Here is a 123708-nt window from a genome sequence, read left to right as displayed (position 1 = left end):
TTTTCTACCTTTAGGGAACTTGAAAAAGATGCGGCGACCCTGCACAAGCCAATCTGGAAGTTCTCTATGACTCAAGATGTTGGAGCACATGTTGCTGCTCATATATTTAATAGGATTAGTTTTGCTATAAATAGAGGAGTGGGGGCCCAGATTGTATCTCGGCTTTCCATTAATTTCATATAATCTTATTCATTTCTAATGGAAGTTTATAATAAAAAAAATAAAATAACAATAATAATAATAATAATAATAATAATAATAATAATAATAATAGAGGGTGCTAGTGTCAATGTGTGATAAATACAAACTGCTTCATTATTGGAGAGAAAGATCCAAACAAAATTTAAAGATAAAGATCCAAGAGTTTGTATATGTAACACGCGATGTTCACATATATATTTTTTAATTATTAATTTTTTTAATTAAAATATAAATATAAATATATAATAATACATTACATGGGAAAGGACTAACAAACTTATTGTATGTATCAAAAAATACAAAAATAAAAGACACCTACTATGTATAAAGGAGAGAGAGTTTTAACTTAATTCATTTAGTCCCATTAAAAAATTTTATTTTACAAATAAACTTTGTAATCATTTCTTTTGTGGTTTTCTAAATTAATGAAAAACCTGGTTGTAGTGGAAGGTGATTCTGTATAATTGTACTGGTAAATTTTTTGGCTCATCTCATAAATACTCTATTAGTTATTGGATTGTATATTTAAGTAGGGAAATGAAGTACTCCATTAAAATTAAGAGTTGATGTTTTGTAGAAATTAATTTTTTCTTTTTAAGATTATGGTTTCGTAGAAAGAAAATGCTTTGTTGGTTCTTTTTAAGATTATGGTTTTGTACAAAGGAAATGTTTTTTAAGTTATCTCTAAAGAATAATATTAACTATTAGAAGAAGAGTGAACTGTTATATGATTTATGAGTCTACCCTCAAGAGAAACAATTATATTTTATTTTCCAATATTAAAGAAAAGAATAGTAGACAACAATCAAAGAAACATATTAATTTATCAAAATTCAAGTATAATAGTATAATACTCAATTACTTATTGACATTTTCATAACAAATGTTTGCCAAACAAGTAATTAACAGGCATAAAGAACAACAACCAGTCAACAAGAAACTTTTTCTAAATCCAATTGACATTGAAATGGTGAAATTTACTGTAGTACATAGAAGAAAAAGTTGTTAATTGGAAGCTAGCATGGTCGAACTCACTATTATTAGTTATGCATAATAACTAGTAATAGAGAAGTGTGGATTCGCACACTAACCACTTGATTTTAGATGATCTGAGTCAGTTAGGGCCTTTTGGGTCTTTTTAAGGGAAGTGTGTACGTGACGGAGATAATGTTGGCTTGGATATCCGAAATCGAATCTTGTTTTTATGTGGTTTCGATCATTTACCTCTTGAGCGTATGAGCATACATATAATCACTTTTTTTCTGCAAGAATGTGCAGGTTCTAACTTCCAACATAGCGTCATGTGGTTCTTATCATTAACATCTAACACTTTTCGTTTTAAATTTTTTTTTTTTTAAAAGAGTTTTAAGTAAAACTGAAGTTTTATATATGTATAAAATAACTTCTATTATGTATTTATGTTTATTTAATTTCTAAGACCTAATATATAGTTTTCTTTGTTTCATTCATTAGTGTTGGATTTATATGTTAGTTTTACTATGAAATTCAAAGTACATGAATATACTTTGTTTTTAAAAGTTTTTTCGTATTATATGATCGTTGTTTTTTCTTAAATTTTTTCCATCCGCATCAATGTTTTATTTTTCTAGTAATAATCTATATATAAAATAAAACTAAAAGAATAAAAGTTATATACTTTTGATTTCGATCAATCTTTTTATGGTCAGTTTCATATGAAACATCAAACTGAACCAAAATTTGACTATTCCAAAGATAATCAAAATCATTGATTTGTTTTAGCTTTTTGGGTGTTTTTTCTCGGAGCATCTTCATGGTCAAGTTTTTTCTTTTTTAAAAACTTTGAAAAAAAAACTTTTGATAATATTATTGCTCAAATATTAAAAATTCAAAAAAATCTTCAAAATATTTTCTAATAACAAAACAAAGAAGAGAAAGGTATCAAATTCTTTCAAAGGCTTCAATATCTTCCACCTATCGATAAAAACTTTTCACTTTAATAAGAAAAAACTTTTTAAAATAATAAAAAGCTATAAAATAAACCTTTTTTTTCTTACGTTCGGATTATGGGCCCAATACAATAAAAATGAAGCATATGCAAAATGTAACAATCAAATAACCCAGCCCAATCTGGCCCATTTCTTATTGTCACCTTGAACCGAAACCAAAACCCTGGAACTCAAGCTAACAGCAGAACAAATATCTTGAAAAAAGTTTCCAAATGTTTCGATCAAAAATCTCAACTTTACTAAAAAATGCATCAATTTATACAAAACCCAATTCAAAATTTTCATTTTTAAGCAACCCATTTCATCATAAATATGAAACAAGCCCATTTTCATTTGGGGCTCAAAATCTTGGTAGTAGAAATTACAGTCTGTTGTGTTTGAATGATTTGAGGAATAATAAAGGTGCAACAAAACAGAAAACCAGAAAGGGTCGTGGAATCGGGTCGGGTAAAGGTAAAACAGCGGGTCGTGGACATAAGGGTCAGAAGGCAAGAGGTACTCATAAGTTTGGGTTTGAAGGTGGGCAAACCCCTTTGAGACGTCGAATGCCGAAACGAGGTTTTAATAACCCATTTAGTCTTGAATTTCAGGTATTTTTGTTTATTTTTTGGTTTGAAATATTTTATGATATATTATTGGTTTGATGTATGTATTGAGATTATTGTTTGAAATGTGGCAAGTTTTGGTGCATTTATAGGATGTTTCGTAGACTAATTTTTCATTAAGCATTTACCCGGTAGCTATTTATCACATAGATAACTAAATACGATCGCTTTGATGTCATCATTGAAGCTACCCACCTCACTCGTATTCATAACCACCTCACTTTTATTTGTAACCTTCTAGCATTTAAGCCGCATGAAAATGCATATTCAGACAAGTAGAAACCAAGTGTCAAGCTAATAGAGCTGAGTAGAGTAAGGGCCCGTTTCTTTTTCTAGTCATTAAGTGCTGAGTGTATTAAGTGGCTGAATGCATTAAGAATGTCTATATGTATTAAGTAAATTATACGTAATTGACGGTTATTTTTGTTTATTAAGTCAAAAAAGAAACATGAAATTTGACTGAATGATTAAGTTCTTAACTATTAAGTGTATTAAGTAAAAAATAAATGATTAAGTTCTTAACTATTAAGTGTATTAAGTAAAAAATAAACAGGGCCTTAAGATAATGAGTTCATTTGAAAATGTATCCTATCAAGACTGTTTTTAGAAAGGGTATCGTAGACCAGGAATTGCAGTTAGTTACACTGAAAGAATGATCCAACAGTTTCTAAAGTTTTGGTTTGTGAGCGAAGGGACTAATGATCATTACTATCATGAGTCAACTGTATAACTCTATATGGTTATATCTATTTTCTTCTATAGATCACTAGATAAGATGTATCTTTTGAAGGAAGTTTAAGTTACTTGTTGGTTTTAATGGTTCATTGTTATAAGATAACTCTCACATTTGTGGAACAGAGGTAGAAGATATCTGCGTGTTTATGAATTTTCTTCTTTTAGTAACTGTTTTGATGATACTGTGATGAGTGATGACATATCTCGTGCTCTCCATCTAGGATACTTTAGGTTACTAAGCTCTCTTGGTAGTCTTACAAACCAAATGTGCACTTGTAAGGATTTCACATCTACCATCGTAAAGAAAGAAGGTGGAAATAATAATGTCAGAGACACTCTGATTACAAGGGAGATAAAACAACACTGTTTTACCCAACACAAGAATTTTGTTTTTGAATTCTTTCAACTTCAGTAATTTGATTACTCGTTGTGCAAGCTTGTTAGTTTGGTTTTATGAAACAAAAAGTCGAGCAGTAATCTAACACGACACAAAGGATCTCAGGCTACAATTTTTCGTTAAAGCAACCTCAATACTTTATCTTATGTAATAACTAATATTACCAAGTTATCTGTTTTTGAAGAACCTATCCATGGATTTTAGGGTTGTTGAACTTGAAACAAGATTTCAGTTCACTAATCAGTTGTATTTTGCCATGAATCATATGAAAAGTGTTATCAATTGTACATTTTTGGTAATAGTGCTCAATGTATGCCTATAACATCTATGCAATGTGAGACCACCATTTTTATAACTCCTTACGGTTACTTAAGTGAGCGTTTTCCCATATAATTGTGCCAACCTGGCAACCATCAAATAGTTAAAATAGTGCAAAGTTCAAGCCTTTTCTTTTTTGTACGCTTTATTATGCTGAAAACTTCCATGAATTTTTTTCAAACTGTATCCACTGGTAATTATCCAGTCACATAATAAGGGTTTACTAATCTGAGCCCTACCCAATGGCTTTTACTTATTGAATCTGACTAACTCTTATCCCTAGCCTTTTGATAGTGCTTCACACTATAGACCAATTGACCAAATACTTCGAAATTATTGTACTAATATATATTTTAGCTGTTTAGTATTTGAGTTTGAAACTTCTCTGATACAGGTTTCCAAGTATTTATGAAAACTTTTAACTCTTTAAAGAGATATTTGATGTTCTTGATGCCCTTCTGTCAGGCAGATTTCCAGTAAGCTTATTTTGAAGAGTTTATAGCTTAATTAAATTGGCATAATATATTTTTAAATAGCCCAAAGGATAGGGTTTAAGCTTTATTAGGTATTTCTTCCCAAAAAAGCTCAAAAGCTCTTTGAAATAAGCTTTACCCAACAGAGTATTTCAAATCCAAATTTGGTTTCTTGTTATGTCAAAGTGATAATCTTAAGCAAGAGATTAATTTATCTGTTTTTTTTGGGATTGTTGTCAATGGAATAGGCTTGCTTTCATCTTGTGAATCAGTTTCTTATTTTTTTTATACCAACTGTATTCACGCCCCAGAAAAACTGCTTGTTTTTTTTTTTTTTGCAGCCAGTTGGTTTGGGAAAGATCGCAAGATTGATCAATGCTGGGAAGATTGATTCTTCAGAGCTCATCACAATGAAAACTCTCAAGGTATTTTTATATCATATTCATTTTAATGTCATAATGTGCCATCTTACCATTGTTAAATCATGTGCATATCACCGTGTTTTGGAATAGGATACAGGGGCAATAGGAAAGCAAATAAAAGATGGAGTGAGGTTGATGGGACGCGGAGCGGAACATATTCAGTGGCCAATTCATCTTGAGGTCACTCATTTTGTTTCAATAATAGCTAGTATCCCTTAAATCTAATAACCAGTGCTTATTCATTCATAGTTATCTGTTTCTTGTCAGCCTGTAAGATTTCCCTAACATTTCTAGTCGAAGGATTTAAAGATTATGTGGTCTGTGGTATACAGCTGTAATATTTGTGGAAATGGAAGTAGCTCAATATAACCTTTGGCGGTCAGTTAGTATGAAAGTTGGTGGGCTGGGTAAGTCGTCAAAACATGCCTACCTCAAAATTTGCCTTTTTGAAGAATAGATCTGGTCAAGGATGACACAGTAATTGTTTCTCTAATCCGAAGTTCATACTAATTGATATATCGAATTCAGTTTTGAATTTGCTATTTGTTTCTGAGAAAATACTTTCTAGCATCTACTGATTACAATGTTGATGGGATGGGTCAGAAGTGAAAAATTCTAATCAACCTCTTCTAGTCTCCTATATCTTTTCATTTCAAAATATATTATATAATATCATTCTGGAATCATATTTTTATAGAGTAGATAACCGAAAATCATTCTTGTGGGCTATGTGATTATGGGTTCTCGTTCCCAAGTATGAGAAAATTACTTGAATCAAATTCCTTCGGTTTTTGTCCCCGAGTCTGTTAAAGTCAACTGATCTATGTTTTATGTATACAATGACAATTTAATGCTCTAAAAGTTACACAACTTCTGAAATCTATCTGCATTTTCATCTATATTCTTTGACCGAAAATACATGCAATGTGAACTCTTCTTTCTTCTCTTTTTGGCCTAACCATCGTTGCCTTACGCCAATAGCCCAATACCACCACCATCTTACTTTGATACTAGTTTATGGTTTCGTTTTTTTTTTCCAGGAAATTTAGGGCGTATAAGTTTTGTGAATGAATTGATGGTTTTTTGTTTTATACCTTAACATTGGTTTTGTTCAATTTGGTTTTGAGATTTCCTATTTGAACATTTATTTTGCGTTTGTAGTGTTTGATTAGCTTGTATTTAGTTTTAATGCTTGGATATCGAGTGTGTTGAGGCAGGATAAAATGATGTTGGTGGTCTTTGTGAGTGTGAAAACACCCAAATACTCTTGACATTTAGATCTAGATTCAGATATACAAGAAATGAAAAAGGGAAATAAAGAGAGGAGAGTGGCGGTCTAGTCGAAGTTGCCGAAGCTGTCACGGGTGTTGCAGTTGTTTGCCGGGAAATTGGGGATTGAAGAACCTAATCTTTAATTATGAGGAGAATTAGGGAACATTTGTGTAAATTTTTTTAAAGCTTAATTGTCATTCGGATTGAGAGTCCAAAACTGTAGCAAGTTTGAAAAGCAGGGAAGATCTCAATTACCTCTTGATAAGAACTGTACATGGCACAATATACGTATAGTTTTTTGTACCTGTTTGAATACGTTGTTCCCACTTAAAGCTTAATAAAAAAGCTCTAGTTGACGAAGCTTTGTTGATTTGGGGGACCTAAAATACCAGAATCTACTTGCTATTCTTTGACATGAATGTGTCTTCCCCATACCTGAAGTGCAAAGACTCATGTTTGCTTCGATACTTCTGTATACATCCTTTGCCAGCTGGCGAGAACATACCATAGTATGTCCTTGTTCGATACTGGTTGCTAATGCAACATAAGTTGTTTGCAGGTATCAAGGGTAACTGTTCGTGCAAAAGAAGCAGTTGAGGCTGCTGGTGGGTCTGTGAGAAAAGTGTATTACAATCAGCTTGGTTTTCGTGCTCTGCTAAAACCCGAGTGGTTTGAGAAGAAAGGCAGACTTCTTCCAAAAGCAGCAAGACCGCCACCTAAGCAGATGGACAAAGTTGATAGCATTGGTCGTTTGCCAGCTCCAACAAAACCAATCCCCTTTACAAAGGAAGCTGAACAAGCAGTTTCTGCTTGAATGATTCATAGCTTTTGGTTTGTCGTATCTGGTTCTTGGCTATGTAAAACCGACCCATAAAGGCCTGTTTTTCACTGTATTGTTTGAATATCAAAGTATTTTTCTTTTTCAAATCTGTTTTAGCTTTTCTTTTTAGGATCTTTTTGATGATTCGATAAACTTGTAGTGCCAACTGCCGAGACATACATGATGGTTTGTAAACCCATTCATGTGATCATTGAACGGATGCAAGTGACATACATCAAGGCTTTCTGTATGTAAAATGATTAATGTGATTAATTTGGTACATGTACTAACATGCTTAAAAACCAAATTAGTCACCTATATCAATACTTTTTTGTTTTGTTGTTGCAAAAGTCGGTTTGAACAACAACTAGTACTTGTAATCTTTGGCCAGTATATATACTTATATGGTCAATAAATAAATAATTATAATAAAAAAGAGTCATATCATTAATTTGAATTATGAAATGGGTTACCACCCATACCCATTTGGTTGGATGGTGTAATATGTAATCTGAAAAGCTTAGCAAAATAGACACGACATATATGATATGATGACAGCAAAGTGGAAACTATGCATAAATTCCGACATCAAAGTTCAAGTTTGATAGAACACATGGTATGTGTAAACAGATGACAAGATCAATGGTGAGAATTAAAAGATAAAAAGCGACATATTATTAGGCATATTCTTTAGACATATCTATTTGATAATAATAAGAGATAAGTATCTTGGAATATAACAAACTTTGGACGAATGTCTATAGTAGGAAATAACTAAAGTTTTGTGTATTGTATGTAAACAACTTTAAAAAATGTTTATTATATGTAAGAAAACATACGTGACAACCATATAGAGGTGCCACTTGTCTGATTTTAATTGGTTGGATACATTTTCTTACATACAATAAACATTATGTTGGAGTTGTTTACATACAATACACACAACTTTAGTTATTTCCTACTATAGACATTCGTTCAAAGTTTGTTACATTAAAAATACTTATCCCTAATAATAATTATAAGCATCTGAAGTTCCTGCTAGCTAGGTGTTGATCATGTCAATGGTGGCGTCTTTCCTTCCAGCTAGCTTATCTTGTATCTTCTTTTTCTCCTTGTCAATCTTTTGAAACGTCCTGATGACCTTCTTCTGACACCCTGTATTTAGCATCCAAATCACCATACATACATATTGACAATACAAATACAAATACTGAAGCAAACCATATTGGACATATTAAACAACATAAAAGTAGCAAACTAATAGGTAACTCGAACAAGTATTGAGAAACAACCAAGACACACATACATATAAATAAGAAATGACAAAACCTAAAAGGAACACGATTGGGCCAATGCAGTAACGACTTCTAAACAACCTATGGAAAAAAAAGGAATTTAGGCCGCCTAGCTATACTAATCCTAGTCCTCCCACCGGCTCTCCAAATTATTAAACTAGTCCTAGACACCTAATCCTCTAGATAAACTCTTATTGGTCATGTCCTCTGACAGACATTTTGGGGAACAAACACAATAGTAACCTCCCCTCGGTTTAGGCCTCTCGAGACTCAAGGCCAAAAACCCCTACTAAAGGTCACAGAGAACCAAAGTCTAAATAACCGCGGAGATATTCAAGCTAGCCACTCAGCATCACTCAAAACCTTGCCCTACTCTTTCTCCTCCTTGACGTCGTCAATTCTGCCGCTGTCAATTTGAGCATAAAACTCCTTTTCTTCCTGCTTATTACTATCATCCGTGGCATAAAGGACTTTCATAAAGGGTATTTTTTTCCAAATAATTGGAGTGATATCCCAGATCGAAACATTTCAAACTGCATATCGGATATATATTCTTTCTAAAACATTAAAAAAATATAGGAAAAATAAATCTAAGGCCGTTAGTATCATATATTAATCATTTAATATTTTTTAAAATAAATAAATATTTTGGGTTTTCATGTTTTTTATAAATTAAAAATTTAATATCTTAGTGTTTCATTTCAAAGATTATTAGTCGTCAAACAACCTTATATTCACATTTCCATATAACTTATGTTTTGAAACCATTGTATATTAGATAAATAAATAAATAAATGTAAATATATAACACCCAAAGCCGTCTTCTATGAGTTTTTGTCCCAATACCTTGATGTTGTTTGAGGGAAATTAAGATGTAGACAACTTTAACCCTACCTAAATAGAGAGGTTGTTTCCGGTACCTATCTAAATGATAAAAAAAAGACCTCCGATCTTTTCATGAAGTGAAGATTGAACCCTTAACCTCTATCGACTTCCATTGTATATTGAAAACTTATACTTCATCTGGGTATATTGGAAACTTCCATTGTGTATTGAAAACTTATACTTAATTCGGGTATATATATATATATATATATGGTATTTGAGGGATTTAAAAAAAGGATATATGATATTTTCCTTGTAAAAAATCTATCTTCTATCTATCTTATTTATCATTGATTTCTCGTAATTTATATACAATATAAGCTAGTTTTATGACCCGTCCAATGAATAGGTGCTTGGTTCTAAATTTAATACCTTATAACCATTACCTAATATAAAAAACTTGTCTATAAAAAATGAAGGTTATGTTAACAAAACAAGATATGTTAGCTTATTAGAAACTAAAGAACATAAACATAGTTTATATGGCAAAAAGTATGGATATGCTGATTACTTGCTTACATTAACTAATTTCATGCAATCTCATCATTCATCATAGTTACATACACCTCTTTAGGCATTATATACTCCAAATACGTATGGTCATGGAGTAATAGGGAAATAAGGATAGGATGCAAAGATACTGGCTAAAGAGATGTGGACTCCTCATTCATGGGCAACAACCACGACTTGCTTCCCGACATTCTTGCCTGAAAACAGCCCAACCAAAGCCGCAGGTGCATGTTCTATCCCCTCTACAATATCTTCGACGTAACTTATTGTTCCATTTTTGATAAGGGGTATAATCATATCCAAATACTTTGGATACAAGTGATAGAAATGATTCACACCGAACCCTTGCATCCGAATACTCTTTGGTACTAAGAGAAACAGGTTTTGCACCCCATCCCCTTGGCCGTTGTACTGTGAGATCATCCCACAAACTGCAATCCGACCATGTAATCTCATATTCAAAATTACTGCTTCCAACATCTTTCCCCCAACATTTTCAAAGTAGATATCAATTCCGTCAGGAAAATACCTGGCACATTAACTTCAAGAAGTCATCTAAAAAAGTCACCTTGAGAGCCTTAGAGGTGGCAAATTGGGTGGGTTGGGTAATTTGTAAAACTAGGCTGTCAACTAGAACACTTTCTATCCATTATTCCAAACATTTTAGCATATTTAGCGCATCAAATTTGGTATGGTTTGTAAAATTATATATTTTGTATATAAATAAATTTCCATTAATAAAAGTTTTAGGAAGTTGTAACCATCAAATACAACTTGAGTGATTTTCAACCAGCTTGACCCGTTTTCCTTTTAACTATTCTTAAAAGGCTTAGGAAGTTGTTCAACCCACTAGAGATGAAACGTAACTTGGACCCGTTGATAAAATATACACCGAAATTTTTCTACTTGATGTTACATGCTAACCTCTTCAGAGCTGCATCAAGATCTTGCTCTTCCTTGTAGTTAAAAGCCTCATCGAATCCAAATTTATTCTTTAACATATCAACCTTACATGATACTCATACAAAACAATTTAGAGACCAAAGAAACAGAAAACTGTCATGCTTGTCACTTTTTGGATTAAAGTTAATATGATACTGTATTAGGTAAATAAAATGAAGAGTATAGTAGTAACATGAATGTAGAAACCAACCTTCTCTTTTGTACCAGCACTCCCTACAACATAGCATCCTGACAACTTTGCGAATTGTCCAACAAGCTGACCAACTGCACCTGAAGCTGCTGAAACAAAGACATACTCCCCTTCCTTTGGAGCACAAATCTCATAAAACCCGGCATAAGCTGTTATGCCAGGCATACCTAGAAACAATCCAAGGAAATCATAGAATGGTAAAGACTGGCGTCAGGTAGACATGTTCATTTACTTATTTTGACTTTCAATCGGTGTATACTCTTTAAGACCCCATGGTATCAATATCAACAGTTCGACGATGCAAATTCCAATCCAAATCACATTTTGTATTTTAACTAGGCAACTATCACCTTGCTGGTTTGGGAATAAATTGCTGTTGAAAAAAGAGATGGAGGTGCCTCCGTAAACTAAAATCGGTTAAACTGAATACGTACCAAGGATTCCTGTATAATAGGAAAGAGGCACATCGGTATGTTCAATCTTGAATAGATTCTCAGGATCATTTATGATGCTATATTGTTCCCATCCAGTCATTCCCCAGACTAAGTCACCGTTCTTGAAGTTTGAATGCCCAGAATCAAGGACTTTAGCTACTCCTAACCCAATTATAGGCTGCAAAATAAGAATTGTTATATGGAATATAAGCTGAGAGAGTACATTATCTCCTTTAAGTATAAGAAAAATGCATCAAGCCATGTACATGGAGGCAGCAAGGCGCCTCATATCTGTAAAAAGTAACTTTCTCATGTATCTGGCAAAGAGTGAAAGAGGCATCGAATTTTCATCTTTTTCCCCCAACTAAACATCGAATATGAAGTCCAACGATATCCTACAAACCAAAACCTTCACCACATGTATATAAACTTAAGGTCTACTATATATGGGCTATGGCATAGGAAAACTATTCCTGTTAGTTGGCCCAAATATCTACATTCTTTGGTAATTATTACTCAACTTTATTGTATCGAATTGCAATTCTTCAAAAGGACATCTATCCAGGCATTTTGAGATAGAGGTTCTTGCATAGGTAGACCAAGGTTTAAGCCTTGGCAATGGATAGTTTAGTACCATTCGGTATAATTTAGCAGAATAGTATATTTGCCATTAAAAAAGGAATCCCCTAAATTATTCAACTCTCTTTGTAGTTGGTATCATATATGAATGGCTAATAAAGTTTTTCCAATATCATAAATTCCTTTGTTATCCACATGTTTTTTCTCTACATAGTGTCCACAAATGGTCACATGGTTATTTTATCTGGGAAGTTTTGAGGGAGCACCTAGCTACTGAAGTCAATCAGGATAAGATAACATTAAATGTTTTTTAGTCAATATGCATATCACTTTATAAGTATGGTCTATACACAAAACTGATACAATAATAATTCAAAACAATATATTTGTACACCTTAAATACGTACCGAACCAGGAGTAAAAGAATCAGTGTCACCACCTGCAGTGTTGTTCATCCGGATACGCATGTAAGGATCACACGAAAGATAAAGGTTCTTTACGAGAAGAACGCCATTAGAACCATGTGGAAGCTTGAGGCTAATGGTGGAGGAAGTACTAAGTAGCATGTCAGATTCTTTTGGGAAACCATTAACGTAATCTTTAAAAAGTATCTGTTTGTTGTTTACTTCTTCTGTCATTTTTCGTGATATAACTGTTCTAGTGGAATTCAAAGATGTATGGCCAGTGGATTAATGTGAGGTTTAACCATCAACCATTGAAGATGTTGATAGTTTATTGAGAGGCAATTTGATGGATTGGATGCAAAGTGAAACATGTATGTCTGTATTTCTGACCATACAATATTGAAAGATAGCCAAATCATTGCCTTTGCATCTTTTTAATTAGGCGTGAACATTTTAATTACAAGTCAAATTTTTTGAAGTAATTCCAGTAGTGGTTAAATCAGAGCCTTAGTTATCCAAATTCAACGCTTCTTCTAATTGATGTATCTAATTTCATGAGTGAAGAATTATAGTTTATTACAATGTAATACTCCATCCATACCATTTTAAATGTCCTAAACTGACTTTGAGTCTTTTTGTTTAAATTTTGACCATATATATCTTTGTTTAAGCTTTGACCATATATATTTTTGTTTGTATTGTATAAGACTTGTTATAAAATATATGAATGAATTTAGTTTTAAATGTACTTTTTTTATATATAAGTTTCATCAACTACTATATAATACGAACAAAAATATCTATGATTGAAATTAAAAGAAAAAGACTTAAAAAGTCAGACTAGGAACTCATTCGGGAGTACTATATCATATAAAAGACCAAATGTGGTAGGATAACATGCCGATGGAGCCATGAGGGACAAGCATGAGGTTCATTGTGTGTGTTACTCATCTGCCAGTCATATTATTGGCGATACAACTGAATATGAAAGCGCCTTTTGTAATAGGCGACGGTCACATAGTTAATGAGGGGTCATGTAACGGAACTTACGTTGCTTACGTACAATAATTTAAATGTTAATGGGATTGGAATGCAGAACATAGATTGAATCTTTAGTCAACAAAAAACGTAGATGTTTTGAATATCCTGCAATGTAAGTAGGTATATGTAAATATCAACAATTATCATAAGGATATTCAAGGTTCCAATAAGAGGGCCATGGATTGGGCGAGGTTAATGTTGACACATAATATACCCATAATTTATTAGTAACTCTATGTAGTGAGTAGATACAGGTCTAAATATTATTAGAACATGGGGGTACGGGCAATTTGGCGTTGGCGTCCACTAAGTTGTCGGCCCGGTGCAGAACAACAACTGCTCCGCTTGTCTGGCGTTCCTCCATTACTTGACTAACTAATGGATATATGGATATGGATATGAATACTTATATCTACGTGTACAATGTACATAGCATCCAAAGATGAAAAATAAGACAAAAAAAATATTTAGATATTATATCATTCACGGGCAAGGACCACGACTTGCTTCCCGACATTTTTACCTGAAAACAGTCCAACCAAAGCCGTAGGTGCACTCTCTAGCCCCTCTGCAATGTCTTCGATGTAATTGATTGTTCCATTTTTTATAAGGGGTAAAACCATATCAAAATACTTTGGATACAGGTGATCGTAATGATAGGCAAGGAATCCTTGCATCCGCACACTTTTTGTTACTATGTGAAATAGGTTGCTCACCCCATCCCCTTGGTCGTTGTACTGTGAGATCATTCCGCATGCTGCAATTCGACCATTGAATCTCATATTCAAGAGTACTGCCTCCAACATTTCCCCACCAACATTTTCGAAGTAAATATCAATTCCATTGGGAAAGTACCTGAATATCAGATAAAACAAAACTATCTCAAATGGCTAAAGGCATAAACAGTCCCACTTTGTCTTGGATATAGGTGGCATATTGGGTGGGTCGCATAATATGATTACGTAAATTATGTTATTTCAACATATATATATTTCTTGATAAAAACTTTAGTAAAGCGGTATCCAGATACACGATTTAGGCGACTTTCCACCCGCTTGACCCATTTTAGTTTTGTTACTCATTTGACATGCTAGAGATGAAACCCAAATCAAAACTGCCTGGCAACTATGTTTAAGGCTAACCTCTTTAGAGCTGCATCAAGATCTTGCTCTTTCTTGTAGTTAAAAGCCGCATCGAATCCAAGTTTATTCTTTAACAGATCAACCTTGATTGAGGGAGTAGATATAAGAAACAATTCAAAGACCAAAGAATAGCCATTATCATTAGGCTTGTCACAAGGAATTAAAGTTGTATGTATGTACTCAATTATACGAATAAAAACTATGTTAAACACACTGACCTTTTCTTGTGTACCGGAACTCCCAACAACATAACATCCGCACAATTTTGCAAACTGTCCAACGAGCTGACCGACTGCACCTGAAGCTGCTGAAACAAAGACATACTCCCCTTTCTTTGGAGCACAAATCTCATAGAAACCGACATAAGCAGTCACACCAGGCATACCTAGAAACAATCCAGGGAAAGTTAATAACATAAATAGGTAAAGATAGCAGAATGGGCAGGTTTGATAATGGGTCAAATCAGGCATATCTACGAACAATGTATCATACATATACATAGACACACACAAATACGTACCAACATACACGTACATGTATATAGACATGAACACACATCCAAACAAAAATCAGTATACACATAAAACATACCAAGAATTCCTGTATAATAAGATAGAGGCACATCAGTATGTTGAATCTTGTTTAAAGCCTCTGGAGCATTAATAACGCTGTATTCTTCCCATCCAGTTACACCCCAAACTAGATCGCCCTTCTCAAAGTTCGAATTCCCAGAATCAAGGACTTTAGCAACTCCTAATCCAACTATAAGCTGCAAATTAAGAATAGCTAGGTATATAAAAACATTATCTAAGATAGTACATATTTATGGCCCTTAAGTATATACTCCCCGAGAATTATGTAAAGCAAAATTGTTGACAAAATATCAACAATATATACTACGAGCATTATATATAGATCAATCTCAATTGCTACCATTGCAATCCATTAAGTGCGATATTGTCAACTTCAAATATGATTTTTACAACTTAAAGTTTCAAAAACTTATTTTTTCCACTTGTCACAGTTATGGAAATGTCAACATTAATTTAGTACTCGTAATATACATACCCAATCCCGTTTTCTAACGAGGTATGGGAGAGGTTAGAGGTAACAACGTTACACCTACACTAAGGTAGATAGACAGCTTCGAGAAGGACCTAGAGAGTGAGGATCGAACCCTTGACGTCTGTCTCCAAAGGAGAGGGGTTTATTATTTGATCCACCATATTACTTGTTAAATTGTCAAGAGTACTCTATATGCAATAGATTCATTAGGAAAATAGTCGGCTGTTTTTAAGTTCTTAACTTTGATGTGGGTTTAATTTGTATTGTGGCCTATTTAATTTTGGGGTGAAAGAGTCAATGTAATACAAAAAATATATCTAGAAATACATCACGTACGTACCGAACCAGGAGTGAAAGAGTCAATGTAACCGTGTTCAGTTTTGCTCATCCGGGTACGCATGTAAGGATCACACGACAAATAAAGATTCTTAACAAGAACACCATTTGAACCATGTGGAAGCTTAAGGCTAATGGTGTTTGATGTTTTGAGAAGCATGTCGGATTCCTTTGGGAACCCGTTCACATAATCTTTAAATACTATCTGTTTGTTGTTAACTTGTTCTGCCATTTTTGGTGTTTTAGCTAAAAGATGAATAGCAGAGTGCAATAGGTACCACTGAAAATGTTGCTAGTAATATTTTGTGGCTTAAGTTGATGAAATGGAAGCCAGGCCGTACATGCATGTATTTGTGACCATACATCCCCTTTCTCTATCCTACGAAGGGGGTGTTTGATTGAGCTATAGGGGAATGGGTTTAATAAGCATTTGTATTGAAATACTCACTCCCTTGTGATTTACTCGTAATAGGGATGTAAACAAGCCAAACTACTTGTAATTGAATCAAAACACCTAAGGTGCCTTTGGTTGTTAGAAAACACTTCTTGTTTTCCATTTCTGTTTTCCAAGAAAACATGGAAAACAAAAAAACGCGTTCTTAGTGTTCAAGAAAGTTTTCCATGAAATAGAAAATAGTGTTTTTTTTTAATGGAAAACCTGAAAATGTCTACTTTTTATTGTTTTTCATTTTTCATCTTGCCCTTCTCCTATCTCACATTTTTAACATATTTTCTAGTTCATTACTCGTAAAATGAATAATGAAAATAGCATTTTCTAATGAAAACGCGTTTTCAAAATTTTCATTTGTTTCCTAAAAACGGAAAACCTCATTCATTTTCTAAAATATTAAAAATGAAAAACTAGAATTACATTTTCTACAACCAAACGCACCCCTAAGTTTTTTTTATAATTTTCCTCACCCATTCACCTAAAGTCACTTCTGTCAATAGTATATTTTTTCCTACTAAAAGAATGAAAATATAAGTATGGCTCAATAAACAAAACTGATACAAATATATTTGCACACATTAAGTACATACCGGACCAGGAGTAGAAGAATCAATGTAACTAGCTACCTGCAGTGTTGTTCATCCGGATACGCATGTAAGGATCACAAGAAAGATAAAGGTTCTTAACAGAACGCCATTAGAACCATGCGAAAGCTAATTGAGGCTAATGGTGGAGGAAGTACTAAGTGGTATGTCAGAATCATTTGGGAACCCATTAACATAATCTTTAACTAGTATTGTATCTGTTCGTTCACTTCTTCTGCCATTTTTTGTGATATAGCCAGTGGATTAATGTGAGGTTTAGCTAGGAACCACTGAAGATGTTAAAAGTTTATTGAGAGGTAATCTGATGGATTGGATACATAGTCAAACATGTATGTATGTATTTGTGACCATACAGTATTGATATTATTCATATGTATGTATTTGTGACCATATAGTACTGATATATATATATATATATATTTTTTTGAACAGCAATATAGTACTAATATTGATATGTATATATTTGTTACCATACAGGTAATACTCAGTATTGATATGGGAGGTAATCTTGGTACCATTAGTACTTTATTTTGTATGGATTTATCACAATTGTGCATTAATGACTTGTATAGTTAGTTGTAAAACTTATATAATGTGATACATTATTCATGCTGATATGTAGCCAAATCAACCATGTATAGTATTCCCATACAATCTTTTTTTTTTTTCTTCCCAAGGTTAATCTTTTTGAAGTAATTTCAATAGCGGTTCACAAATTCAGCACATCTTATTGATGTATCACTTTCGTGATTAAAGATTATAGTTTATTACAATTACAATGTTGTATAACATTATAGCCTTCATAGAACTTATCCGGGAGAACCGAGAACCTTATTACATAAAAGACCAAATGTGGTAGAAAAGCATGCCAATGGGGCTGAGGGACAAGGATGAGCTTCATTATGTGTTTTATTGCAATCATATTATTGGCAACACAATTGAATTTGAAGCAACAACGACAACAACGGTATCCAATCTATGAACGGGGTATAAGGGAGGTGAGTTGTAGACAATCTTACATCTACCCAAAGGTAGAAAGACTGCTTTCATTAGGACCTCCGGCCAAGAAGATGTAAAAGCCATAAAAGGGTAAAATATTTATACCTGTCTCTCGAAAACATGATAAGATGATATTCACATAGTTAAACTAAGGGGTCACTTAAAGGTAAGAAAAATATATTCACATACAATAATATAAACATGAATGGGATTATGATATATTCACTTAAAGGAACTTATATATTCACATAGATTCAATCTTTTAGTCAAAAACACGCAGATATTTATAATATCCTGAAAAACGACACCCGTACTCCATGACTGACTTGCTACATTGTCTAACTAGATAATAGATCTAGTACGTATACTTATATGAACATGTATATAGCCTCCAAAGATGAAAGATAAGCCTAAAGAGGTATTGGATCATTCACGAGCAACAACCACAACTTGCTTCCCGACATTTTTTCCCGAAAACAGCCCAACTAAAGCCGTAGGTGCACTCTCTAGCCCCTCTGCGATATCTTCTATGTAACTTATTGTTCCATCCTTTATAAGGGGTATAACCATATCCAAATATTTTGGATACAAGTGATAGTGATGAAACACAATGAACCCTTGCATCCTCAAACTCTTTGTTACTATGTGAAATAGGTTGTGCACCCCATCCCCTTGGTCGTTGTACTGTGAAATCATCCCACATGCTGCAATTCGACCATTAACTCTCATATTCGAAAGTACTGCCTCCAACATTGCCCCACCAACATTTTCAAAGTATATATCAATTCCATCTGGAAAGTACCTGACATATATAATAAAATAAAACAATCTCAAAGGCCTAACCTCATAACGTCCCACTTTGTCTTAGTTATAGGTGGCAAATTGGGTGGGTTGGGTAATGAATTAAAATGGTCACTATGGGTTGGCTCTGTTGGATTGACCCGAAAAACTTCTTGTCCATTATATTTATCATTTTGAAGATTTAGCGTTTCAAATATGATTAGAAAATGTAAATTATTTCAAAAATTATTTTTCCTTGATAAAACGTCTTAAGAAATGGTATCCATTAAGTACAATTTGGGTCAACTTTCTGCCCACTTGAACCGCATTACATTTAACTGCCTTTTTACTAATTTGACCTGCTAGCGATGAAACCCAAGTCAAAATGGCCTACTCTAAGCGTTTGGCAACTACATTTAGGCTAACCTCTTCAAAGCTGCATTGAGATCTTTCTCTTCCTTGTAGTTAAAAGCCTCATCGAATCCAAACTTATTCTTTAACAGATCAACCTTGAGTGATGCAATACACATAAAAAAATATTCATTGACAAAAGAAAGCGATAATCATTATTAGGCTTGTGACAATAGTATGATATTATTTATTGTAATAGTTGGAGCAAGGATTTAAAGGAAACAAAAATCAGCTAATTTCTTGGAGATAAGCTATATATATGTCAAAAATTATGAGCAGAAACTCTGCTTAGCTTTAATTAAACATACCTACCTTTTCTTGTGTACCAGCACTCCCAACAACATAACATCCGGACAATTTTGCGAACTGTCCAACGAGCTGACCGACTGCACCTGAAGCTGCTGAAACAAAGACATACTCCCCTTTCTTTGGAGCACAAATCTCATAGAAACCGACATAAGCAGTCATACCAGGCATACCTAAAAACAATCCAGGGAATGTTAAAATCTTAAAAAGGTAAAGAAGGCAGAATGGGCAGGTATGGTAACGGTCCTACCAGGCATACCTACGAACAATGTAAGGATCGTAAATAAGGAAAAGTTAGTGGTCGCAAAATGGGCAGGTTAGGTAACCCACATACACATAGACACAAACCAATATTTATCAACGTACACATACATGTATACATATTCTTGCTACAGGAACTAGATACGAACACACATCCAAACCAAAATCAGTTTAGACATGAAACATACCAAGAATTTTTGTATAATATGAAAACATACCAAGAATTCCAGTATAATAAGATAGAGGCACATCAGTATGTTCAATCTTGAATAGATTCTCAGGATCATTGATAATGCTGTATTCCTCCCATCCAGTGATTCCCCAAACGAAGTCACCATTCTTGAAGTTAGAATGGCCAGAATCAAGGACTTTAGCTACTCCATATCCAATTATAGGCTGCAAAATAAGGGTAACCAGCTATTAAAGAACATTAACTGATATGAAAAAAACCACAAGCGGAGTGTACAAAGGCCCCTAAGATAAGCGAACAAGTAACTTCCCATGCATTTCGCAATGAGGCAGCTTCCTAAAATATAAGGAAGTGTAGTGTGTCAACTATAGGCTCACACGTGATACTATTGTAATGAGACTTGAGGTTTGTGTCATGGTATATGAACCATTCTCACAAATGTTTGCATTTGTTATTATGCAAAGCAATGGTCAGCTGAAGGATCTATAGTCGCTTTTGAATCCCAGATATCACTAAACGGACCCTAAATGTCATAAATCAAAACATCTCTTCAGTTTAGAAACTGAAGTAGTACTCATGATTTTGCTCCTATATTTGTTACCGATATGGGTGTCACGCCGGCAAATATTTTTGGATGCCCTGTGTCCGAGATCTAAAAAAAGGGGCCCCATATGACGAAAATGTTCTATATAAATATACATTACGGTAAGTGCTAGCTATAACTATAAAAAAAAACAAAGAAGGGTTATAAGAGTTCCGTATAAGTCTACTAATTCGAATTATCGTAATCCAAAGTTGATTAAATGAAGTTAGAGTTATCTTACAAGTAAACAAAAGTTATCATATTCAATCTTCATCAAATAATGTTATTTCCTGTTCATGTCCGGAATCAAGGTTGTTGTTGTTTTTGTTATTCTTTGTTGACAAGACTTCTATAAATATATATATAGATATATATATATATATTGAATAGAACAATCTTACAGTTAAGTGGAGTATTGTAGAGTTTAAATATGAATTTTACAGTGTCACAATCATAGTTACACATTAGTTAAGAATAATCTATATGCAATAACATCATGAGAAAACAGCAGGCAGTTTTTAAATATTTAACTTCAAAGTGGGTTAACTTGTTTAATGGACTATTTTAATTTGGGGTTATCCTAAAGTAAGAGGAATTGCCCAATGCCGTTTTTCATAGGTTTCGGACTCTCTAATACCTGGGAGCCTGAGAGAAAAATGTAGACAGACCTTACTTTTTATCTAAGTATAGAGGTTATTTCAGGTTCTACCTAAATGGGAAAAAAGGATTTCCGGCCTTTGCATAGATGAGGATCAAACCCCTGACCTCTTTCTCTAAAGGTCAGGGTGTTTACCATTGATTTTCGTCATCTATTTTATATCTTTAAGCCCTGCTAGAATAAACATAGAGTAAAGTAACTCCTAATGCCGTCTGCTAAGGGTTTTGGGTCTCAATACCGTCTTTGAGAGTCTTTGAGAGTGTACTTGCATCATATTGTTTATATATTAGTTTTTACGAGAGCAAGTACCCGCATGTTGCAGCGATGAGATGGTGGGGTGATATCTAGGTGAATAAATGATTTATGGAGGACAGAGAAAAAAGATTAGATTGGTTGAGATTTGAAGAGAGAGAAAGGGTATTATAGTTATTTTAAATAAATATAGAATAGATAGGAGGAGCATTTTGGGGTGTACTTAAAATCAATATTAAAAATTTCAAGTTCAATGTTGAAAATCTAGGAAAAATCAGCTTTATAATATATAGTATAAATAAGTAAAGAGGAATGATTTTGCTACAACAAAATGTAATCATCTACACAATATATAATACTTGCATCATGTAGTTGTACACGAACGTACCGAACCAGGAGTGAAAGAAGTCACATAACCAGGATCAATTTTGTTCATCCGGGTACGCATGTAAGGATCACACGACAAATAAAGATTCTTAACAAGAACCCCATTTGAACCATGTGGAAGCTTGAGGCTAATCGTGTTTGATGCTTTGAGAAGCATGTCGGATTCCTTTGGGAACCCATTAACGTAATCTTTAAGAACTATCTGTTTGTTGTTAACTTGTTCTGCCATTTTTTTTGGGTGTTTAATTAAAACTGTTGTTTGAGTTGTAAGGTGAGTCCCATAGTTATGAAATACTAGAAGCCAAGCGGTGCATGCATATCTATTTGTGACCATATATTTGCTTTCCTTATCCTAATTAGGTGTGTTTGGTCGGTGGATATAAGGGGTCTTTGTAGGAGTAAATTAAAAAGAATGAAAATGTAATAGAGAATGAATATAATGGGAAAGAGAATGAGTATTTAGAAAGAGAATCGATTTCGTTGTTTGGTACAAGTAGAGAATGATTATATAAAAAAAATATTAAATTTTAAATAATAATCAAATTTAATACATATAACATCACTAAAACAAAAAAAAAAATATAAAATTTCCATTCTCATCAATTCTTTACATTTCATAGAGAATTGAGGGAATGGAATCGATTCCCTATTCTTGATTCTCTTTCCTATTCTCCATTACAACCAAACATGAGAAGTGTTTCTTATTCCATTTCCACTCTTTCCATTCCATTATACCAAACACCCCATATTGACGGGAACATGAAAAAACAGACAATAAACTTGTGAAAACATGCTGACCAACATAAAAATCCCCAGAGTCGATAGAGTATTTGAGATAAGCTCCTGACTCTTCACTCTGTGAAGTCGAGTTATTCGTTTTTCAACCTTCATACACCAAATAATGATGAAGCATCAATGACGAATCCAAGATTTTGACTTGGGGAAGGCCAAAATATTTTTGCTTTATCAAACGACTTCAAAACACAATGTAAGAAAATGATCCAAAAACTATAACGAAATGGGGTAACTGCAAAAAAGATACGGTAGTATAAAACAAGCAATGAAATTTGTTGATAAACAAAATTTTTTACTGTAGGTTAAAAAGAAATGGAAAAAAACGGTTGATATTGTAACAGCTAAAGTTAATACTATAGTAAAAGCTACAGTGGTTTGTGAGAGAAAACTGACACATATGCTTTGTTTATTATATAATTGCCAAAAAGGAATAAACATAAAAAGGAATAAACATATAAACGACTTTTTATTTTATTCTGTTAGTAAAAAGTAGTAAGAAAAAAATAGTAGAGGTTTCAAGCTTCATACTTCGGATGGGCCTTCAATGGGCTGAGTGGTTAAATGAATCAAATTTTACAAGTATACACTTATACATCTTTTAAATCCACTATATGGGCTCCGGAGGTGAGTTTTACTCAAGGTCTCAGGTTCGAGTCTTGGGTTTCTCATCTCAAGGTATTTTCCATGAGAAGGGGTTGGAGGTCTAGCGATTTGTTGGTTAAAATTGCTTCCAGCACGTCTGAATCGAAACTAACTTTACAAAAAAAAAAGAAAAAAAAAACGTTGTGGGCGTTGTAGGTAGAGTTGGGCAAAAGATCGGAACCGAATCCGGTTCCAGTCAACGTGACAAAGAACCGGTTCTTGGTCAAAGTTTGACCATTTTTTTTGGGTTTTTTTGTCCAAGAACCGGTTTGGAACCGGAATTTTGGATCCGAAAGTAAACCGGTTCCAATCGGTTCCAGGTCCTAGATAATCCGAACCGGTTTTTTTGGAACCGGTTTTTGGGCCCATGTCTAGTTGTAGGTGGGCCTTGGCCCTTCCCGCGTCTAATAGATAATAGATAATACTATTGACTTTGAATTTTTGTGTCAGGGGATGCCTGGTAAGAGTTATTTGGGGGTAAGGAATGGGAAAGGGAATGATTATAGATGCTTGGTAGGGGTAAGCAAAGATAATCAATATTTAGAAGTGGTAATGGAGCATTACCCAATAATTTGAGGGGTAAGGTAATCATTACTCACAATTGACAAATCTCTTCTATTTTCCTTCTCCGTTCTCTGCCTAAGACTGCTGCAATCCACCACTATCACCCGACATCACCTGCCGCCGTCCGACATAACCTCCAACTACCGACGTCCGACATCACCTCCAACTACTGTCGTCCAACATCACCTCCAACAACCTCCATCCGACGATAGGCTCCAACAACCGCCATCTGACAGCGGCGGTCGTAGAGGAGGGGGCAGCGATTGTTAAATTTTCGGGTGGGTTGAGTGGTCTTTCTTTCCCTCCTATTCCTACTATTGAAACTTTTCTTTGCTAGAAGATAAGTTATTATTATTTAATATTATTATCAAGAACTTGAGATTTGTAGAATTGTGTCAAGATTGGATCGGCTATGAGAGAAAAGAGTAAAGAAAATGATGTACTGTATGAATGAAAAGTCTGTATAGGTCCGTGAGAGAAAACATTTTAGCAGTATATATATATATATAATACCAACAAGGAATTAGCCTAGTGGTAAAAGCAAACACTTGATGACCTTAAGGTCTTAGGTTCAATCCCCGTTGAGAACAAAAAATAATTCCTTTAAGGTACCCGTTACCAATGAAGCCTAGACTCATATGTGAAGTTTAAATACATAGATTCGATCCTTTGGGGTTCCCAGATCATGTGAGGATTAAGATGGAGGTATTTTACCGGCATCATATGGCTCATACGAGGTGGGTCGATGGGTATCCAAAAGTGGTATCAGGACTAGGGTTCCCCCATTACCCTTTTTTTAATATAATGATAGTATTTATTACCCTTTACCTTTACTTTTCCCTTTCCCTTATCCATTCCTTCTTGTCAACCAAGCACCCGTGAATAGATTATTCAGATATAAATATATTCGATGGAAAGATAAGTAATTTTAATACACATAAAATTCTAAATATTAAGACAATGTTTATATGTTTTATTAAGTATAGAATGATAATAAAAATTACACTGAATTATTGCTTCCGATCCCATCCTCTATCAGAAAACATAAAAGATAACAATACAATACTTCGAACACTTTATAAGCTTCGATCTATTTAGCAAATGCATACACACCTCATATCTACCAGCATTTGTGCAAGTCCTTATTCACGAGCCACGGCAACTACTTGCTTCCCAACATTTTTGCCCGAAAACAGCCCAACCAAAGCTGCAGGAGCATTCTCAAGTCCTTCTGCCACGTCTTCTATGTAACGTATAGTCCCTTCTTTAATAAGGGGTATAACCATTTCCATATACTTTGGATACAAGTGATAATGATCACTCACGATGAACCCTTTCATGGTTAGACGTTTTGTGATAACGGACAACAGGTTACGCACCCCCTCCTCTTGCTCTAGGTTGTACTGTGAGATCATCCCACAAACAGAAATGCGCCCCTTTAACCGCATATTCAAGAGCACCGCCTCCAACATCTTCCCCCCAACGTTCTCAAAGTAAATATCAATTCCTTCAGGAAAGTACCTGACATATTATGTAAAAATCAAGACACCTCAGGAAGCTAAATTGGCTAATCGGTTACTTTTTTATTTCAGAGGCAGCAATATAAAACTAGTAACTTATGAATAGGGCAGACATGTAAATTAAGTAAAAAAAGAAAGTAGCCAGAAAGGAAACAGGTTACATAAAGCTGCACGCAACTAATGGTTTGAAGGTGTCCAAAAGTGTATTCTCGAATGTGTAAAAAAACGTTTTTAATCATTTAACTCAAAAAGCAAGATTATTATTCAAATGTTCTCTTTTATAATCATACACTAGTTGTTAATAGAAGATTTGGCCAATCTCAATTCAGCCCAACCCAAACCCATTTAGTTCAACCCACCCATTTTGCCACCTCTGGATTCTCAAAAGCTAACCTCTTTAGAGCTGCAACTAGATCTTGCTCTTCCTTGTAGTTGAAAGCATCATCAAATCCAAATTTGTTCTTCAATAAGTCGACCTTAGGTTATAAGATACAACAAAAAAACAATTCTTATCAGATTTGTGACATTACATGAAAATTTTATTATGGTTATAAGCAGAAAGGAATTGGTATCCGTATGTAACTGATATCTTTATGATGATAAATTAAATGTACGAATCAATTATATAAGCAAAGATTACGGTGTAAAACAAGCCAACCTTTTCTTTTGTACCAGCACTCCCGACAACATAGCATCCTGACAACTTAGCAAACTGCCCAACTAGCTGACCAACTGCACCTGAAGCTGCTGAGATGTAAACATATTCTCCTTTCTTTGGAGCACAAATCTCATAGAACCCAACATAAGCAGTCATACCAGGCATACCTATAAACAGTCAAAAGAAACAAAAATCAAAATATGTAACATAAACCATCTCCTCCTAAACAATACTATACTTGCCATGATATGAACATGTTGTACTATACATTAGATTTGATAGAGAGCTAATCAATACAAAGTAACCACCTTTTGAGTGAGTTCTTTTTTATATAAGCAACAGGCTAAAATAACATGATTTAAGGTAATTCCCTATGTGACAAGTTTTTGAAGAATCAACTTTGAGAGAAAAAACTCAGCATCATTTAAGTTCCAAATCCCAATTTACATGTGCTGTACATGGCTGTCGAAGCCAATGTCTTTTTTTGGTTAACCTCTAAGACAATATTTTTTGATTTTAAGAAGCCTGTACCCCATAATTCATTTCCTGAATGCATCTATAACATCGTATATGTTCCTAGGATCAACTTTTCAAGTCTATCATGTTTACACACACACGCACACACATCTATACACATAGATATATTACAAAGTTTTAAACAGAAAACATACCAAGAATTCCCGTATAATAAGAAAGCGGAACATCAGTATGTTCAATCTTAATTAAAGTCTCGGGAGCAGTGACAATGCTGTATTCCTCCCAACCAACTCCTCCCCAAACTAGGTCACCTTTCTTCAAGTTTGAATGCCCGGAATCAAGGACTTTAGCAACTCCATATCCATTTATAGGCTGCAAGATAATAGGGGGTACATGAGAACATCAGCTGAAATAGTACACTTTCATCTTGCAAAATTAACAAACACACAAGTAGGGTGCAGAAAGGCCCCTGGAACATGTTATTAAGTAATCAAGTTTCAAAAAAACAGTAAGACAGCTTTAGCACATATAACGAACCATTGTCGATTTAGGTTCTCAAAATATAGCTAATTAGACCACATATGTCAAAACAAAATTTTGAATTTGGAGCAAAGAATAGTATGGGCGCTTAACACTTCTACTTATCCCCTTTATCTCGCATAATGGTAGTGAACTTGCAGCTAGTCATCCTAAAACATATGTAAGATTTGCATCAACTACGCTTCTAAGAATACTAAGTGCAACTCCTAATTTTGGAACAGAAGTAGACAATCTATCCATAAGCTAACATACAAAATTAGGGAGATTCCAAGATTGACTCCAAAAATCAGATATTTATAGAAAAGGCTTTTTAAATAAAACAAACTTTTATCAACTAGCATATCAAAAAATTAGGTCCAAGTATGTAATCTCACTTTTTATATTTTGATATTGTGTCTGTTGCTTATGAATCATTTATCGAATGTCACATACTACCAACCTACTGCTATTGTATCTTTTTTGGTTCAATGTCGTTGGTTTTGATGACATGACACCTTATATGGATGCAACATTTATGAAATAATGGGTCACGTTACCTGATGAAAAGGTAACAGAGTACATACAACAACAACAACAACAACAAAAATCAAAGTTTGAAACACAACATACATTATTTGAAGCTTAGATACACATGATAGCAAAATGCCAAAACGTGACAAGTTAGATACACTTCGTAAATGTTATATTCAATTACAAACATAAATTGCCCGTAAGTCAAAATCGAGAACTATTATCAGATACAAATTCCGGTTCATACATATATATATGCATATATCAATCAATGGAAGACTCTAATTAAGTCAATCAAAATATCTACCAAGTCAAGAATAAATAAAAACATAGATTCCTAGTACATATTTAAAATAAAAATAAATGTCTTCACTAAACAATACGAGTATGACTCAATTCAATATAAAAATATACAAAAAAATAAAATAAAATAATTATATTGTACATAAAGATAATCGTCCCTTCAAATTAATTACATACAACATCCCTTGTCGGGGTTCCAGTTATAAAAATCCATAAAGAAATCTATATATATAAAGGGAAAAATAAGTATGAGCTGTTATGCAACTTGGTGAAAACCCCTCACATACTATTATTTTAATATTTTAAATAAGTACATGGCCCCATGATTTTTACCTTTTAAAAGAGAGGTATGTAAGGGGTTTTTCACCCAACTTAGGTGCTAACAGCATCATATTCCCTTGTATATATATACAATTAAACAATTATTATATATAAGAAGAAGATAAAAAAGAAGATACATACAGAACCAGGAGTAAATGAATCAACATAACTGCCTTGAGTTTTAGTCATCCGACCACGCATATAAGGATCACAAGACAAATAAAGATTTTTTACAAGAACCCCATTTGAGCCTTCTGGAATTTTGAGTTCGATTGTGTCGGATGTTTTAAGGATCATGTCGGATTCTTTTGGGAATCCCTTAACATAATCTTTTAGTACTATTTTCTTGTTGTTCACTATTTGTGCCATTTTTGTGTATGTGTGTATAATATGGGTGGGGTGATAAAGTTGTTACAATGTTGTTGAATTGAAATGGAATATCAACGATGGCCGAATTTATATATTTATATGATGATATGAAATGTGTGTGAAATGTGATGAGCCGTTATATTATTGATTGATAATAAGTGTATATGAGAAATCCAATTTTGGGACGGCTAGATGAACATAGAAAAGCTGTTCACAGCTTAAGGGAGACTCGAGTGTTCCAGAATGAAAATTTTAACATGACTTGTGACTTTATAATTTTATTTTATTTTTTAATTATTAATAAAACAAGATTGTTTTTTATACGTATTATTATTAGGTTTTTGATGTAACAAATATATATTTCATTTAAAAATTTTTTTATTTAATTATGATGTCATATATATAAATAAATACATGTTTAATAAAAATATCAATCATTTGTTTAAAGAATAAAAAATATCTCTTATATAATATTACAAATAAAATATATATTTTTTATTTAATTGATTTATTAACTATATAATTATTGTTTTAGTTGAATTATTAGATTTATATCAAGTTATAATGTTTTAAAAATAAACATTACATAAATTTTTTTAATTTTTTTTATAATTTTAATTAACATGCCCGGGTTAATTAACTAGTTGATTACCATAACAAGTTATGTGTAATCCAAATTCGAAAGCACTTCAAGACTTTAAATGTTTCAATCCAAATTTTTATATTTCGATCTTGCAATTAACCATAACAAGTTATGTGTAAGAGGAAACTTAAATAGATCTGGTTAATTAGAGTATGAGTCTCCTTTATTGAATGTTTGATGTAATGATGAACCAGAATTAAATTTGACTTGTTACACATTTTTTTTCACTAGCCTTGTATCAGCTTAAACTAATGATAACAACTAGATTATTATGATTTTGAGCATTTTTTACGGTATTTTCAGGAGGTTTGAAGAATTTTTTTTACACTTTTGTTAATTTCTATTTAACATATAGTTACATACTTATACTTTTTTCATAATAAAAACGTAACGAGTATCGCATATATGTTTGACGCCAATAAAATATGCATCGTTTCATTGGTAAAAGATGTCCTGAAAATATTTTGATATTCATCAAGATTGTCTAGTAGTCGAAAAAAAATTTACATTCTCTATAAAATCTTTTTCGTATCCTTTTAAATAAATATCTTGAATGAGAAACTAAAATTAAAAAATATCACAAAATATACATATTTCTTAATTGAATCGGACGACTTGTCTCTTATAATCGTATGTTAATTTTTTTTTCGAACATATAATCGTATGTTAATTAAATTTAAAATATCTTTAACCTAGTTTATCTTGAATGATTCACCTACCACCAATCATCAACCAATCTATACTATATTATAAAAGAAATAGCTCATTTTATTCATGAAAGTTTTGAAAATATGTAATATTTTTACTTAGCACCCCTTAAAATATTTCCACATACAGTACCCCATAACATTAATGATTAATTTACACTACCAATCTTTTTCTATACTATCTATAAACCCTTATAAAGGGTATCGGGATTAAAAAATTAAGCAATTTTTTTTTTACCAAAAGTACCCCTGCTCACAAATAAAATACACACTCCTTATTTGTCTGCCAAACCGAAAGACACACACGAATATTCAGCCACCGCCTTTCATCACCACTGCCTTCCATCGGCGCCGTCCATCACCACCGCTGCCATAAATTGGCATCACCCGATCACAGGGGGCACTCAACGCCGGCATCCTCATCGCATAAATAAAGATGATGATCCATATTTTGAAAAATCAGATATATGTCGCCGCCCGCTACCATATACGCCATCTCCACCTCACATATTCTTCACCATGTCGATCTGGCCAATGAAAGTGATTAAACTTTCACCATGCGATTCTTTCCTTTTGAATCCACACAATAGATACGGTATGTATGTATTATTATTGTATCTTATCATTATCCCCGTACTATAAATCTATTACTCGCATATTTTAGTTTTAAATATTATTTACAGATCAATAGCCACAAATTACAATCAAACTGATGCCATCATAAATCTATTATAATTTTTTTTATAAATTTAAATTTTTACTATACATTTATGATTTGTTTTGAATTTGTTCGGCGTTGAATTTAAAAGATTGAATTTTTTTTTTTTTTTTGTCTTCTACAAAGTACAAACTGCTTATAAAAATGATGTTTGGTCATGCACGCAATGTGTTTGATAAAATGACTCAAAGAGTCGGGGTTTTGATTGTTTTGGTGCTTTTTATATGGGTCTTCAGAGTTGCCACCACTGTTTATAGTTTCTTGATTGATAATTGTTGCCGGGTTGGGAAGGTTCCGCAGCGAGTTGACATCTTTTTTTGAATATCCAGGGTTTGGTTGGGAATCCAATGCGCGTTAATGAAAATGTAAAGCTGTTTGATTGATTTAAAGAAGATTGATATTCTAACACATATGTATTAGGTATTTGGTAGTCATGATAGTTTTAAGGATTTAATTTTAAATCTATTAGGCAATTCTAGGATTTGAGTTCCATAGAGATATTATTGCAAAAATGTTTGTGTCTAATGTAGTTACCTGTAATAAGATCATGGCAATAAAAAGTGTCTGTATATATTTATGTAAGGAGGTGTTATGCAATAAATATTGCATTGGTTTCGTACATAACAAGTTTAAAAATTCGGATTTCATTTTTATGGTTTGGAATTTTTTTCATTTGGCAGGAGAAATTTGAGAAAGGAGACGAGGTGAGTATTGTTCTGTCACATAAGCTAGCAACAGTAAGTTCTTCATTCTTGAACTAGAAGTATCTAGAAACCTATTGTACATGCTACATCATTCATTATTAAATGTTTCAATTTGTGCAGGCAAAAAATGATACAGCACGGCTGGTAATAATCATAGCTGTTATTGTGTAGTCATAGCTGTCATAGTAATTGCTTCACTTTGTATTTTAAGCAGAAGCCAACTTTCTGGCCTCTGCGCAAGAAAGTATTCATAGTATGTTCTAAGTTTCTAAATGGGTTTGAGTCAAAATATTTTAAGTTGCTTTTTTTTATGCATAACTTTTTGTGTAGTGATAATTTTACTTTTCTATGGATATATCTTTAACAATGTTGGTAACCAACGACAATATGTATTATTTTTTCCCAAAACCAAACATATACTAAAAGGCTTCCTATTTAACATGTGTTTAACAAGTGTGATTATGTATTTTATGAGAAAAAAAGTATGAGATTGCAGCTGACTCGGCAGCCACAAGATGTTGATTGAATCAGTATTCATTAGCTGATCCTGTGTTATTGTCTTATTTGTTATGGTGAAATCTATTAGAGTTGGTGGATTTTTTTTTCTTTTTCTTTTGATGCCTCCAACTAGAGTCCCCTAGAACATTATACTTTTAAAATAGATTTTCTGTCGTTTTTGCCTATATGAAAAGTTTTATTGTTTCTGTACAATTTCTCTTGGCTGACTTGATGCGATGTAATGCAAAATACATGATTTTGTTGAATTACATGCGCAGGAACCCTTTCCGGGGTCACTGTTACAACGTGCATCATGAAAATTATTGATCCTCTAATTCGTACTTTACCCTGGTTGTAGTTAGCATGATGCATCTCTTTAAAAGTGACCTTGGTATATAATTTGTAAGGAGTCTAACGTGATAGAAAGTGTTCTATGTATTTATTAGAGTATACAAGATGAGTTGTATTTATAGAAAGTGTGAACTTGGTATTCTTTAAAGATAATATATGGAATTCTATACTTAAAAGAAGACATGATGAACATATGACGTTTCTGCGATACGTTTCCCAACCTGTATTTCAACTAATAAGTTTAAATCTTTGCATATTAGTTAAATTTTGTTAGTGTTCTCTGTGTCTATTTCTATAAGTATTCACAATGGCAAAAGGGAAGTCAGAGGGAGGTGCATTTGTGACAAATGATGGAGATGAGGACCTCAATAGCATTCATCAGCACAAGATCAATAAGGTAATTATATGTCAAATGCTACAGCCTTTCATCGAGTATAAGTTATTCGCACCGAGTATTATTTGCAGAAGTATTTATTAGGCCGTTCCAAGGCCAAAACCATTTTCATGAATTTGTAAACTCATGTTACTTTGCTTAGTATTCAGCATTAAAGTAATATGACCGTGTCATTGAAAATTCTTAGACTTTGCAGGTGTGGGGCATTTGCAACAAGGTGGCTGTGATGGAACAGGGAAAGCTAATGCAGCAAATGTCACTTCCAAGACTCTATTAGCCTTATCCTCTTTAGCTTTGGCTTCGTTTTGCTGTCAATAATTTTTCTACTATAGCACATTGGTCTCTCACTTTTATGTAGAGGTGGAAAATAAATGGTCAAGTTAGTGTAATTGTGTGAGGATCTACTGGTCCACCTATGTCTTCATGTACAGTTTACTGTTTTGTTTTGCAGTTTATTCAGGTTCCAGCATTATTACCGGTCCATCTAACGCGGTATGCTCATTTTATTCGGGTTAGTTTACTGTATTATTATTTATTACTTTAATACTGTATGCTAGGTTCCTTTTAAAAACCAACTGGGTTGGATCAATGGTTGGAGCTTATGCCTCTGGAAACAGAGGTCATGGGTTCGATCCTCATGCCCAGCAAGGCTGGAGGTCCTTTTCTACCTATGGTAGAACCTAGAAGCAGCCTCTCTACCTTTGGTAGGGGTAAGGCTGTCTACATATCAACCTCCCTCATACACCGTCGAAGACGGTATTGGGACCCAAAACCCATGGAAGACGGCATTGGGAGTTACTTTACTTTTACTTTTTTTTTCAGCTTATGATTTTAGTGCTGACCTGCTTGATTTCAGGTCACTCAAACTGTCGGCCTTGGGTTTATATGAATATTTGAATGTCAGACCTTTGTCGTCGAAGATACCATGTGCTTGGGTGCTATGTTGTCTTTTCTTTGCACGTATGTAAAAGTCGTTGATGAGACTAGCCTTTTGTTTGTTGCATTAGTGAATTTAGCCTTTTTCTTAGACAATATACTTTGGTCAGTTGGGAAATATGTTATGAAAGCCTGTTTTTTTTCTATGTTGTTTTAGAATTTGTCTTTTGTTACAAGTATCTTTTAAACAACTAAATTGTTGGAATTTCATACTGTTATTCATAATGAAAGTTTGTTACTATTGTAATCTTTAGGTAATAAAAGCAATTCATTTACTGGAACAAAATGATTACAGATCCTCTTTGTATTTCACCGGCAGATAATTTTAATCGGTTTCTTTTGTTTTTGTCACTTTTAATTTGATTCTTTTTTAGATAACCACACCTCAATTTGACCCATTCATAATGGGTGTGGAAATTACTACCTATTAACACAAGTGTTTGGTTTACAATTATCGTCGTCGCCTCACCTCGCATCTTTCATATTGTCATTACCTTTTAGCCGCTGCAACGCGCGGGCACCGGGCTAGTATTATAAAAGAAATAACCCATTTTATTTATAGAAGTGTTGAAAATATGTAATATTTTCACTTAGCACCCCTTAAAATATTTCCACATACAGTACCCCATAACATTAATGATTAATTTACACTACCAATCCTTTATTCTTTAATATATTTTCATTAACCATTTACATCAATTATCCACACCACCCGACGCCGTCTCCACCACCAACACTCGGCCCCCCACTACAACGGCATTGTCACGACCACCGCCGCATTGCGCGGGTAACGTGCTAGTAGTATTAATTAATGCATAAATTTATGTCTTATATACACTTGTTTCCGAAAGACGGAGCAACCATGTATTTCTTACAACTTTTGGAAAAGTGAAAAGTCAAATTAAGAAAGTGTTTTTAATAAAATTGAAATTTAGCTTCGTAGTTGTTTCCAACCCACCCACCCACCCACCCCCCCCTTTCTTTTGCCCCGTCATGCCACTAGATCCATAATGACCGGCGAACCTTTCTGGACTTCTTTTATATGTCCGAATGTTGAGCCGATATACCTTATTTATAGCCTCTCGGGGATCAAGAATAGGCCTTTCAGAAGGCATAGAAACTACATATGAGGAAGATGCAGATACAGAAAATACGAGTAAGAAAGAAAGAAAAATTGAAAATCAAAATTATATGCATAAAAGAAAGGAAATCATGTTAAACAACTTTTAGGTTAAAGCATTAAGCCATATTTGTCACACAAGATTTTGATAGGTACCAAAAACTGACTTTGCAATGAGCTTTAAACCTTTATAATTCAAATTCAAACGTAGTCACGTGTTTTGTTTAATTTGCTCAAAAATTCTTCCATTAACAAACACATAAATATAAATACTCTTCAATATTTTAAGGTTCGCGCGAGTCCTTGTTCTCGAGCCACTACCACCACTTGCTTCCCAACATTTTTGCCTGAGAACAGCCCCCTGTAATGTTTTTATGTAACGTATAGTTTCTTTTCTAATTAGGGGTATAACTTTTTCCATGAGGTCGGCTCAAGTTTTTGGATAGTTTTGAGCTGAGAGTTTTTTTGAGAGGCTTTTACTTAAAGTGTGTATGAAAAATCCTCCTTTATTGGCTTACTAGATCTGTAGATCATGTCCTGTGTAATGCACGGTTAAACTTTAAAGTAATATATATTAAGTTGATTAAAATTATAATATTTTAAGTAATATTACTTTAAAACAATAATTAACATATATAAATCAAGAGTATAAGTTTATTTAGGTTAATAATCTTTATATCCTTAATCCTGATGCGATGCATGCTAATATATACATTACATTAGATTGATTACCAATATAAGATTTTAATTAAAATTACTTGAAAACAATAATTAACATATATACGTTAAAAGTATTAATAAATATTATATAATAATAATAGCTAAAAGAACTTTTAATGATAATTATATTTTTATTATGCATGTAAAATCTGAAAGGACTATATATAAAGTAGAATAAGAAATAAAAGAGAAAAAAAGCTATAAAAGTGAAGATAGGAAGTTAAATAATAATATAATCTAGTTTATATTATATTTTACGTACAATAATAATTAAATACAAAAAAAGTGATAAGTTACAAAGATTGATAATTATATTATCAATGTCTTTTAATTACTTTTAATATTTACTAAATATCTATCTTAGTTTGCAAAAGCTAAATAAATATTAAGTTAGATCAAGTGATTTATGCATAATATTTAAAGTTAGAGGTCATGAATTATAATCTTATATTTGGCTTTTTAATTTGCTATTTTATGATTGATAAAAAAAATGTCCACGTAGACAAGTGATGACGTGGCAAATGTCTTACATAAGCACTAAAAAATATAGATTTAAATGTCAATATATCTTAAAAAAATATTAAAATTACCAGAAAATGTTACATAAGCAAAAAACTTAGTTGGCACGAAAAGAGGAGTGCCATTTAGAAGGAAAAAAATTATCCTCTCTTAGATATATATAGAGAAAACTCAAAAGAAGTAAACATAAAAAAAAAAGATTTTACAAATAACGGAATAAATATTTTATAGATGACTAAATTTACTCGATTAAAACATTTTTTTTCTAAACCAATTTTTTAGTTGGAGACTCTTTAATTTGCGATAGTGCCATAGTAGGTCAATGTTGACATTTCCATACTCCTTCACTCAGTATATCAGGAACCGTGCTTTGTAGAGTATAGCTTGCACAAAATATATCTCTTACTTAGAGGACATTCAAGAGCCCATTTATCAAACCAAAGTGGTGTACTCTTCCCATCACCAAGTCATGTCCATATATGAGGTCTAATCAAGTCACGAAGTTGCAATATTTTTCTGCCATCCCCAACTAAAGTTCTGGTTCATAGGAACAGCTTAGAAATTGCGTTCTTTCAATCTATACGAGCGAATCCACTTAACCCATAGTGATTCTCTAGGAGTAAGCAAACTCCAAATGTGGTTTACCATAAGTGCCTTATTAAAATTAGCAACTCGCTTAATCCTTAATGCACCTTCTGCCTTCGGAAGGCATAGGTCTTTCCATGCTACTTTGGCTTTACCTCTCACCATGTCGTCATGATTCCATAAAAACTTTTTCATTATGCTTTCAAAATCAACGATAATACTCTTAGGTAGTATACAAACTGATGACCAATATACATGCAAAGATGAGAGAACATAACATACTAGTTGGACTCGTCCTGCAAAAATTAAGTACTTGTTGTGCCTATCAATAATCCGTTTCTCCATACGTTCAATAAGCACCATACAATCTTTATGCGTAGTCTAGTAGTAATAAGTGGAACACTAAGATATCTAATCGGTAAACTCCCTTCTTCAAACAGTAAGTGGAATTCTTAACTGAGTCAGTAACATTGCAGAAAAAAGTTGTGCTTTTTGGCAAGCTCGGAACAAGACCAGACACGTCTATGGATATTAATATATCTAGGTTTACACATATATATGGCATGTCATATATGTGAACTAATGTGACAATCAGTCACGTTACTTGTACTCTATTGTTTTGGGGTATTGTTATAAAATTCATCTTTTACCCCAAACAATAGATGCTTATATTTGAAAGGATCTCAAATTAATTATTCAGAACTTAGGGTTTGAAGTGTAAATAACTAAAACTTACATTATTTAAAATGTCTAATTAAAACTTTTTAATAAAACATAAACATCCTAATTAATTACGATTAATTAACTAAACAAATAAATTAATATAATTTAATTCAATTTATTAAATAATAAATTAACCTAACTAACTATATATATGCGGAATAAGTTAATAAAACAATTAACTAATTAATTTCCTAAAACGATCTATCATGCATGCAATGTAATCGAAAAGGGAATTGGATGGAAACCCTCTGATCCCATGTACCATTTGGTATCCACTAATTCCTTGCCAGACTAGTGTCCAGGTGCTTCTCAACCATTTAATAATCCTCTAATTATCTCAAGTTTTTCTTTGGCAAGACTTGCACCCAAAACCTCCCTTGGAAAGTGACGGCTGGTAGCCACTGGGCTATTACCCAATGGTTCAAGTAATCAACTAATATAAATAAATAAATAAACAAAGAAAAAGACCTAACCTCTTTGTAGAAAACCGGAAACGAAAACTACGTCACGTAGCAGAGCCCAAAGTAGAACTCCTTAGTTCTGTACACACGAACGGATCCTCGCCACTTAGCTAAGTGAGAGCTATAACTTCACGTTATAACAACACCCACCGTATATAAAAATAAATAGAAAAGTTTAGTCGATTCGGTGGAATTCGACTCATGCTTCACAAGAGAGAAGAGAATTATAATTGAAACAAAGGATTTTAGCCTCTATTTGTAAGAAATAGGATGACACAAGTGTCCCTACAAGTTTCAATGCAGGATGAAAAAAGAATTCCAAAAAATAGTTTTTTCCTTCCTTTTTTTTCTTCTCTTTAAGTTCAACCTCACCAAGTCACCATGGGCCAACCTTGCGGCCCATGTGATCGAATAGGTCACTCCATGGTGTGATGGTGCCCGACTCGATTTGACCCATCTTGACCCACTCATCATTTCCAAAACTATTTTTTGAAACTTTTAGTTATTCTCATTTCTAATAGATCTTTTGTCATTTATATGAAGTTCAAACTGAGCCCTTACCATTTTTTATGTGTGATCCTAAAGGTTTATAGATAAATGATCATATCAATATATTAGATTGTTCTCACAGTTTTTTTACAAAAAAGATGATGCCTAGACTTACATAAGTTGTGAGCTGACCTTAAAGTTTTGTAGTTTGGTTTGCAGTGGCATGCGAAAAGTATTTAGCGAATTTAAGTTGAGCTTTTGTAAGATGTAATCGTAATAATGATTGCAACATTTTTACAATTATGATAGCTCAAGTTGAGCTCGTTAAATATTAAAGTCTTGCTAATATTAAGCCTTACCTTATGAGACTTATTGTGTTGTAGAGATTAATTATGCTTGTATTTTGTTCTTTCGTTTAAAGGGTAGTACCGTCACCATGTGAACACATGAGTCTACAAACGTAGGGGTTGACAAAATATACTCGGGTTCGAAACATTGTCAAAAGACAAGAGGAAAACTATATTTGTAATCCATGTGTAAGGATGATAAGTCACTAAGCAGCATGCCATGATGTGCCTATTGGGATTAAAGCGTTCCTAATTATCTATACTCATATATAATAATTATCTATACTCATACATTACTTGTTAATACGGTATATAATAAACCTAATTATTTATACTCATATATAATAATTATCAACCCTATTTTTAGAAATTATTATAAATTGGTTAGATGTAAAAGTACTAAATTACCATTAATAAATAACCCCTATGGAAACAGTTATTACATATTACCAAATTTTCCCTTAATGAATTTAATTTACACTGTGAACTTTTATCTTGCTAATTTACACTCTAAGTCTTTATCTTCTAAAATTTTCCTCTATCACCTTTACATGAACTTATACGGTTACACCACTCGACACCAATTGTCAATATAATCACCACCCGTCACCGACACCACTAAACTATGGTCGTTGTCAACGTTGTCATATTGTGTGGGTAATAGTTTGGTTCAACAATTGTATGATTGTTTAAAATGTTTGTACTTTAGTATTCACTCAAAATGTTTTGAAGTAGGTTAGGCTTTTTCCAACGCCTTTGTTTCTCAATGTTTTCTAAACCTCTTTTTCAAAAAATGGATCATTTCAAAATTTTCTCAAACGTTTCCTTCAGAAAACGTGTTCCTATGTCGTTGTGAGAAAATTCCAGATAAAATGGGTGGGGTCTTAAATCCTTCTCAACCAATAACAATAAACAAAAAGAATTTTTATTTTTAAAATATAATTAAATATTTGAAAAAAAAGTAAGAAAGATGAGAAAAAAGTATGATTGGTAATTATAATTTCTAGATTATGATACGAGAAATAAATAATGTGACGTTGATGTGACAATGGAAAGATGCGGGAAAAAAAGTTTGCGCGTTTGGTTCACAGAATGTTTTGGGGAATAATGGAATCCGTCAAATAAATTGGAATCTGAATGAATGGAAATTGACGGAATGTTTTTGATTTTTTGAAGATTCAAGTGAGGGATGAAATACAATTCCTTCCCCATGTCCAATGAATGGAGATTCCATCAAATGATGGAATGTTTACATTCCAATGGAATGTGATTCTCCAATCTTTAACCAACCAAACACTCTAAGGTATGAAATTCAAATCCAATTCCATCAAATTTTGTGAACTAAACACGACCTTATAACTATTTAAAGAAATAGTAAAGTAATACACGCAAAACTTAACTTTTTCTACTTCCAGTATTTACTAATTTTCAAGTTTCAACTTTTTCAAAGTCTGAACTTTGAAGTTGAAAACCCTTTTTACATCCGGGAATTATTAGTTTTTCAAAATTTGAAGTTGAAAACTTGTTTCACTCATTTTTGAAAAAATTGAATTTTGAAAGCATTAAACTCTCTCCCTTTGCATCTCCATTTCCTGTTTCTAGTCAACTCCATCAGTCCATTTTCATGTAAGCTTTTTTGTCTTAATTTTTTTTTTATTATAGTATATATGTATCTATCATTTCTACTTCATTAATTCATTTGTATAGTTTGAACTTACTTAAAAAGATGTCGTATCAGTACTACATTGTTAATCGTTACATTGTTATATATATATATATATATATATATGTATATTAATCAATTAGAAGTGCCTTACCGGCCACTAGGTCACTTGGAAGATCTTGTGCATTTAGTTACTAGTTTTAGTAATATAAGAATGTTGTATCTATTTTCTCACATTTATAATATTAGGAATCAAATATGGCAATAGTGAAGATGGCTGCTAATCCTGTACGACCAAAAAAACGTCAGTTAGACGATGATATGAAGCTCGGTGAATCCGAAAAACATAAGAAACCAGTGTCTGGACTGAAAAAAAGGACTGGGGTACACGTTATACGAGATTTCCCTCCGGGCTGTGGGGTGATTAAAACCGTTAGTGGTAAAATGGATAGGGGTCCTTTAAAGAGATTAGAAAATGTTGACCCGAAAGTTGGAAAGGCTACGAAACCTGATAGAAAAAAGGATGTGTTTGGGTTAAGACCAGTTGGTAATGTTAAGGTTGGAGATGCTACTTTTGCTGCTAAAAAAGTTGAAGATGTTAGACATGTTGTTATTTCAGAAAAGGAGCGAGTTAGGCGTGAAAAGATTCAAGAGGCGATGAAGCTGTTTAATGAGGTTTATGACCGTATGTTTTTGGAAAATAAAGTGAAGGAGAAAGGCGAAAAGATTGCACATTGGAGAGTTCCTGGAGAGGCTGCTAAGGTAGTGAAAGATAGGGTGAAATGGGTTGATTTTGGGAAAGTGCTAGGACCGCTTTGTGGGGTTCAAGTTGGGGATAAGTTTAGGTTCAGGTCACAACTTCAGATGGTTGGTCTTCATTGTCAACCGCAAGCGGGTATAGATTATACACAGATAAAAGGGAAAATTTTGGCTATTAGTATAGTTGACTCTAATAGTTACTCAAATGAAAGAGAATCGGGTGATGTGTTGTTTTATTCTGGCCAAGGTGGGCTTAAGTTTCTAGGGAATAAGGAGGTACTTCCAGAAGATCAGAAACTTGAAAAGGGAAATTTGGCTTTGAAGAACAGTATGAATGAGAAGAATGTGGTTCGTGTGATTAGGAAAGTTCAAGAGGTTGGGAGGAACGGTAATGCGTTTGTGTATGATGGGTTATATCTTGTGAACAATTTTACTCAGGAGAAAGGCACAGAAGGCAACATGGTGTTTATGTTCCAGTTGAACAGGGTTCCCGGGCAACCTCCATTTCACAAATTTCTTAAAGGCTAGCAGGTCATAACTAATAACATCCTTGCATTTGGATTTCACCTCTTCAAATGCTTTAATATTGCTGATATACTAGTTTGTAGATGAGTATATCATCGTGGTAGCGTTATACTAAACATCTATGTGAACAAATCTCTAGATATTACGGGTAAAATTTGTCTAATATACATGTGTTAGGACATGGTCATGGTACAAATATGTTTATAAGTCCACTTTAGCTCTAACTCTTTGTATTCTTGATGATAATAGTCTGAATAGTGGTGGTGTAGATCATGATTCTAGTTCTGTATTTATTGTAAGTTTAGAAAATGGACCGATCACCGGGTTATAAAACAAGTTGGTGCAGGATCAGGCGAGTTGTGCCACCAAACCTTTCCACTTACAACTTTCCTACGATGATATCACCTGAGTATGAACTTAGGATTCAGATTTTTTCCCCAATACATTTCTGCATTTAAATCAAGAGGAATTTGAAAATTCACCATTTTGGACCTTGCCTGTTCTTGTAAAGTCAAATAAGTTTATTCATTTGTTTCATAGGCATCTTATTATCTTGCTTTCTTTTGGATGATAAATAATGCCTCCGCCAGTTATGCTTACTTGACTGCTTATCTGTTGTTCTTCGGTTAGTGTTCTTTTTAATATTCTAAGCACATACCAAAAAGCAGAAGCTACAAAATGGTAAGTTATTAAGACACATTCTGATGTAACTATATTGTGATTGACTTGAAGGTTTGTGATGCTAATTTCATGTGGATCTAGTGTCCATGATTGACTACCTGAAGCTTTATTTTGTGTCACGACTAAATTTTATTTCTGTTCATTAGTCATATTTATAAATATGGATCCTTTTGAACGTGATGATCTGACGATCAATGAGATCAGTGTCTGAGCGGTCTATTGATGGTTATCTGTTATCTACTTTTCACATTTTACAATAGTTGTATCATGGCATTTACACCAACAGCAATGCATCAATTAGCATGTCATCTTTACTTAAAATACAGGAATGACAAAAGCTCTTATACCTAATTTCTTGTACAACTAGCTAAATTTTACTCCATGCTATGTTATTTCTTTTTAAACATTGCTGCAGAAATAGCTTGAAACAGAAGCCTTAATGTGTTTTGACTGGAATTATAAGAAAAGGTTTTGATTGTGGTTTCAATTTGATCTTTGATGTTCCTGGGAAATTGTATTCAACTACAGTTAGTCAAAAATATCAAAAGAATATGTTTTTTGTTAGGGAAATGCTGCAGCTCAACTCTTCGTACGGAATAACTTTTGTCACTTATTACATCTGGAGATAATACATTTTTGAAGAATCTAACAATCTAGTCTAGACGTACAAAATGTTTTATGTGTTTGAATAAGAAATTGTGTGAAAGTCACTTCCATAGGAATTCTAAAAAACAAAGTTTTTGGCCACATTTGGAAGGCAGCAGCACACTAATTTATTATTATGTTATACATATGTTGAAGATCTCCAATATTACTACATCATAAGTATATCTAATGCCACACTTTTTTCTGTAACCTTTTACGAAGGTGTTGCATTATTTAAAGAAATGTTGCATTTTCTAAGAAAGGTGTTGCATTAACTAAAAAAGAATGTTGCATTAGCTCTAATGCAACTGCAACATGAGCTAATGCAATACTTGTTTTTTTTTTTGTTTAAAACTTAATTGGTAAATGTCTTGATACAATAAATCATCATGTTTGTTTAAGACTTTATATGTAAAGAACGAGTCAAGTCACAAAAATACTGTTTTATTAATTATAAGTTACTAATATATTTTTTATTCAAACACATAGCAAACAACAACACTGAACAACACTTAATAAATACAAAAACAAACAGGCCCTCAAGCTTCAATCCATTTAGCAAATGCATACACACACCTCCTATCTACCAACATTTGCACGAGTCCTTATTCACGAGCCACGGCTACTACTTTCTTCCCAACATTTTTGCCCGCAAACATTCCAACTAAAGCTGCAGGTGCACTCTCAAGTCCCTCGGAAACGTCTTCTACGTTTTGTATAGTCCCATTTTTAATAAGGGGTAAAATCGTTTCATAATACTTTGGAAACAAGTCATAATGATCGTGCACAACAAACCCTTTCATGGTTAGACGTTTTGTGATCACAGACAACAGGTAACGCACCGGCTCCTCTTCAACAACGTTGTGCTGTGAGATCATCCCGATACCAGCAATACGCCCATATAAGCGCATATTTAAGAGTACCGCCTCCAACATCTTTCCCCCAACGTTTTCAAAGTAAACATCAATTCCTTTGGGACAGTACCTGACATATATATTATGTTAAAAAACAAGACATCTCAGAAACTAAACTGGCTAACGGTTGTTTGTCATTATGGAGACGGCAATATGAAACCATTAACTTCTGAATAGGGCAGATATGTAAAGTGAGTAAAAACAGAATTGAAATGGGTTACATAAGTCGCGCGAAACTAATGGTTTCAAGGTGTCCAAAAGTGTATTTTTTGATTTGTAAAAGTTAAAACCTTTTAATCATCTTACTCCAAAAGCAGAATTATGATTCAAATGACATACTAACTTTTTGTAAATACTTTTTACACTAGCTGTTTATAAATGATCTGGTCAATCTCAATCCAGCCCAACCCAAACCCATTTTGTATGTACCCCAGCTAGCTCAACCCACCCATTCTGCCACTAGATTCTCAAAAGCTAACCTCTTTAGAGCCGCATCTAGATCTTTCTCTTCCTTGTAGTTAAAAGCTTCATCAAACCCAAATTTGTTCTTCAATAGGTCAACCTTAGGTGATAAGATACAAATACAAAAACAACTATTTGTCAGATTTGCGACATCTTATGAAAATTAATATGGCAAAAAGCAGAAAAGAATTGGTCCTCTTTCATTACTGATTTCTTAATGACTGTAAAACAAATTTACCTTTTCTTTTGAACCAGCACTCCCGATAACATAGCAGCCTCTCGCCTTAGAAAACTGCCCAAGTAGCAGACCGACTGAACCTGCAGCCGCTGAAATATAGACATACTCTCCTTTCTTTGGAGAACAAATCTCATTGAATGCAACATAAGCAGTAATACCGGTCATACCTATTAACAATCCAAAAGAAGAAAAAAAAATCAAGTTATGTAACATAAATCACCTTCTTCTAAAATATACTCCTAATCAATGGCGGAAGATCATTAGGACCAGAAGGGGTTCTAGTCTCCGTAGAATTTTGGGCTATAACTAGCAATAATTTAATATTTGAGGGTAAAATTTTTTTAATGTGTATTTACCCCATCAAAAATTAAAAAACAAAATATCATATTTAAAAAACAAAATTATTTTTTTTACCCCTCCTGTAATAATGGTCAAGTTCCGCCGGGCTATACTTGCCATGATAATTAACATGTTGTGGACTTGAACTACTATAAGATAGAAGATCTGATAGATAGCTAACCGATACAAAAGTAACCAACTTTAAGTGAGTTGATGAGTTTTCACATCGATCTATACATACAGATAGATATATATGCACAATATCAATCAGAAAACATACCAAGAATTCCTGTATAATAGGAAAGAGGGACATCATTATCTTCAATCTTAAATAAATCAGTCTCAGGATCATTAATAATGCTGTATTCCTCCCATCCAACTAGTCCCCAAACGAAGTCCCCTTTCTTGAATTTTGAATGCCCCGATTCGAGGACTTTCGCAACTCCATATCCCTTTAAAGGCTGTCAAATTAATAAGAGAGATAATAACATCAGCTGATCGAACTAGTACGTACACTTCAATTTTTCAAATACTATATAACTTCATAGAAGAAAATCTACTTTCAAAGAAACAGTCATAACACCTTCAGCTTCAGCAAAATCCATAAGAGGTCATTTTCTACCATTTAGGTAGAACCTGAAACCAGCCTCTCTACCTTAGTAAAAATAAGGTCTGCTTACATCGTCACCTCCCCACAGTCAAGGTACCGGGGGCTCAAAATCCGCGAAAAGCAGAACTAAGCAGTTTCTTTCTCAGTTTTAAAAATTGAAAAAGAAAAAGAAAAAAAATACTAAAAGGGAAAGATATATATAGATACACAAGGTAAGGTTCATCTGAGAAGCTTTTATATATATAAAACAATATTAAGTATAACTTGATCCGTTCATATGTGAACAACTGTTCATATCTAAACAAATTTGTTCACATGTATCATACAGAATTAAAAATCAAGTTATTATTTAAAGCTTATCATAATTTTTTCGATTCAAATAGTTCTCACATGAAACTTTTAATACTAAGTATAACTTGATCAGTTTACATGTGAACAACTGTTCAAGAAAACAAATTTGTTCACGTATATCATTCAGAATTAAAAATCAAGTTATAATTTAAAACTTCACATAAAACTTTTCCTATATATATATATAAATAAAGAGAAAGATACATACAGAACCAGGAGTAAAGGAAGGCACAAAATTGTCTTCAGAGTAGGACATCTGGCTACGCATGTAAGGATCAATAGACAAGTAAAGAAGCTTAACAAGAACACCATTTGATCCCTGTGGGAGTTTGAGTTCGATTGTGTCAGATTTGAGGATCATGTCTGATTCTTTTGTCTGCCCAACAACATAATCTTTTAATAATACCCTTTTGTTGCTCACTACTTGTGCCATTTTTTGTATGTGGGTGTGTATTTTGGTTGGTAATTATAAGTTGTTTTAATTTTGTTGAAATTGAAATGGATAGTAAACAACACCGATAGTCGAATTTATATATGTTTTTGACACGTGTGTGAAATGTGATGGCCGTGTGGTTGAATACAGAACCGAACCTTCTACGACTGCATACATCGATAGAGAAATCCAATTTTATATACTGAACTACGTACGTACGTGAGAGACATAATAAATAAAAAAAATGGGTGTCCACATTACCGATGGGAAAGTTCTAGATATGAATTATTTTTAACATTGGTGACGCAACCAACGGTGATTGCTTACTATTTTCTAGAACTACTACTGTAATATATATTGTTAACTAGATATAAATTAATTGCCTTTTTTTATATTAATTAACTTATACGAGTAGTTAATAAAAATTCAAAAGGTATATTGCATTGTTGTAGGAATTTAGGATAATATATGAATTAACCGTATCCTTTATACATTAATTTACTTATAATAATAAACTAGTTAATTGTCCTGGGTTAAATCCGGGTATTTTTAAACAAGTTTCGTAAATACATGTTTATTATCATAATAAAACATAAAAAAAAAACGTAAGTAAAAATGCATATATTTTAAAGGCAAGTAAACAATGTTATTATACATTAGGTTTATTTTACATTAGGCTTAAAAGATTGAAAAACTTTCAAATGAAGGGACTAAAAATTTAAATTCAAAAGATGATGTCATAAATTAATTATATAAAAAATAAATAATTAACAAGAAAAAGTCTAATGATGTCAAATAAGATTTTTTTTAAAAACATATTATGTCATCACAATCTTACTTTATTTATATAAGAGATATTTAGAAAATATAATGCAGAATTGTTAGAATATTTGTACATCCCAAATGTTGTTAAAAAAAATAAAAATAAGAAAAAAACACTCAATCCTTTTTGTGTTGACCATTGACTAGACCATTAGCCGAATGTCTATTTCCATTAAGTTATGTCTCTTTTTTAAACGACTTCTTTTTTAAACGACAAACTATTCTACTTATACTTGTTAAGTTACATGCCTTAAACGTGTTACGGAGTAAATGATTAACGTATCGTAAGTTGAATGTAACATGTGATTAAAAGTTATGTGTCTATGATGAAGATTTTGTTGAATTTTAAATGAAATTGAACGTTAGAAGCGGTTATTAATACCATTTTTTTAGCAAAGCAAAGTTGACCATATATTTTTGTCAATTTACAAACCTCCTTGACACCCCCCTCTCCCACTTTACTCATTTAAATCTTCTTCATTCCTCCATATTTTTTTTTTAACTCAATCTTTTTCCCTCTTACATGTTTCTACAATATCACTTTCTCTCTTTCATAAAGATTCAACAAATGAATCCACAAAAAAAAAAATATCAAGAAAAACTCGAACCAAGCTTTACACACCATATATTTGTTTTATTAAATACATAATGAAAAGGTTTAATTGAATATAGTCATAAGACTATAGTTAAGGTATATAAAATAGTTATACATTCATCATAAAGTTTAAAGAGATAATATTTTCATGCGCGTTAATTACCTCCATAAAAGTTGTATTTAGTATTTTATTTTAATAATTTATTTAAAACAGACATTTGGTATAATTGTTAGATTTGGAGAAACAAAAGTTTAAGTATCCTCCAGAAAAACTAAGCTGGCCCATCACCACAACCAAAAGTCCAAAACTCGGTGGAGGTTTAAAAAAGAGAGAAAAAAAATATAAAAGCTATCGAAAGGGGACAAACAAATCCTCGAAATCCAAATTATATTATATATATATCTATACTACTTATTAAAGAAAATACCCCCATGTTGAAAGTTACATGGGAAAATGTCTAAAATGTCCTCCCATGTAATATTTACATCAATCAACGTCTCATCTACCACAAATAGTCGCATCTACCACCACATCATCGCCGCCACGACTACCGCAGCATTGCGCGGGTAACGTGCTAGTATGTATATATATATATATATATATATGAGATACAATTATTACTTTATTTTACTATTATCTTTCAAAAAAAAAAATTTACTTTTACTTTTCTTATTACTAGATTATTAGGGGCATGTCATTGGTTGGGACACTTTTTATCCCACTACTCACTTTCAACCAATCATCTTATGCCATCTTATTTTCACCACTCACCCAACACTCACTCACCACTCATCGAAATTTGTTGGCATCCGACCACTCACTTCCTTTTTTAATTCTATTTAAAAATAAACATTAAATAATAATCAAATATAAAACATACAATAAACCTTAAATAGAAACCTAAACATATGACATAAAAGTTCATTTTCAAATAGAAACCTACAAAGTACACGGCCACCCGCATTTTGCACATATCTCACGTTTGTGGGCGATGATTAAATTTCTGAATGCCGGGTCGGTGAGATGCTTGTGTAGATCCATAACAAACTTCATGTCACGGTTAAACTCTTCCCCTTCTAGAAACCTGAAATACTCGTCATCCTTTTTCTTTTGTACCTTAACTCGCTCCTTCGGTAGACTAACTTTCTCGGTTCTATGGCTCGATAAGGTATCACGGCATGAACTGCGGCTTGAACTAGACCGCCATACACATACCCACGGCCACCACGAGTCGTTCTCATAGAACGCTTGTTTTGTCTTGGATCCATTTGCTAGGTGTATGTGAAAGAAATAGAGGGAAAAAACTTAATTTTGTAGGTTGAAAGAAAGAAGGAAATGAAGAGAAATATATGTAAAAGAAGAGATGAGGAAGAACAAATCAAAAACAAATACAACAACTAGCCAACGGCTAGTAAACTTGACCGTTTACATGCCTCGATTTTGCAGCTTTGGAAGTTGAGTTGTGTGGTCTGACCACGCAAGAGCTCCCCACCACGCGTGGAATTTTGAAGGCGGCAGTGTTGAGTGGTGGCACCGCTCTCACCACTCATTGATATTCCACCCGTTGCCATCGCCCTTACATGTATATATAATTAACTAGGAAATTCAACATCCTGCGACGCGAGACCTTCATTATTGTGTTGATAAGATTTCATTATGTTAGTATTATTGCGATGAATTTATAAACGCCTAATTAAATCTCTTATGTATGATAGGTATGCTCAAACATTTATCATATCAAATATATATATCTTTAAGGTCAAACATTATGATGTGTTATACCTTTAAGCTTGTATTTTACTATTTATATTTGAAAATTTTATTGGTTGTACATTAAGTTTTAATTAAGAATTTAACTGTACATTAAGCTTTTAATTTTAAATTAAAAAAAATTATATCATGATTTTACTTTAAGCTTTCAAGCTTGTAGTTTACTATACACAAACATTTCTTTTAATAAAGTATATAATATACTCTTAATGTCCGTACGGTATACGGATTATATAATATATATACCCCTCATAAAGCATGAAATATCATATTTACCCAAAACTTGCTTTAAGACCATTGTACATCATTTATTAAAAACTTGTAAATTGAGTATATATGATATTAGGGTTTATGAAGCGGATATATGATATTTGCTCTTATATAATATATATGGCTATTAGACAAGGTTGGGGAATTCGTGACTCGAGATCAGATCGGGTCAAAAAAACAAAAAACAAAAGAAAAAATTTGACCAAAGTTAACCCGAGTTTTGACCCAATCCGGCCGATTCTTGACCGATTCCGCCAACTTTTGACCAATTCCGGTAAGTTTGACCGAGTTTTACAAGCGACTAAGTTGGAGTTTTCACTCGATTCCATCCAACTCGACTCGTTTAACCCACGATTCCGATTCTGATTTTGAGTTCCCGGCTGAGTCGACTGAGTTTTACAACACTACTATTAGATACCTAACTTTGGAAACAAATCTTTTCACATGTTATATGAAACTCCACGAATTGTATAATATAAATTTGTCTAATTAGATGTTTAAAACTTAGCATATATATATTATCTTTTAAGATAGTTGTTTTCCGTATTAATATATTAGTTGTTAACATTATTAAATTTTTATAAATCATATATATGGAAACTTAGTATAATAATAATAAAATAAATAATGATATATATATATATATATATATATTAAATCTAAAGATTAGTATTTGATTACAATTAGGTAATTATGAATTCAAAATCTTTTTTACTTACACCAAAGTGACACATGTCGTGCAAGGAATACGCCAAGTGTCGATCAAAAATTTTATTTTTATATTAAATCTAAAGAAAAGTTAGTATTTGATTACAATTAGGTAATTAATGAGGAATCTTTTTTTAATTACACCAAAAGTGACACATGTCGTGCAAAGAATACACCAAGTGTCGATAAAAAAAATACATAGTCCTATTTTAGTATATTGGTAGATAATGTTAAATTTTTTTAATATCATAAGTTTATAAGTATTTGATCAGGTGAGAATTGAAACCACTAACAAACAAGAAGTTAGATTGGTGGTCATTGATATTCCGGTTAAAAGTGACCGGGTCATTGGAAAATGGATAAATCATTTATTAGAGATATCGCTAAGTAATGTCTCCGTTTGTTTGGATGTTTTTCATGCATCCGAATATGTTTGCATAATCATTGTGCATGTGCTTTAATGTTTTGCCCGAATCTTTGATATATATTAAAACGAAACCCTTAATTCAAAATTAGAAAACAAGGACCATTGATTGAATTTCATCTTTTAATTTATACCATTGGATCATTTTAATGACATCATCATTGACTAAAAAATTAGTCAATAACACTTTTGGTCATCATATATTTAGTAGTGTCGGTGACGGGTGGTGATAGCATCGACAATTGGTGTCGAGTGGTGTAACCGTGTGTAACACACAAGGCGGAATCATGAGGGTTACATACTAAGCACAACACGGCATGAAAATTAAGTACAAACAATCTAAATGCATTAAAAGGGATTGGACAATCCAAACAATTCAATCAATTACAAATACCGGGATCCTACAAAAATGCATGAGGAGCACGTCCATCAAACGTTTACAAATAGTTCAGAATATGGTAAATGATCCTAAGCATGACCCATAAACGGGAAACTATGAATCACGGATCCATGAAGTCCAAATCTAAGTCCAATCCTAGCATAATCAAGCAAGAAATCATCCAATACGTCTTTGATTTACCTGTTCACTTGAAAATTGTACTAAAACGTGTCAACATAAATATGGTGAGTTCGTAGGTTTAAGTAGAGAAAATCAAGTGTCGGGATATCAACCTTTAACGATATATGGGGATTAGAATACCTAATCACGTCCAAGGAAACCCTAAAAGGTTCCACGTTATAACAAGTCAACACAAGTCAATATCAACGTCCAATAATCGTCCATATATATATAATATCGTCCATAAGTAGGTTAAACAACCCGTATACACGGTTATGATCATGTCGGGTGTGGATTCGTCAATCCACCGTCCAAGTCTTACATATATATAATAAACGTCCATTAGATAATATCGTCATAATATTAATGATCATACCGGGTGTGGATTCGTCAATCCACCGTCCATGTCTTATATTATATAATAAACGTTCATAATATAATATACAATAACATCCTTCATCACATATAAACGTTAATAACGCGTATCACAAGTAAACAATTTGATAACTAACGTTTCGTCCGTATCATAATCAATTGTATCAACTGACAAACGTTTAAACGAACAAGTACATTTTCCACCCTAAAAATAAATAAACGTATGGGCTACGAGACTCACCTTTGCCTTGAACGTCGAGTTATAATTACTTTACAAGTATTCAACGGGCCTTAAATGTCCCGAAATCTTCAAGGTTCACGACCTATATTTACGTTCATACAATTCGTATATTAATATAAATATGCTTATTTATAATCACCTTTGTATATATGTGTATATATATATATATACATGTAGAGCTTAATTCTTGACCAATATTATATAGTTTAGGGTTTTCCCCACACCACCCCCATTGGATACGACCCCAACAGAGACGAAGAGGACCCCACAAGAGAAAACTCAAAGCAAGAAGGAAGGAAGGAAGGAATGTTAGGAAGAAATCTGGAAAAACATGAAATCCCCACCACGGTAGGTGGTGGCGACTAGTTACGGTGGGCTGAAGTTGGAGGAGCGTAAGGGATGGTTAGCATAGCGTAAGAGGCGGTGGCTGGTCATGGCCTAGCGTAAGTACGGTGGTACCCCTGTAAGTTACGGTGGCCTCTAACTAGGCTCTTTGGCGTCTAGTTTGAAGAAAAGCGGCGTAGAAAGTGTATTCGGAGCGTAAGGTCCAATTGACAGATGCAGCTAACCGTAAGCTACGGTTAAATGACCGTAGCAGACGCCAACAGAGCACAACCAGCGTAAAGGGCGCCAGAAATGACGTAAGGGGTGGTGGTCAGGAAGAGGGCAGAAATCTGGGCAACCATTTAAAGAACAAATTGGGTAAAAATAGTTGACCAAAAAGTCAACTCGATCCATTTATCCAGAAAACCCTAATTTTGGTTAGGAAATCGATCTGGGGATGATTCAAAAACGTTTTTGGGTAGTAATAGTCGAGATGGATGTAGTTTAACTCAAACCCCTTTACAAATCCGGCTTTAAATCATGATTTTATGTTAAATATTAGTTTTGACCTAATTTAATAGTTATAAACCCTAATTTCGATTAAATTGGGTTTAATCCGACTTTAGTATAAAGGTTGCTTATCTTAAACTAACAACATGATTACAAACACTTTCCACTATAAAAATTCGATCCATATCACCAATTGGGTATAAAACCCGGTTTTTGACCCATTTTACCCATATAAACCCTAATTCCGATCCATACCTGATTTTAACATGAAAAAAAACCCATGGGCACTTAAATATGACTAGAAGTATGTTTGTAAACATAAAATAATGAATTTGAGACAAGTCTAACTTACCAAATCCTTCCAACAAGCTCCAAATCCGAATTTTAGCTAAAAACCAAGTTTTCTTGCACTTTAAACCTCCAATTTTCGATATGATGATTAAATGATGATAAAGATGAAGAATTTATGACTAATCTAGCTTGAAACACATTAAATGTGATGAAGATTTAGAGAGAGATGCAAGAGAGTGTGGGTGGAAGCATTTAGTGAGGGAGAGAAGGATAGAATGAATGAATGGCATGGAAGTCTTAGATTGGGTGTTTGGATAGGGTTAGGTCATTAGGTGGTTCATGGGTTATGGGTCGACCCATGGATCACCCGAATACATTTCTAGTTGATTAATAATTCGTCTTAAATCGCACAATCGTCCATTAAGTCTCGTCTAATGTATGACACGTTTATTAAGTCGTCAAATAAAGCTTGAAGTAAATCGACTAACTAAATTGGTTAGCCATTAACACGAACAAGTCAACGAGTCAAGAAATTGGAATTCCATAAATCATGAAATTAATATTGCATTTAGCCACGTTTAAACACGTCAACGTACAAGTCAAATAAGTCAAAATTGGCAAATGTTACACCGTGTAAGTTGATGTAATAGTGGAAATATTTTAGAAGATAAGGACTTAGAGTGTAAACTATCAAGATAAGGGTTTAAAGTGTGAATTAAATCATTAATGACAAATTTGGTAATCTTTAATAACCCTTTTCATGAGGGTGTTTATTAATGGTAATTTAGTATTTTGCATCTAACTATTTTCTAACACTTTCTAAAAATAGAAGGTTGATAATTATTATAAAGGAACATAAATAATGGTGAAATACATTTATTAGAATATATGTGTTCCATGCATATATTTAAGTTTATGGCTGAAAACATTATTTGTTAACATTTTTCATTGACAATGAACATTGTATTATAATTGTAGTTCAAAAGTTTGTAAATATTAATTTAGATGTTAATCGTTTTCATATATTCAAAGTTTTTTAATGTAAAAAATAATGTATAAATCTCGCGTGTTACGCGGGTAATAAGCTAATTAATTTAGTCATTCACTTAGTTTCAAACAATTTATTATCTATTTATTTATTACATGTTGTGTTAATCTAACTTAAAATTATACATAGTATCTTTACGATTTTCATACAATTATTTTTTTGATACATAGTTGTGACAGTTTACTACAAATTTCCTATTTGTATTTTTAGTTCTTTATTAACTTAAAATTTGTTGAGCAATAATTGAAAAGTTACGAGAGTTTATAAATCGTATCGGCGTAATCTAGTGTGTGTATGTCATATTATATTATGATATATGATATTATTTGGTTATTTAATCCAGTTTGACCAATCGAATCGCAACCATTGAACTGGTAAGAAAATTGGTTTAACATACGATCCGGTTTTCAAAACATTGATTGAAATATAATAAGAGTATTAATGATGTATAATTAAATGTTTATAACCAATATTTGTTATGTTATACGATAAAATTTTTATACAAAGTCACAATTTAATAAAAATGTATTTCATTAAAAATGAAATTTTATTTAAGAAAAATCAAAAGTTGATTTAAAAATGGAAATAATGTAAAATTTATGAATAATTAGTTTTCATGATTATATAACTAAATGACATTAATTATTAATGTCTTACAAATTTAAATAAAGAAATAATTATCATTTAAAATTATTAAAATTAAAAAAGTATATGATATCATTGTTTGATCTAATGTTTCTAATTTAATTTAATGTTATATTACATATATTACATTACTTTATATTATTATTATTATTATTATTATTATTATTATTGATATTATTATTATTGTACATTATTATCTTTATCTTTATCAAGAGAAAAGTGTGTCGACAAGTAAGCATTTGTCGTTTTGTGCATATTTTTATTTTCATTTCGCTTTCTTTCGATTACTATTTCTTTCGGATTTTTCTTTGTTTCAGAGACCCCAGCATAAATAGACTTTATTTCTAACAGAAATATGAGTCTTTTTTCGTGAATTCAACTCAACAGGTAGATGCTTACTTTAGTTTATTCCATTAGTTCAGATTTGACTTTCAAACTAATAAGTTTGTGGGCTTTTTTCCCTAAATATCGGTAACAAAAGTTCTGAACTTAACGAGTGAAGTGTTCTGCTAAAGTGTTTAATTGTATTGTTTAATGTTTATTATTCCTTAATAGTCGATTCTCGACAACTGTTAAAAAAGAGAAGTATAATTCTTTACATTTATCTTTCTCATACGTAACCTTTTATAAGAAATTTAATTTCTTTTATACGTATTCTAAGTTTGTTTTGTTTCGAAAAGAAGTCATTTTAGTTTCAGATACAGATAATTTTCTACATCCAACTTTTCATAACTTTCCTTTCACGAAATTAGATATTGCTGTTTAGTTTTTTTTTTTTTATAACATTTTCTGACTTTATTAATCTTTTGCAATACGTTTTTTTATCTTTGTTTTCATAATAGTCTCAAGTTTCATAATATTATCGTTGTTGTTTAGTTGGTCACTTGTAGGGATGGTTTTGGGTACGGAACCGTACCGAAACCGACTAAAACCGATACCGAAAGTAGCCCAAAATGAGAACTGAATACAGTACCGATTACATAGGTACTGTACCGATTCGGTACACGGTACAGTACCGGTTTGCGTTTTTCGGTGTTGTCCTGTATGATACCGAATTTTCCCAATCTTCGAGTATGATAAGAAGTTTGATAGTGTTTCTTTGCTGGCATGTAATCCTCTTACTTAAATATGCTTTCTGATTATATAGTCTAGGACCTAAATGTTAATCAAGTGCAATGTTTTAGGATTCTACTGAAAGATGTTCAGAAATACTCCCTCCGTCCCATCAAAAGTGTCCTAATTTGAATTTCTAAAGTCTTTTTTTATAAACTTTGACCACAAATATATATTTTTGTGTTATATAAAATTTGATGAAAGTTATACCAATGAAAACACGTCTAAAACACAATCAATTCATATAACTTTCATCAAGTATTATAGAGCACAAACAAAATCATTTAAGGTCAAAGTTAGAAAAGTTAGACTTTGAAAATTCGAAATGTGACACTTTCAATGGGACGGAGGGAGTAAGATAAGAAGTCACGAAGCTTTTGTATGTATGTCGGCTTAATAGTTATGTGTGTTTAGGCATAGGCCTAAGGCCCACCAATAACAAATGTTCCCAAATTTTCAATAGTTTAACATATAACTACACGATTACAACTAGATTTTTCTAAAAGTTAATAATTTTTATAGTTAGGGCTTGAAAACATTTTATTTGTTCGAACACAAAAATTAATACTTATTTATAAGTATACATATTGTGTTGTCCCATGCCTACCAAATGTCTTTGGAAAACGTTTTCAGTACACAATTTGATTTCTCCTGTACCGAAACTGTAAACATCTCAAACTAAATACCGATATCAAATCCCCATCGGGCATCGATATCGATTTTCAAAACTGGTACCGGTACAGTATCGGTATTTTGGTACTGTTGCTCATCCCTAGTCACTGACATCGGGGAAATATCACTTCTTTAATCAGAGGGAGATTGATATTATGTTTTGACCTGATTAATTGTAATGTTTGTAAAACGTAAATAATTCAAAAAAGTGTTAAAATGAAAAAGTGATTATTTGCTATGAAAGTGTAGATTTTAAGAAGCATGTACATATATGTTTTTTTATAACGCAATTTTAAAAACATAAAATTTATTTTCAAAACGTAACAACAAACACCCATTTATCATTACTACCACACGTTTGATATTTTCAAAATAAAATGTGATTATGAAATAACGAGTATTTGATTTTCAAACGAGGTTTAACGGATATTGCTGATCTTGCACGCTATGAGCATCATCAGAGCATGCATGTGCTTTGCCTAGTTTAAGCCTATGCCAGATTTGGCTTGAACTTGTATAGTATGAATTGTACAATATAATATTTAATACAAACGTGACAGATTAGTTAAGATTTAGAAATACTACAGGATAGGATTCTTATCATCAATAGAAGTACTCGATTGATTTATTAATCAAACTTATTAAAATAAAACATTAAAGTACGCATTTGTTTGTGGGAAGTGATACCACTTTATTTAATAAATCTATCATACTGTACACATTTCATAACATGTTGTACAAATATTTAATGCATAATTATGAAAGATTTACTAAATTATATGGTACGAATATTATTTCGCTTTGTTTATTGGTCCTCTCAAGTCTCATCAATATAGTTGTTTCCAACCTTTTTGGGTCAATACTTTATTAACAGTGAAGAGTCAAGACTATCTACTAATACAACAATACTCTTCCAAATGGTCATGGAAACATTACATGAAAACATCAGGTTGTCCACTTTTTTAGCACCCATCTCCGCACAAGCAACATGAAACATCATCAAAGTAACAGGCTCAAGTTTGCAGTGCCATCATAGTAGCTATCCGATCAATAACAACCCGCTTAATGAAAATATTACATTTCTTCGTACCCATTTAGACAACTTAAAAACATATAAATCACTAACATTTACCTCCTTAAAAATTCTTTAACTGCCATAAGTCCATAACGGAAAGAAAATTCTTTAAACAACTTGGCAAAAATACATTTTACTATATATTTTAGTGACTAAACACTTCTCTACATCTTAAAGTGTACTCTTTTTTTGTGGACAATAATTAATAATGGTATGAAAGAAGCACTAGATAACGTGGTACAATAATGCTTAAAACGTGCAGAAAACAGTGTCAACGATCGTATATAGATATATGGTTGACATTGGCAGGGGTAAGATCCGCCATATCCTATTTCTTTAAACGAGTATAACTTTTTTGAAATGGAGTGTCTCGTAAAAATAAATATATCATAAACTTTTTTGAGTGACGCTAGAGTTATAAATAGATTACAAATAAAACTTTACAAATTTAGGTGTCCCGATAAAATTTAGGGGAAAACATAAAAGAGAAAATAGACTTTAATTTTTTGTTTGTAATTTGTTTGTATGTTTAGCATTTCTTATTTTTTTTAGCTTGTTTTTTATGGCTTTTGATTTTTATTTTTTTTTAATTTTTCCCTTGACTTTTTTCTTTCTTTTCATTTCTGACCTTATATATAACATATAAAACTTAATTCATAAAACAGGAGAAAAGTAAAATACAAAACTTGTAGACTTTCGTCAATTTTGGTTTTTTTAATTGCATGCGATGGAGTTGGTATGGATGAGATATCATGTCGTCTATATCATTTTGAGAATACATTATTACGTTTTATGTCAAATAGGCATCTTTTTTTAATACACTGATGCACCTTTTTATCAAACTTGGTTAAATGTCACTAAATCGCATTTTTTTAAGTTACTTTAACATATATACCCATACTACTATAGTAGAATGATATTCGTGTAATGCGACGATAATGACAGTAACGACAATCTGGTTTTGGCGGTCACTGGTAGCAATGTCGACGACTATTGATGGCGGTGATGAATGGTGTAGGTTGATGAAAATATTAATTGATGTAAAAGTGAGAATGGAAATATCTCAAAAGGTAAACTGGTTCATATAAGACCGGGATGGTTACTATGCCAATACCTATGACATGATGTGTTTGTAAGAAACTTAATCTGTAAAGAATGAGTTAAGCCACACAAATAGCTGTTATTATTAAATTATTTTTAAAAATTAAACGCATAAAACAAACAACAATACAGGATAACACTTAATAAACATAAAAACAAACAGGCCCTCATCATAAGTTTCAGTACATTACCAACATTCGCAACGAGTCCCTTATTCACGAGCCACAACCACTACTTGCTTCCCAACATTTTTCCCTTGAAATATCCCAACTAAAGCTGCAGGTCCATTCTCAAGTCCCTCTGCAACGTCTTCTACGTATTTGATAGTCCCTTTTTTAATAAGGGGTACAATCAGTTCATGATACTGTGGAATCAAGTCATAATGATCGTGAACGATGAACCCACGCATGGTTAGACGTTTTGTGATCACAGACAACAGGTAACGCACCCCCTCCTCTTCCTCTAGGTTGTGCTGTGAGATCATCCCGATGCCAGCAATACGCCCATTTAATCGCATATTCAAGAGTGCCGCCTCCAACATCTTTCCCCCCACGGTTTCAAAGTAAACATCAATTCCTTCGGGAAAGTACCTGACACATTATGTTAAAAACAACACCTCTTAGGAAATTAAACTGGCTAATGGTTGCTTTTCATTTCAGAGTCGGCAATATGAAACCGTTAACTTATGAATAGGGTAGACATGTAAAGTAAAAACAAAAAGGAAATCGGTTACACAAGTCATACGAAACTAATGGTTTTTGAAGATGTCCCAAAAATGTTCTTTAATGTGTAAAAGTTAAAACCTTCTAATCATCCTACTCAAAAAGCAATAATTGTGATTCAAATGATATTACATTTTTAATTGTAATTATATTTGTTAAACTAGTTGTTTATAAATTATAATGGATTTGGTTTATCTCAATCCAGCTCAACCCAAACCCTAACCCCAATCTAATTTTATATGTAACCCATCTAGCTCAACCCACCCATTCTGCCACCTCTAGATTCTCAAAAACTAACCTCTTAAGAGCCGCATCTAGATCTTTCTCTTCCTTGTAGTTAAAAGCGTCATCAAATCCAAATTTGCTCTTCAGTAGGTCAACCTTAGGTGATAAGATACACAAAAACCAACTATTTGTCAGATTTGTGACATTATATGAAAATTAATTGGTATTAAGCAGAAAAGAAATGGTAGTCTTTCATAACTGATTTCTTAATGACTGGTATATTATTAAACGTAGGGATCAATTATATAAGGAGGAACTATGGTGTAAAACGAACCAACCTTTTCTTTTGAACCAGCACTCCCGACAACATAGCATCCTAACGCCTTAGCAAACTGGCCAATTAGCTGACCGACTGCACCAAAAGCCGCAGTAATATAGACTCTGTCTCCTTTCTTGACATTACCGACCACATGGAACGCAACATAAGCGGTCATACCAGTCATACCTATAAACAATCCAAGAGAAAAAAAAAATCAGAATATGTAACACAAACCACCTCCTTTTTTTTTCCTTTTTCGTTAAATTGAGCAAATTAAAATTAATACTGAAAAGGTAAATAATTAATCCTCCTAACTAAATAGTTTAAAAATCTTCCTAATCATAAGATGATGAATAGCTTCAAAATCCTCTTAATCATAAGATAATGACAATTGTCAAAATGAAGAAATAAAATTAGTAAAAAGAATTAGTATAATCCGTATGTGACTAATTTATGATATTAAGATGGTTTTTAGGCAAATTTTTAGAAGGATATATGAAAAATCAAGGGATCAAGATCATCTCAAGATCAACTTGATCTATCACAATAAAAAAAAAACTCACATAAAGATCCCACTTAAACACTCAACTGGATAGATTAGATGAATAAAAACTCACATAAGTGTATAACCTCCCATCATTTAAGAATCAACTTAACAAGTCTATCTGTGTTTAGTGTTTACTACACACTAATATATACAAAAAAAATTATATCAAAGAAACAACATACCAAGAATTCCCGTATAATAGGAAAGAGGGACATCAGTATGTTCAATCTTAAACAATGTAGACTCAGGAGCATTGTTAATATGGTATTCCTCCCATCCAACTATTCCCCAAACTAGGTCACCTTTCTTCAAGTTTGGGTACCCAGATTCAAGCACTTTTGCAACTCCATATCCATGTATAGGCTGCAACATAATACAGGATTATTAGCCTATTTGGTTAAGAGTATTTATCATTTTTCTTCAAAGAAACATAGCTTTTTAATTTCAACTAACACACTGTTCTTAAAAAAAAGTAGTATACATATGTAATACTCGTACATATAGTAAACAAAAAAGCAAGGGAGAACTATTTAATATGAAAAAAGAAACAGAAATTTGTATTTTGTTGTAGATGCCGAAATTATGTTGTAAGAATATCACAACCCCAAGAAGAAATGATAAGTTTACAACAATTATTGACCATCAACAACGATACATGTTTTACCCTGCTGTAAATTTTATAAATCATCACTACTTTATAAAAAACTTTTAACTAATTTATAACTTTATATGTAAATGGTATATGTAAATAAATTCGTACGGATAAATATAATAAACAGAGATCTAAGAGAGAGATACATACTTCACCAACAATATAGGTCTCAACAAAGTTGTCTTCAGCTACAGACATCTGGCTACGCATGTGAGCATCAGCAGCCAAGTAAAGATTTTTTACAAGAACACCCTTTGATCCTTCTGGGAGTTTGAGTTCGATGGTGTCTGTTTTGACGATCAAATCTGATTCTTTTGGGAACCCAGTAACATAACCTTTTAGTACTACTTTCGTGTTACTCACTACTTGAGCCATTTTTATGTATGTGTATTTTGGTTTGTAATTATAAGTTGTAGTATTGATTTTGTTGAAATTGAAATTGAAATGGAGAGTTAACGACCCTATGGCTGAATTTATATATGTTTTTGATATGTGTGTGAAAATGTGATGGCCGTGATTGATTATTGAACCTACTACCTACTGTTATTATATATAGATGAAAAATGAAATTTTGGCAATATAAGAGACATAAATTATTATAAAAAAAATGATGTCCACATTAAAGTGAGCCCCATTACTGATAGGAAAGTTCTAGAAATGATATTTTTTTTAACACAGCGACGTGACGCATCCGACGGTGATGGGGCTTTATTTTTCCATGGCATATTTCGAATCCCCTTTTACAGTATCACATAAGTAGAAGTGTCATTTATGGTGAAGTAGATTAGTAAATTGTCATAATTGTTCCTACATTATCAAAAAGTCAATATCGACTTTAAAGTTAAACCCATGAAAACAGAGAATGATAAGACTGAAGGGAGTTCCCCGTTCCTTGTCTTGGAATTCGTTTGGAACGCCCCCGGAACGTCTCTTTTCGGCTCCGGGGGACGTTCCACTTCGTTTGAAACCGTGCCCATTTTTAAATCGAACGCGTCGGATGGCTTTGGCTCTATCTGTTTGACCACATGGGAAACCAGAAAAAGGCATTTATTTGCTTTTTTTTTTATTTTTTTAAATCCTATTTTATTATCTTATATATATATACATTATACCTATATCAATTTATCTTCACCTCCTTTCTATCATCTATATCTAATTTTTCTTTAAAAAAAAACACACCTTCTCCAAACACAACCGAAAATGTTTCCAAATCAATGGGGGTTGAACCTTTTTTCGAACCAAAACGCGGGTAACACTCAAAGAACACCCTTCCAACCCGACTTACTTGATGATCCTAATCTTCACCAAAACCCGGAGTTTATTCAATCACTCGGTACAATGAACATTGGATCACCGATGACTCCGCCGGGAAATAGGACACCGTGGATACGACAAGATAATTTCGGCTTTAATTCCTCTCCGTCGGGTTTCGCTCAAACACCCGCCGGCATGTTTGGTAAAATTTATATATGTTTTCGATTTATATATATATATATATCCGTTTCGGATATATATATATATATATATGCTTATGCTTCTATGTTTATTTGTTTGTTTTTAAGATTCACAACAGATGATCAATACACCACCGGCGGGTTCCTCTTTCGAAGATTTGGAGGCGGTTCAAGAGACACAACCCGAAGTTAGTGATTCGTCTCCTCAAAAAGAGAGATGAAAACATCGAAAGAGAGACACCGACGAGCCGAAGAAAATACCATCCCAACTGAATTGGACGGAAGCGGAAAGCTTGGCGTTATGTCCCGCTTGGGTTGATGTTTCCAAAGACCCCAAATGCAGTATATATTTATTTATTTATATATATTTATATAATTTACGGTTTATATATATATATATTTATATAATTTACGGTTTATATTTATATATATTTATATAATTTTCGGTTTATAGATATATATATTTATATAATCTTTCGGTTTATATATATATTTATATTATTTAAGGTTTATATATATATATTTATGTTTTTGTAGCAAATTATCAAAAGGCTCGGACTTTTTGGTTGAAGGTTCAAGAGGGTTATCATACAATCTTGAATAGGTCGACGTACCGAGGCATTGAATCGTTACAGGGGGAGTGGCGAAAAATCCGGACTAGCGTCACCAAGTTCAATGCTATTATAACTCGGCGTAGTGGTTCGGGTTATCAAAGTGGTACAAGCGAACAGGATTTGATTAGTAATGCGTGTAGCGAGTATAATTCTCTAAACCCGAATTTTAATTTTTTAAAGAAATGGCAGTGTTTGAGGGGGAGTTCAAAGTGGGAGGATATTCAAACTATGGAGTCGATGAGTAGTCAGGGTGAGCCGAGTTCAAAAAGGTCTAAGACAACATCGGACAGTTCGGGACAACAAATTGTGGGGTCATCTGCGAGGGTTGCATTTGACCTTAATGATATTGATGAGGAGGAACCGTAGCCACAACTGTCTAGGTTGAGCCGTCCGGTTGGGAGAGATCAGGCAAAAAAGCCGGACGTGCGGGGGGATCACGGAAGGGGAAGCCGGCGGTGGTGGATGAGGAGGCGTTTAACTTAGCGGTGGAGATGCGAACTTTGCAAGAACAGGGCAAGCAACGCCAAGAGATCGAACTTAAGAAGCTTCAACTCAATTCCAAAAAACAACGAAGCAGAGATATGGAGTTATTAGCTTGGACTTGTCTACTGTCAATCCGGCTAACCGAGCTGCTTTGCTATAGGAGCAGTCTAGAATTTGTGCCGAATATGGATATCAGTAGTTTTAGTATGTTTTTATTAAGTATTTTTAATTTAAATTTGTATTGTATTTTTAATTTGAATTTTTAGTAAGTCGTTTAATTATTCGAAGTTTTATTTACAATGTTTAAGCTTTATTCTATATATAAATAACATATATAATCAATAAATAACATATATAATCAATAAATAACATATATAATTAATAAATTACATTTAATAATTATAAAAAATTTTTTAAAAAAAAAACCATAAAAGTCTAACAAACCATAAAAGTCTACAGAAAAAAAAACTTTCTATGTAAATATACTAGAGTGGTGCTCGCATTGCAACGGCGATGGTTTATAACGCGTCAGATGCCGTAACAATTTATATCGTTCAAGTTACTTTAATGAGATGCGGCAATGCAACATCTAACCGTATCTATCAATCTAAAATTTAGTCGCGGATTAGGTGCAAGAAATAATGAAGTGCAAAAACTAAGCGTTTAACCACTTACAATTATATGAAGCATACAATCGTAGGGAAGGAAGCCAAGACAATTAAAATAACAATTAGTCAAAGATTAAGGGGGTGTTTGGTAGGAGGGAATCATAGAGAATGAAAATAGTGAGAAAGAGAATTAAGGGGGTGTTTGGTATGATAGAATGGAAAGAGGACAAAGGAATGGGAAAGACTTCTCTTGTTTGTTTGCAATGGAGAAATGGAATGAGAAAGGAGAATCGATTTCATTCTCTCCATTCTCTACAAATTGTAGAGAATGGATGAGAATGGAAAAAAATAATATTTTTTTTTTAAATATGTTATATGTAATAAATGTATTATTATTTAAAATTTTATTTTTTTATATATCCATTCTCTGTGGGTACCAAACAACGAAATCTATTCTATTTCCAAATACTCATTCCTACCAAACACCCCCTTAGTATTTGGAAAGAGAATGAATTTCGTCGTTTGGTACACACAGAGAATGAATATATAAAAAAATAAAATTTTAAATAATAATACATTTACTACATATAACAACTTTAAAAAAAATTATCCATTCTCACCGATTCTCTACAATTTGTAGAGAATGAAGAGAATGGAATTGATTCCCCTTTCTCATTCCCTTTCTTTGTTTCAAACAAACAAGGGAAGTCTTTCCTATTCCCTTTCTTCCATTTCCATTCCATCATACTAAACACCTTCTATTTTAGTATGAATATAAGAAAGGACATAACTTGTTAGTAATTTCGTAAGCTATAAAAATGTAACTATTGTTTAAACACTTCGTGATATAATCTATGACAATTAAGATGTTGTTTCTTATCAGTAGCAATACATTCGACAATAATTTTAGTCTTGAATGGGGTTTGTAGGTAATTGTTGGGGGTTTTTTTAAGGGTAATTTTTTAGATTTCAGGGTTAAAATATGAGAAAGTAGTGTAAAATAAAAAGATAAATTAGACAATTCAAAGGTAGAGAGTTAATTGAGGGAAAAGGATAGCTTGTTTTAATATGAAGTATAGATATAGATATTATCAATTTTACATGTCTTACAAAAATAAAACTATAAAAGTATCATAGTAAATAATGAAAAAACTAATGAATATATGTTTCATATTATTATATCTAAATTTTAATAAAATAATGGCTCTTGTTATGTCCACTTCATGAATTGTTGTTAACGTACATAAAATACTTACTTTTTTTATTTTAAAATTTAAAAATGAATATTTAATATGCAAAATATAATTCTTTTTATGTACATTAATAACAACTTATAGTATATTTTATCAAACATATCAAATTAAAAAAATTTTGTTAATAGAAAGACACGATTTTATGTATTGATAATAACAAAAGACCATGTGACATATTACAAATTCTTATGTAGCAACTTATGTCACGACCTATGTGAATTATTTTAAAGCAGCAAATTAAACGTTACATTTTCTAGGTTCTTATGTCACAACTTATGTCACAACCGACATAGTGTAAATTTTATTAAAACACTTGATTAAAAATTGCATTTTCTAAATACCTATGTCACTAGTTATGTCACAACCGACATAATGTAAATTTTATTAAAATACTAAATTAAAAATTACATTAGAGGCTTGTTTTCCCACTTACACATCTTACAACTTATTTATTGGGCAAATTATTAAATATTTGTGATCCACTAGATAAAATAAAAACCACGTTAACATATTATATTGGCCGCGTGCTACCCCATTTGAGATAAGCATCTTCTTAATTTAATTAATTTTTCATAATAAACTAACAAATGATGTAGGGTAAAGTAAACCACCAAACCCATAGAAAAAAGAAGAATACGGAGTATATAATTGCACATGCCCTACTAGAGTAATAGGGGATGTGCATGGGTCGAAACCCGGTTCAATCCACGACCCGCGAAAGCATTAAAAATAGAACCATGAGCCGGACTGTGAAGGTCTGGGCCGGGTCGGGTCGGGTTCGAGCGGATCACAAGTTTCCTTCACAAATTTTCGGTTTTTGGTTTCACTTGATCCGGTCAATCCATGACCCGCGAATGCACTAAAAATGTGACCCATCACCCGGCCTGTTAGTATTTCGAGCGGGTCAGCCCAGGTCCTTTCCGGGTAGGGTCATTAGTTTTGGTCCAAACGCTCATTCCTATGCCCTACGTGTAAACTGTAAACCACTAAACCCAAACAAAAACAATAATATAAATTAAATTTGAGATGACACATAAGTTCGTGGGTGTAATTTCCTTTTTTGTTACAATTGAAAGGACTGGACTCGATAAACCAAAACACAAAAAAAAAAATTTATTTTTACAGCAACTCCCCACTGCGGCGCAATGGGGCAAAAACATGCCCACTGCGGCGCAGTGGGTAAAGCCTGACCTGCGTGACAAAAGAGCCTACTGTGGCGCAGTGAGACTGGTCACACCCCCACTATAGCGCAGTGGACACCTGCTGATCCAGAAAACACCAAAACCCCATTTGACACATTTTTACAACTTAAGCATAATCAATTCATTTCCAACTCTTCCAAAGCCATTACATAAACATTCAAAACCGGAAAACACCATTTTACAATGATTCATCATTTACACCAATATTTACAACATCTTGTCCAACAAGTGGGTCAATTGTCCAACTTCGATAATTATCATGTTGTTCAAACATTCCTTCAAAAACTCATGTATCCCTCACAACCCCAACTTTCCAGAATTTTCCAACTAAAAGCTAACCAAGATGTTCAAAATATCAAGAGCCATAATGAGGAGGGATAACTAGGTCTCTATCAAAACAATACCATTCATCCGCGAATGGTCTTAGTACCTTCAATATCTACAAGCACTTTCCGTAAGACTTCTAACTTCAAGCTTCTAAATCAAACACTTCAGTTCCTTCTTCCGGAACCGCCTATAAGAAACTAGAAACAACTAAAATATAAGCAAAGGCTTAGTGAATATACTTGCATACATTTATGAACACGAAGAAGGGCAACATACAAAGAACTATTACATGTAACCTATGACACCGTCATGCCACCTTTACATGCTTACCTTTGCACACTAACGCTATACATTGATCCATATAAGCTAAAAAATCATAAACAATGTCAACTATCGGGATTCTTAGGTCCCGGAGGTTCTTAGGCCTCATCACAAGGGGTTCTTAGGCCCCATTAATCAACTATCGGGATTCTTAGGTCTCGAAAGTTCTTAGGCCTCATAAACACTATGCCCCATGTGGGTCTAACGCCAAATCAATTACCACATATGGATACACAACTTCAACATCATGTGGTAATCGACCTAACGTATACACAAAGGTATGCAAATATACTCACCTCCTCCGCAACTCGGACAATAACTTGATAAAAAGACAAAGCACAAAACAAGCTTCAACCTATGATCATAACATACAATGTATAAGCTTTCATTCACAAGCTTGACTAGCTCAACCTAGTCATACTTATCAATCACTAGCCTTTTTAAATCCAAAACCCAACCCATTTGTCATTGAGTTTCTTTTACTTTCAACAATATCACTAGGTAGCTCAATCTACCATATTCATCATCATTCCAAAAACTAGTAAGAACTCAACTTTTCTCATAAATCACTATTATCACATGAGCATATCAATTTCTTAGCCAAACTCAACATATAACACAATGACAAACTAGGTTATCTAAGAAATTGGGGGAAAATTGTTCATAAGTCAATTTCTAGCAAAACCCTCAATTTGGGTTACTCCAAGAACCCTAATTTCAAAGGAAAAGATAAAACTAGGTTGGGAAATCAATACTTCAAACAAACAATAAGCTAATTCAAGACTTGGGTTGAAAATTCTTCTTCCCCTCTTTTCCTCCTTTAAATTTCGGCCACCCCACCCTTCCAACTCAAACCCTAACTTTTTAATTTGCTTGATAAAGATTATAGATGGTTGTTATTATTGTTATGATGATTCTTGGATAAATTGATTGTATTGCATGAAGAATTATTTTAGAGTTAGGTTGGGATAGAGAAGTTTGGAGAAGATGTAGTAGAAGTGTGAGTAAGAGAGGGAAGGATGGTTGACACATCCTCCAAGTGCCACGCCCCAAAATATTTTTGTGGGTATTTTTACCTGTATTTTTATCCGATATTCGCTAAAGTTCCAACTAAAATAACCCTATATCCAAAAATAAAATGCTAGGAAATTAATTTAATGTCAAAACTATAAAAAGGGGTTAATTTTTTTACCTTAAAAACTTTGGGGTGTTACAACAATATACTCGTAATAGGGTCTATACCCGTATGATATACGGTCATTGTATTATTCTTTAAACTTTTAATATTGACATTAATAGATAAAATTTAATTTAATAGTTAGTGTTAAAACTGAAAATGTTTTGGGCAATCTTTTTAAAATGCAAGAATATATAATATTAGAGTTAATTGCAAAATTGGTCCCTGTGGTTTGTACGTTATAACAAGGAGGTCCCTATTCGAGAATCGTTGCAATAAAGGTCCCTATTTTGAAATATTTTGGCAAATTTGGTCCAAATTTAACGGATCCGTTAAATGTGACCGTCAAGTATGCCCCTGTAGGGGTATTTATGTACTTTCCATCCCACAGGAATCCCCATTGCTAAAACGGAAAAACCACATGAACCAATCTTGCAACTAATACCTTGATATATATATGTATATATATTCTTACTTCAAGAGATTGTAACATACAACTATCTGCTCGTTAGGTCTCTAATAGTAAATTTATGTGTACTTTAAAATTTTAATAATAAAAATATACCTTATATAAATACTTTTGTTTTAGAAAATTGATTTATATATAAACTTTTGTTATTATATAAGCTTAAATAAATAAAAGATTGTACGTTAGTAATTTGATATTTATTAAGAAGTAAACAGAAATTTTGTTCGAATAATCAAAATGTCATATATGGTATTTTAGTTATCAATTTTTGAGTCAAATACACAGAAAGTCAACAACATTTTCTGTGTACTTTACTCAATAATAGATAACTAAAATACCATATATGACAATTATATTATTCGAATAGATTTGCTTTTTTGATTTTAGTATATATCAAATTCCTAACATACAATCTTTTATTTATTTAAGCTTACATAATAACAAAAGTTTATATATAAATCAGTTTTCTAAAACAAAAGTATTTATATAAGGTATATTTTTATTATTAAAATTCTAAAGTGCACATAAATTTACTATTAGAGAAATAATGAGCAGATAATTGTATGTTATAATCTCTTAAATTAAATCAAAAAAATATCAAGGTGTTAGTTGCAAGATTAGTCCCTGTGGTTTTTCCATTTTAGCAATGGGGGTCCATGTGGGATGGAAAGTACAAAAATACCCCCACAGAGACACACTTGACGGCCACCTTTAATGGATCCGTCAAATTTGGACCAATTTTGCAAAAAAAATTTCAAAATAGGGACCCCATTGTATCGATTCTCGAATAGGGATCCCCTTTGCTAAAACGTACAAACTACAGGGGCCAATCTTGCAATTAACTCATCATATTATTATTGGATCTTGTTTTTTTCTATTGTGTAGCTTTGGTAAGTGATGAAAAAGATTAAATTTTTTACGCAACTTTAAGAAGCGAAACAAGAAATATAGATAATTAATTTGTATGTTTTAGCTGAAGAAATAGATGTAGACATATACAAAAGCATTATACATTTAAAGTACAAAAAATTAAAAATTGAATATCATAATGTTCATTACGTATGAACACAAGTATTCGAATTAAAATTAAAATAAATATATTATATTGTTAAACATCACAGGATTAAGGTTAGCATAATAATATATTGTCATGTTCAAAGTGAGTTTAAAAAATACTAACTAGTATATTATATTATATATATTTATGACTGCCATAGCATAAAAAAAAAAATAAAGTTAAATTTTAATCCTAACCATTAAAATTCATAAACTTTTAAATCTTGGCCTTTAAAATTCAAAGTCAAATTTCTAAATATATAAAAGTCAAAAGAATATAAACATGGTAACTTTTCAATTGTATTAAATATAATAACTAATTGCTTTAAAAAAAATGAAGTACGTAGTATACCAAAAAAAAAAAACACACGGCAATGATCAGAGTGTTTGTGTATAATAACATACTTTAATTAGTTTATTTTTGTATTTTTATATTACAGTAGATAATTTTAATTAGTTTTGAATTATATGTGATGAATAATGCATGTTTGATATTTTCACTTTTTTGATCGATTAGTTTCAATTTAATGGAAGTTTTCATTTTAGTTAATTTGGTAAATAGTAAACTTATAAACTCTCACACCAAATTTATAATTTCTAAGAAAAAAAAATACTATAAGAAAGAATATGATAGAATTAAGTAAGTACATGCGAAATTTTGTAATCATAGATTCAAAAATTAACGAGATGTTAGAGTTTTTACATAGATTAGGAGTGTGCTCATTTAATACATGGCATCCAAATATTTTTTAAATGTTATAGTAAGGACATATACAGTTAAAAAGTAGTTAAAAAGTAGAAGGTGATTATTTCTGGCTTCTGGCATCCGTGAGGGTTGTGTAATATAGAGAGTTTAAGGTATATCATACTACAAAGTTGAAAATCATTGGGTAATAGCCCAGTGGCCACCAGCTACCACTTTACAGGGGAGGTCTTGGGTTCGAGCTTGCCAAAGGCAAACTTGAGATAATCAAAGGGTTATTAAGTGGCTGAGAATTACCTGGACACTAGCCTGACTGAAGGATTCGTGGGTACCAAATAGTACATGAGAATGATTTCCATTCAATTACCTTTTTTTACTACAAAGTTGAATTTTTATTTGTATTGTTTTTACATTACCGCTTGTTGTTATAATAACTTTTTAATTGCAATAATATATTCAATTTTTGTTCTAATATATAAGCACGACCCAGTCATGTTGACTTGTTGGACTCTCTGATCCTAACTGTAAACATTAAAAGTTTCCTGTTAAAAAATTCAACTCGTGATCGACCCGGGTTTACAAAGTTGGCCAAATTATAAGTTAGCGGGTTGATAAATAAAATAAATGGATTAAATTACAGGTTAACGGGTTGATAAGTAAAATAAGTTGGTTAGTCAAGTATGCTTTTAAGTGGATTGGTTTGGATTAAGTATGTCAAATCAGTTGTTTTTAGGTCAATTTCATAACCCGGTCAACGACCAGGTATTGATATAGTTTTTACGAATTCATGGACACATATGGACTGTACATATATTCACTAGTTTGATATCTTTACATATAACCAATTCACATCATCACATGAATATATTGAACAGCATTCGAAAGTTATTATATCTAACTACAAAAGCCATGTTCGAGCTTTTTCCCTTGTATATAGCGATGAGACAAAACAAAGATTAAAAGTATTTTAACCTTTTCTCTTTCGTCGTGACAACCAAAAATTCATAACAATTACTTTTTCTTAGTACTGCTTTTTGTTGTCTAGGTTTTATCAGGCCAGCCATCAATCAAACTATCAAAGAGATATTTCGACCTGGTTAAACCAAAGAGAGATTTGTTTTATATTTATGTTAAAACCAAAGAGATAAGAAAAAACATATAGAGAATTAGAAAGAAAATGAAATCTTGAATATAATATAGATTTAAGTATCTTTATAAATATGTTTTATTTAATTAGTTTCAAATAAATGTGACTGTTTTGGATGTAAATAAGAGGCTTGGAAAGGTTTGGAATAAGTTAGCGTGATTTTAAATAAGTTTGGTAACTACTATTATAAGAAACATACAATAACTAGATATGTAATTTGGTCGTTGTCCCAAAAGATCTTATGTTAATTTAAAACATAATATAAAGAGTTAATTACAGAAATCGTCCCTTTCATGGTATCCATCTTGCAGGTTTCATACTTAACTTTCAAAAATGACAGTTTTGGTCCAAAATACTTTGCTCCGTTAACAGTTTTAGTCCTGGCCATAAACGTTCGTTTAAAACCATGTCACGTGATTCACACATCATGGGTAATCTCGTAAATTAACTTAATAAGACCCAGAGTTAATTACAGAAATCGTCCCCGTTGTAGACGGTCACTTGCAACTTTCATCCCTAACATTCAAAAAATTACAATTTTGGTCCAAAATTTTTATCCTCAATCTATATGAAAAGAAATATTTACACACCAAAAAAAAAAAAATCCTAATTATCCAACTTCTTCTATTTCTATCAGATATAAATTCACAAACAATCTTAACTCACATCATACTCTTTTTTTGAAAACTAGAGATTCAGACTCTCTTGGATTTAAGTGTTTATGGTTTTTAAGTAATTGATATATTTTTTTTTACTTAGTTTTATTTTTGTTTTGAGAACTTATAAAAATAGAAGAAGAGCTAAGAATAATAAAGATGGTGAGATTTTTTAAAGAATTTTTTGTTTGTGAGTTAATTGTATATAAAAAATAGATCTAATATATATAATTATACGAGCATGGTACCCGCGCAATGCGGCGGCCATGATTGCGGTAAAATGGTGGCGACAAATGATGATGGTGGTGACGGCAAGTGTAGGTAATTGATGTAAAGATGTTTGATTTAAAGGGGGTAGTAGAGATATTTTATAATATAAGAGACTAATGGTATAATTTAAAATTAAAGGTGGTATTGATTTAATTCATTAAGGGTAATTTAGTCATTTTGCATGTCCCATTGTTGTAAACTTTCAACATAAGAGGATAATTATTATATAGTAGTATAGATATTATGTTTGTATACAGATCATGTATTGATATGAAAGTAATGAGATTTGGAGTTTCATTATATTTTGGATTAAATTTGTGTTTGATTTTGGATCTGGGATTGTATCTGTGATATATGTTATGCATTAGAAATCCAAATGATTTTGTGTTTAATTTTATTTTGGATTTTGGACCAAAACTGTAATTTTTTGAAAGTTATGGATGAAAGTTGCGAGTGACTGCCCACAACAGGGACGATTTCTGTAATTAACTCTGGGTATTATTAAGCCAATTTACGAGATTACCCATCACGTGCGAATCACGTGACCCGATTTTAAACGGACGTTTATGGCCAGGACTAAAACTGTTGACGGAACAAAGTTTTTTGGACTAAAACTGTAATTTTTGAAAGTTAGGGATGAAACCTACAAGCTGGGTACCACGACAAGGACGATTTCTGTAATTAACTCAAATATAAAAGAAAAAGACACAAAACATAAGAAAGAAATTGAAACAACCAAGTTCACTCATAGAGTCATAGCCATATACCAATAGAACGTCTGTCAATACTTTACATCATATTCTTTAAAACAATTTTTTTTTTTATCAGATTTAGTTTTAAAAAAAGTTATACCATAACAAAAACATTATATCTTAAAAGATATATAATATAGCAATTAAAGATATTTAAAATAAGCAGGTGGCATATTGTAAGACATTGAATAGAGATTTTCATATGCTATATTTCATTTTTCATTCTTGATCAATTTCTTTATGTCATTTCAGTATTACCATTTTCATTTCTCACTCTCATCTCACTATAATTTTACAGTTACATCTCATCTTTCATTACATTTATATATTTACAAAATTACAAACAAACTTACACAAACCTCCTTTCTTTCACACGAGAACCTATCTTTTACTTGCTCAGTTGCTCATCACTCATTGATTTTTTGGAAGTAAAAAATAAAAAATCAAGGGTAATATATATATATATATATATATATGCTAAATTTCATCTCTCACTCGTTATTTCTTATCCATTACCAACACCCTAATTTGAAAGGAGGGAGATTTCATCAAGTTAAAAACAACTTTGAGGGATCAAGTTGGAGAAATTTTGTCATTTGAATTATAATTAAAGGTCAAGATTTAAAGGTGATCAATGAATTTTGGCTTTTGACTTTAATCCAAGGATTATAATTTTACCAAGGGGGTGTTTGGTATTGCGATTACAAAACAAAATCTGCGTTTTCAAAATTAAAATATGCGTTTTGAAAAAGCATGCAGGTACATGCTTCTCCAAAAACTACGTTTTCATAGGCGATAATCACTTTTCGTACAAACACATTTTTTAGATTATTTGTTTTTTAAAAACGTAATAATCAGATTATTACTTTATAACGCAATTTCAAACATCCTCTAACTTGACTCAAGTTAGTTTCCTAACTAACCTGAGAGAATTGGAAAAAACAAAAGTATCTTAAAAAACTAAGCTGGCCCATTATTACAACTAATCGTATGATTGGTTTAAGAAAAGAAGTATAAACTTTTTTTTAAAAAAAAAAGAAGAAGTAGAAAAAAAAAGTTCATTGAAAGCAGAAAAATCGATCTGTACGAATCCACAAAATCAAATTTATATATATAAAATACAATACAATATACAATTATTTTATTTATGGTTATTACTTTATTATCTTTATTGAAAGAAAAGCATGTGGACACCAAACATTTTGTCACTTTTTGCAGATATTTTTTTATAAATTTTGTTTTCTTGTTTTTCTTTTTTGTATTTGTTTTGGATTTTGTTTTGTTTTAAACCTCTATAGGAAATGGTATACTTAAAGTATGATATTTTATATTTATCTTTTCTATATCTCACTTTTTAACCAAACGGGTGAAACCTCCGGTGGTGTCATCACCCATCATCATGTGGTTATATAAAGTTATAAACCTAGAGATAAATGTTGCATGTCATATATTCAAAAATTGCTAAAAGAAAGTGGGAAAATTATATTTTGTAATCCGTGTATGGTAAATGTCATTTCATTGATCATGAGTTTTATGCAGTTTGTAATCTGGGTACCAAAACGGTATATAAAACCAGAGTGTTCGACCTGCTGACCCTATTTTCATCTCACTTTTTTATAGAAATTCTGATTTCTTCTGTACGTATTTTGGATTTGCTTTGTTTCAAAGTAATCTTTTACTTTAGGTAGACATATGACTGTTTATATCCATTTTTGTCATGTTGAAATTATGAGAATATTTCAATATATATATATGGGAAAAAGGAATATAAGGCTGTCTGACACCTAAGCTTAGGTGTGGAACCCCTCACATACTAATTTTTTATTATATATTGTTTAATGAACAAAAGTCTGAGCCCCCATGAATTTTATGGTTTTAAAAAATAATATGTAAATGTCCGACACCACCTAACATACTTATATTCATATCCCATATATATATATATATATATTGGAATCAAACAAAGAATAGTAATGGCTTAGTTGAACTTTAAATAAATAACAAAAGATCCATTATATCAAGTTATAATGTATCAATAAGACAATAACATATATAACATACATTTTTCTAGATATATTTTATGTTTTAATATTTTAAGTAATTGTCAAGGTTAAATTCGAATTGATTAGTTAGTTATATAAATTAGAAATTTATATATTAATAATATAGACTAAAAGAACATGTGTTGCTTAAATATTATATGTGTCCATTGATGGATGCTTCAATCCTCAAGATTTGCTTCACATATCAAAATATTATCTTCAAAAAATTTAAAAAGTGAAAAATATTAGAGGGTCGACCGTAGAGAGAAAAGGGAGGAAATGCATGACATGAATAAATGGTTGTTGTATAAATTACAAGGTAAGTCTACTTATAAAGTTAGAAGGGACAACCCTAAAAGGGCAAATTTCGCCCCTTCTTTCCGAAGTCAAACCATCAACTCTTATTAATATCGTAAACTGACATTTAATCGTACAAACAGAATGGGCAAATTTGTCAGGTCAGAATAAACGAATTCGCCCCATTTGAAGTATGACGTCAATAAATTAACCCTAAATTAATTCTCTAGTGTCAATAAAATGTCCATTTATTAAATAACGTAAGAATATCACTCCCATAGTACACTATCATATATCTTACTCATTATACTATCATGTCTTATATATTTTATGTTATTATTAGATAACGAGTGTTTAGTTTCTCAGTAAAAATATATGCATATTCCTGTCTTACCGCATATTGCTGATCTTGCACGCTATTATGAGCATGCATGTGCTTTTCTAATTGAAGTCCAGGCCAGATGTGTCTTGAACTTGTATTTGTATCCTTAAAATATATATAATCCTACATTAAAATATTAATAATACCAACGTGACTGATTATGTTAAAAGAACTAAAGAAGTACTCGTAACATTCATTGGTCAAAATTATTATAAAACATTAAAGTACGCAGAGAAATACTAAATATACAAACAAATTACAAAAAAAATTTTACAAACTGATCTAGGGTTGTTGCTGGGCGGCTAGGGCTGCTGAATCGGCTCCCTCTTAGAGTTTTGAGGGTTAATTCGGCTTAAATAGAGGTGAAAGTCGGTTGCTGAACTGGGCTGACCAGCGGCGCTGGTGGGCTTACAGCGACGCTGGTCTTGGGCTTGAATGGGCTAGCGGCGCTGGTGATAGAGGACTAGAGGAGCGGCGCTGATTCTTGATGGTCAGCGGCGCTGGTGGCTCCTGCTGCAGCTTTCGCTTATTCGTTTAGCTCCCGAATCACTTCCTTGTGTCTTGTAACTTCATAGGCTTCCTTCTTGAGTCTCTTGATGTCATTTACCCTTTTTCACATCTTCCGTGAACCTGCATAATCATACAATCCATTAAGTACCAATAGTTCTGCAATAACGACTCATTTAAGCATAGAAATGAAGCCTTTCGCTAGGGGTTTTTATAACAAAATGGACGCTCATCACCCAACAACAACCCTAGGTCGACTTTGCAGATTCCAAGGAGGTTTTGGAGCTTCTAACACCTTCCGATCTTCATCCTCGGTCTAGATCTTTCATCTTTATTTACTTTATATTATCAAACAATGTCTTTTATCTTTTCAGACTTTGTTATTCATTTAATAATGCCAGGCTGGTAGGATGAATACTTGTTTGGATCGATGTGATCCTGTAGACGTTTATTGTTTTACTGTGTTTGTTTAGATTCTGTTCGAGTGTGAACTTTTACTGTTTATTGTAGATCCATGTTTATTAGTAATTCATGTTGCTATTGGTTTTATATCTAAACATATTAGCTTAATTCTGATGGTTGTCTATGATCATACACTAGGACTAATATGCTATGATAGAAAACGACTAGTCGGTCTTTAACTAGAAGTAAAAAGTGATTCACTTGTAACCGAGGGATCCAGAACCATAGTAACTAGGATGAAATGAACATGAATCTTAACAATGTCAGACGCGATCCTTTGACATGTAACCGAGCACTGTGGTCACCGTATAACTAGCCATGGCTTAACGGTTGGGTAATTAAAAGATGAATTAGTAACACAAACTTTAGGTCATTAATGCTTAAACAATGAATTTAGCGAGAATTTGTTTATAGGGTAGTGTGAGTCTAGCGACAGCACTACTAATTAGGCAAAGTGAATCTAACGAGAATCTAAGCCGTGATGAAGTTTCCAACAGACTAACAAACCAGTAGGATAGTATTTGGTCGTACCATGAGATTGGAGATGCCAAACAAGTATTTTAATTTAATTACTGTTATTTGCTTTTTCAAAATATTTTTAGATTAGCCGCTCGCTGAATAAGCAGTTGTGGCTATTTTAATTTATTGTTAAAGTATTAGTTATTTAGGATTTAGTGACAAACCCCCAAAACAACTAGAATTACACATACTGCTAGATTAGGTAAGCAACGCGTCCCTGCGAACTATCCTGTAGCTTATCACCAGACTATACTGTAAGGACGACATGGAGAAGGATCAAAACCATTAAGGAGCATTGTCTAGTTTACGAGGTTAGCCGTACAACCCTAATGAAGAAGTTCGCTGACGGATTGGGAAGAGAAAGTGTGGACATGCTTAGGAGAATATTAGGAAAGGAGCTTCTAGAAGTTGGAAACTTCGTAGCCTATGGATTCCTCGAGAACAAAGTATATTGGATAATTGAAGAGAAAATGGAAAAAGACAAAAAGGAAAACAAGATTCGGAAAGCGAAGTACTTGGAATAGTTGAGGGGGTTTCATATTGATCAGAGGCGTAAAAACAAAGTTGCTCAAAAGATTTATTTTATTTTATCCAATAAAGCTGTCACATCAGTTTTTCTCTCTCCTTATCCACCTCTTCTACACTCACTTACTATAACACCTCTTTCACAACTTTTATTTATTTTATTTTATATTTGTCTAAAATTTAAATAATTCAACATTTATCTAAAAAAAACAAAACATTACACTTATTTAAATTAACAAAACATTATATTTATTTTTAAAAAAAAACACATTATATTTATTAAGAAAAAACACATTACATTTGTTAATAAAAAAAAAAGTCAGTTCAACTTGTTTTCTGGCAAGTTCCAAATGTATTCGACTAGGGTGTCTCTTAGACGGTTGTGTGTCACCTTATCCCGTAACTCCGCTGTCATATGTAAGTGAAGGTCAAGTCGTTCGTCCCAAGTACGGTTTGGCCTCGTATCTGGAATTAGCTCCAAATCGAAAGGAATAATTGCACGCCCGTTATATTTGACGATCATGTTGTGCAAAAGCACACAACTGTACATGATGTGTTTAATTTTGTTAATACTTAATGGACGAGCACCTTGTTGAAGGATTTTCCATCAACCTTGAAGTACCCCAAATGCACGCTCTAAGTCTTTTCTTGCAGATTCTTGGAAGCGTTTGAATTTACTGGTCTTGGGGTCCATAGGACACTTGAAAAACTTCACAAGTGTAGCCCATTCTGAATAGATACCGTCACTTAGATAGTAATTCTTTGTAAACTCTAAGCCATTAGCGGTGCAATTTACCGCGGGAGCATTATCTTGAAGAAGCTGGTCGAACAAGTCATATTCATTAAGGACGTTGATGTCGTTGTTCGAACGGCGAGTCCAAAATAAGCATGCCAAATCCAAAAATCATATGAAGCAACCGCTTCAAGCATAATCGTCGGATGTCCTCTGTCACCACGAGTGTATTGGTCTTGCCATATCGTTGGGCAGTTTCTCCAAGCCCAAAGCATACAATCAATGCTTCCAAGCATACCCGGAAAACCATGCACCGCCTTGTGTTTAGCAGTCACTCGGTTAACATCTTCTTGTGTCGGTCTTCTAAAAAACTCAGAGTGATATAACTGAGTAACACATTTACAGAAGTGGTTCAACGACTCGTATGATGTTTGGGCACCCATTTCTAGGTATTCATCTAACTGGTCGGCAGTAGAAGCATAAGCCAACTGGCGTATAGCAGAAGTACATTTTTGAAAAATATTTAACGTCAGGCGACCTGTAATGTCGGTTGGAGCATTGTGGAAGTAAGCAAAGTGTTTTGGTAATGGTTGTATGGCGTCAAAGGAATGTATATCTTTCACTATACGAATAAATATTCTTTGGGCATTCGAAAACGCCTTCGAAAATAATCAGCAGGGTAAACGAGTTCCGGGGCAAAGTAATGGTTAAATAAACGTGTCGCGGCTTCCACATGGTTTCTGGTTACGGTTCTTCTTGGTATTCTTGGTATGTTTGTCATTGTCGAGCTCCCTGATTCTTCATCTTCATCTCCAAGAAAAGCAACGAAAGTGTTTAACATTTCGGGATCTATTGTATATTTACGAATGTATGAAACTGAATCTTCGTCGAAACTCGACATATTTAGTGAAAATGTATAGAGTGTGTGTTGTTTTGGATAAATTTTTATGAGTGAGATGAAGTGAATGAGATGAGAACGATTGAATAGAAGTTGGTTTTTATTGTGAAGTATTTTTTTAAAACAAACTAGCCGTTAACTAAAAAAAATCAATAAAGTTAGATTACCGTTAAAAATGAACGAAACCTTCGGGCAACAATGACCGTCGACGTGCCACTTACAATAGGCTCGTGGTCGACGACCCTATCGATGGGCGGTCGACACGCCTATTGTGAAAGGCCTTAGCAGCAACCCTGAAGACTACTTAGTACGTTGTACGTACTAGTGTTAAGCTTATCTATATATTGTTGGTAACATAAATTGGTCATGTTTTTATTTTGTTTTAATGATCCTTAAGAACGAAATTTATGTATTGGTTAAACACGAAGGATAATTTTTTTGATTAGTGGAGCTTTTAAATAGCCACGCCTTAATTGTTGGGACAATGTCACAATGTATATGAAGGCTACACAACATTTTTCATATAATTTACCAATCCATCAAAACTAGTCCGGGCTGCAGGGTTAAGATATATTAAATGGTTGTATACTTACTATAAAATTTAGGGGTGAACTTTTAATAAGAAAGGTACAAGGTTTTTATGCACTTAAGCCCTAAGTGCATTTAACATTTTCCTTATAAAAATAATCACTAACGTTTTGAATACTGAAGTTATCGATTTGGTCAAATATTTTTGTTTAAAACTGACCAAAGCAAATCGCGTACAGCTCTAAGTTTATAATTTCATAAATGTTATGGAGAAAACTAATATTATCCAATACAGTGTCACATCAGCAAAATCCTTTTCCAATACATTTTCCTCAATTCACACCCAATACCCAATACATCCAATACATTCCAATACACTCAAACATATTTATTTTTCACTTTTAAATAATTAATTAATTAATTAATAATAACAATAATAATAATAATAACTTTTAAACACTTTTGAAATACATATGAAACTATAGGGTTCAGAAATGAAATACATATAAAAGTATAAGGTTCAAAATAAAAATTAATTAATAAATGTATAGATATTTAAATGGGTCTTCTTCAACCTCTCGACCGACTCCCACCGGAGTACTACCGGAAAATGCACAGACACACACACGCATACACAAAACACACACTCAAACACACATACACACAGACATGTATATATATATATAAATCGATTTATTTAAAAAAAAAAGAAATAAAGTCACTTGCCTCCTCCGTATTCCCCACCATGAACCGACCCAATACGCCCTTGAATACAGAGCAATACGGTGCTAGTACTCATACATTAGGGGTGCTCTAATAATAACGAGCAATAGTACCCGCGCAATGCGACGGTAAGATAGTGGGGGTGATAAGTAATATGAGGTGATAATTCATAAAGTGTGATAGCCAAATGCCTTAACCGTACGGACTCTGTACTCGGATTTAAAAATTCGTCGAAAGTATATTGAATGACATCGCTAATGAAAGAGCATGAAATTTTAAGAACACCCATACAATTGTTATAACTTATCGAGATATAGTTTTTGAGATAAAAGATTTTGAATAAATTAGAGAAATAAAATGATTTATGAAGGAGAGAGAAAAAAATGAGTGGTTGAGATTTGAAGAGAGAGAAATAAATGAGTGGTTGGGATTTAAGGGTATTATAGTTATATTAGGTAGAGTTGTTTAAATTAATGAATAAATAAGGAGAGTAATTTAGGTAGTTCAAATCATCTTTTGATATTTTAAAAAAGAGCAAAATGTTTTATAAGATAGTATAGATATAGATAGTAAATTAATAATAGTGAAAACATGAGTGATTGGATATTTTGTCTAAATGTGGCTGAATTTATATAAATGCATGAAATTTATGTAATTATTTAAACAAATGTATGACTTAACTTCTATCAAGGTTACATAGTAATCAAAGAGCTATTTTCTCATGATATTTTCGGCGTGAAATCACCCTGGAGAAACATTTTGGGTGGTCATACAAATACTTGGAAACGGTTACAATAAGTCAATATAACACCTTAGTTAAATCAAAAAATCGGTCATCTTATAATAACTCAAAAAATTATCGAAGTTACCCATATTATCGTTTTATTCTTGCTCATTGCCGTACCTATTTGTCATCATGTGTTGTGAAAATGTTTTTGACAAATGTGGGGCATTCCGGAAACATCTCTTCGTCAAGGTAAATACTCTTGTTTGTATTTGTTTCCATTAAACTGGAATGAATTATTGAGATTGTTAGAAGAACATTGAAACTCCCTTGCAACACCAAGTAAGAGAATGGCAAATAACCTAAAAATCGTTGGAATTTTCTTAAAAAAATTGTATTTATTCATGTGCATTTCTTAGAATTTAAAATTAATCTTTAGGCTACCATCCATTTTTAAGATCAAGATCTACTTTGTCTCTCTTCCCTCCCTCCTCTACTCCCATTTTCCAGAATCCGAAGACGGCGACGACATTTCCGACGAAATATCCGGCGATTCGTTTTCCGGTGGATACGGTACGGGCGTTTCCCTTATCCGTTCTAAACGGGTTGTTACCGGACACATACGGGAATTGTATGTATTTGATGAGAGGCGATCTAAGGGATGGTGGTGGTTGGATACGGTAAGGGCTCTGCCCTTGCCGTTGACGACACCGGAGCCTTGGATAGAAGAGAAGGGAGAGACGGATCTGGATCGGAGATGATGGTCGTGGTGGTGGTGGTCACTGTCGTCATCGACATCGCCGGAGAATGATTAAGATTTACTTTTTATTTTTCAATAAAATTTGGTTTAAAATAAACATTTCATTTAAAATATTAGGAGAGTAAGTACTCGTGTGTTGCGCCGGTGAGATGGTGAGTTGATAGGTCATAAAGTGTGATAGCGAAATGCCTTAACCGTACGGGTTCCGCCCTCGGATTTAAAAATTCGTCGAAAGTATATCGAATGACATCTCTAATGAAAGAGCATGAAATTTTAAAAACACCCATATAATTTTATAATTTATCGATGTACGGTTTGTGAGATAAAAGATTTTGAATGAATTGGATGAATAAATGATTTATGAAGGAAAAAGAAAAAAAATGATTGGTTGAGATTTGAGAAGGGAGAAAGAGTGTTTGGTAATATAAAATTGACAGAAGATGCATTTTCAAATAGTAACTGTTGAAACTTAAATGTTAGACAAGGAAATCTACTTTATAATATAGTATAAATATAAATATAGATAAAATAAACTATTCCGTATGTCTTTACTATTGTTGTCAACCCGACGACACCACATGTCACATGTGCCATTATTATTGCTTTAACACCGGTTTCGCATAATACAGGACAAGCAAAATTTCAAATACGAACCTACTGGGGGTCGTTGGACTTCAACCTGCCTAGTCAACACAAATTCAATATGAATTTTTCTTGATCTATATCACTATCCGCCTATTACCAAAAAATGTGTTCATTTAAAGATTTGTACGTACGGATCAATGTTGATAATTTGAAGTATAAAACAACTCACAACGCTTTCCATATCTTTAAAAAAATGCAAAATATCTTTAAAAGAATGCAAAGATCAATGTGTTTACAAATTGCGATAATAATTAGTACATTCAAAGGGTGACAGTGGCCGAGTTTGGATTTTCTAACACGCGGATATGAAGATTATGGTAAAAATATTTAAATATAGAATTTATTAGATAATTGTATTTACATTTATTAGTAAAATGCATTATTGTAAATATTTCAATCTCAATAGTAGAGATTATGGTTTTTCTCCGTTCGTCCTATTTCGATTGTCTTTTTTCTCTAAAGAGCAAATGTTATTCTAATTCTAGTCTGTTTTATAAATTCCAAGTAACACCGTTGCTAGGATCTATACCTTGAAATTTTTCTTAATTGGCCATGACCTTTACAAAATGGGCTAATCTCATCTTCTCATTTTTGCTTACATACTTTGTCATTTCTACTTGTTCTAATATTATCGTGAAGACCAAAACACATCAATTACTTGTATTTATCTATTTACCTATTATACATTAATTAGTTAATATTAATGTTACTTTTAATTCAAATTTGTTTTAAATAAAATGAAAAAAAATATCTTAGCGATTGAACACTTCAATAATGCCCACATCTTAAATTGGAGTAGCTTTTTGTGTGTGGACAACAATAATGCTATGAAAAAAGTATAAGATAACGTGGTAAAAATAATGCCAAAAAACGTGTAGAAAAGGAGAGCACATTGTGAACCACTGAATATTGATTAAATGATTGAAATTGGTGGGGTATGAATAAGATCACAGATATCCAATTATCCATATTTCTTTAACCGAGTATAACTTCTTTTTTGATACGGAGTTTCTCGTAAAAATGAATATATCATAAAAATTAGTGTTTACATGTTCTTTAATGAATATATATTTCTTTGGCATATCTTTTTAGTTTTTGATTTTTCCATTTTTCTTCTCTTCATATCTGACTTTATATTATTTGGAATAAGAGTATAAGACGTAATTGGTAAGAGAAGAATCCTTTCTGGGTTTTTTCTTTATCATTTTTTCTTTATCAAACTTGATTATCAATCATGCGCATTTTTGAAGTTACATAATTTCAAGAAAATCTAATATATATACTAAGATAAGGCTTAAAACTATACTTGATATCACTAGAACCCTCTTTTTAACTATATTATACATCTACTGACATTCACCTTAGTTTTTTAATTGAATAACGAAATTTATTAAATATAATCTTCGACAAGACGCCAAAGATGAGAAATATTACAACATATAAAGTTAGACTAATTTGCCATAAGGGCCACACGAAACTAAATATTTCACAACGAGCCGATAACCATGGAAATGAAAGTGTTACAACAAAAACTTCATATGAGTATGGGTTTTCCACAGCGTGATTAAAGAGAACGTTGTTCGTATTATTTTAACGGTCCAAAGCCCAATATGAAAGACAACCTTAAAAAAGACCATATTACGAAAGAGATCTTTAACAGTCCACTAAATAGGCCCATGACACGCCACTAAGCCCGTATTTTTGAAGCCGTATTACAGAAGAGAAAATAGTGATTAAATTTATCAATGCCAAGATCACAAACCACACAACTAGGGGTGTCAATGTTGATATTATGAGCCACTTGATTTTTGTGGGTTGTCAATCAATTCTTCAGGCATAAAGATTGGTTTTAAACTTTTAATGGGTACTAATTGATTCCACCCAAGCCGGTTAGAAGAGTCACATAACAATCTGAGTCAATGAGAATCCCAAGATGTTAAATTGTGAAGGTCTTGGTTTTGATTGAAACATAACTGATTTAGTGTTCAAAAATTTTAATACTGTTTGTTTAGAACTTAATCTCTAAAGAATAACATAAAATGTCATAAGATTATTGCACTCACATAGTTACAAATGATAGAATGAGGCTTGGTAGCCCCCATATTAAAGTTGTAATTTCAATTCTTTTAGGTATTTTATTCGTGATTTATATTAATTCAAATGATATTTATACACACATGTAAAGTTTAATATGCTCAAAAATCTTACGTATAAATAAAGCTTCAACAGTTTAAGGTTCACGCTAGTCCGTTTTCATTCATGAGCCACGACCACCACTTGCTTCCCAACATTTTTGCCCGAGAACAGGCCAACTAAAGCTGCAGGGGCACTCTCGAGCCCCTCTGCAATGTCTTCTATGTAACGTATAGACCCTTGTTTAATTAGGGGTATGACCATTTCCATATACTTTGGATAGAGGTGATAGTGATCAGTTACAACGAACCCTCGCATGTGTAGGCGTTTTGATATCATGGACAACAAGTTATGCACCCCTTCCCCTTTCTCTAAGTTGTATTGTGAAATCATCCCGCAAATAGAAATGCGTCCATTAACTCTCATATTAGAGAGTACTGCATCCAACATCTTTCCTCCAACGTTCTCAAAGTAAATATCAATTCCATCTGGAAAGTACCTACATATATCAATTCCAACTAGTCTAATCAATGGTTTCCCTTTATTAAAGAGCAGTGATGTCATAAAAAATGATCTATCCGGGCAGGGTCAAATGTAGCTATAAGAGAAGCGGGTCAAATGGATTAAAAGTGAACCAAAGGGTAGGTTTTTGATGCATAATAGTCAAAAACTCAAAATTTCTTAAAACTGATTTAATGCATAATAGTTGAAACCCATTCTGACTTGTTCCTCATCTAGACGCGGCCATTGTCCACCTTTACAGTCTAAGACTAACCTCTTGATTGCTGCATCCAGATTTTGTTCTTCTTTGTAGTTAAAAGCCTCGTCAAATCCAAATGTATTCTTCAATAGCTCAACCTTGGGTAAGATACATACACAAAAATGCGCTTGAGATAACTGTTTTATGATAATATGCAGAAAGCAACTAGTAGTGTTTCGTAGTTAATTTTTTGAAGGACTTGAATACGAACACACCAACCTTTTCTTTTGTCCCAGCACTCCCAACAACATAACATCCAGACAACTTAGCAAACTGCCCAACGAGCTGACCTACTGCACCTGAAGCCGCTGAAACATAGACATACTCTCCTTTCTTTGGAGCACAAACCTCATGGAAACCAACATAAGCGGTCATTCCAGGCATACCTGGAGACAAAATACAATTCAAATAAAGAAAAATAAGGAGAACTGAAGGTTATGCATAGAAACCTTCTTCTTCTCAACTCTGCGAATTGGATACTTAACATAAAATTTAATGAGTTGGAGTAATTGTTTACATTAAAAGATGAAACAATTAACCAAATTATTTGGTATGTTTGTGTTTAGGCACACACACATATACATATACATATGCATATATGCATACATAAAAAAGAAGGCGTACCAAGAATTCCTGTATAATAAGATAGAGGCACATCAGTATGCTGAATCTTGTTTAAAGTCTCTGGAGCATTAATAATGCTGTATTCTTCCCATCCAGTTATCCCCCAAACTAGGTCGCCCTTCTTAAAGTTCGAATTTCCAGATTCAAGGACTTTTGCTACTCCTAATCCATGTATGGGCTGGATAACATAGATACATAAGATCACTTGCAGAAATACCAACCTTTCCCTTTGCAGAATCGCAAAAAAATATCTTCCAAATAAATGTCAAACAAACTATTCCCTCTGTTCCAATTTAAATGTTCAAGTTTGACTGTCAAAGTCATTCTTTCGCAACTTTGACCATTAATATTATTGTTTGTGTTTTATAATACTTGACGAAAGTTATATCATTATAGAATACATTTAAAACTTAATCGGTTCATATATATTACATCAAGTATTACATAACACAAATGGAAATCTAGACGGTCAAAATTAAACAAGAAAGACCCAAATTGTCAAACTATGATATCTAAATTGGGACGAAGAGAATACTTTGTTTTGTAGCTAGGTGGGATAATGACTAGTGCCATGATAATTCAACTAAATGAAACTAGCTGTTAGATAAATTGACGAATATAAAGTTACTAACCAAACCAGGAGTATAGGATTCAAATTGTCCGCCTTCAGTTTTGGTCATATGACTGCGCAAATAAGGATCACACGACAGATATAGGTTCTTAACGAGTACGCCTTTAGAACCTTCTGGAAGCTTGAGATGGATTTTCGCGGAAGTACTGAGAATCATGTCAGATTCTTTTGGGAACCCATTGACATAATCCTTAAACAGTATCTGTTTGTTGCATACTTCTGTCGTTTCTCTATTAAAAAGTGTCATTTTCTTGTTAAAAACTGCACCAAAGTAAATATTTATATGATGGAATTGAAATAAATTAAGGTCTTGAACCAGCCTAGGTTGCCCTAAATATATATGTACTTATTATTATGTGTGTGTAATCGTAAGTGATTATGTCAGGAAAAGCAAGATAATCTAAATTAATGAGCACCTAATCTAGGACTGGTCTTCTTTGTGGAATATGGATTACTTTTATAATCATGATGCGTCGAATATGTAATGTGATAGCATCGAATTTGTAGTTATGGTGTGCTAATCTTATTTATAATTTAGTAACTCAAGTTGCTTCATTCTTATCATACAAGTACAAATTTAAAAAAAGAAAAGAAAAAAAAGACACGTTTGCATATATTTACAATCTAGTTTAATACGAGTAACTAAAAACTGATGGATTATAGCTCTAGAAATGTGCATTATAGTTATAAAAATAAAAGTGAACATAGAGGAGTACAAAATAGATGTATCGTGACCCAAGTGGAAAAAAGCCCAAGAGTTTTTGTGTACAATTAACATAGAGTGTACACAAATTAAAGAAAATATAAAACACTAGTTGATTTGGTGCAGTTTTTTAATGGTAAAATCCTAGTGGTTTAGAAGTTTTATTAGCGTTTAAAGATTGTGAACGATTTGTACGTTGTTCATCTATAACTATATCTATATTATAAAGCAAATTCTACATATCTAAATTTTAAGTTTCAACATTTACTTTTTTAAAATGCTCTCCTATCTATTCAATATTTACCTATGATAACTATATTACTCTTTCGCTCTCCTCAAAACTCAACCAATCATTTTTTTCTCTCTCCTTCATAAATCATTTATTTCTCTCTCCAATTCACAATAATGATAGATTTATCAATATCACTTCACTTTAACTTATAAGACAATACTTTTAGACAAATATTTTATCTGGACAACATTTTACAAATAAAACAAGAAACAAAAAGGCCCGTAGTAAGTTACAACTTATAGTTATTCTCCTCAACTCCTAAATCATTTGTACATGACTTTTTCATAATAAGTTTAACTTAAGTCAATAATATAACAAGAATGATAAAAGGATCTGTTGATTCTCGTGTTTATATTCATGTTTGCGTAGTAAAATGGAAACTTTACAAATGATAGTAAAATGAGGGTTGGTAGCCCGCAAATTGCGGTTAAATTTTTTCAAAAGGTCTAAAAGTATAAGGATAAGTGAGGATGGAACATGTTTGCGTAGTTAAAAACGACTTGAAGTGGCTAAAATGTGAGCTAAGGACAAACGTATGTGGTTTTTACAAGTCAAAGTGAAATATTTCATATAATACTAACATGGTACCGACACAATGCGACGATGATAACGACGACGGACGATGATGATGGTAGCAGCCAGTGACGGAACATGAACTTTTACATTGGGAGGACCACGACAGCAGAACCAACACAGTTGATATATATATATATAAATCTTTATTAAAGAAGCTAGTCAGGATTAAAAAATTGATTTTAGTTTTAGCTTAAATTAATAAACTAATGTTTTTATTTAAAGTTACAAGTTAGTTTTATGACATTACGAAGAGAAAATCCCGACAATAGCCAATTTTCATTGCGATCGTACCAAAATAGTCAAGGTTTTTCGGATTATCACAAAATAGCAAACAAAATCACAATAAAAATTCAAAATCGCAACAAAAAACGCGAAATCGCAACAAAAAACGCGAAATCGCAACAAAAAACGCGAAATCGCAACAAAAAATGCCAAAATCGCAAAAAAAATGCAAAAATCGCAAGAAAAAAACGCGAAATCGCAACTCGCAGTTTGCAACCGTTTGACTTTGACTTTTTTTTTTTTAAGGATACTAGTTTATTACATTATACATGAATACAAAACTTCAAATAAGCCCTAAACTTTCATTAATTTTAACAATACAACTAAATAAAACATAACATTTATTTAAAACATAAAACATTAAGAAATTAAAACACACAAAACATTAACCTACAACACAAATACATAAAAAACATACTAATTATGTTTTAGTATGAAAAGCAATGGTGTTTTGAACAAATCAAATACATCCAAACCGAGTATTGTACTGAGCTTTAGTGTCAATACTTTACTTATTTGCAGGTGAAGATCGACAAGACCGAAGTTGCTCTGGAACAACTTGACTGTGCGGTTACACCTTAGAGCATTTCATCATAACTGCCAAAACAGTTTATGAGATGAAGAAATAAGTTTGTCTTTTAATAATCTGTTCTACGAACTATTATTATGTATGTTTCTCTTTATTAAGTTTGTAATGTTTCTTATGTATTTGTGTTGTAGGTTAACATTTTGTGTGTTTTAATTTCTTAATGTTTTATGTTTTAAATAAATGTTATGTTTTATTTAGTTGTAATGTGTTTTTTAAATTAATGAAAGTTTAGGGCTTATTTGAAGTTTTGTATTCATGTCTAATATAATAAACTAGTATCCTTAGGAAAAAAAAAGTCAAAGTCAAACTGTTGCGAACTGCGAGTTGCGATTTTCATTTTTTGTTGCGATTTTGGCTTTTTTTTGTTGCGATTTCGCGTTTTTTGTTGCGATTTTCATTTTTGTTGCGATTTTGTTGGCTATTTTGTGATAATCCGAAAAACCTTAGCTATTTTGATACGATCGCAACAAAAAATGGCTATTGTCGCAATTTTCTCTTAAATTTAATAGGAAGGACCATGTGTATACAAAATCAAAACCTGAAACAAGTGGCCCTAATTTTACTTCATCTTGTGACTTTGAAAACTCCATTTATCATAAAAACAAGAAGCATAAACTAGTAAAGCACGAAAGAAAATATACTTAAAACATTAAATATATCTACCATATTAACCTTAAATCTAGGATGGCTATAACCCTCCCCGGTCTCCATTACATTTTGCCTTTGGTGGCAGCATCAAATGTTATAGGTAATTTATGTAAAAATGTTTAATTTGTAGAAGGTGGTATATATATATATATAGTAGAGATTTTTTAGAATATAAAGAGGTTGATAGTGTAAATTAATATTAAAAGTTGGTGGTGATTCAATTCATTAAGAGTAATTTGATCAATTCACATAGCCTTATTTTTCTTAATTTTCAACATGAGATTATAATTTTTATGTATTTGAGTATTTCATATATATTTTTTTTGAACGGAATTAAAATTTTATTAAGGAAAATGCTAGTAAGAAAATAGCTGAAACATCAACAACACATAGTCTAATCTAGAACGGTGATTTTATATTATATGGTCCAAATGTTATGGTATTACATTTGGTTACATTGATTTTAATTACATTCTTTAAATCTGAATTTTACGGTATTACATTTTGTTACATTGATTTTAATTACATTCCTTAAATCTGAATTTTACGGTATTATATTTTGTTATCTTGATTTCTACAACAAAACCGTTACAACAAGTATTGGCATAATTTTATTTTTGAACGGCATTCTATCCTACTTGGCTACTCTTACTCCTTCATTACACGTACACATGAAAACCAGGACTCTCAAAAAAACCCGTATTAATCCACCCCCACAAATATGGGAAGTAGGACTCGAACCCAGATGAATCATCCCAATGACAAATACCTTACCAACGAGCCAACAACCCCATTGGCATGATATTAATAGGCGAACAAATATAATGTTTTCGTTAATGTTACAAGTATTACATTTTGTTACCTTGATTTTAATTACATTTTTTATATCTGAATTTACCAGTTTAATCTTTCATAATATTAATTACATTTTCATATATAAATTTATCGGTTTGTTTTCTCCTAGCTTTTTTTTTTTAATTTACATATGTCGTACATATATTTAACCGATCTTATCTTGAATATATAATTGACACGATTTATATATCTAGTAGTATGGATTAAGTAGTTGACACGGTTTAAATCTAGTAGCATGGATTTTTATTTTTTTTTATTTTTAAAAAAGTTAGTTTCAATTCAGACGTGTTAGGAAGAATTTTAAACAGCGATTTGCTGGACCTCCAACCCTTTTTTTATAAAAAATACTTTGAGATGAGAAAACCAAAGACTTAAACCCGAGATCTTAGAAAAAACTCACTTCTGGGGCTTATATAGTAGATTTAAAAGACACCTCTGACCAACTCACCTAAATGGAGGTGGTTTCTAGTAGTATGGATGAGTTTATCATTTCACATGTATCTAATTATAGTTTATATTTTGATTAATGTATATGGTGCCGTGTACGTACCAAAATAATACAGCATTATGATAAGCAGACATGTGAATTGATAAGCTATACCACTTGCTCACATTAAAAACACAGTTTCTATTTAATTTGCATGTGACGGTATGTGCACCCAACAAATGGGTTTTGCGTAAGTTAACATGCCCGGTTGGGTTTATGTACACATGTAGCTTGGTACGTACATCGTACCATTCAAGTTGCATTATCCTGCAACTTCAGTAATATTCTTACTTCGATTTTACACCATTTATATCACTACAAACAATATTGTTTTTTTTTCACAATTTTGATAAATGTAAACAAATTAAAAATTTTGTTACATTTTTTTGTGTGTGTAAAAACATAGAGAAGTAAAAGTGTGTATAAATTTTTTTTTCACACTAAAAAGTGTGTAGAATTAAAAGTTTACAATTTTTAGTCTGAACTTTCATAATTATTATGTAACACCTCATTTGTTCACGCTAACTTTTTAGTTACCGTGAACAAATGAGGTGTTACAAAATAATTATGAAAGTCTACACTAAAAAGTGTGAACTTTTAGTTTTACATACTTTTTAGTGTAGAAAAATTTTCACACACTTTTATTTCTATATATTTTTACACAAAAAAAGTGACAATTTTTAGTTTATTCATACTCACTAAAAGTATGAACAAATGCGATATTATTTGTAGTATTGATGAGATAAGATTCATAATGAAAAATAGTAATCATATTTTATCAAACATATTTTACAAGATTGTATTTTATATATATAATAACGTGAAACATATTTGATGATATACGTTTTTTTTAAAGGAGACGATAACAATTTAAATAAGTAATAAACTTAAGATTTTTTAATATTATAAAATGACATCGATTAGATATATTCATCTAACTTTTTAAATTTATGTCACAGTTTATCTTAAGGTTAACAAAAACGTATACAAAATTTTTACATGTATCAAAAGGGGAATTGATCAAAAATATGTTACAAATCAAATTGAATATCTAACATACAAAAATATGTTCATAAATTAAAAAAAGAAATTAATGGAGGGATCCATAGCCCCGATACCACAATCGGATACCCATCAACTCACCCCGTATTCATAAATTGATACACAATTAATAAAACTTTACTAGATCTATGGATAGTTATAAACTAGATTTAGACCCGTGTCAAATACATAGATTGTTTATGACATATTAAAGATAAAGTTAAATATATGTAACTAAAATTATGAAAGAACAAATCGGTAAATTCAAATATAAATAATGTAATGAAAATCAAAGTAGCAGAATGTACTACTGGAACATTGACGAAAACGTTTAACTTGTTCATCTATCAAAATCATGTCGAGACTTGCTGTTGTAACAACATTTTTACCAATACAATAAAAAACACTTCCTGTAGTTTTTGTTGTGGTATTTGGTTTTCATGAAATTTTTGGATTATATAATTGTTGTTAGTAATATATAGTATTATATATGTTGGAGATCTCGAGTTCGAGATATGAAAATGACATTTAAAAGAATTTCACAATACATAGTATTATATATATATATATATATATATAGCCATTGATAATTTGATAAGTTATAATTATAAATAACTTGAATAAGTTAGTTATAAGTATAACTAGATGAAGACTAATCGTAAACAAAGTTGGTTTTTTTATTTATTAAAAATATATTATTTGTTATTTAATTAGTTGAATATTTGGGATAAACAAGATTTTCATACTTTATGTATTTTATTTCAATAAAATTGTTATTTTAAGAAGGTTTAAAAGTGTAAATTGATGATGGAAACAAAAAAGTATAAATTATATTATAACATGTTCTAATTTAATTAAATTAAAGAAATTGAAAGTTTTGATTGATCGATTGAAGTTAGATTAGTTGTCTTTTATTATATATTAAAATTGTTTTATATATTATAAAAGCACACGGACTTGACCAACGGACTGAGATTTTATGCCCTCATACCGCCGGCTACACCGCCGCCGATATATATGAACGGGTAGGTTAAACGGGTTGGTCTGAGGGTAATGAAGTCGCGGGCCATAAATGGAGAGAGAGTGAGAGAAGTGAATGTTGGGATGGGGCCCACTTAGATTTTTGATATTTTTTAAAAAAAAACTATGCAATATATATATATATATATATATATACTATGTGAATTTTGCATATTGTATGCGGAAATTTACATTGTTATTTGGTTATAAAGTATTAATATAACTCAATTTTCGTAAATACCATTCAATCTTTATATTATTTATAAGTTGGGTTATAAAGTGATAGTTAAAATTGTTACGAATTAGTTTAAAAGTATTTATAATTTATTATTATTAATTCTTTTGCTTTTATCATTGATATTAATAAGAAAAAGAAAAAAATAATAAATTTGGAAAGGTTAAAAATTTACGGAGGGCCAGTAAAAATGATTTATAATATAGTTACACAATTTAAAGCTTTATAATAGTTACAAACCATTTTATAAACTAAACTTCATTATAGTTACACAATTTAAAGCTTTATAATATCTGTCACATTTAATATATTTAATCTTGTTAAAGAAAAAAATAGAAAAATAAATTGTATTTTTTGTCAATAATTTTTATTTAGTTTTGAAGAAATGGGATTTTATTACGGTGGTTTACATTTTTTGAACACTTTGTTATAAAACAAGGGTTTTGTTAGTGACAGCCTTTAGGGTTGTCAGTAAAAACTAATTGGGTGCATTAAAATTTGTACCTTGCTGTTAGAAAAATCAGGGAGCAGTTTTTAATATATAATATATAAGTTTTTAAGCATATAATATGTTGTTAGTGACAACCCTAATTATCATTTTCCATAAAACAATGCTCTAATAAAAGGAATCAATTGGCATATGGGACGACATTAATGCTGGCCTTAAAAACGGGCTATGTTATCGGAATAAACACCATCGATTCCTTGTTTGAAGGTCACGTTACCATACCTCTATGATTGATATGGATCTTATTCCCACTATTATGATGCTCTTGTGGATAACAATACGAACAATCTTTTTAAGAAAATGTTAAATGTATATATTATTGTGTATGATAAATTTATTGTGTAGGGATTATTTCCCTGAATGCAATCCTTAATATTTATAAAAATATTTGTGGATTTTTCATATCAAAAATACATCTTTTAATTTATGATAAGTGTAAAATATATAATGTACCTTAACTAAATATAAAAGCCTTAGAGCACTTGTAATGGTATATCATGTGGACAACGCCTTCATTTCCACATTGACAACATGGTGTGGTGTTACTACAAGTTTAACGTCTTCATGGTGTTGAAGTTCCAACGTCTTCACATCCACCTTGACAATTAGCTGCGTCATTTCTTTCTTTTGTTTTTCTTTAATGGTTTTAAATTCAAAAGTTTTATATTTTAATATAAAAATATCAGAAGTTTTATATTTTAATATAAAAATATGGTGTGGCATGGTTATTGTTACGGATGTGGTGTGATTGCTGTTTAGTTTTGTGTGGTGTTGATATGGTGCTGATGTATCACACCACCTTGTGTGATGGTGTGAACCATTACAAATACTCTTAAAGTTAAACCCCATTCTCTGTATAAGATTAAGTGGTATGATTTATCATTTTGCCAAAAATATACTTTCCGTCTCATACTAAATGTCATATTTTTACCTTTTGAGTATTTTCCTTTCAACTTTGACTATAAATATTTTTGTTTGTGTTATATAACACTTGATATATTAATATATGTGAATTGATTTAGTTTTACATGTAGTTTTCATTGATATAACTTTCATTAACTAATACATAACACAAACAAAGATATTTAAGGTCAAAATCAAAAGAAAAAAACTTGACCAATCAAAATATGACAATTAAAATGAGACAGATGAAATATACAACAACATCCAATCAACACTTGTCATATCATATATTTCAATCCATATCAAAATATGTCAAATTATAGGGGTGGTAGCCATATGCTAAATATAATGTAAAAATAAGTCAAATTATAAGGGTGGTTGCCACATGCTAAATATTAATATTAAAATGAAAAACAAAGCCTAATATATAAAAAAAGAAAAAAGATAAATTAAAATGATACAAAAGACGCTTCCAAATTCCAATGGTTACTTGCATCGCCATACGCATGTCGAACTTTTTGATGCCAATGTCGAAACCTGAAAGATGCTACTGCATAAGAGGTGGTGTTACTACTTGCAGATGCGCGGTATCGCACCTTCATGCCACCGATACCTTTCACCTTATCATAAAAATAATTTACTTATTTTTTTAAAATTTACTTAAACCGAAAATGACGAATATACTTGATCTAGATATATACAATTTGATCATTTTTCTTCTATACATTTGACAGTTTTTGAAACATTTATCTAAATAAATTTCAAACCTAAGAAATTTAAAAATAAAAACTTACGGTTTCATCATTGAACTAACTTAATAATGGTTATAGATTTTTTTTTTTTGAACAACAATAATGGTATTTATTAATAGCAAACACTAGCAAGGGGCTAATACAAGAAACATGGTACCAAAAGCAAAAATATTATGACAAACAAGGTCTATAACACCAATTATCTCATGCTATATCCACCATTTTTGCACGATTAGAGATCCACAGGTACGCCGTTGATCGAGTCTCTTCAAAAACCAAAATGGGTGTGCGAGATACATTGTTGCGAGCAACATCATTCTTTGCCCTCCACATACTCGATATAGCGATCAAGATTATCGCATTTATCATTTTCCTCCATTTTTTGTCTCCCGGTAAGTTGTTGTGTAGGCAATGAAGATCAGAAACCTGGAACGCATAAATGGGATTTACTTTACACTAAGAACTGATTCAGGACCAGACCCCCATGGCAAAAGAACAACCAGTAAGTACATGGTCAATAGTTACGTCCTGCGAGTTGCACCATACGCAAAGTGATGATGATGGAGTAATCCCCCTCTTGATGAGCTGAGTGAGGGTAGGTAATCTATCCCGAAATGCTCTCTAATTTCTTATGTTCACTTTTTTTGGCACCCAATTGTTCCACTGAAAATAATGGCTGGAAATGCGGTCACTAGTGTCATCAAATTTCGTCCTCAAGTCAGCCACAACGAACTTATTAGCCTCAATAGTCGATTGAGACACAATACCTTTATTGACCAAAATGGTTTTAGCATTGACCACTGATTTCCATGTACCACCCATTCTCATGTTTAATGGTAGCTCTGAATCAATGCTTGGGTTCCCATGTAGGGCAATCACCACCCGTCTTCATAATTTATCAGTTTCATGTTTTAGCCGCCACCACCATTTTGTAAGTAAAACAATATTGGCCCCCTTCAAGGATCTTAATCCAAGGCCACCTTGATGTTTGGAGACAAAAACATCACGCCAGGCAACCCAATTGATACATTTAACATCAGCATTGCCAGCGCAAAAGAAAGACCTTTGAAACTTTTCTAATTGTTTGATTATTTTCTTCGGGACTTCAAACAAGAAAAAGAAATATAATGGGAGGCTAGATAAAACAGATTGCACAAAAGTGAGTCTTCAGCCAATAGATAAAGCCTTAGCTTTTTCATTTTGAGAGGCGCTTTTGAAAGACCATAATAATAGGTTGCCAATATCGACACAAATTCATATTTGCGCCAAGAGGGAACCTCAAATAAGAAAAAGGAAACGAACCATATATCAGGCCCATAGAGTATGCAACCCGGTCCACTTCTGACTGAATAATTCCTTGGCCAAGCAACATTGATTTTTGAACGTTCATATTAAGTCCAGATGTTAGTCCAAAGCATCTCATAACTCAAACAATATTCATTAAGCTTTTAGTCGACCACTCCCCCATCATTAGAACGTCATAAGCCTACAACAGGTGATTGATATTTGGACCATGATTAGGCAACTGGATTCCATGGATAAGACCATCTTCAAGTGCTTTATTAAAAAAGCACGTGAGAGGTTCCATGGCTATTGTGAACAAGAAAGGAGAGAAGGGATCCCCCTGTCTAAGACCTCTTGAGCACATGAACTCTTATGTAGAAGATCCGTTTATTAAGACAGAAACACATGAGGACTTCAAACATGCCTCAATCCATTTACACCAACGGACAGGGAAATTTATCTGATTCATTGTCTCGATAAAATAGTTCCAACTAACACAATCAAAGGCCTTCGCCATGTCTATTTTTAAAAAGAAAGCAGATTTTTTGACAACTTTTAACCAAGTAAGAACCTCCACCAAGATCATAGGGCCGTCTAAAATTTCCCTACCGGCAATATACGCCGACGGGTTGTCAGAGATTACCGTCTCAATCACCTTTTGTAATCTGTTAGCCAGAAGTTAAGATATTACCTTATAGATTGAACCAATCAAAGAGTTCGGTCTATAGTCAGCAAAAGATTGAGGATCGTGGCACTTTGGAATTAGAGCAATAAAAGATGAAGCACATCCCTTGGAGATTCTGCCATGAATGAAAAAGTGATCCATCATAGCTTTAAAGTCATCCCGAAGAAGATCCCAGAACCTTTTTATGAAACAAAATGTAAAACCATCCGGACCGGGACTTTTGTCCGCCCCACAGTCCCAAACAACTTTCTTTAGCTCATCCAATGTGAATCTCGACACCAGACATGTTTTTTGTTGGTCAGATAACTTCATAATTGATGGAACAACAAAATAAGGCCTGTCACGAACCTTATCTTCAAACCTGCTTTTAAAGAAGAAAACCGCCTCATCTTTTATTTTCACTGGATCATTGCACCAATCACCGTCAAACATCATTCCATTAGTTCTATTAATAGAAGCGTGGGCATTGAATAGTCCATGAAAGAACTGAGTATTCTCATCTCCTTCATAACCTCACTTGACCCTAGATTTTTGCTTCAGATCGGCCTTTCTTGTATCTAGTATCTTCCTGAGATCCAAAATTAAAATTCATAAAAACTGATATTGAATACTATTTGGTTAATTTAAACTTATTACACACACCAAAAGTTTATTAGAATGATGGATTAAAAATAAATTTAGAATGTCAAATGGTGAGTGACAAATAAGGGTAAGGAAGGCTTGAATCACCACTTCACGAGTTCACCACTCCCATCCCTTTAGATTAAAAGGAGTGGTGATAAAAGGAGGGAGAGTTTGCGCCATGTGGTATGTGGGTTAGAATAAGTTGTCCTTGAAAAAAAAGATAAAAATTGATGAATTTTGAAGAGTGTGACGACGACTTGCGCCATGTAACATGTGTGGTAGAAAAGTTTTGTATATATATATATATATATATATATAGGAGGAAGGGAAAAATAATTAAAAAAAATCAGGTTTTATATATTTACCTTGGTCCACGTGATAGACAAAGAAAAAAAGGCGACCGTGATGGTTCACCTAATTAAAGGGAGATTTGCCCCCATGGGGGTGGTGTTTGGGTGGAAGAGGGGCGACCCCTATGCTACATAAGCATTTTCGTCCCTTTTTTTCCCACTCTTTTCGGTCTTATATACAAAAAAATATATATATTTTTGATTAACGTCATATACTCATATACCTTTGAAGCTAGAGGATCAAAAATTAATACTTGAGAAAGGAAAATGAGTAATCAACCTAACTCATATGCCTAAAAATCAATTTAAAACCTTAAGAATTTGACATATGGATTATATTAAATCTTTTTTCTAATCTTACCCCCTGGTTTTTTCACATGTATTCATCCTACGATTATGTTGATTTGTAGGCATATAAATTAAATTGATTTATCATTATTCAAAAGGAAACGTAACTCAACTATCAACCGCTTCTTTTTGAAAAGCTAAAAGCCTAAGGGCGCGTTTGGTTCGCGGAATGTTTTTGGAAGGAATGGAATCTTTCAAAGGAATTGGAATCTGAAGGAATGGAATTTGACGGAATGTTTTTGATTTTTTGAAGATTCAAGTGAGGGACGGAATGAGATTCTTTCCCCCATCCCCAAGGAATGGAGATTCCATCAAATGAGGGAATGTTAACATTCCAACGGAATGTAATTCCTCTATCTTTAACCAACCAAACACACTAAGGAATGAAATTCAATTCCAATTCCATCAGATTCCATCAAATTCTGTGAAACAAACGCGACCTAAAAGATTTTAAATATATTACAACCAATCCCGATCCACCGTGGTTTTTCTTGTTGTCGGCTCAAGTTTTTATTACCGACAGTAATTTTGTAGTAACACCAATACACCAGTATTCACAACAAAAAACTTGTCGTAACATTATAGATCATGATCATTGTTCACTAGATCACAAGATATATTTTAGTAAGCTTACATCGAGTTGTTAACTAGAGAAAAGTAAAGAGGACATTCTTTTATAATTTAGGTTTTTTTTAAAAGAGTTTTGTTAATAACAACTCTTAGGGTTGTTAGTATTAATTAAATTAATGCATTAAAATTTGTATTTTGTCTTGCAAGGGAACGGTTATTTATATATAAAACATTACTTTTTATGCATGTAATAAGTTGCTGATGACAACCCTTAGGGCTGTCATTATTATTTTCCTTTTTTAAAAAGTAACCTTTATTCACAAGCCGTCAAACTACCACAAATCGTGGAGTGACATGTATACAAGCACTAATAATTACATTTATACATTAAAGGGATTCCAATCTTGTTAACTAATTTAGCAATGCCTCAATCGATTTTTGTACCATAAGTAATTCGTAGTCTTTTTTTTTTTTTAAACAATCAAGTAATTTTTAGTTTTAATCTCGTGAATGACCTTCTCCACATCAACATTCTTGCCTTCAAATTTCAATTTATATACTTTAGGTAAACCCTTGAAATATCGTTATTATAGTATATGGTATTGAAATTTATAACTCATAAAATATTGATGATCGAGTTACTTTATTGTTTAATTGAAAATACAATATCATAATAATAATAATGTAAGTAATAAGTCAATTATAAGACATGTTTCTACATTCATCCATTGCGTTAATTCAGGATCACTCCATGTCTCCATGATCTCCTCATATTCCTTCAAAAATGTCGTACGTACATAGTATAATATAACCGATATAGTACAGTACAAACATCCACAGCAGAAGAAAATATATATATCGAAAACAGTGTGTGTTGACTTATATCACATTAATTTAGTTAAAGTTGATTCCTGCTAATTAAAAACAGTTAGAAGTTAAAAGGTATAGCTCTAAAATCTCTTCCCATAAATACAACCCCACTCACCCCTTCATTTCCATCACTACACCCCCCACAAAAAAATAAAAAAATAAAATGGCTAACCATTTGCTTCTTTCACTATTAGCCACTTTGATCTTCATTACAACAACCGTTTCCGCAGTAATTAGTTACAATGTCAAGAGCTTGGGAGCGAGACCGGACGGTAGAAGTGACTCGAGCAAAGCGTTTATGGCTGCATGGCTAGGTGCATGTGGCTCGGCTAAGGCTGCAACCTTTTACGTTCCTAATGGAAAGTACTTGGTTGGTCCATTGATCTTCTCTGGTCCATGTAAAAATGGAGCCATCACGGTTCGTATTGATGGAACCCTGGTGGCTCCATCTAACTATTTTGTACTTGGAAATGCGCAATACTGGCTGCGCTTTCGTAGCGTTAATGGTGTCACCATCGTTGGTGGCACCCTTGACGCTCTTGGTGGCAATTTGTGGGCTTGTAAATCCCGTTCTAAGAGTTGCCCCCAAGGAGCCACGGTATTATAACTAATCCCTTTGTTGTTACCTGTACTTCACTACAACCGCAAGATTGTCAATTGAATACATATACATAAGTACTATATGTATGTTATTATTCTTACACTAAAATATTGGGTATCAAATTTGATCTAGACATCTTGAAATAGTCATTAAAAACTTCACATTTCATTTATATTTCACTAAAATAAACACATCATATCTTATTTCTATACAAATACTTAGAGAGCAAAAATTCATATTTTTGAAGAATTACTATAGATGTCACTAATATTTAGGCATGCATTTATTGGAGAATTAGTCATTCTAATATCACAAACATATACTTAGTAAATATTGTGCAATTTATCTTTATTTGGAGTATCATTATAATTAAACTTGATTTTTGAAATTTGGATGTTTTGAATTTACAAATGCAGAGTTTACAAATATACAATTCAAACAATGTATTGGTATATGGGTTGACTTCAATAAACAGTCAAATGTTCCACGTCGTGGTGAACGGTTGCAATAACGTGGCATTGGTTGGGATGAACGTGGTGGCACCGTCGAACAGCCCCAACACTGACGGAATACACGTTCAACTCTCCACCGGAGTCACCATTTTGAACTCTAAAATCGGCACCGGCGATGACTGTGTATCTATAGGTCCCGGTGCAAGAAATTTATGGATCGAAGGTGTTACTTGTGGCCCTGGCCATGGTATCAGGTATACATATATATATGTAACTAATGTACATATGAATAATTACTTTATAAGCGTGGCATAACTTCTATTATAATAATTTGTGAACAAAGAAAAAGAAATACTAAAATACTACTCACATTTTCATTTTTTAATCAAATAAAATCAAAAATCATTTCTCCATTTTTCCAAAAAAAAAAAAGTAAAATTTTGTTAGTTGTACGCACTTCTTTAATGCACTTTTCAAAAATGTGTAAAATTTTGTTAAACGGTTCACACTTAAAAATGTATACAAATAGTTCACATTAAAAATTACAAAAAAAATTACAAGTTTCACATTTAAAAGTGTGAAGAAAAATGTTTACGCACTAATAAGCGTGTAAAATATTAGATTTGTACATTTTTTTAAATGTATTGAACTATAGATTAGATTTCACGAGTGATTTCTATGCAAGTGCGTAGAAATAACCCGTGAAAAAAATGATACTTCACACTTATAAGTGCATAAAGTATAAAATTTTTACACGCTTATTAATGTGAATATTTTTATTAGTGCGTAAAATAAATTGTGTATAATTGACTAGTTTGTTATAGTGAGAAAACTTTATATTCACTTTTGCCATATATTGTACCAATGTTTAGTTTGTCGGATGTATTTTTGGATGCAGTCTCTATACCTTGGGTAAATATAGACTGTCTATATCTTACCTCATCTTGATACGACTTTGATGAGATCGAGTATAGTTGCAGCACTAGCTAGGGTCATATTAAAACAAACATATACAATATTATTTATAAGAAACAAAATGAAGTACGAGTACTATATTTAACTAATAAAATGTGACATTTTGTATGTATAGTATCGGAAGTTTGGGGAATAATTTGAATGAACAAGGAGTCCAAAACGTGACGGTTAAACGGGTTACATTTAGAGAAACGGACAATGGTTTAAGGATCAAAGCATGGGCGAAACCTAGCAATGGATTTGTTAATGGCGTTTTATTCCAAAACGCTATTATGATAAATGTAGACAACCCAATTGTTATCGATCAAAATTACTGTCCCGGTGGCAAAAATTGTCCCCGTCAGGTTTGTTCCCTTTCGGCTTAATTTTTAATCCATGTTCGCGTGTTTTACTTATTTAAAAGTAAAATAAAATTTGGTATAGGGATCGGGCGTGAAAATAAGCAATGTGAGGTACCAAGATGTACATGGGACATCAGCTACAAAAGTCGCGGTGAAGTTTGATTGTAGCAAAAAGAACCCGTGTCGTGGGATAACAATGCAGGATGTGAATTTGAGCTTCAAAACCCAGCTTGCGGCATCTTCATATTGTGCTAATGCGGTAGGGAGAACTTCAGGTGTGATGAAACCGACGGGCTGTTTCTAGATTCAGTAAGTCGCCGGTCGCATTGATTAGCCTGTGGTCGGAAAGTTAATTGTATCTGATCCGCCTGGCTTTGCTTCTATGATCTAGTGTTTAATGTTAGGATTTAATTATTGGGAGATAGGGAAATTTGGGATTTTTGTGTACGTTACGTTGTGCTAGTATTATTCATTGCATCTTTATTGACTGATTGAGGACATTCTCAATCTTTTTATGTAAATCATTTTTTTTTTGTAAAAGACATTAACTGAATTCACAATTCGTTGGTATTTATATATTTAGCAACTAGCTAGCTTTTATGCGCCATTTCGTTATGGTGTTTGAGATTGTATTTTTTAGATCCGACTAGAGTGAAGGCCCGTATAATGCACGGTCGGGCCTCACGGTTTGTTTCGTACGTTTGTAAGATTGTTTTATGTTGAGGTTTATGAATCAGCTTAAGTAGAAATATATAACCGAATATACTGTTTTATTTTTTGTAAGAGCAAGTGATAAAAAAAAAGTAATTTTGGTTATTGAATATATACTTACGATGATTGTGTGATTTATATATTATGTATGGTTTTGTAGTTTATTAACTTGTTCATGTATAAAAGGTAACTTATTAACTTGTCACGATGACAAACGTGCTATGATCCTACGGGTAAAATGTCATTTATCCCATGGTTCTCGCACTACAGCTGCAACATGTGCCCTTGTTTCAAAACTGCACCCGAAAAGAACAATACTACTAAGCCGCAACAAACGCATCATATATAGAGATATGCTAAATGAAGATCTAAAATGATTTTCGTCAAGGCATCACCAAGTAACACTTAATATGTTCATAGGGTGGAAACTCGATGGCAACATGGCTAATGCGAGCAGGAGAATGTGAAAGTCCACTGTTAAAGACATACAACCCTTTGTTTAATGGGTCACCAAATACGATATTATAAGAGTAACAACTTAAGCAGCATATCTCCACCAACCTCGGAATTCTTCGTCCAGCAGGATATGCCTCAAAGCTGATGATATGCTTGTATAACCACACCTGCTCTCATCCCTTTGAGTCTAAAAAACAAATTTTAAAGAAACAAATTACATATATGCTCAGTCACATAAATATCTCAAGCACTAAACATATATGATTTGTATCATTAAAAGTTGTGCTTAACCATTTATAGTAGCATAAACAGTTCAAATAATAGAATTAACATTTAAGCAGGGTTTTATCGACTTTAACGGTCTCATGACAACACACACATTAAGAATAAATAAATGGTGATAATGTTGGAAGAATTACCCAAGAAAGCAGCCCACACATGACACCATGACTACCTCTTTGCAGGCCTGGACCTGTAATCCACAGACCCTTCCTCACATGTTTAACTATTCTCCGACTCCCTGTCACAAAATTTGACTGAAATCAACACAAAGAACTTATCAGTATTTTACCTTATAAATGTCAAGTATACTATAAGAACGAAATCTTAATTGGCTAAGTATATAATTAATAGCCCATAGAAAACAAAAAATGAAATAAATCCCTTATATTTGATTGAGTAGTATGTGTGGTTGTCAGGTTTAGTTCCATTTCGTTCTCTTTCCTCAGACAACTCATTGTCAAACTGTATGCATACAAAAATGAGATACGTCCTTTATACCTTGTTCAAAGTAATAGCTCATGGTCAAGTCAATAGCAAAATAGCTGGAAGAAAATGGTATGAGTCCATCAATCCCATCCGATTCAATGATTCATATAACATCTTAACTAAGACAAACTAAATGACTAAAATAACTCCAAAAATTAATGGGTAAAGGCCTTTTATAGAAATCTTTTATCATAAATTTCCATATATTTATGATAAAAAAGAAAATTAGAATGCCTAAAACCCCTGAACTAAGAATATCAAAAAGTTTAATCATCTATTATGCTATAAAAGTTGATCTAGCAAAAAATTACCTTTATAGTGACATCTAGTTTGACGTAAATATGCACATATGATTCAGAGTTCTTAGTGCACCAAGTCATGTAATTTGTCATTTCCAATATAATATATCATACGCATGAGTAATACATAACACTAATAAAAGTATTTAAAGTTGCAGTAAAAATCTTATTAAACGACCCATACTTGAATGAAAGTTGATTTTATTGGCACAAATTGTTTGGTTTAATATAAAGATCTTGTAAATTGCAGAAAGGTTTTATGGTCCCAAAAGACAAACCTGCAACCATGGTGTCGCCTAATTGCAATATGACCGATTGATCTTTGAGGGAACCAACTTTTTGTCCCATCTCGAAAAACCCCAGAAAACCTATATGTCTGCAATCACCATACAGGTACAACTCTTGAGCCTGTGGAAGATGATTTTAATAACTCATGATATCGGACCCGGTTACTTATTCATATTATAAAAGAACCATTTAAAGCTTCTTGTAACTTAGAAACTTCGGATTTATAATCATAATGACCACCAACCTTCACAGACCACCCTTCCAGACGCTTCCTTACACCTTCCCATTCCTTTGAGGTAGGATATCTTACTCTCTTTTCTTGCCGATGAAGGAGCTTTGCTGCCCAAGATGTCCCCCAACGATAAACTAACGGAGTTCTCCTTGATAGACTTAACGAGTTGTCCCTCAATGATAGACTAATTGTTTAAATCTGCAAGCAAAATACATAGTAGGAAACTGGACAGAAAAAATAATATAAATGATGATAAGTGAGAATATCTTACCTTGATGGCTTTGCTAATTGATATAATTCGGTAACCGTATTCAGTAGCCAAAGAACCTGTGATTACCCAACCGCAGAAACAAAGTAAATGTGAAGGGGATGTTCTCAAAGATGACCGACACAAAAAATGGTAAGTCCAAATTTGGAAAATCCCCTTTGGCACCATTTATCCAAATTGAATTAATTTTTTGTACCAATCATACGAAAGATTATCGAGAAACAGAACGTGAAAAGCTAGCAAAACAATGATAGAAACCGAGGTAGGGCCAGAACCAAGAAAGACAATCCAAAAACCATAATCCTTAAAAAAAAATAACCAAAACCTCAATATGAACACAAACATGGGCTAATTTCAAACAATATTTTCACAACAAATAATGACATAACACAAACCCGAAACAAGAGATTTAAAGAACAAAACAACTACCCCATACGAACTAAAAAGATAACCATTTTAATTTCACCGTATTTTGAAAGAGAACAAAAAAAAATCACTTCCGACTTCACATTGTGACATAGTCCACAATTCAAAGTAAAAAAAAGCTGCACAAAAGAGCAACTGATTACTAACATTTGAAACAATCAAAGAAAATCGTATCTTTACAATCATTGAAGGCAACTTCTATCATGCCGGTTCTGTAGATCACACTAAACTTTCCCAAAGTAGCAACTGGGTGGCATTTTGGTTTCCCATTATTGGCCTCCCACTCAGGTACCACGGCCAACATGATTAAAGGTACATAGGGTGGGGTTTGAATCCTCGACCTCCACTTTTATATTACATATCCCCTACTAATAGCTACCATTGTGGGGGTTATTTAGCAATATGTGAAGCTGCTTAAATGTGTCAAGGTTTAGCATATAAATATAACAAATGCATATAAATCAATATCAAATGCATATAAATCAATATCAAAGAATATGACATACATGATAATAAAAATTCAAAAAAATTTACTTGTTGAGGCATTTCATCAAACACTTATTGTGTAACCTTAAAAAAATTGCATAACAACATCACAAAGCAAGGGGAAAAAAGTCCACATAGAAAAAACATTAACCTAAATACATAAAAAAAAAACCATGTACCTGTTAGAGAAGATCAATGGCGATACCTAATTAAATTTCCTTATAACAGTTGCATCTAAAAACCTGGCATAACCAAAAAAATTGATAATAAATCAAAACTCAAAAGTAAACACAAACCTGAGGGAACAATGTTAGCTTTCTTTCAATCCTACAACAAAACTATAACAACTGATAATTTTATTTTCTTAAAAAAGTTAGAGAATGATCGAGAGAAAAAAAACATATTTAATTTGAAATTCAAACTATAAAAGCTTGGGAATTTCATATCCAAAAATTAGTCTGGTGGTAAGCGTTTCTTCATGATTTGTATGCCAAAACACATTATGACTATAAAGCTTCTGATAATAAAAGCCACTGGTTGCTTCATCTACCTCTAACCGTATAATAAAATTTTATGATAATATTTAAAAGGAATTTGGAAGTAATAATGGTGGAAATTGAATCGGTAAGTATAAGAGGCTCCTTATTAATTTAAGTGGACTATAGGAATGGTTGGGTATTTTCTTTTAATAAAGCCGGATGGTGTTTTTTGGACTAGAGTTGCTAGACTAATGAATTATTGGTGATATCAAAAGCTTGTAGTTAGTTACGTTATTCATTCTAATACCAAATTATCAAATACCAAACCAACATACATTTACACTAAATACATATACTAAATAAATATATAAGAATCCTATTAAATAATTAACCCTGTTAAGTATCCTAATTAACTCTATTAAGTACACATCGATAAAGCGTCAAGAATGCGCTAATTTTTCCACCACCGTCATAGAACATTTAGATATATATAGATTATGAGTGAAAATAATAATCTATACCCCTTATAATACAAAGTGTGAGTTATTAATTCAGCGTTTTTTTTACTACCCAAAATACCCTTGCACACAAACAAACCCTACACGCTCCTTATTTCCCCCTTTCTTCCCCTCTGCCCATACTGAACACACACACATATCTCACCATAACCACCGACTGTTGTTAATAACCACAGTCCATTACCACCGCGGATATAAATCCCCAAACCATCACCGTTTAACCGTCGCAACGCGTGAACATCCATTTAGTAATATATAAATTGTTTGAAAAAAACTTACAAACTTTATCGGTGTTTTTCAAAGAGACGCGTACCGACCCTTAACCCTTTATAACCCGTCCACATTTCCACAACATGATAAATATACCGACCCGGCATGCAATTTGCTGTTAAAGTTAGACTTCTAATAATCGAGCCTGGCCCATTACCAATAGCTGGACTACCATTTTAAAACAATAAAACATCATAAACAAGCAAAGTTCAAAAGTAAAACTTCAACATTATAAAACCAAGATATTTTTCAAAAGCTTTTCTTTTTATCAAGTTTATTTAGTACGAGTACATTTTTTTTTGTATAAGCTACACTTCAAATTTTGATTTACCATAAAACTTAGTTAGTTTGGTTATTTTTAATAAGATATTTTATGTAATCTCTTTATCAACTAAATGCATTATCCTCCGTATCTAATGTAAATCAAATGTTTAATTTGTATTCATTTAACTATATTCTTTAATCTTCGTTAATATAGTCATCTGGCTAGTGCTAGCTAGACGCTAGTTGACATGCTAGATAGATATTGTCTTGTTTATGTAGATAGTTGATTTAGGAGCGTTCAACGATTTGGTCTTTAGGCTGTTGAGTGTAGTTTGTTCAGTTTTTTACTAGACCATTTACACAGATTACAAATTGATAGGTCTATTCACAGCCAAGATTTAATGATCGACTTGGGTACTGGCTAACTGGTTCAGCAAGATATATATTTCCGAATATGAAGAAGCTAAAAATATATTCGTATTAGCTTTATCAAGACAAGCGAGTCTTTCTTACAAATGATGCATGATTAGAATTAGAGTAAATTCCAAATCTATGCTTGTTTTTAAAAAGTTGGATAACTCTATGCTTGTTTCAAAAACTTAGACAACTTTATGCTTGTTTCATTAATTATATCATGATAAAAGTATGCTTTCTATTTAAAAAAAGTATAAAATATGGTTTACTTATATTTCTTCAATATTTCTGTAAATTTTTATTCCATCGTTACAGTATCTGATAAAATTTATAGTTTTATTTTCTTTACATTCATTAATTCAATAGAGTTAAATTTGAAATAGAAACAATAGATTTCCATTGTAATTTATCTAAGGAATTACGCAGTGTCGGCTTAAGCTTTCTGAGGGCTTAAGCTTTCTGAGGGCTTAAGCGAGATCAATTTTGGGGGCCTTTTTAATTAAAACAATGTAAACAAACAAAAAAAAAGTACCTGCCTCCCGGATATACAAAATCACTGCAAAAATCTGCTGTAGTACCTGCCTCATGGAGTCATGGGTACTGTGGAATGGTACCTACCTCATGAAGTTTTTTTCTCAAAAAAAAAAAAAAAAAAAAATCACAGAAAAGTGTTTTACCTAAATACCTACAATGTCAATCAAATAGAAGTGCAAAATTAATTAAAACAATAAACATTAGGGAGCAGATTAATTATTATTATTATAACAAATTAGTACTAACCTCCTCGGTGGTGGACCTGGTGGTTCGTGGTGGTGATGGCGGGTGGCCAGCAGACCTGGTGGTGAACGACAAGAAGAGTTGAGATATTAGACAGTTAAGAAAAAGAAGAGATGAGAGCAAGGGATAAAGAATTGAAAATAAGTGATAATCAAAATACTCTTTATAAATTTGAATGTTATAATCATGGTAACCAGACACACTCTTCGAATTTCTATTGATGAGTAATGGAGTTTTGATTTTCAAGAAAAGAGTGATGGATTGATGGTTGAAACGGTTGGTGTTCTCAAAGATGCAAGCCGCTACGTTTGTTTTAGATAAAAGAACCCTAACCATTATTATTATTATTAATTTTAAACTACGTTTAGTAATATTAGTATAATATAACTGATGTATTAAAAGTTGGGGGCCCTTAGTAGTTGGTGGGCCTCAAGCCCATGCCTGACCCACTAGTACTATAAGGCCGACACTGGAATTACGTGTATTATAATACTGTATTTCCAACAGTTAATTCAACAAAAAGTTATTATAATTTTTTGTAGTTGCCTCCGGCATCTTTTAAACCATACTCCATTCAAACATCTTTGGAAATAGAAAGTCAAAAGAAGGTATATATAGTAATTAAGCTGACAGCCAAATGGGCCACATGTTAAGTAGAATGTTTCATAATCCACAAGCACATTTGATTTTAAAGCTACTCATAGAGGTGATCATGCTGTAATGGTATGGTGAAGTTTGAAAATAAAAAATAAAAAATGCTTTGGGAAGAAAACAGATGATCGGGAAGAGGATTAAAAGATAAAGGGAGAGAAAAGAACATATTTTGTTAAAAAATTACTAAAAAACATGCTTTTGGAACTATTTGACCAAAGAAGCATATACTTGTCCAAGTTTTCAAAAAGAAGCATAAAATGGGAATGTATTTTAAAAAGAAGCGGAATTCACTCTTAGAATTATTGGGGGAGCCAGCCAAATGTAACCCGGGGAATAGGCCCACTCTAAAAAAGTAGCCCAAAATAATTTTTCTTTTTATTTTTAATATTAGGCCTAAGCCTTAAGCCCACAACTCCACTAGCCATTATTTCTCAAACTCCATATATGAGATTTGAAGACCAAAAAGCTATTGAGTTTTTTTTTTTTATAAATTTTTTGAAGCTTCAAAAATCAAAACCATGTTTACAGACGAAGTAAGAGATAGATTATTTACTTTCAAGAGTTAGAAAAAATGAAGGGTCTTTGAGATATTTAAGTGTGATATTTGATGAAATTATGTGTTTTTTTCACTTGTTTTGCTTGTTGGAAATCCTAGTCTACGAGGGATATGTCATATGTTGAGTGTTTTTATTGTCTAACAAAAATGGTGAAAAGAACATGATCTTGAATACAAACTAGCTGAAAGTTTTTGGAGATTCACTTTTATATAATGTAGAGCGCTACGGTATGCTTAGCAAAAATTTTTATCCCGCCTCACAAAAATCTAGATCCGTCACTTACTAGAATACAATAACATTTAGGTTGCATAAAGCTTAATTAAGTTTCAAAAGATAGATAATCTAAACAATGATCCAAATCGCCTTTAGAAAGAAAACAAAATTTAAATTCATTTCATTTATATTGTAGGATCCACATAGTACGGGGTCATGTGACCGTCAAACATAGAATTGGTAGTGTCTTGGCCTATTCCAATGCCTAATTTTAAGGCAAAAATTTAATGTTTTAGATTTGTTTTATGTATCCTCATTAATCTTACATAATCGCATGCGTCAGAAAATCTTTCCGTTAAATCCATTATTCAGCTGATACTTTGATTTTGCATATGTTGTCTAAAGGTGAGTATGTATCCGTTTGGTGTGGTTTTTGGTTAACCAAAAATCAAACCAATCATTTAGAATATCAAACCATTTATGTTTGGTTTATAGTGGTTTTGTGTAAATCACCAATTTTTGGATATGTAAATCTATACAATATTTATAAAAAGAAGAGTACATTACATTTTTCGTCCTTGAAGTTGTATACTTATCATAATATTTAAATGGTGAGTTTTTAATATGAAAGATACAAACATTTTATGCATATTAAATATTAGGGATGTGTGTGGTCCGGTTTGGCCGGTTTTTGCTAAGAATCTCAACCAAACCAATGTAAACGGTTCAACGATTTTTTGAACCAACTCGTTCAAATTGTTATGCCAAACCAAACCAACCAAAACCAATTAACAGGTTTGGTTTGGTCCGGTTAGACGTTTATCACACTTTTGACATACAATATATTAAAACTTCTAGTAATACCAACTTGTAAAAGTTTCACACATACTTGAAATGAAATATAAAGTGTTGAAAATACATTAAAAAAACCGAAAAGAAAAAGTAGAAATTAATATTTTCAACAACGCAGACAATTTCTGTATACCCGATGGGGGATTCATCATTTTAGGATTATAAAAATCATATAAATTAGCTTGGTAATTGATTGCTAAAAATTATCTTAAAGATCAAGATAAGAATTTGAATATTTTCAAACTTTTGCAAAGCTAATATTTTATAATTTATAATATTGAATATATATATATATATATAATATAAATAAATGGTCCGGTTTGGTTAACCCGGTTTGATAAAAGTCTAAAACCATGAACCAAATCATAGGAGCGGTTTATGAAAAAGACAAACCGACAATCTAAGTTTTTGATTTCAAACCCGACCAATCCAACTAATTACTTCGGTTTAGCCGGTTTAGACGAAACCGTGCACATCCCTATTAAATATAGCCTAAGAGTTGTGTTTAACATTTTTTATTTTAAAATATGGGGGGTGCCGTACATGCTACATAACACATTTTTAACATATACAACAGTATATGCATCAGACGGTTGTACTGTACAATTATTTGATGTATATATTGTTGTGTATGGTAAAAGTGTATTGTGTAATTTTCCTTTAAAATAGTCTTCAGGTCCGTTTGATGGACGGGTAGTCTCAATATATATATAAATACTAAAGGTAAATATCAAAATAATAAATAACAAAATAGGTGAATATTAAAGAAATAAAAAATCCTTCTAAAAGTAAAAAAAGAAAATAAATAATTCAAATACATTAAATAAAAATATAAAACAATCCAAAGAAGCAAAAAGTTGAAGAAGTTATACATAATAAACTAATCTTTGGAGGAATGCATATTATTATTATTATTATTATTATTATTATTATTATTATTATTATTATTATTATTATTATTATTATTATTATTATTATTATTATTAGGGTAAATTACAAAAATCATACCTGAGGTTTGTTCGAAACTGCACTGGTCATACCTACAATTTAAAAATTACGCGAGACATACCCAACGTTGTTAAAAACTTACACTGACCATACCTATCGCTGACGGTCGTCTATTTGGCCGTTAAATCAAGTCACGTGCCGTGCATGTGAGGTATCAAAATCGTAATTTCTAGTATACTTTAGGTATCATTTGTGTAATTTACCTTAATAAAAAATTATTAAGAATTTTAGAGTTTTATTTATACTTCAATTATTGAGTTGGGTATGTATATGAAAAAGAGAAAAAAAAGAAAATAATTTAATTATGAAAAAAAAGTTTTTTCTAATGAAAAATGTATCGAGAAAAATAATTGATACAAGAATGCATTTATTATTATATATATCATTATTATTTTGTTATATGTGTATAGTGAATATAAACAGGATGATAACCATAAAAACCACTATAGTTTTACTTTTATATTATTATTATTATTATTTTTTATGATTTATTATTATTATTTTTTTATAGAAACCTATATATAAAAAGATACAAAACAAAATATTTTTTTGAAAGCAATATAACTTTTTCATATGGTTTTTGTCATCCCTTGAGATTAGAGGGGTAAACCAAAGTTGAAACTCGTTACAGTTTTAAAATATTTCTCAAATTAGCAATATGTAGCATTTTGGGTTTGGAGTTCCAGAGAAAAACATATTTTTTGTTTTGTATATCCATCTTCGATGCATATTGTTCAAAATGATGCATCTAATAAAAAACGTGATTTTTTCGATTTTGACGGATCAATGTGTTGTTAAACACTTAAATAATGATAAATAGTTATGCACTATGTTACTTTTATGGACTTTAAATGCATCAAAATGATGTATTTAAGTGTTCTCAACATTCTTATTTTAAGAGTGTTCTTGCCGGAGTGTTACCCTATATATATGAAATTTAATATAGAATATCTACCCACTTTAATAATTGAAATATAAATATAATAATCTTAATAATTTTTTATCATAGTGAATTACACAGATGATACCTGAAGTATACGCGAAATTACGATTTTGATACCTCACATGCAAGGCACGTGACTTGACTTAACGGTCAAATAGACGACCGTCAGCGATAGGTATGGTAAGTGGAAGTTTTTGAAAACGATAGGTATGTCTTGCGTAATTTTTAAATTGTATGTATGATCAGTGTAGTTTCGAACAAACCTCAGGTATGATTTTTGTAATTTACCCTTATTATTATTATTATTATTTAGAACGACAGAACTTTTATTAAATAAACATCCATCTAACAAGATGATAGAGTTCAAAAAATGCAAATAAATATTAAGAAGACAACACACTAAAAATCTTAAGGGGAATGCCTATTATACATAATCAACATTGACAACAAAATAAATTATAAAAGATAAAAAGAAAAAATTAACAATAACATAACCATTCTATATCAAATAATGAACAAACATGAACAGAATACAAAAAAATAAAATAATAAAGTGATATAAAACAACCGTAAGTTTTTTTTTTTTTTTTTTGGAGAAGATATATGACCATGGTTATACTTTTTTATAATATAACCAGGGGTGACAGTTTTTATCGGAAAAAAAAAAGTAGAAGATTAAATGAATGAGAATAACTAATAAAAATTGAGGTTGTATATATAATAACTTATTGGAAGAGCTTTAAGGATAATATGTATTTCTAAAGTTTAAAACGATTTGTTTTGAAGGAAAAGATTTACGATAGAGTTTTAAATATAATTATCCATTATCAATTTAATAAGGCAAAAAAATAAAGAAAAAAAAAACTTTAGAGAAAAGGAGAGATTGGCTAGAGTAATTAGTTGAGAAATTTAGCCCAAAAAAAGCTATTAATAATGTTAATTGTATAGCCAACTTCTCCTTTTAATTATATCATAGATTTGGTTATATCATAGATTTAACTTAGGACAATGAACAAGAGGTAACAAGGCACGGATTTGCCGAAAGTTCACTCCAAATTTGATTGTCTAAAAGACTAAAACACAAGATTTATACAATAGTAGGGTAAATAGATCAATCGAAGGTTGGAAGAATAAAAGTTAACTTTAGAAAAGTACGAACACATCTATAAATTGTTACGCTGACCAAAATTTTTATAATTAAAAAAAAGTTAAAAAAATTTGAATTGCAAGGCACCGTTGGGTACGACTCATCCATCGATTCGTCCGTGTGTCTCGTTCTTCCACACGGACATATCCCTTGGATTCATATATAACAAAGCGATCTCACATCTATCCATTTGGAAACGCGTACTGTTGTTCAAAGCTTAGTTGCATTCGAACAATATGCAACTAAATGACTCGATGTCTCCTCAAAGGTAGACACAGAGTCATGGGGGTATCAATATCGATCTCTTTCATACGAATTCACTCGACTAAGTAACAAGTCAGATGATACACGTCAAAGGTGAATGTTACCTTCGTGCGACCAAAGGGTACGTTCCATCTTATAGCCACAAAATCTCATAATACTTTCTTGAAGTACTTATGATAATATATCTTTCATAACAAGTCAAGTGCTGTTTAATGCTCATTATGCCCGCCAATCACATCAGAGTATCAGACAGAAAATGGCTCGTTATGCCCCAATTACATTAGACTTATAACGTCAATGGGTCAAAAATATGAAGCATAACGCCATAACTGGGTTGGGTCACAGCAAAAAGTGGCCAGCCATAGGCCAATTGGAGCCATTCAATTATAAACACATACAAAGTTTGCTCCATATATCACCAATGTGGGACAAACTCCTTTCCCAATATATTAAACTTGTACCAAACAAGCAAGTTTGAGATTCGAAATCTCATTCACCGATGACCCGTTTTGGACACATTAGTTCATTGAAGCAGTGGCGGAGCTATGTGGTGGCCATGACAACCCCACAGTTAATATAAAAGTCTATTTTTATAGTACTATTATGATGCGTTTATCTACTTTAAAGGTAATTGGCAACACCAGACTCGTATAATTTGATTTTGTAGCTGAATTTTACGCTTGTTAATATTATAAAAACTGTTCGGCAACCCCAGGCTGAAAATCCTCGCTCTGCTGCTAGATTGAAGAGCCCTCATCACAGGCTACAACTAAACCCACTAATATATTCATTCATAATCATAGATGATAAAAGAAAAATATACTTGCTCCAAATTTCTAACATCAAGCATCTTGTTTCACATTAAGTAATTTTCATAATGTCATTCATAATGGGCTAACCACCTTTTATACATCCAGTTAATAAGAGAAGATGCTTATCATATTGATAAATCAACAAGGACCTAGTAGGTTATCAAGTATACAAAAAAGAATATAATAGGGAACATATATAAGTGATAAGGTAACATGGCAAGGGTTCATTATTCAAAACCATGTTCACTTATTCCGTACAATCCTTAATATCTTTAACTTCAAATGCATGTGTTATTGGTCTTCCTATGCATTCTTTTCGGATGCTTCATTAATTAAACAATTGATTTTTGCATGCTACTGAATTTCAGTGTCTTCAATCACACTTCAAATGCATAATTTCATTCATATGTATATATATATACATACATCCACACCTCACTATATTCATACTTTTCTTGTCAATTAGCAATGGACAAATACCTTCTAATAGCTGCTTGCATTTGCTTTATATTCTCATTTTTACAATCTTCATGTAATGCAGCTTCTTACAATGTGGTTAGGTTTGGTGCTAGAGCTGATGGTCGAACCGACTCAAGCCAGGCCTTCACAAGAGCTTGGAGAGCGGCCTGCGCATCATGGAGTTCGTCCACGGTTTACATCCCTAAGGGCACCTTCATGACTAGGCCCGTCGTGTTTAGTGGACCATGCAGGAATAGGATCTTGTTTCAAAACAATGGCAAACTTGTTGCACCACCAAATTATCAGGATATGGGGTACTCCGGGTTCTGGATACTATTCACTAAGGTTAATAGGTTAACCGTTCGTGGAGGAACCATTGATGCCAGAGGTTCCAGATTCTGGGCTTGTAGACGATCTGGCAGTCGTTGCCCACCTGGAGTAAGAGTGAGTATATATATGTACATAACATTATCATTTTTTACAATAATTAGTTCTTGATTACATCCCGATTCTAGTTATTTGTTTTATATCATAGCTTGTCACTGATTTATTGATACGTCAATATGGTAATAGAAGGAGCAGCCCATAAGCTTATATACTTATATACATGCTTCCAATGTTGGATATGGATTTTTTACCCAATAAATTTGTAATGATTGGATTTGTGAACCTTTATATCCACATTTCTTACAAGGGATCTAATGATCTATAAACTTAGAAATAGTGATACACCTTTTTGGCATGTCACTAATAATGTGTTATGTGGCTTGCAGTCAATAACATTCATGTGGTCAAACAATGTGTTGGTTAGCGGGCTAAAGTCTTTGTACAGCCAACTCATCCATGTTGCCGTGAGCCGATGCAACAACATTATTTTCCAACATATGAACATTATAGCCCCAAGCCGCAGCCCAAATACAGATGGTTTCATTATTCAATCATCTACTGGTGTTACCATTAGGAACAGTCTAATCAAGACTGGAGACGATTGCATTGCAATTGGTCCTGGTTCTAAGAATGTATGGATCGAGAAAATAGCTTGTGGCCCTGGTCACGGTATTAGGTAAATTAAACTTCTTGATTATTATTCGATGCAAATTTTATTCTAATTTTTTCCCAAGTCAATGAATGTACCTTGTCCGCTATCCTTAATTTGCAGCATAGGTAGCCTGGGGAATAGTTTTAATGAAGCTGGCGTTCAAAATGTAACAGTATCGAATGTTGTATTTACCAAAACACAAAATGGGGTGCGAATTAAATCATGGGCTCGGGATAGCAAGAGCTATGCAACAAATGTGGAGTTCAGGAACATTATAATGATTGCTGTCGACAATCCAATTATCATAGATCAGATTTATTGCCCAAGTAACCGATGCCCACGTGAGGTGAGCCAATTGTTAATTTATCAAGCAATCTTGCATACACTTCATAGGTGACAAAATGGGCAGGTCAGACATTAGTAAAGTGTATGACTTTTGAGTGATACATTAATTTTTAGACGACCCGATTAGATGAAACATAGCCTAATCCATTTATGGTAAAATCATTAGAATGCCGCCTTTTATATAATCTATATGTATATTTACGCTATTCATTTTAATGAGCAACTTAATGCAGACGTCTGGAGTCGAAGTGAGCAATGTAAGATATAGCAACATAAGAGGGACATCAACAACACCTGAAGCTGTGAAGTTCCAATGCAGTGTGAGCAATCCTTGCAGAGGTATTCGGATGCGTCATATCAGACTAACAACGCCAAATCGAGTAACCACTTCAACCTGTGAAAATGTGCATGGTTCGGCTTCAGGCATATTAGTTCCCAGAAGCTGTTTCTGATAAGCATTTCTTTATGTCATCTCAAACAATTGCGATGACTTTTCTTCTTTCTTTTTTCTTGTTGCTTTCTGTTTATTGTTCAACCCTTTGGCTGAACATAGAAATTAGATACAATAATACTATAATAGTAGTAGTAATTTGGGCTATTGTCATCAATGACATATGCTTTTTGTCTACAGAAATGATGCAATTATTACTTTATTAGACAATATTGTTTAATACGAGTAGCATTTTGAGAATTCAAAACAGAACCTAATCACATAAGTTTCTCTTCTGTATGTTTCTTCTTCTCTTTTTAGAACTTTTTTTTTTTTTATTTTAATATTTTATTTTTTTTATTTAGTAGCACATGATTTTGTAAACATTTATTATAACTTTTTTTTAAAGATATCTGTAGCACATATATACCAATTGCGTACAAATTGTTTAAACCGTTATCATAGTATGTTGTTTTAGCGTAACTCATGTTATATATGTGAATGTCAACGGTACTTAATCTTGCAATGAACAGGGTAGCATGTACGTATCAAATTGGGTCACATTTTAGATTTTTAGTTAATTTTTTGTAGCATAGTTCATATTGTATATAGTTATATATCATCATGACTAATGAATTGAATTCTAATTAACAAAATAAGTGAATATTAATATCTCTTGATTAGATGCATATTAGATGGTTTTTACTATGAATGAGTCAAACAACAACCTAATTAGTTGCTATATTGTTAATGAAAGTGAGAAACAAGCGTACATTATAATGGAGATCAAACATTTAGCTCTCACATGACATGGTTTCAAAATTCAAAACCATGTTCATACCGTACTATACTTAAATCTATACATATGCATGTGTTTATATATATAGTCTTTCTCTGAACAAATTTAATTCTTAGATGCATTCTTTTCGGGATGCTTCAATATAATATTTCAAATTTACATGAATCCCAATAACTCTTACATTTTGATATTCAAAAAACAGCATCTCATTTTCCCACTTAAATTCTCAGTGACATTTCAATATATATATGCACAACACCACATTTCACAAACTCATAAAACACATTTGTAATTTGTTAGTTGTTACTATACAATGAATAAGCAACTTCTAAAAGCTGCTTTGATCATTTGCATTATTTTATCAATCATGATATGTTGTAGTAATGCAGCTTCATACAATGTAGTTAGTTACGGGGCTAGAGCCGATGGTCGAACTGACTCGAGCAAAGCTTTCATGAATGCATGGAAGGCTGCTTGTGCTTCGAGAAGTTCGACCATGGTTTATATCCCTAGGGGGACTTACATGACTAAACCGGTCGTGTTTAGTGGACCATGTAGAAGCAGGATCTTGTTTCAAATAGATGGTACCATTGTTGCACCACCTAATTATCAAGACATGGGTAACACCGGGTTTTGGATATTGTTTTCTAAGGTCTCGAGGTTAACCATTCATGGCGGAACCATTGATGCTAGAGGTTCTAAGTTTTGGGCTTGTCGACAGACCGGTAGTAATTGTCCGGCTGGAGTAAGGGTACGTGAGTCCTATTTGATACTTTTTATGTTTATTCTATACTCTTTCAGTATGTCCCGTTTTAAATGTCTTAGTTTGACTTTTAAAGTTTTTTTCTTTTAGCTTTGACTGTAAAGTGTGTATACTTGCTTGCAGTCTTTATCGATCTTGTGGTCGAACGATGTTGTAATTACGGGACTCAAGTCATTGTACAGCGAATTAATTCACATCACCGTGAGCGATAGCAATCATATACATTTAGAACATATGAACATTATTGCTCCTAGTCGTAGCCCGAATACAGATGGTATCATTATTCAGTCATCTTCTGGTGTTACCATCAAGAACAGTATGATCAGGACTGGGGATGATTGCATTGCGGTCGGGCCTGGCTCCAAAAATATATGGATTGAAAAAATTGCTTGTGGCCCAGGCCATGGTATAAGGTAATTAATCTTCAGAAACAGAATTTGAATGCACTGACTGTTTTTTTTTAAGAATTAAGACAAATATTTACCACGTATATATTAACACATTTGTCGCCAGTGAGACTTGAACCCAAAACCTATTGGTTGTCGATATGGTATATGATTTTTTTTTTTTTTAACTTATGGATTTGCAGCATAGGAAGCTTGGGGAATAGTTTAAATGAAGCGGGAGTGCAAAACGTGACAGTGACAAACACGGTGTTCAAGAAAACACAAAATGGGGTACGGATCAAATCTTGGGCACGGGATAGCAAGAGCTATGCAACAAATGTGGAATTCAGGAACCTTATTATGCAGGCAGTTGACAACCCGATCATCATTGATCAGACTTACTGCCCAGATAATCGATGTCCACATCAGGTGAGCTAAACTTTGTCATTCATTTTGGCATACAGATTACTATTTATTAATTTAGAGCTGGCAAATCTGACTAAATTACTTGAAATTAGACCGATTCAGGTTGCTTCTTACCACTAAACATTCCACCCATTGAGTCTTTAAGATATAGCTAAAAGGAAAATAGACCAAATGGGTCGGCCGGGTTGAAGGGGTTAATAATTAGTCAACCTGGCCCTATATTGTTTTGTTGCAAATAAAGAAGTTACAGAGTTTTTTTTTTTTTTTTTTAACAATATCATATCTATTTTGCTCAGTAAAGACTTACCAGCTTGATCAATTATCTGACCCGCCCATTTTGCCACTTCTAACCATTATAAATTAATTAACGCTTAAAAAAAATGTAGACATCTGGAGTCGAAGTAAGCAATGTGAAATACAGCAACATAAAAGGAACATCAACTACAGTTGAAGCCGTGAAGTTTCAATGCAGCGTGAGCAATCCGTGCAGAGGGATTCAGATGCGTAACATCAGACTAACCACACCAAATAGAGCAACCACTTCAATATGTGAAAATGTGCATGGTTCCAACTCGGGCTCAGTCGTCCCACGAAGCTGTTTCTGAACAATTCCATTTGTTACTGCCAAAGACCTGTAATGAGTTTTGTCCTCCTTTCCTATTGTTATTCAATACTTTGGTTGAATATTGAAATCGGATTCTATACAGATAAGTAGTAATATGAATTTTGGCAAGTGTCATCAATGACATATGCTTGTTTCGGAAATTTTGGATGAACCTAATATATATCAATGACATTTGTAGTGCACCTACGTTTTTCAAGTAATTTCGTAAACCCAATATACCCAGCATTGCTAGATACTCATACAAATATACAATTACAGCTAGAGTTAGGCTATGTTTGGCAAGAACTTTTCAAGAGCTTTTGGGGAGCTTTAGCTTTTAATTTTGAACAAAAAGCTCCTCTTGTGTTAAAAGCTTTGTTTGGATGCAACTAGCTTTAGCTTTTATTTGAAAGGAAAAGCTCCAAAATGAAACGCTTCTTGAAGTAGCGTTTCAGGAGCTTTAGCTTTTCGATGAAGCTTTTTGTCATTAAAAGTACACAAATTCATTTTAGGGATAATGACATACGAATGTAGCCACCTATGACCAAATTGTTATGTAATGTAGTGACATATTCAGGTGGCTATGTAATGTATGCACCTATGTTTTCTTGGCTATACTATGTAAGGTTCTTTTTATTTGGGTCAATCAATGTAAGAACCTATGTATTTTTTGGCTATACTATGTAAAGTCCGTACATATTTTACATAGTATAGCCAAGAAAACATAAGTGCATACATTACATAGCCATATGAATAGGTCACTACATTACATAACCATTTGGTCATAGGTGGTTACATTTGTATGACATAAACCCTTTATTTTAAAGCTGCAGCTACAGCTACCATACCAAACAATTTTAAAAAGTAAAAGCTCTAGCTAACAGCTTTGCTTAAAAGCTACAGCTTACAGCTCCAACTAAAAGCTACAACTACAAGCTACAGCTACTTTTGCCAAACATACCCTTAGTATATTACTGTAATATATTTGTTTTGTTTTAGATTAAAGAATTTAAACTGGGTGAAAAATGAAGTTGACAAGGATATATGGGGGTCAATGAGCAAAGCAAAAACATGTGTTATTAGGCAAATCCCCTGTTTTCTGCAACCTTTGCACTTGCAAAACCCCTAACTTCAATGCTGTTTTATGATACAGTTACGCTCACAAATAGTTATTGATTATACACACATTTTTAAACATTTTGTTTAAGCCAATGAAACGATGTTTTACCAGAAAGAAAATTGAAAACGCATTCTTTAAGCAACAGCCTAAATCAAAGCTCACAAGTTGGAAGTATGCCTAATAGTTTTTACGTGACTTTTAATTAATCCCTTGTACTTAATCGTTATAAATTGTACCAGCCAATTTTATAAGGTGCATTGCACGTTGACAAATAAAATGGATGCATATATAGTTGTTCATCATTACATTTGTAAATGCACATATATGAACAAAGTTGTGATATATTGAAGTTTATGATTCATGATATTAAAAAAATATATGTATGAAATGAAATGGGTTACTATATTCGCACAAACTCATCTTGTTTTATATGGAACATATATGTAAGTGTCACAAAAGTCGCGCGCAATATAAGTGAATTTAATATTAATTCAACAGGAAATTGAGAGTTATATCAGATGTGGCTCACACCTTTTATATATGTTATGTATCATGTTAGCTGATTGAAGTGTTCTAAGGTTGCCCATTTCATTTCTGGTACTTTAATTCTTCCTTTTTTCTAGAAAAAAGATTAATCACTTATACAACTACGTA

At 32.4% G+C, this 123708-nt stretch overlaps 13 protein-coding genes and 1 long non-coding RNA gene across 16 annotated transcripts; 6 read left to right on the top strand and 8 right to left on the bottom strand.

Moving 5' to 3' along the window:
- The first annotated feature begins 2348 nt into the window (after positions 1-2348).
- On the top strand, positions 2349-7338 carry LOC122580871 (50S ribosomal protein L15). Its single transcript, XM_043753019.1, has 4 exons — positions 2349-2779; positions 5059-5142; positions 5230-5319; positions 6971-7338. The coding sequence occupies exons 1-4, from the start codon at positions 2402-2404 to the stop codon at positions 7223-7225; spliced, it is 807 nt and encodes a 268-aa protein (XP_043608954.1). The 5' UTR covers positions 2349-2401; the 3' UTR covers positions 7226-7338.
- A 2556-nt stretch (positions 7339-9894) lies between these two features.
- LOC122581308 (2-alkenal reductase (NADP(+)-dependent)-like) lies at positions 9895-12884 on the bottom strand. 2 transcript variants are annotated; one of them, XM_043753512.1, is made up of 5 exons: positions 12495-12884; positions 11509-11686; positions 11075-11241; positions 10846-10928; positions 9895-10450 (listed from the first exon to the last, which is right to left on the bottom strand). In XM_043753512.1, exons 1-5 carry the CDS (start codon positions 12723-12725, stop codon positions 10075-10077), a joined length of 1035 nt encoding a protein of 344 aa, XP_043609447.1. In that variant the 5' UTR covers positions 12726-12884; the 3' UTR covers positions 9895-10074. The 2 variants fall into 2 exon arrangements, with proteins under 2 accessions (XP_043609447.1, XP_043609448.1); XM_043753513.1 differs by lacking the exon at positions 12495-12884 and adding an exon at positions 11775-11793.
- An 846-nt stretch (positions 12885-13730) lies between these two features.
- LOC122582651 (2-alkenal reductase (NADP(+)-dependent)-like) lies at positions 13731-16462 on the bottom strand. The gene is made up of 5 exons (XM_043755072.1): positions 16080-16462; positions 15266-15443; positions 14893-15059; positions 14675-14757; positions 13731-14387 (listed from the first exon to the last, which is right to left on the bottom strand). Exons 1-5 carry the CDS (start codon positions 16305-16307, stop codon positions 14012-14014), a joined length of 1032 nt encoding a protein of 343 aa, XP_043611007.1. The 5' UTR covers positions 16308-16462; the 3' UTR covers positions 13731-14011.
- A 667-nt stretch (positions 16463-17129) lies between these two features.
- On the top strand, positions 17130-17667 carry LOC122582652. The gene is made up of 3 exons (XR_006321214.1): positions 17130-17274; positions 17367-17427; positions 17609-17667. It is a non-coding gene; the product is annotated as an uncharacterized LOC122582652 (long non-coding RNA).
- Positions 17668-18326: 659 nt separating this feature from the next.
- Positions 18327-22248, bottom strand: LOC122581328 (2-alkenal reductase (NADP(+)-dependent)-like). The gene is made up of 5 exons (XM_043753541.1): positions 21960-22248; positions 20107-20284; positions 19634-19800; positions 19337-19419; positions 18327-18932 (listed from the first exon to the last, which is right to left on the bottom strand). The coding sequence occupies exons 1-5, from the start codon at positions 22185-22187 to the stop codon at positions 18557-18559; spliced, it is 1032 nt and encodes a 343-aa protein (XP_043609476.1). The 5' UTR covers positions 22188-22248; the 3' UTR covers positions 18327-18556.
- A 2663-nt stretch (positions 22249-24911) lies between these two features.
- On the bottom strand, positions 24912-28872 carry LOC122582553 (2-alkenal reductase (NADP(+)-dependent)-like). Its single transcript, XM_043754958.1, has 5 exons — positions 28430-28872; positions 26809-26986; positions 26138-26304; positions 25873-25955; positions 24912-25480 (listed from the first exon to the last, which is right to left on the bottom strand). Exons 1-5 carry the CDS (start codon positions 28655-28657, stop codon positions 25102-25104), a joined length of 1035 nt encoding a protein of 344 aa, XP_043610893.1. The 5' UTR covers positions 28658-28872; the 3' UTR covers positions 24912-25101.
- LOC122582551 (2-alkenal reductase (NADP(+)-dependent)-like) lies at positions 24912-61727 on the bottom strand. The gene is made up of 8 exons (XM_043754956.1): positions 61352-61727; positions 60732-60912; positions 60022-60188; positions 59757-59839; positions 58923-59326; positions 48106-48112; positions 42503-42509; positions 24912-25080 (listed from the first exon to the last, which is right to left on the bottom strand). The coding sequence occupies exons 1-5, from the start codon at positions 61574-61576 to the stop codon at positions 58948-58950; spliced, it is 1035 nt and encodes a 344-aa protein (XP_043610891.1). The 5' UTR covers positions 61577-61727; the 3' UTR covers positions 24912-25080; positions 42503-42509; positions 48106-48112; positions 58923-58947.
- LOC122582554 (YDG domain-containing protein At5g47150-like) lies at positions 40058-41792 on the top strand. 2 transcript variants are annotated; one of them, XM_043754960.1, is made up of 2 exons: positions 40058-40198; positions 40504-41792. In XM_043754960.1, the coding sequence occupies exon 2, from the start codon at positions 40509-40511 to the stop codon at positions 41520-41522; it is 1014 nt and encodes a 337-aa protein (XP_043610895.1). In that variant the 5' UTR covers positions 40058-40198; positions 40504-40508; the 3' UTR covers positions 41523-41792. The 2 variants fall into 2 exon arrangements, with proteins under 2 accessions (XP_043610895.1, XP_043610894.1); XM_043754959.1 differs by having other exon boundaries at positions 40485-41792.
- LOC122582552 (2-alkenal reductase (NADP(+)-dependent)-like) lies at positions 43274-46264 on the bottom strand. Its single transcript, XM_043754957.1, has 5 exons — positions 45968-46264; positions 45079-45259; positions 44460-44626; positions 44239-44321; positions 43274-43829 (listed from the first exon to the last, which is right to left on the bottom strand). Exons 1-5 carry the CDS (start codon positions 46190-46192, stop codon positions 43451-43453), a joined length of 1035 nt encoding a protein of 344 aa, XP_043610892.1. The 5' UTR covers positions 46193-46264; the 3' UTR covers positions 43274-43450.
- Positions 61728-79034: 17307 nt separating the features above from the next.
- LOC122583464 lies at positions 79035-80061 on the bottom strand. The gene is made up of 3 exons (XM_043755866.1): positions 79789-80061; positions 79346-79648; positions 79035-79247 (listed from the first exon to the last, which is right to left on the bottom strand). Exons 1-3 carry the CDS (start codon positions 80059-80061, stop codon positions 79035-79037), a joined length of 789 nt encoding a protein of 262 aa, XP_043611801.1.
- A 5513-nt stretch (positions 80062-85574) lies between these two features.
- Positions 85575-87836, bottom strand: LOC122582577 (2-alkenal reductase (NADP(+)-dependent)-like). Its single transcript, XM_043754988.1, has 5 exons — positions 87588-87836; positions 86956-87133; positions 86551-86717; positions 86347-86429; positions 85575-86070 (listed from the first exon to the last, which is right to left on the bottom strand). The coding sequence occupies exons 1-5, from the start codon at positions 87831-87833 to the stop codon at positions 85692-85694; spliced, it is 1053 nt and encodes a 350-aa protein (XP_043610923.1). The 5' UTR covers positions 87834-87836; the 3' UTR covers positions 85575-85691.
- A 13521-nt stretch (positions 87837-101357) lies between these two features.
- LOC122582088 (polygalacturonase-like) lies at positions 101358-104139 on the top strand. The gene is made up of 4 exons (XM_043754441.1): positions 101358-101806; positions 102226-102515; positions 103352-103580; positions 103660-104139. Exons 1-4 carry the CDS (start codon positions 101372-101374, stop codon positions 103879-103881), a joined length of 1176 nt encoding a protein of 391 aa, XP_043610376.1. The 5' UTR covers positions 101358-101371; the 3' UTR covers positions 103882-104139.
- A 13012-nt stretch (positions 104140-117151) lies between these two features.
- LOC122582089 (polygalacturonase-like) lies at positions 117152-118978 on the top strand. The gene is made up of 4 exons (XM_043754442.1): positions 117152-117586; positions 117916-118205; positions 118302-118527; positions 118760-118978. Exons 1-4 carry the CDS (start codon positions 117152-117154, stop codon positions 118976-118978), a joined length of 1170 nt encoding a protein of 389 aa, XP_043610377.1.
- A 1090-nt stretch (positions 118979-120068) lies between these two features.
- LOC122583463 (polygalacturonase-like) lies at positions 120069-121935 on the top strand. Its single transcript, XM_043755864.1, has 4 exons — positions 120069-120506; positions 120642-120931; positions 121108-121333; positions 121717-121935. Exons 1-4 carry the CDS (start codon positions 120069-120071, stop codon positions 121933-121935), a joined length of 1173 nt encoding a protein of 390 aa, XP_043611799.1.
- Positions 121936-123708: the final 1773 nt, after the last annotated feature.

This window comes from Erigeron canadensis, chromosome 9 (genome assembly GCF_010389155.1).
Source record: "Erigeron canadensis isolate Cc75 chromosome 9, C_canadensis_v1, whole genome shotgun sequence".
Classification (NCBI taxonomy): domain Eukaryota; kingdom Viridiplantae; phylum Streptophyta; class Magnoliopsida; order Asterales; family Asteraceae; genus Erigeron; species Erigeron canadensis.
The sequence above is the reverse complement of the archived record's forward strand: the minus strand, read 5'-3'. Positions and strand labels throughout refer to the sequence as shown.

Bases quoted from the DNA above. Each gene is read 5' to 3' on its own strand.
- LOC122580871 (XM_043753019.1), top strand. From the start codon at position 2,402: ATGTTTCGATCAAAAATCTCAACTTTACTAAAAAATGCATCAATTTAT. The intron at 2,780-5,058 runs GTATTTTTGTTT...TTTTTTTTGCAG, and splicing joins CATTTAGTCTTGAATTTCAG to CCAGTTGGTTTGGGAAAGAT. The intron at 5,143-5,229 runs GTATTTTTATAT...GTTTTGGAATAG, and splicing joins TCACAATGAAAACTCTCAAG to GATACAGGGGCAATAGGAAA.
- LOC122581308 (XM_043753512.1), bottom strand. From the start codon at position 12,725: ATGACAGAAGAAGTAAACAACAAACAGATACTTTTTAAAGATTACGTT. The intron at 11,687-12,494 runs GTACGTATTTAA...CTTATTTTGCAG, and splicing joins ATTCTTTTACTCCTGGTTCG to CCTATAATTGGGTTAGGAGT. The intron at 10,451-10,845 runs GTTAGCATGTAA...TTAATGTGCCAG, and splicing joins CTTGATGCAGCTCTGAAGAG to GTATTTTCCTGACGGAATTG.
- LOC122582651 (XM_043755072.1), bottom strand. From the start codon at position 16,307: ATGGCAGAACAAGTTAACAACAAACAGATAGTATTTAAAGATTATGTG. The intron at 15,060-15,265 runs GTATGTTTTATG...GATTGTTTCTAG, and splicing joins TTATTATACAGGAATTCTTG to GTATGCCTGGTGTGACTGCT. The intron at 14,758-14,892 runs GTCAGTGTGTTT...CCCTCAATCAAG, and splicing joins GTTCCGGTACACAAGAAAAG to GTTGATCTGTTAAAGAATAA.
- LOC122581328 (XM_043753541.1), bottom strand. From the start codon at position 22,187: ATGGCAGAACAAGTTAACAACAAACAGATAGTTCTTAAAGATTACGTT. The intron at 20,285-21,959 runs GTACGTTCGTGT...CTTATTTTGCAG, and splicing joins CTTCTTTCACTCCTGGTTCG to CCTATAATTGGATATGGAGT. The intron at 19,801-20,106 runs GTATGTTTTCAT...GATTGTTTTTAG, and splicing joins TTATTATACTGGAATTCTTG to GTATGCCTGGTATGACTGCT.
- LOC122582553 (XM_043754958.1), bottom strand. From the start codon at position 28,657: ATGGCACAAATAGTGAACAACAAGAAAATAGTACTAAAAGATTATGTT. The intron at 26,987-28,429 runs GTATGTATCTTC...ATTATCTTGCAG, and splicing joins ATTCATTTACTCCTGGTTCT to CCTATAAATGGATATGGAGT. The intron at 25,956-26,137 runs GTTGGCTTGTTT...TTATAACCTAAG, and splicing joins GTGCTGGTACAAAAGAAAAG to GTCGACTTATTGAAGAACAA.
- LOC122582554 (XM_043754959.1), top strand. From the start codon at position 40,494: ATGGCAATAGTGAAGATGGCTGCTAATCCTGTACGACCAAAAAAACGT.
- LOC122582552 (XM_043754957.1), bottom strand. From the start codon at position 46,192: ATGGCACAAGTAGTGAGCAACAAAAGGGTATTATTAAAAGATTATGTT. The intron at 44,627-45,078 runs GTATGTTTTCTG...GATTGTTAATAG, and splicing joins CTATTATACAGGAATTCTTG to GTATGACCGGTATTACTGCT. The intron at 44,322-44,459 runs GTAAATTTGTTT...TTATCACCTAAG, and splicing joins GTGCTGGTTCAAAAGAAAAG to GTTGACCTATTGAAGAACAA.
- LOC122582551 (XM_043754956.1), bottom strand. From the start codon at position 61,576: ATGGCTCAAGTAGTGAGTAACACGAAAGTAGTACTAAAAGGTTATGTT. The intron at 60,189-60,731 runs GTATGTTGTTTC...GATTGTTTATAG, and splicing joins CTATTATACGGGAATTCTTG to GTATGACTGGTATGACCGCT. The intron at 59,327-59,756 runs GTTAGTTTTTGA...ATAATGTGTCAG, and splicing joins CTAGATGCGGCTCTTAAGAG to GTACTTTCCCGAAGGAATTG.
- LOC122583464 (XM_043755866.1), bottom strand. From the start codon at position 80,061: ATGTCGAGTTTCGACGAAGATTCAGTTTCATACATTCGTAAATATACA. The intron at 79,649-79,788 runs GTATAGTGAAAG...GCTATACGCCAG, and splicing joins TGCCCAAAGAATATTTATTC to TTGGCTTATGCTTCTACTGC. The intron at 79,248-79,345 runs GTTGCTTCATAT...TTGTTCGACCAG, and splicing joins CGACGATTATGCTTGAAGCG to CTTCTTCAAGATAATGCTCC.
- LOC122582577 (XM_043754988.1), bottom strand. From the start codon at position 87,833: ATGACACTTTTTAATAGAGAAACGACAGAAGTATGCAACAAACAGATA. The intron at 87,134-87,587 runs GTTAGTAACTTT...TATGTTATCCAG, and splicing joins AATCCTATACTCCTGGTTTG to CCCATACATGGATTAGGAGT. The intron at 86,430-86,550 runs GTTGGTGTGTTC...ATCTTACCCAAG, and splicing joins GTGCTGGGACAAAAGAAAAG to GTTGAGCTATTGAAGAATAC.
- LOC122582088 (XM_043754441.1), top strand. From the start codon at position 101,372: ATGGCTAACCATTTGCTTCTTTCACTATTAGCCACTTTGATCTTCATT. The intron at 101,807-102,225 runs GTATTATAACTA...TTACAAATGCAG, and splicing joins GTTGCCCCCAAGGAGCCACG to AGTTTACAAATATACAATTC. The intron at 103,581-103,659 runs GTTTGTTCCCTT...AATTTGGTATAG, and splicing joins GCAAAAATTGTCCCCGTCAG to GGATCGGGCGTGAAAATAAG.
- LOC122582089 (XM_043754442.1), top strand. From the start codon at position 117,152: ATGGACAAATACCTTCTAATAGCTGCTTGCATTTGCTTTATATTCTCA. The intron at 117,587-117,915 runs GTGAGTATATAT...TGTGGCTTGCAG, and splicing joins GTTGCCCACCTGGAGTAAGA to TCAATAACATTCATGTGGTC. The intron at 118,206-118,301 runs GTAAATTAAACT...CTTAATTTGCAG, and splicing joins GGCCCTGGTCACGGTATTAG to CATAGGTAGCCTGGGGAATA.
- LOC122583463 (XM_043755864.1), top strand. From the start codon at position 120,069: ATGAATAAGCAACTTCTAAAAGCTGCTTTGATCATTTGCATTATTTTA. The intron at 120,932-121,107 runs GTAATTAATCTT...ATGGATTTGCAG, and splicing joins GGCCCAGGCCATGGTATAAG to CATAGGAAGCTTGGGGAATA. The intron at 121,334-121,716 runs GTGAGCTAAACT...AAAAAAATGTAG, and splicing joins ATAATCGATGTCCACATCAG to ACATCTGGAGTCGAAGTAAG.